The sequence below is a fragment of the Monodon monoceros genome, unplaced genomic scaffold (assembly GCF_005190385.1).
Source record: "Monodon monoceros isolate NGI ecotype Baffin Bay Population unplaced genomic scaffold, NGI_Narwhal_1 Super_Scaffold_13, whole genome shotgun sequence".
NCBI lineage: Eukaryota > Metazoa > Chordata > Mammalia > Artiodactyla > Monodontidae > Monodon > Monodon monoceros.
The window spans coordinates 32,193,197-32,337,375 of NW_021703769.1; the positions used below are offsets into that span (position 1 = coordinate 32,193,197).

The 144,179-nt window shown below is 40.4% G+C and overlaps 1 protein-coding gene and 1 pseudogene across 1 annotated transcript; both read right to left on the minus strand.

Moving 5' to 3' along the window:
- Positions 1 to 4,364: 4,364 nt before the first annotated feature.
- On the minus strand, positions 4,365 to 70,546 carry FERMT1 (fermitin family member 1). Its single transcript, XM_029221832.1, has 15 exons — positions 70,347 to 70,546; positions 65,288 to 65,456; positions 63,196 to 63,429; positions 52,686 to 52,832; positions 43,476 to 43,689; positions 41,350 to 41,452; positions 31,343 to 31,450; positions 30,796 to 30,927; positions 28,859 to 28,908; positions 14,879 to 15,003; positions 14,011 to 14,117; positions 12,332 to 12,553; positions 11,599 to 11,723; positions 10,394 to 10,535; positions 4,365 to 6,764 (listed from the first exon to the last, which is right to left on the minus strand). The coding sequence occupies exons 2-15, from the start codon at positions 65,436 to 65,438 to the stop codon at positions 6,591 to 6,593; spliced, it is 2,034 nt and encodes a 677-aa protein (XP_029077665.1). The 5' UTR covers positions 65,439 to 65,456; positions 70,347 to 70,546; the 3' UTR covers positions 4,365 to 6,590.
- Positions 70,547 to 93,764: 23,218 nt separating this feature from the next.
- On the minus strand, positions 93,765 to 119,186 carry LOC114894279 (annotated as a pseudogene).
- Positions 119,187 to 144,179: the final 24,993 nt, after the last annotated feature.

Here is a 144,179-nt window from a genome sequence, read left to right on the forward strand (position 1 = left end):
CCAACTTGTGGATTAGGTTCTGACCTGCTGCATGTGTCTCATTCTGTGGCCCAGGTGATTACCTAGGGAGCCTGTTCTCACAGCCGGTGACAGGAGTGCAAGAGGCCAGTCAGATTGTACAAGCACATGGAGGCCTCTACTCACATCAACCACTAACATCCCATTGGCCAAAGGAAGTGATATGGCCAAGCCCGTACAATGGGGCAGGAGGTATGCACTACCCACACTGGGAGGGGAGCAAGTATCCAAATTATCATGTGAACTTCTTTGAAAATAAGTACGTAAATACTTTTATAACTGAAAGTATGTCCTCATTAAAAATAACGATACTTTACCTTTGTATTGCATTTTATAGTTTTTAAAACATCTTTGCTGTCATTCCATCCTATATTCTTTCCAGTAGCCCAGTGATATGGTGGGGAAAGCAACAACCCCATTTTTAAAGATGTGAAAATTCTGGCTATGTTATTTTCCTTGAACTGCCATAAAAGATTATCATAGGCCTGGTGGCTTCAAACAGAAATTTGTTCTCTCACAGTTCTGGAATCTAAAAATCTAAAATTAAGATGTCAGCTGGACTGTGATCTCTCTGAAGGTTCTTGGGAAGAACACCTCCTTGCTCTGGTGGTTGCCAGCATTCCTTGGCTTGCAGCTACGCCACACTAATGTCTGTCTCTGTCATCACATGGCCTTCTTTCTCTTTGTCTCTGTGTGTCTCTTCTCTTATAAGGACACTGGATTTAGGGTCCACCTTAATTTAGTACACCTCATCCTAACTTGATTACATCTGCAAAGACTATTTCCAATTAAGGTCACATTCACTGGTTCTGGGTGAACATGAAGTTTTGGGGGACACTAGTCAACCCACACACTGGCATGCAGAGTTTATGGCATTTATGCTCATAATTCCTCCAGTGTTTGGTGTCCTCCCCACCAAATCCACGCCACGTGTCTTAGGCCAGAGCTTCTCAAACTTAATTGTGTACACATAGCACCTGAGAGTCTTGTTAAAATGCAGAGTCTGATTCAGAAGTTTGGGGTGGGCCTTGGAGCTGGGACCAGGGTGAGGTAAGGAGGCCCTGATGGTAGGATCTCCTTAAATGTTGTGCCCTGGGTAACTTGCTGGTCCCGGCCCTGTGAGATTCGGCATTTCTGACCAATGCTGTGGATTCAAGCAACACACTTTGAGTAGCAAGGTCTCAAGTTACAGTCTATGTGGGTTTAATGCTCGGTATCTGACCCTCAACAGTGAAGAGGATGCTTTCCATTTTGAAGCTGGGTGCGTGGGCTTTGTAAGTCGTAGAAAAGGACACTGGTTCTGCTATGTTTTTAATGCTGGGTCTTGTGGGCTGACCTGGCTGCCAATATTGGTGCTTTGGGAACATTGCAGGGAGTTAAGTGGTAGCATGGATATCTAGGGCCCCTTTGTAAGTCCCTCATCAGACCTCCATCCCAAAGCCTGACTGGTTCCTGGGATACCTGACTATTCCAGAGCTGGCTCCCCCACTTTCCATTGTGTTGCCTGCAAGAGCATCCTTGTTCTCTCCCAATAGCCACAGTGGGCACAAGTGGGGGCTTCCTTTACCAGCCAGGTGGTGGGCTCAAACCAGCCATCCCATCACCAACGCCTGTTGAGCCCGGGCCCCCCAGGCTCTGTTGTATTCCCCGCCCCCTCTTTTCTCAAGGAGATATATATACAAAAAATTTTTTCCCTTCTGGAACCTCATTTGCCTTCCCTGCTTCCCTGTCATGGGCCCTGCTTGGGGTCATCAAGGACCCTGATGACACATCCTTTGAGTCAGAGGACACAGGCTTGGGCTTTGGACCCTCCCCTCCCCTGAGGCCCTGGGTCACCTCACAAAGGGCTTCGCCTCTTCCCTGGGCAGTTCCCGCATCCCAGGGATCTCAGAGAGCAGCCAGGGGCCCTGCCTCCCAACTCACTGGCCCAAGAAGAGAAACAACATCCTGCTGGGTTCCCGGACAGGAAAGCACCATCAGTGGGGGTCCCCTGAGAAGGAGGGGCTGTGGGATTTTTCCTCTGTAACGACTGGAGAAACTGAGGCCTGCTGGGGAATTATGGGTCTTCAAGGTCACATGACAAGTCAGAAGGAAGTAAATTCATTTAGTTGAAAATCTCTTCAACAGTTGTTAGTGAGGAGCATTAGTGAGCCTGAAGAGAAGCCTCACATTCCCATTCTGCTTACGTGCGTTCATAGGGGCTCTTCTGAGGGAACTGGGTCTTCATGCAACACGGATGTTTGGGCAAATGTGGGTAGGCTCCCGGAGGCTGTTTCTAAATCGTCCGATCTGGTGTTATGTGAAGTGGCTCCCATGGAGCTCTGGGCTCAAGGGTGGCTTAATTCATTGGGATCCGACCTTTTACTCAGTAAAAGGGTTCAGCTCTGAAGAAGTCTGAGAACCCATCACCCCAAGGCCGGTGGGAGCTCCAGGGCAGCACAGGCATTTGTGAGGAGGGAGAATGTGCAGGCTGGTTTTGTTCCCTTTGATGGAGCTCAGTAACTCCACTCGGCTTCAGGAAGGTACCTACTGTTGAGAAAGGGGACAGGAAAACTTGAACACAAGGAAGGGCCACGTGCTGACCTTCAGATTTTCCAGGATTTCCAGGGTTCAATGGCTCTCGGATAGTGGGGCAGCGGGGAGAGGAGGAAGCAGGAAAACCACATGTTTGTGTGGGAAAATAATGAAAAAAATTCATATATATAGCATTATTTCACATGATCATATCTCCTGTGATTTCATAAAAATCATGTGTTTGTGTGGGAAAATAATGAAAGAATATAGCTCGTATGTATTTCATTATTTCACATGATTTTCCTGCCTTTTCCCCTTCCTCCTGTCACCGCAGAATCTCTCAGGGAGGTTGGAGGTGTGGAAGGGAGCCTCCCTTTCTATTTTACTCTTTACTGAATGTACTGAAGTGAAAAAGAAGTCTTTAATTACAAGTGAATTACATTTTTTCTTTTTAGCAATTTCAGAAAACAAATATTGCAGGATGTCTTGGCTTCAAGTGCCTACAACTCAAAGATGAGTTTTGAAATGAAAGACTCATTTGTTTATTTTTCTACCATGGGACTGAAAATGAAACTTGCCCAGAATCAAAATACTCAATTCTCTGGCTCCCAGACCTTTTTTTAAAAAAATTAATTAATTTATTTTTGGCTGCGTTGGGTCTTCATTGCTGCACATGGGCTTTCTCTAGTTGTGGCAAGTGGGCGCTACTCTTCGTTGCAGAGCACGGGCTCTAGGCACGCGGGCTTCAGTAGTTGTGGCACATGGGCTCAGTAGTTGTGGCTCATGGGCTCTCGAGCGCAGGCTCAGCAGTTGTGGTGCACGGGCTTTGTTGCTCCACGGCATGTAGGATCCTCCCAGACCAGGGCTTGGACCCATGTCGCCTGCACTGTCAGGCAGATTCTTAACCACTGTGCCACCAGGGAAGTCCCTTCCAGACCTTTTTGATCCACCTGTACCTCCCCAGCTCCTCTGGGGCAGCCAATCCTCTGACTTCCCTGGCCCTCCCCCACCGGTGTGTGACATGGGGACACTGAGCTCAGGAGAGGCCTGCCTTGGGGCTGGGAGTGGGGCAGGCAGTTCAAGGCTGAGCAGGGCTGGAAATGGAAGGGTGGGGTTTGCTGGGTTAAGCTCAGTAGGCTCCGGAGTTAAGACCTGGCTCTGAATCTTGGTTCCACTGCTTACTCTTGGTGTGACCTTGGGCACGTTACTTCACCTTTGGAGCCTGGTTTCTCCTTTGTGAAATGAGAAGGCAAGCCGTTTCTGCTCCCTGTGGGTTGATGTGAGAATTGCACAAAGGGTTATATAGCACATGGAACTATATTCAATGTCTTGTAGTAACCTATAATGGATAAGAATCTGTACACCTGAAGCTAATACAATATTGTAAATCAACTGTAGTTAAATTAAAAAAAAAGAATTGCATGAAGGGATATCTAAAAACTACACATTCCTAACCCTTATGGACCATCTATCACTAAATCAAAGATGTGCCCGTGACATTGGGTCATCAAATCAGAGGCCCTCTGATGTCCCTCTGCCTCTGGCTACTTTTTTGCTCTATAGTGCTTTTTCTAAAAGGTGGACCCGGATAAAAAGAGCTCACGATATGTCAGGAAATCTAGTGACAGTCAATGAGAAAAGAGTTGAAACCAATGGTTAAGTGAGGTTTCTAAGTCAATCTCACTGCAGAGAATAGCTCAGATATTGGAATTGTGAGGAAAAGCAAATGTTAAACCTGAAAGTTGCACTCCTTTTTCATAATGGAGAAAATATTCGCCTTTTTAGAGGCAACAGACTGGAGAGGACGCAACTAGACCATATTCAAATCCATATAAATCTTTTAATTTAAGAAGTCATATAAAATAACACACAAAAAAATGCAGACTTCCCCATGTACTGTAGATAAGAAATCAAACAGGGTTGAAAGGCACACATTAATTTCAAATTTCATCATAGGAAGTCAGGTGACCTTCGCACCCAATGTAAAAAAAAGTCCTTAAGTTGCTCTTTGGAATAGCAGTGTTTAAGGTTTTCCTGCCATGCTTGTTTATTCCTCTGGGATGTGGCTGTGGAGTTGTGGAAGAAATGCTCCCCTGAAAGTCTGGTTAAACTGGTCAGCTCTTCTGAGTGTTTTCATGGAAATGTCAGACAACCAGGAAAAGCTAAGGCAGAAGGTTGAACCAAAGGTTTAGCTTTGGTAAATTAGGCAGAGCTGCATTTGACAGCAGACAGGGAAACTGTGACATCAAGGAGCATTACTTTAATGTCGGGCCCAGCTAGGCTCTAAAATAATGGAGCCCAGGACTATGGAGAAATGACCACCAAGTTCAACGCAGTTCACTTGGCACTGGTTTCTGTACAAAACGTTTCAAACTCAGTTCTTTTTGACATGGACCAGATTTTCCAAGTGCCCAAGCCACATCCAGGCTTTAAGCTAGGCCTCAGAAGTTCAGTTGCCTGAAGATTCTTCAATAACATTCACCTCTAAGGAGAGGGTGAAAGAAGAATTTCCAGTGACAGCTTCTGGCTCAGGGCCCAAGGGTCCCCAGCCAAGGCTGTCTCGAGGTGGCCCCCAGAATTGCAGAGATCTCTCTTCTCAAACAGTTTTGTTAGAAAATAAAGCAACAGCCAATGTTTTTGGGCATCTGAAGTCCAGCCAGGCCCCCTGAGGTTTGCATCCTAAAAGAACTTCAAAATGGAAACAGAGTCTCAGCCTTACCCTTGCAACCCACATCCTTTGTGTGACAGGAGAATATTTATAAAAACATACTAAAATACATCTGATATTTCCCTCTAACCCCAGTACTGCCTTTTACCTTCTTAAAACTCAATCCTCCCAACACTGATGAACCAAAACAGAAAATGACAATTGAGGCAGCTGTTAACTGGCCCACATTCATGTCTCAAGGCAGAGACAACAGAGCAAAAAGTAGAGAAAAAAAAAAGTCCATTATCTGCTTTTGATTTACAAAGCCTTCAGGGGAAAGGCCGTGAGTCATATAAACAGACACAAATCCAGAACACTGGGTAGTGATAAGAGCAAGGCTTCCCTACCCCACAGACCAGCCAAAGGCCCTAAGTAGACAGAAGCCCCTGGGGAAGCTGAGAGCCCTTAAGTTGGTGGTCTTTGGGTACGGGGCTGCCCTGTGTCCTGTTCTTCTCTCCCTGACTGGTTGGGATGGAGACCTCACTGGAAACCTTGATGCTGGGAGGTGGTTTTTATGAAGAGAGAACTGAGCCCATCTTCCTGAGCCCCAACCCAGAGTAGAAGCTGTTGAGACATGGAGTGGGTTTGAGAAATGGGTTTCCCTGAACCCTTGTGTCACTGTGTCTTTAGAAGGACTTAAGGGATCCCCTTTAATTGTGGCTGAAGGCTCCCCAGGGATGGAATGGGACTTGCAGGTGGGGCAGTAACCCATGTCCAAGACCAGATGGGTCAGTGGTCACCTTGGCAGATGTCACTCGGGACTGATGACACTGAGGGCCACTACTCTGACCCCTTGTCACCAACTGGTACCAGGTAACTCCACCTTTCCCCAGACCTTCACCCCCAGACTTTGACCTACGGGACAAAAGTGTATGCGGGGGCTCCCTCTGCCATTTTCACAAGATGGTAGTTAAAGGCACTTCTGTTAAGGAAAGACATTTCTTTTCATACCTGAGTTTGGGGAATAAGATTTGTCCTTGCTACATGTGCTTTTAACCTGTCTTTCCTTTGACTTAGTAAAAAAGCAGATAAGCACACGGACAGCTTCTAGCCATGCACTTGCAGGTTCTGCAGGTCATAGCTACACGTGGAGCCTTGGAGTAATGCCGAGCAGTGTCCTCTCTCCCGCCCCGCATTACAGAAGAGGTTAACTGAGGCCCCGTCCACAGCGGGTAGCAGAGGGCAGAGTGAGGAGAGGGATGTGCTAGGCAGGGTGCTGGAAATGAGGCGAGGGTCTGGGTGTCCGGTGGTGAATATATGCTGTCAGCCTGGAATGTACACATGGTGCAGGCTGTTGACCCAACGTCCGGGTAGGCCTGCCCTCTGTGTAGGTCCAGCAGGCCTGCTTTGTTCACTCCTGGCCACCGGTCAACTTGTGGAACAGGTCCTCGTCGAGAGTTTCATTCTGGTCCTTGGAGCGGGTGGACAGGAAAATGTAGCCCCCGATGTACTCATGCACGACTTTGCAATCCGCGCTCAGGCAGGTGAATGCGATCGAGACGTTCTGGTCAAATTCGATCGCCACCTGGAAGAGGAAGGCACAGGTATACTTAAGCTCTGACAAAGACGAATGAGAAAGAAGCCGCTTGGCTGGAGATGGTCCCAGAGCTGAGGACTGCTGAGGTGCTGACAGATGGGTTTCCCCAAACCCTGCAAAACCCACTGCTTGCATCAAAGCGTACAGAAAACGTCTCTGCTCTCTGGGCGCCCTCTTGTGGTGTCAGCTTTGCTGCACACCTGGCAAAACATTCTAACGCTCAACACAAAAGATATTTCCTGTCTGGCTCTTGTTTAGATGAAAGAACTGTCTAAGCACTCCCTGTGTGGAGGGGAAGAGTGCTTTGCAGATTTTTTAGTGGAGAGAAAAAGGCCCACGTGAATTTTCCTACAGCCACGGCCCTCACTCCTTCCCAGCTGGAAGTCATAAACTCTAACACTGGAAGAAACTGAAGCTTCACTCGTTCTCCACCTTGGCTGCCCAGTGGAATCAGCTGGGGACCTTTAAGAATCACTGATCTACACAGAAACATTCTAGTCTAGAACCCTTCATTTCTCCCAATTACTTCTTTCCATCATCCAACAGTGGGTGAGTACAGGCACATGTGTCACTTAGATGTGATTTACAATTTCATTTCCAAAGGTCCTTTTCAAAAGATGGCCTTTCAATGAATTTTAACACAAAAGTGTAAAAAATGTGTTAGTTTACCAACTCTACTTTTGTCATACATTGGCAACCCCTTTAATATCTAGAGACTAGATATTATAAAATTAGGACCCATTTGTCCAGTATGTACATAATATATACAGTAAAGTTAAACCAAAGGCATGTAACATATAGAGCAATGGATAAGTTGAAATGTTCAATAGTACACACCAGCAAAAGTCTTTTGCAAGGCTCATTTTTTATTTTGCAACATCTAAGCTTTTAGATATCCTGAGGTGACAGTGTATGATAAAAAGTAGAGCTAGTGAATTAACCAATTGGTAAATATCTTTGCTACAACTGATAAAAAAAAGGAGCATCTTGGATATGGAATTGTTAAACCGTCTCTGAGAAATGTACGTCAGGACTAGCTCATTAGGTTAGCAGCAGAGGGGCAGAAGGAAGTATAAAGGGAGGCATGTATGTGGATGTGTTTATATTTATATTTTGCTTTCTGTCTCATTTTTAATGGAACATTAAGGAAATGTGGTATTTTAATCATAACTCTACCAATATCTTTATCTAGAGGCCTGTTGCCATTTTTGTCTTTTATGAAATTTTTGTTGCCAAGCAAGGCAGGATTACATTTTTTTCCTTGTAGATTGAGTTGGTGTAGTGTATTCTTGGTTATCAAAATACTCAAATAGCTTTGGGACGTTGAAGTGGTAAATATTCCTGATGTCTGAAAAAGCACAGTACATAACTGTATGATCTTACTTATATGAAAATGGATGCTCAGTTGTATAGATACACAAATGAGACCTAGAAGGACACATCAAACGGTAAACTGCTTATGATTATGGATGACTTTGCCTTTTGCTTCTTGTGTTTTTCGGTTTCCTATTACGCACATGTTAACTTTTAAAAAATAAATGTTATTTTAAAAACAAACAAACAAAAAAAGAATCACTGATCTCAGTAATTCCCAGAGTCAGATTTTTTTCCAAACTGTGTTATTGAGGTATAACCAATGTATAATAAACAGACCTATTTAAGGTGCACAGTTGGATCATTTTTTTTTAAATTGTAGTTGATTTACAATGTTGTGTTAACTTCTGCTGTACAGCAAAGTGATTCAGTTATACACATATACATTCTTTTTAAAATATTCTTTTCCATTATGGTTTACCATAAGATATTGAATATAGTTCTCTATATCCTATACAGTAGGACCTTGTTTATCCATTCTATATATAAAAGCTTACATCTGTAACCCCAACCTCCCACTCCATCCCTCCCCCAATCCTCTCCCCCTTGGCAACCACCAGTCTGTTCTCTATATTCGTGAGTCTGTTTCTGTTTTGTAGATAGGTTCATTTGTGTCATATTTTAGATTCCACATATAAGTGATATCATATGGTATTTGTTTTTCTCCTTTTTTTTTTTTTTTTTGCGGTACGCGGGCCTCTCACTGTTGTGGCCTCTCCCGTTGCGGAGCACAGGCTCCGGACGTGCAGGCTCAGCGGCCATGGCTCACGGGCCCAGCCACTCCGTGGCATGTGGGATCTTCCTGGACCGGGGCACAAACCCGTGTCCTGTGCATCGGCAGGCGGACTCTCAACCACTGCGCCACCAGGGAAGCCCTGTTTTTCTCTTTCTGACTTACTTCACTTAGTATGATAATCTCAGGCTGCATCCATGTTGCTGCAAAAGGCATTATTTTGTTCTTTTTTTATAGCTGAGTAGTATTCCTTTGTACCTATGTACCACATCTTCTTTGTCCATTCATCTGTTGATGGACATTTAGGTTGTTTCCATGTCTTGACTATTGTGAATAGTGCTGCTATGAACATAGGGGTGCATATATCTTTTTGAATTAAGAGTTTTGTCAGGATATATTCCCAGGAGTGGGATTGCTGGATCATATGGTAATTCTATTTTTAGTTTTCTGGGGAACCTCCATACTGTTTTCCATAGTGGCTGTACCAACTTACATTCCCACTAACAGTGTAGGAGGGTTCCCTTTTCTCCACATCCTCTCCTGCATTTGTTATTTATAGAGTTTTTAATGATGGCCATTCTGACTGGTGTGAGGCGGTGCCTCATTTTTTGTAGTTTTGATTTGCATTTCCCAGAGTCGGATTTACACGACCTTGAGGGTACAACAAGGTTTTCGAGTCACTGCCTTAGAGGCCATCTAATCTCAGAACATTGTTCTGCAAATGAGTCCAGATGGTCAACAGCCCTGCTGAGAGGAATCCATGGTTCTTAAAAAAAGAAAAATGTGAGTCACTTATCCTGGCTCTACATTGACAGCTTTATACTGGAAAAATGGGAATGCCAAAGGAATGCGATAAAGATCCTATATCAGCAACAGCAGAATGTTTTAAATCATCAGGACACTCAGGTGTGTCTGACTTGGTCTAGCACGTCCTGTGATGCAGGCATGGCCTGACCTGGTTCCTAGGGCGGGGACGATGGGGGCTGAGGGCTCCTGAACTCAGAGGCTAAGTTTCCTCCATGACCCCTGTGTACCTCGCTGGCTTCTCTGATACTTTTCCCCTTTGGGACTGGAATGCTCTCCAGGTGGGCAGTTGAGCCTCTGAGTTCTCAGCCAGTTACACCTCTTGGCAGCCAGTCAGATGACGCCTGTTTTGTATTTATTTTGTATGATATTTACATCTCAGGTAGTTTCAGCTAAGTAATTGTCAGCCTAAATCTTACATAATCATACACTGAGTTGAAAGAAATTAATCAAACTGCTCAGCAATTTTAGAGTCTGTCTGTATGGAGACTAAGCCAACTTGTGTTAATTCAAAAGCATTTGGTCTGTGCTTGCTAGGAAACGGCTCAGAACTGCATGTGATTATTTTAGCAGACAATTACCACATGCTTGTGGTTTCTGAGTTCTAAGTATAATAATACCTTCTTAAAATCAAAATAAGCTGCAGTTCTGAGGGAACACACATTTATAGGCTCAATGCTGAATGTACCAAAAACTTTCACTTTACCTGCCGGATTTCCCAGTTTACATTCCACTGTTTCATATTTGTAAATCTCCATGTTGTAATTGGAATCCCAGTGGCTGCATCGATTCTAATCAACCTATTATATGAAACTCCCAGAATGTCATCTTTCTTGCTTCCTTTAAATCTGAAAAAAAATAATTAAAATATGAAACTGCTTCCTGTAACATGATGTTCATTCACATACAACTTCTTAAAGAGAATACCAACATTTCAAATCATTTCTGAAGAACAGACAATGAGGGATTAACTTTCTATAGAAGGGCATTTTTATTAGGATAGAATATGAAGGCTGGAGAGTAGGCTGTCCTGCAGACATTATTTAAGTGAAACTGACATCAGAGGAAAGCAAAATAAGAGGCAGTCAAGTCAGTTAATTCAAATTAGCACCAACTGTGTATGCTAGGTACCCTTCTAGGCACTGGGAATATAGCAGTGACCTAAACAGACAGAAGATTCCTGACCTCATGCAGCTTGTGTTCTAGTTGGGGGAGAGGGTCATGAATAAGTGAAATATACATGCCAGATAAGGTCATAAAGGAGGATAAGGCACAGAAGTGGGACAGGGAATACTGGCAATGAGGTTGTTACAATTTTAAATCGAGAGGGAAGATCTCAGTGAGAAGGGAGATTTGATCAAAGAACTAATGTCTGTGAGGGAGTGAGCCGTGTGGATATCTGGGGAAAAAGTATCTTAGGCAGAGGGCACAGCCAGTGTGAAAGCCAGAGTCTTTTTTTTTCCTCAGGCTCAAGGCCCTGCTAGGAGGCCAGTGTGGCTGGGCACAGTGAAGGAGGGGAGAGGATGTGAAATTCAAGCACTAAGGTCTTGCAGGGCCACTGTAAGGATTTGGCTCTTACTCTGAGTGTGACACAATGCTTTCAGTGGTGGTGAGCAGAGACCTGACGTGGTTTGACTGAGATCTTAAAAGGATCACTCTTGCTGCTAAGTCGAAAACTTAGGGGACCAGGAGAAGCAGAGAGATCTGGTAGGTACTGTGAAGAGTTATGGAAGATTGTCACGAGCAGCCAAAAGTGTTTGGGCCATTTGTGAAAGGACAGTATTCTAAAATTAAAAAAAAAAAAAGAAAGAAAGAGTTCTACATTCTAGACCAAATGAGAATAAACTGGGCTCCATGAAACCACTTAAAATTGAACAGAAAGTGAGAGAGGCAAGTGAGCATTGTAATCACCTGACAAGGTAGTAGGTGAGGCCGAATTCAGGTAGAGACTGCCATGCCTGAATGAACTGCAGCTTGGCTTCGACCAGGGGCATCTGGGCCACGTTCTGATGGGCTTCCAGGATGCGGGCTGCCAGCTAAGCAGAAGTGGGAGATGTCAAATTCTCCTTAGCAGGCACTGACTCTCTACAGCAATCATCCCGTTGGCCCCGGGTCCCCAACGAGAAGAATGAATGCAAGGCCCAACTACAGCTCCACAAAGACAATTCCTCCCATTCAATCATTCACTCTCTCTCTCTCTTTCTATAATACATGCAAATCCCTGTGGAGAAACAGGAAGATGGACCAACACATAAATATCTAAGCTTTATGTAGATGAAGAGTCCTGAGTTCTTTCCGGGGTCTGTGGTCTCCATGGACAATGGTTCTACCTGAATCAGTTTATCTGTGTAACTTTCAACCCCACTCTTATGGAAGCATAACTTAAAATTTTAATTTGTGGGGACTAAATCATTATTTTTAAATTAGGTTTATTCTGAGAATATTGCCATGTTCAGTTAGCAGTATAGTCACTGCTAACAAAGTTCACAAAAATTTCTTAATATCATCTAATACCCAGTTCATAGTCAAATTTCCCTATCAGCTGATTTTTCATGATGATGATCTCAGTCATTTAAATTATTTATTTTATTTCAGAAAATACAGAATTTGCTGCAGACAATCACCCCAACCAGATTAGCAGTACCTGTTTAGACTTGTGCTTTTTTGCACACCTAGGTGACACAAAACATTCCGGGTTCATATCCATGTTTTCAAGACCGGAAGCCACCTGAGATGCTGAGTTCCGGTTTTTCATCCTCAGAAATGAAAGGATGTTAAGGACCTCTGGCTGGTAGGAGCTGTCCGCCATGGTTTTGCCCTTTGATGCCAAGATGCAGGCAGCCATCCACTGGGCATACTGACTCTCCTGCAGCAAACACCAGAGGGCTGAGAAGTAAGTTCAAATGCAAAGCAGCCATGCTGGGAACAGAGCAGGACCTGGGCTTTCATCAAAACCGTCACCTTCCCAGCAAGGAAAGATATGAAGTGGCACACATTCAGACTGACTGTTAACCACATAATTTAAAGTCCAATGAGAGCTTTTGAGTCCTGTGTTGAATTTCTAGATACCACGGGGCTAGAGAATACGAATGTCAACTTTAAGAAATTCCATGTGGAGAACTTTGCATTTAAAGACGAACCAAGGAGGGACTTCCCTGGTGGTGCAGTGGATAAAACTCCATGCTCCCAATGCAGGGTCCTGGGTTCGAACTCTGGTCAGGGAACTAGATCCCCCATGCATGCTGCAACTAAGAGTTTGCATGCCACAACTAAGGAGCCTGCGAGCCACAGGTAAGGAGACCGTGTGCTGTAACTAAGGAGCTGATGAGCTGCAACTAAGGAGCCCACCTGCCGCAACTAAGACCCGATGCAACCAAATAAATTAAAAAAAAAAAAAAGATGAACCAAGGACAAAAAGGAGCTCCATGGGGCACAGACAGGTGAAAACCCAAACTACCCGATAGCCTCCTTGACACATATTTCCATTTTCATATCACATCTTATCTCTATGACAGAAGAAAATGAGGAAAAATCATTAACTGACTTCTCATATTATTTCTCCCCTGGCCTATCCTTAGTAAAGACTCTAATCCCATAGCAGGAATCAGGTCCATTGGTGGTGCTGAACCAGTTAGTGGTGGCTTCTATTGTTCTTTAATGTCTGTGCTCATTTGTTACCTCAGGGAGCAAAGGGGAGTGGTCCCAGAAGCCGAGGGGATGCAGGTGAAGAATCGAATTAATTCTTCAGGGCAACAGTAGGTGTGGTTCACTGAATCACTGGCCTCAATCTTCACCCTCCTAGCATCCACACCTCTTGCCATGTAATTTTACAGTCCCTCCCACCAGAGCTAGAGTGTAATTTCCCATATCTTGACTTTGGGCCTGGCCATGGATGTGCTTTAGTCAACGGAGCATGGGTGGAAATGACAGTGTACCTACCGATTGACTGCAAGCTTAAGATTTAGGAGGTCTCACACGTTCCCAGTTCCCCTCTGGTACTTCTGCCATCACTATGAGAAGAGCCTCCTCCCCAGGCAGCCTGGGACCCAGAATAAATCCCATGAGCTCAGCCTGCGATAAGGAGCCAGCCGAGCCAGGTGGATGGCTTGAAGCAGATCTGCCCAGATGCCCTCAGCCTGGATCACTCAATCCCCAGCCCACCTGCAGAACGTTTATTCGTATGTGTCTGTGTGATTTTTGTGATTGTTTGTTACAAAGCAATAGCTGACTGATGAGTGCCCTCATTTGAGAAAACACCTGAGATGGTTTGTCCTGAGGCTTAATAAAGGTGAAGTGACTTACCATTTTTGTGGCTTTACTTACGTGGTCACATCTCAGATATACTTCATTCATACCATCAGCAACCGGGATTAGTAACTTGATTCCAAATTTTCTCCCTGCTACATTTACATCTGGCACAACTTCACAGCCTGAGTGATAAAAGGCAAGGACAGAACTGAGTTCTGAGAGATCTCTTAGACAAATATCAGATGTGCATCTAAAATAAAGACTTTGAACATAAGCTCCTCAGATTTGGTTCTCTTCTGAAAAACTGAGGAGCAGGCTGATAACATTAATTAAAGGATAACTAGATAAGTTATGAACATAACATGGATAAATAAAAATATTTCTTTTATGGATTTCTTAAATAATCATCAGTTGAATTCATTTTTCAGGTTGACTTGGCTATTCTAACTCATATAATCAGTTATTGAATATAAGCTTTGAAATGAATTAAAGCAGAGGGAATCCTCTGATTGTCACAATGATAAGGGAATTGAGTGCACTAGTTAATTAAATTTTTAGTTAATGGAGTTACCAGTACACTCACGGCCACTTTCAGAAATCAGGCACAAAAGTGATACTGAATTAGACATAATTGTTTTGGAATTCAGAGTGTTTTTCAGGATCCAACAATGTCTAATGTATTATATTTATGACACTAATTACCACCACTTCAGAGACTTGGACACACTGGGAAAGAAGGGACAGCATAACACAAATAACCATTCACTGGTTTGCATTTCAGGTCCATGTTTCACAGGGAGGAGGAGCTGCAGGCAGGCGGTCACTGACAACCCGTGACATAAGAGGTTCCTCTGGGAGTGAACCTGCTTCACTGGTGGGAGTCTTGGCTTTCATCCGCTTGCTGGGCCGTGACAAGCCATACCAAGATATTGGACCCTCTTACCTCTAAGATTTAGTTTTTCTACTGGTTCTCCTTGTTCAAGTTCCTTATTTTTAAAGTAGGCTATAGACGTGTCTTTAAAGACGAACCAATATTGTTTGAAAGCTTTTAATATTAGCTTCTTGGGCCTGCAAATTAAAGTACAGTAAGCATTTGAAAAAGCATCCAGAAATGTAGGACACATTGCAAATTCAAGTGGATCAAGATGCTCTAGGAACCCTTTGAAACAACATCCTCTGTATTTTTTAAAATAATTTTCAAATTGCTAACTCATTTCTAAAAACTGAAAATGGGGTTTTGATATGAGATGCAGAAGTTAACGCAAAATCTCAGGAGCTAGACCACCTGGGGCTACACTCTGGCTCTGCTACTGTATAAATGTGTGACCCTGGAAAAGACACTTCATCTTTCTGGGCCACATGTACTGCTTCTGTGTGATGGGAGAGTATCAGCCTCCAGTTCATAGGGCTTTTGTGAGGATGGAAAGAGGTAATCTCTATAAGGTACCTGGCAAACTGAAGTGCTCAACAAATTATTATTATTACTATGATGATGATGTGAGAAACATCCATGAATCTGGTGACATCTAAAATTTCAGTTTACTTCTTGAATCTGAAAAAGCCGTCTATACGGACAACACAATCTTCAGATTATCAGACATAAAAATCAGATATAAAGGTACTTTTCTGTACTTTCCTCTTGACCCTTAAGAGAAACCATGAGAAAATTCCTAGTGAGCCATGGAAATCACCAAAATCTACAGCTAATCTACATAGACTCACTCTTATTAAAAAATATTTTGGCACAACATTGTAAATCAACTATACTTCAATTTAAAAATATTTTGGGGGAAGACCTCCAACCATGATATCCATTGGGGCCAGAAAACTTTGTACTCTGGGCTAGACAAGGTTGGCAATGCCAATGGCAGGCCTCAGCTGGGTCATTCAAAATAGAAAACAAGAGATCGAGCTGGGGAGTAGGGAAGGGGATACAGATGGACAGAGAAAAGGTGATAGGAATTGTATGTGGTTCAATGGAACAATCCCAGCCTTGGGGGTGCATCAGGGTATCTCATGTCTGAGGGGTAGATTTCTGCATTCAAGAACAGAGGAAGAGAGGAAGCTTGGGCTTAACTGCACTCATATATAATTTGGGGTAAGTCTTTTAACATGTCAGTACTAGTCTTTCATTAGCTAAAAATGTGCTATCCTTAACACCAGGATAAGGGAGAATATGTTCATTAAAAAACCAATGTATTACAGGAGATTATTATATAACAATCATACAATAAAACTGAAAAACATTATACGGAGTTAATATTTCTAGGATTTAGAAAATCACTACCTTAAAATAGTATTTATCATGTTGAGAGTTGTAGGTAGTATAATTCTAATTACTTGTCTAAGAATCAGAGTCTCTAAAGTTAATATTTTCAAAATAAAATCTAAAGACACAGCCTACAACCAAAAGACAGTGAAGTCTCAGTTTAGTCCTAGGCATCTAAATATTTCTATTCAGAGTTAAGAATGAAACTCTGCTTCTCTATTTTAACTGGACTTTAAGAGTATCAAAAGATCTTAAATTCCCTCTACTATTTTCTTCCAGGTTGGTTCATCCTCCAGCTGCTTTTGCATATCCCCAAAACTAATGATGTTCCAGAGGCTGAGGCAGGGCAGGGAAGGAGGAGTGGAGAAGGTGGCTGGGTGGGGAATGGTGCACACAAGAATGAGACAGTTTTTTGTACACTGAAAACTAGATGACGCTGTTGAAAGAAATTGGAGAAGACACAAATAAATGGAAAGATATTCCATGCCCATGAATTGGAAGAATTAACATTGTTAAAATGTCCATTTTACTTAAAGAAATCTACAGATTATATGCAATCCCAAAGACATTTTTCACAGAAATAGAATAAATAATTCTAAAGTCTGTATGAAACCACAAAAGACTCTGAATAGCAAAAGCAATCCTAAGGGGGAAAACAAAACAAAACAAAATGAAATGAAACAAAACAAAAAACAAACAAACAAATGAAAAAACAAAGCTGGAGGTACCACCCACCCTGATTTTAAACTAAATCACAAAGCCAGAGTAATCAAAACAGCATGGTATTGGCAGAAAAACCCATGCGGTTATGGACAATTAATTTATGACAAAGGTGCAAAGTACATACAATGGAGAAAGAATAGTCTCTTCAATAAATGGTGTTGGAAAAACTGGACCGCTACAGGCAAAAAATGAAACGAGATCACCATCTCACACCATACACAAAAAACAACTCAAAATGGATTAAAGACTTGAATGTAAGTCTTAACCATACCTAAAACCATAAACTACTAGAAGAAAACATAGGCAGTATGCCTATGTTTGCTAACATTGCTAAGACATTGGTCTTAGCAATATCTTTCTAGATAAATCTCCTCAGACAAGGGAAAAAAAAGCAAACATTTAAAAATTGGATAACATAAAACTGAGAAGCTTCTGCACAGCAAAGGAAACCATCAACAAAATGAACAGACAACCTACTGAATGGGAGAAGATGTTTGCAAATGGTATATCCAATAAGGCATTAATATCCAAAATATATAAAGAGCTCATACAACTCAACAACAACAAAAAACAAACAACCCAATTAAAAACCGGGCAGAGGAGCTGAATAGACATTTTCCCAAAGACATACAGGTGGCCAACAGGTACATGAAAAGATGTTCAACATCACTAATTATTAGGGAAATGCAAATCAAAACTACAAGGTTAAAATCATCTCATGCCTGTTAGATTGGCTATTATAAAAAATACAAGAAATAACAAGTATTGGTGAGGTTGTGGAGAAAAGGGAACCCTCATACGCTGTTGGTAGGAATGCAAACCAGTGTAGCCACCATGGAAAAAAATATGGAGATTCCTCAAAAAATTAAGAATAGAACTACCATATAACCCAGCAATTTCATTTCTGGGTATTTATCCATAGAATACGAGAACACTAATTTGGAAAGATATATACACCTTTATGTTCACTGTGGCATTATTTATTGCCAAGATATGGAAACAACCAAAGCGTCCATCGATAAATGAACAGATAAAGAAGATGTGGTATGTATATGTATATGAATATATACATATATATTCACAATGGAATATTAGCCACAAAATAGAATGAAATCTTGCCATTTGTGGCCACATGGATGGACTTTGAGGGTATTATGTTAAGTGAAATAAGTCAGACAGAGAAAGACAAATACCATATGATTTCACTCATGTGTGGAATACAAAGAACTAATAAAAAAACAAAAGACAAAATAAATGAACAAACCAAACCAAACCAAAACAAACACCTAGATAACAGAGATCAGAGTAGTAGTTACTAGAGGGGTAGGGGTGGGGCAGGGGTGGCAAAATGGGTAAAGGGGATCAACTGTATGGTGATGGATAGAAACTAAATTTTTGGTGGTGAGCACACTGTAGGGTATACAGGAGTAGAAATATAATGTTGTACATATGAAACATATAATATAAATCAATGTTATCTCAATAAAAATAAATTTCAGAAAACCAAAAAACAAAACAAGCAATCAATAAATGTTATCTGAAGTATGACAAAAAAAAAAAAAGAAAAGAGACAGTGTCAAATACTCATGGAGCTTGTAATTAAAAGAGGGAAATGTATAAGTAAATAAATATAATAAAACGTGGTAAGTCATACCACAAGGACATAGGAGTGGTGAGTAACAGAGTACACAACATTTAAACATAGAATGAAGGATCAATAAGAATTTGATGGGAGGAACAGGGAAAAGAAATTTCAAAAAGAAAAGTTCAGGGACTTCCCTGGTGGTGCAGTGGTTAAGAATCCACCTGCCAATGCAGGGGACATGGGTTTGATCCCTGGTCTGGGAAGATCCCACATGTCATGGAGTAACTAAGCCCGTGTGCCACAACTACTGAGCCTGCGTGCTGCAACTACTGAAGCCCATGTGCCTAGAGCCCGTGTTCCGCAACAAGAGAAGCCACAGCAATGAGAAGCCTGCACACCGCAACGAAGCGTAGCCCCCACTCACCACAACTAGAGGAAGCTCACATGCAGCAACAAAAACCCAACACAGCCAAAAATAAATAAAATTAAAAAAAAAAAAAGAGTTCAGGCAACTGCATGTGCAAAATGCAGGGACGAGTCAGAGCCTGGCACCTTGCTGGTAGGAGTTGGGTCAACACTTCTTGGACATCTGCCTCATGCTGGGTGCCGGGCTGAGCCATGGAAATGGGCAAAGAGGCAGTTTCTGAGGTTACAGCATTTCCATGTGTGGGGCTGATGGGGACCAGAACAGCAAGCAGACGAGGGCCACGGTGGGACTCTGAATGTCCACCTAAGGAGCTGGGCTTTATTTTCTAGAAAAATGGTTCTCAAATTCTGGTGTTCATCAGAATTGGGAGGGAACTTGTTGAAGATATACAAGCCTGGGCCCAGTCCCAGAGAATCCTTCCTATTCAGCAGGTCCAGGTTAGGGCCCAGGCATCTTCATTTTAAGTAACCTTTCCAAACATGGTTCCCTCGTTTGAGAAACACAACTCCAGACCAGTGATCTCCAAACTAAAATGTGGCACACTCAATCCTTAAAATATTTTGAGTACCTACCCCCTAACATATTTACAATTATTTATTTGTAATATATTACAATATATACATTACAAAACTTATATAAACCTAAATTAAAAATAAATATATGTGAAAAGTTTGGTTTGTTTCAAGAAGGGAGGTCATTGCTCAGTTATACAAACCCCAGTGGAGGAAGCACACTGTTGGCCATGTTTACTAAATCACACTGTTCATATTTTAATGCCGTCTACCTGTTTGTGAAGGTTTTTGTTGAAACAAGGCTGCTAATTTCCATCTTCGCTGATGTCAATAATTCACATATGCAAATTGATCAGGATACGTTGCTCTTTAATATTTTTAATAAGTGGGTTTAAAATACACTATCACTCTTAATTTGGATGCTTTAACACAGAAAAATTCTGTTTCCAGGTTTTAAAGGTGAGCAGATAATATTGTTTTAATAGGCAGTATCATTATTGGCAACACTGTGGCAATGGAAACATTTCCAAATAATTGTTTCAAAATGTTCTCTTCATCAGTGTCTTATAATTTTCTGCATACAGGTCTTTTAGATAGGTTTATTCTGAGATATTTTATTCTTTCTGTTGCAATGGTAAATGGGAGTGTTTTCTTAATTTCACTTTCAGATTTTTCATCATTAGTGTATAGGAATGCCAGAGATTTCTGTGCATTAATTTTGTATCCTGCTACTTTACCAAATTCACTGATGAGCTTTCGTAGTTTTCTGGCAGCATCTTTAGGATTCTCTATGTAGAGTATCATGTCATCTGCAAACAGTGACAGCTTTACTTCTTCTTTTCTGATTTGGATTCCTTTTATTTCTTTTTCTTCTCTGATTGCTGTGGCTAAAACTTCCCAAACTATCTTGAATAAGAGTGCTGAGAGTGGGCAACCTTGTCTTTTTCCTGATCTTAGTGGAAATGGTTTCAGTTTTTCACCATTAAGGACAAAGTTGGCTGTGGGTTTGTCACATATGGCCTTTATTATGTTGAGGAAAGTTCCCTCTATGCCTACTTTCTGCAGGGTTTTTATCATAAATTGGTGTTGAATTTTGTCGAAAGCTTTTTCTGCATCTATTAAGATGATCATATAGTTTTTCTCCTACAATTTGTTAATATGGTGTATCACGTTGATTGATTAGCGCATATTGAAGAATCCTTGCATTCCTGGAATAAACCCCACTTGATCATGGTGTATGATCCTTTTAATGTGCTGTTGGATTCTGTTTGCTAGTATTTTGTTGAGGATTTTTGCATCTATGTTCATCAGTGATATTGGCCTGTAGTTTTCTTTCTTTGTGACATCTTTGTCTGGTTTTGGTATCAGGGTGATGGTGGCCTCGTAGAATGAGTTTGGGAGTGTTCCTCTGCTTTACTTTGGAAGAGTTTGAGAAGGATAGGCGTTAGCTCTTCTCTAAACGTTTGATAGAATTCGCCTGTGAAGCCACCTGGTCCTGGGCTTTTGTCTGTTGGAAGATATTTAATCACAGTTTCAATCTCAGTGCTTGTGACTGGTCTGTTCATATTTTCTATTTCTCCCTGGTTCAGTCTCAGCAGGTTGTGCATTTCAAAAAATTTGTCCATTTCTTGCAGGTGGTCCATTTTCATGGCATAGAGTTGCTTGTAGTAATCTCTCATGATCCTTTGTATTTCTGCAGTGCCAGTTGTTTCTTCTCCTTTTTCATTTCTAATTCTATTGATTTGAGTCTTCTCCCTTTTTATTCCTGATGAGTCTGGCTAGCGGTTTATCAATTTTGTTTATCTGCTCAAAGAACCAGCTTTTAGTTTTATTGATCTTTGCTATCATTTCCTTCATTTCTTTTTCATTTATTTCTGATCTGATCTTTATGATTTCTTTTCTTCTGCTAACTTTGGGGGCTTTTTGTTCTTCTTTCTCTAATTGCTTTAGGTGCAAGGTTAGGTTGTTTATTTGAGATGTTTCCTGTTTCTTAAGGTAGAACTGTATTGCTATAAACTTCCCTCTTAGAACTGCTGTTGCTGCATCCCATAGGTTTTGGGTCATTGTGTCTCCATTGTCATTTGTTTCTAGTTATTTTTTGATTTCCTCTTTGATTTCTTCAGTGATCACTTGATTATTAAGTAGTGTATTGTTTAGCCTCCATGTGTTTGTACTTTTTACAGATCTTTTCCTGTAATTGATATCTAGTCTCATAGCGTTGTGGTCGGAAAAGATACTTCATACAATTTCAATTTTCTCAAGTTTACCAAGGCTTGATTTGTGACCCAAGATATGATCTATTCTGGAGAATATTCCATGAGCACTTGAGAAAAATGTCTATTCTGTTGTTTTTGGAAGGAATGTCCTATAAATATCAATTCAGTCCATCTTGTTTAATGTTTCATTTAAAGCTGGTGTTTCCTTATTTATTTACATTTTGGATGATCTGTCCATTGGTGAAAGTGGGGTGTTAAAGTCCCCTACTATGATTGTGGTACTGTCGATTTCCCCTATTATGGCTGTTAGCATTTTCCTTATGTATTTAGGTGCTCCTATGTGGGTGCATAAATATTTACAATTGTTATATCTTCTTCTTGGATCGATCTCTTGATCATTATGTAGTGTCATTCTTTGTCTCTTGTAGTAGTCTTTATTTTAAAGTCTATTTTGTCTGATATGAGAATTGCTACTCTGGCTTTCTTTTGATTTCCATTTGCATAGAATATCTTTTTCCATCCCCTCACTTTCAGTCTGTATGTGTCCCTAGGTCTGAAGTGGGTCTCTTGTAGACAGCACCTGCCGAGACTGAACCAGGAAGAAATAGAAAATACGAACAGACCAATCACAAGCACTGAAATTGAAACTGTGATTAAAAATCTTCCAACAACAAAAGCCCAGGACCAGATGGCTTCACAGGCAAATTCTATCAAACATTTAGAAAAGAGCTAACACCTATCCTCAAACTCTTCCAAAATATGGCAGAGGGAGGAACACTCCCAAACTCATTCTACAAGGTCACCATCACCCTGATACCAAAACCAGACAAAGATGTCCCAAATAAAGAAAACTATAGGCCAATATCACTGATGAACATAGATGTAAAAATCTTCAACAAAATACAAGCAAACAGAATCCAACAGCACATTAATAGGATCATACACCATGATCAAGTGGGGTTTATTCCAGGAATGCAAGGATTCTTCAATATACACAAATCAATCAACGTGATACACCATATTAACAAATTGAAGGAGAAAAACCATATGATCATCTCAATAGATGCAGAGAAAGCTTTCGACAAAATTCAACACCCATTTATGATAAAAACCCTGCAGAAAGTAGGCCTAGAGTAAACTTTCCTCACCATAATAAAGGCCATATATAACAAACCCACAGCCAACATTGTCCTCAATGATGAAAAACTGAAACCATTTCCACTAAGATCAGGAACAAGGCAAGGTTGCCCACTCTCAGCACTCTTATTCAACATAGTTTTGGAGGTTTTAGCCACAGAAAACAGAGAAGAAAAGGAAATAAAAGGAATCCAAATTGGAAAAAAAAGAAGTAAAGCTGTCACTGTTTGCAGATGACATGATACTCTACATAGAGAATCCTAAAGATGCTGACAGGAAACTTCGAGAGCTAATCAATGAATTTGGTAAAGTAGCAGGATACAACATTAATGCACAGAAATCTCTGTCATTCCTAATGATGAAAAATCTGGAAGTGAAATTAAGAAAACACTGCCATTTCCCATTGCAACAAAAATAATAAAATATCTAGGAATAAACTAAGTAGACAAAAGACCTGTATGCGGAAAATTATAAGACACTGATGAAAGAAATTAAAGATGATACAAATAGATGGAGAGATATACCATGTTCTTGGATTGGAAGAATCAACATTGTGAAAATGACTATACTACCCAAAGTAATCTACAGATTCAATGCAATCCCTATCAAACTACCAATGGCATTTTTCACAAAACTAGAACAAAAAATTTCACAATTTGTATGGAAACACAAAAGACCCCAAATAGCCAAAGCAATCTTGAGAACGAAAAATGGAGCTGGAGGAATCAGGTTTCCTGACGTCAGACTATACTACAAAGCTACAGTAATCAAGACAGTATGGTACTGGCACAAAAACAGAAATATAGATCAATGGAACAGGATAGAAAGCCCAGAGACAAACCCACGCACATATGGTCACCTTATCTTTGATAAAGGAGGCAAGAATATACAGTGGAGAAAAGACAGCCTCTTCAATAAGTGGTGCTGGGAAAACTGGATAGGTACATGTAAAAGTATGAAATTAGAAATTTTCCTAACACCAGACACAAAAATAAACTCAAAATGGATTAAAGGCCTAAATGTAAGGCCAGACACTATCAAACTCTTATAGGAAAACATAGGCAGAACACTCTATGACAGAAATCACAGCAAGATCCTTTTTGATTCACCTCCTAGGAAGATGGAAATAAAAACAAACAAATGGGATCTAATGAAACTTCAAAGCTTTTGCATAGTAAAGGAAACCATAAACAAGACGAAAAGGTAACCCTCAGAATGGGAGAAAATATTTGCAAATGAAGCAACTGACAAAGGATTAATTTCCAAGATTTACAAGCAGCTCATGCAGCTCAATGACAAAAAAAAAACAACCTAATCCACAAACGGGCAGACGAGCTAAATAGACTTTTCCCCAAAGAAGATATACAGATTGCCAACAGACACATGAAAGAATTCTCAACATCACTAATCATTAGAGAAATGCATATCAAAACTACAATGAGGTATCACCTCACACCGGTCAGAATGGCCATCATCAGAAAATCTGCAAACAGTAAATGCTGGAGAGGGTGTGGAGAAAAGGGAACACTCTTGCACTGTTGGTGGGAATATAAATTGATACAGCCACTATGGAGAACAGTGTGGAGGTTCCTTAAAAAACTAAAATAGAACTACCATATGACCCAGCAATCCCACTACTGGGCATATACCCTGAGAAAACCATAATTCAAAAAGAGTCATGTTCCAAAATGTTCATTGCAGCTCTATTTACAATAGCCAGGACATGGAAGCAACCTAAGTGTCCATCAACAGATGAATGGATAAAGAAGATGTGGCACATATATACAATGGAATATTACATAGCCAGAAAAGAAACGAAATTGAGAGATTTGTAGTGAGGTGGATGGACCTAGAGTCTTTCATACAGAGTGAAGTAAGTCAGAAAGAGAAAAGCAAATGCTGTATGCTAACTCATATATATGGAATCTAAGAAAAAAAGAAAAGGTCATGAAGAACCTAGGGGTAAGACGGGAATAAAGACACAGACCTACTAGAGCCTGGACTTGAGGATATGGGGAGGGGGCAGGGTAAGCTTTGAGAAAGTGCATTGACATATATACACTACCAAACGTAAAACAGATAGCTAGTGGGAAGCAGCCGCATAGCACAGGGAGATCAGCTAGGTGGTTTGTGACCACCTAGAGGGGTGGGATAGGGAGTGTGGGAGGGAGGGAGATGCAAGAGGGAAGAGATATGGGAACATATGTATATGTATAACTGATTCACTTTGTTATAAAGCAGAAACTAACACACCATTGTAAAGCAATTTTACTCCAATAAAGATGTTAAAAAAAGCAAAAGCAAAAAATCCCCCCCCAAAACCCAAAATGTTCTCTTCACAGCATTAATATCTTTCAAAAACTGTTATTTTCTCACTCATTTTACAATCACCTTTTCCTAAATGACAGATTAAGTGCATTTATTATTTTGAAAGTATCTGGAGGCTCACTACTGATGGCCACTTATCATCACAGAGAGGTCATAGATTTGGAACTTTTTTTTTTTTTTTTTTTTTTTGGCTGCGTTGGGTCTTCGTTCCTGTGCGCAGGCTTTCTCTAGTTGCAGTGAGCAGGGGCTACTCTTCGTTGCGGTAGCAGGCTTCACATTGCAGTGACTTCTCATTGCAGAACACGGGTTCTAGGGGCATGGGCTTCAGTAGTTGCAGCACGTGGGCCCAGTAGTTGTGGCTCTTGGACTTAGTTGCTCCGTGGCATGTGGGATCTTCCCAGACCAGGGATCGAGCCTGTGTCCCCTGCAGTGGCAGGTGGGTTTTTAACCAGTGAGCCACCAGGCAAGTCCCTCTTTTTTTTTTTTTTTAAGTATAACTCTTACAGGTAATTTTGCATGTGATAACCAGTGAGCCTTAGAGTAGGACCAAAGATTTTCATAGTCACCCTCCATCTCTTTAAAAATACTGTAAAGATCCTACCAAATTTAAGAGTCTCTTATTTATGAACTAAATCACACTGACAGTCTTCTGTAGCACATTGGGTATGTCTGACTGGAACTTCTTTGCTACAGTAACTTGATTATGAATGACTCCATGAATGAGTTTTATTTGTAACCTCTCCCTATAACCCTGCTGTGGAGCCATTTATTCCAAGGTAGTCTCTCCAACAGTGGTTACACCTTACAGTTTGGGGATAAATCATTGTTTTTATTAAATATGTAATTGACTATTAGGATTGTATCTTGCCTGATTTATATTTAAGGGTTTGTAGCAAGTAAAATGTTGAGAGATTGGACATAAAGTTCTAGATTGATTGTTATCTTCTCTTAGCCCTTTCAAGATATCTTCCAGCCAACAAGAACAGTTTTTCCTTTATAGGAAATCTATCTCTTCTCTTTGACTTTAAAGACTTTCTCTTACCAATGGTTGGCCACACCAAGATGTACGTTTATACTGATTTATTTTGTTGGGATTTGTGATTCTTGAATTTAAGGAGTTTGTCTTCAACAATTATGGAAAATAAGCATTCTCTTTGGAATGTTTGCTTCTCCCCTTTTTTTCCTTCTGAAACTCCTAGTTGAACCTTCTCATTCTATCTATACCATATCTTCCAATTCTACCTTTCTAAGTCCTCTCTTTGTGTTTTGAACTTGATGTTTAATACATGTATTCAATTTTTAATTTCTATGACTATATTTTTCTTTTTTAGAGTTTCTAATACTGCCTTTCATTACAATTTTTACCTTTCAATGTACTTAATGATTCTAAACGTACTCATTTTATGGTTTCTTCAGGTTGTTCTATTACCTAAAATTATTAAAATGGCTAATCCTCTTATTTACTGGGCCTACTGACTTCTTTATGGTGGTTCATGAACTCACATGGTTAGTAATTTTTATTGGGAGGTTGTTTGTTTGTTTGTTTTGGGGGTGTTGCTGTTTTCTGTAGAAGGTCCACGCATGCTAGATTGTGAATATTTCCCTCCAAGTATTTTTGCAATTACATTTGCTAGGGTTTCATAGCTTTTGTGGTTCTGGACCAGTTTGTGTTTTATTTTTCAGAATTCTCTTATCATATAAGACATTTAAATTTAGATCTACATCTGTGTGTGGCACAGACCTTGGCTCTGACTTTTCAAGAGACATTTCATCTCCCCACACAGCACTCTATGCAAGGATGAACTTACTCTTCCTTTGACTGATGGGCAGTTTTTCTACTCCCTGTTAAGCAGAGAAGGCAGCTCTTGCAAGTTTCTGGCTTTAGGCAGCAGCTTCAGTCCTGGCTCATAACTTTACAGGAGGCAACCCCACCTTGAATCCTGTGTGGGGATTAAAATTCCAGCCCTGAGCCATGAGAATCAATGTTCATGGCCAAATCCCCCTGTGCAGCTGAAGCTTCATTTGTAGAACTAGTTCCCTCTTCGTTTCCTGCAAGCTGAGATTTCCCAGTCTCACTTCAAGATCAACTTTGTATTGACAATTCTTTTTATCTTACCCAACATTCAAATGAATTTATAGTGAGACTGAGATTTGCATCAGATCAGAGGCCATGTTGCTAGGAAGTGAAGTTCACTATTTATATAGTGGTTCAATAGATGTGTTTAGGGGGAAAAAAAGAGCTTCACTGTCAAAGAAAAAAAAAATTAAAAATCAAAGGATTAGTTCAATGCTCTTCTCCTGCTGAGGAAAGGAGGCCCAGAGAAATGAAGGGTCTATAAGGGTCACACACCCACTAGCAGCAGAGCTCCACTCTCCAACATCTTTCCTCCCTTCCCTTCTCCTTTTCTGTTTCATCCCCCCCCTTCCTCCTTTATTATTTTCTTCCAGAAACCATATTATATTATACATTCAATGCCTTGAAACCTTTGGTAGATAAAGTGGCCACTGGTGAAATATGAGGACAACTTTGTGAGTTTTAGCATAATAATCACCCTAAAGTGATACGGATTCAGGGCTTAGTTTCAGGATATCGCTTCCTTCATCAAAAACATCTATAGGAAGAATATTGTCATTATTTGGTTTGTGAAGAGCTCAATTTGCTCTATATAGAGAAAATGGCAACTGAATTTCTTTTAAGAACAATTATTAATAATTTATTAAGATATATTTGTGGATTCAAATCCTTATTTTTTTTCTGTAGCTCTGACTATAACAATATGCATGGTTGCAACTATTTATGCCACGGAAGTTAAATGAATGACCCTATTGTTTGGAACCATCTGCTAAAATCACACTAAAAAAAAAAACCTTGTAGAAACCCAGTGACAAATATTGTTACCTTCAGACGCTTGTTTCTCATTTATAGCTGATTCATTGTTCATTCTTTCCAAGTCTTTCTTTGCATCATATGTTAAAAAAAGCGACTTGTGTTTCTTTTCAAGCCAACTGACTCAGTGAAGTGTCAGCTTGTTAAGAAAAGTCAACAAACCATAAAGTAACTGATAGAACTTCAAAAGGACCCTACTCTTTTCATCCTAACCCACCTTGGCACCATCACAAATGTGGCAGCCCTTTCTTCCCATGAAGAAGGTAAAAAACTTCTCCGCCTTTTTAACAGTTTCAGATTGACCTGAGGTGACTGGGGAGTTTATCAGAAATACTTTAACAGGTGAAGGTAGATAAACTAAGGTGACTACTCTCTATAAGCCCAGGATCAAAGTTCTAGAGACAACTGATTTTTAAACCATGAAAGAGCTTTCAAATAGTGTGAGAGTCCTGAGCAGGTGGACCATAGAAAGAATTCCAGTCTGGCATATGTGTTCAGTATCACTGACACCAGCCGTGTTTACACCACCATTTAATGAGCCAGGCACCATGCTCAATGCTTCATATGCATCATCTAATTTAATTCTCCCAACAAGCCTAAGGGAAGGTATATCCCCACTTTATAGATCAGGAAACTGAGGCTCAGGGACATAAGGACAATACCTGAGGTCACCCAGCTGATGTGCATAGTGGAGCTAGGACTCCATCCATTGCCTGATGCCAAAGCTCATGCTCCTACCTTTGAACAATGAACCTGCCTAATGGATGTTCAATTTAAACTCCTAGACTCTTTACCTGCAAGATTTTGTGTAACTTCTTTCCTCTTCAAGGGTGACTTACCTAAATAATCTGAGATTATCTGCAAGTTTAGGGATATCAGTAATGTCCTCCTGAGGAAAAGCAGATAACATTTGACAGGCAGTAATTAGACAGGTGGTGCTGATACTCTGTACCTGCGCTGTCCCACACTGTAGCCACCCGCCATGTGTAGCTATTTACATTAGAATTAATTAAAATTAAATAAATTGAAAAACTCAGTTCCTCAGTCACACCAGCTACATTTCCAGTTGTTACCTTGGGGGTGAGGTGGGGGAGGGTTAGGACTAGGATCGGGCACATGTGGGACTTCTGGGGTGATTGGTAAAGTTCTAGTTCTTGATTTGGGTGGTAACTTGGGTGATAAATTAATACTAATTTGTTAAGCTGTACGTTTTTGTATTTTTTACTTTTCTGTGTCATATATTACACAAATGAAAAAAGATTTTAAAAACTACCACACACTATCACTCAAGTTAAAAATTTGAGTTAGAAACTACTAATTTGGGGCTTCCCTGGTTGTGCAGTGGTTAAGAATCCACCTGCCAATGCAGGGGACACGGGTTCGAGCTCTGGTCTGGGAAGATCCCGCATGCCGCAGAGCAACTAAGCCCGTGCACCACAACTACTGAGCCCACGTGCCACAACTACTGAAGCCCGCGTGCCTAGAGCCCATGCTACTCAACAAGAGAAGCCACCACGATGAGAATCCTGCATACCGCGATGTAGAGTAGCCCCTGATAGCTGCAACTAGAGAAAGCCCACGTGCAGCAACAAAGACCCAACGCAGCCAAAAAGAAATAAATAAAAGAAATAAATTTATAAAAAAACTACTACTTTTATGTATAAACAAAATATTTTACAATGTTTACATCAGAGTGGATAAGTCTTGCTATATCTAGTTCACTGATTAAACTCTCAGAAGGAATCTCGTTCAAAGTTCATTCTGCAGTGTAGGTTGGTGCCTTTTTTCAAACTGAAAAGACTATTGTTTGGCATCAAATAAAAATACTGAGGGAGGTGAGAAGGGAATTTTTTATTCATTCTAAGAAGGATGACTTTTCCATTGTAAGTATTTAGTGGAGGATGTAGACAAAAGAGAAGTCCAGTTTCATGGGGCCCATGTCTCTAATAAATGTGATTCAGGGCCTGAATCTCTACAGAACCTGGGAATTCAGTTTGTATGAAGTATTTGCTTTGGCATGATACCAATTTCCTATTTTAAGGAATTTAACCATAATAGAACACACATTAAATACAAAACTATATAATGACTCATTTTTATCTATTACTATTTATAGCCAATTACAATGACTCTACCTCTCTGATTCAATGTGATTAAACTAATGACTGAAGAAGTTATACAAAAGAGTGGCTCCCAAAGAATGAATCAAACAAGGAGGGGCATTGCAATTATAAAGCTGACATTCAGCCACATTTCTTGGATAAGGGGCAATAAAGATGATAAAACAGTGTTATTTCTTTATGCTTTACTGGAGAGTTTTTCTTTATTTACTAAAGTCAAAAGGTTCAGGAACTTTTTACAATGTCCAACCTTGCCCAGTTGAAATGTATGACTAAGTCAACAGATCATATGGTTTCTCTACTTTCACAGCTACCTCATTCTTCTAGACTTAAGTTAAAGGGCCAATTCATGTTCCACACTAGTGAAATGGAGCCCTCAGCAGTCTTTCCCTCATACAAGCTAGCTTATCTTTAAGAAGAAATACAATATGAAAGAATTGTCATTGAGAGTGATGAAAATACCTTACCGTCTCTTACAGAGCGACCTGAGAAAAGCTAGTCAGTTCTTGCTAGGTTTAAGTTTGTCAGATGAAGAGAGTATTTTCTATTTTTCAAAATCAGACAAAATATTCCCTTATTTATAATAATAAAAAAACTCATCTATGTTTGTCACTCAGAGCAAAGCCACAATTCCGAGTTATCAGAAAAATTCATACCAAAGTGTTGTCTGCTTTTCCACCTTCCAGGGTCACTTCCAAATTAGAAAGTGCTGCTTCTACTTCGTCGACCTCAGACTCATTTGTAAAATCCTGTATTTCAGTAGACAACGACAGTTTGCTAATGTGATACTACAACAAAAACAGAGGTTTTAGGAATGTTATAAACACAAGGGAATCCATCGGCCATTTCTTCTTTGAAGACAATTCCCCTGTAATACTGAACATCTCCTGGAAGGAGATCCCCCAGCTATGTAGGGAAAATGAAATATAATTTAAATTATTTTGAGATTTATGGTTAGTCATGTTCCAACTCAGTTCTTTCCCATCACTGGTTGACCTTGTAGTGCAGAAGAGATGAGGACGGCAAGACTGATGCCTCATAAGATGTGCATGTGGATGGGTTATGAGGAATATTTTAAATAATTTACTACCCTCATTTTCAGCTCTTTTTCAAAGAAAAACAATCAGTATGAAGAAAATGAAACTTTAAGGAGAACAAATTTGCTTTGTCTCCTTTCAGAGAAAGGTACCGAGGTTCCCATACCTGTAGTGCTGCAAAGATCAACATTTCTTCCTCCGTGCAGTCAATTTCTTCTAAGAGAATGGCCCACCTGGCTTGTTCATAAAGTTGGTTTATTCGGACAGCATCGTACTAGAGAAAGAAAGAGATATATGTGTGTGTATGTATGAGGGGGCATATTTACATTCCACAGTACAAAAGATCTAGAATAACTGAGGCCAATCCTTGTTAATCAGATGCAATAAACTTTAGTTCAGGTAATGGAAAGAAACCCCTCTATCTTTCCACTGCCCCAGCTCATTTTACTTCTGAATTAAGAACTTTCTTTCTCAAAATATTTTCCAGAGCTTCTTGAAGGGGCCAAACTGACCCATCTTAGATTCCAGTATTTTCCCTTTCTTATCACACTTCTATTGTTGGGAAACACAGGTAGTGAAATGGTTTATGTGATAAGTAGTATAAGGAGAAGGGGTCCCCAGGCTGATCTATAGACTCTGTAAATCTAATCAGAATCTGACAGGGGTTTTTAGTGGAACTTCATGCAAGCTGATCAAGTTGGGCTGGAAGAGACAATGTTCAAATATCTCCAAGAACATTTTGAAAAAGAACAATGCTGGGGAGACACTTGTCCTCCCAGATATTAAAATATATAATAAAGTGGCAGCAACTAAAATAGTGTGGTATTGGTATAGCAATTCACAAAATGTCAGTAAATCAATATCCAGCAACAGACCTATGTATGTATATAATTTAATATAAAAGAAAATGGCATTTTATCAGCAGGGGAAGAAAGAATTCAGCACTATAACAGTGTAAAAATGCCAAGCAATTTGGAGAACAAAAATCGAAAATCACAAAACAATCTTACACATCCAAAATACATAAATTACAGATAGATTAAAGAATCTAAACATGCAAAACCACAATGAGATACCACTTCACATCCACTAGGATAAATCTAATCTAAAGGACAGATAATAACAAATATTGGTGAGAATGTGGACAAACTGGAACCCCTGTGCATTGCTGGTGGGAATGTAAAATGGTGTAGCCTCCATGGGAAACAGTTTGGCAGTTCCTGAAAAAGTTGAACATAGAATATGATCCAGCAATTCCACTCATAAGTATATACTGAAAAAAAATTGAAAACCGGGACTCAAACAAATACTATTACACCAATGTTCATAGTACCATTATTCACAATTGCCAAAAGCTAGAAACAACCAAAATATCTATCAATAGATGATTGAATAAACAAAATGTAATGTATATCCAATACATACAATGGAATACAATGGAGTATTATTCAGCCTTGAAAAGGAAAGGAATTCTGATACATGCTACAACATAAATGAACCTTGAAGACATTACGCTCAGTGAAATCAGACAGACACAAAAGGACAATTATTGTATGGTTCCACTTACATGAAGTACCTAGACTAGGCAAATTCATACAGATGGGAAGTAGGATAGAGGTTACTAGGGGCTGGAGGAAGGGGAGAATGGGGAGCTTTGTTTAATGGGTACAGCGTTTCTGTACAGGATGATGAAATAGTTCTGAAAATAGTGGTGATAGTTGCACAACACTGTGAATGTACTTAATGCCACTGAATTGTAGACCTAAAAATGGTTAAAATGGCAAATGTTATGTTTTGTATATTTTACATTAATTTTAAAAAGTCAAAAAAACAAAACAAAACCCAGACTTGTACATGAATGTTCACAGCAGTATTTTTCATAATAGCCAAAAAGTAGAAACAATCCAGATGTCCGTCAGCTGACAAATGCATAAATACATATATATATAATGGAATATTATTTGGCAATGAAAAGAAATGAAATACTGATACATGCTACAATATGAATAGACCTTGAAAATACTACGCTAAGTGAAAGAAACTGTCACAAAGTACCACATAGTTTGTATATTGTATAACTCCATTTACATGAAATGTCCAGAATAAGCAAATCCATAGAGACAGAAAGTAGACTGATGGTTGCTTAGGATTAGGAGGGTTGGAGGGAAATGGGAAGAGACTCCAAATGGGTGATGGACTTCTTGGTGGGATGATGAAAATGCTCTGAAATTAGATAGTGGTGTTGGTTGCACAACTCTGTGAATATACTAAAAACCATCGATTTGTACATATTAAATGGGTGAAATGTTGGTATGTGAAATGCATGGTATTATGTGAATTATATATCTAAAAGCAGTTGTAAAAAAATCTAAAGATAACAATCAAAACTATTAGAAGGAAACATGAGAGAAAACTTTTTGTAATTTTTCAGCAAGGAAGCCCTTTCTAAGCAAGACAGGAAAACTTTAGGTTATGCTGTATAAGGCTGACTTGACAATCAATAACTAAACTTTTTTTTTTTTTTTTGCGGTACGCGGGCCTCTCACTGTTGTGCCCTCTCCCATTGCGGAGCACAGGCTCCGGACGCGCAGGCTCAGCGGCCATGGCTCACGGGACCAGCCTCTCCGCGGCATGTGGGATCTTCCCAGACCGGGGCACGAACCCGTGTCCCCTGAATCGGCAGGTGGACTCTCAACCACTGCGCCACCAGGGAAGCCCAATAACTAAACATTTTTAAGTGAAAAATCCCCTGAATAAGATTATATGTTTATAAGGTATAGATTGAAAGGAAATATCTGCAATAAAAAAAGGTAATATCCATTACACACAAAGTGCTCCTATAAATAAATACGAAAAATATAAAGAGTTCAATAGAAGATGGGGCAAATATATATATCAACAGGCAATTCACAGAAGAAACCAAAATGGCCACATAAACATTAGAAAAGATTCTCAACCTCACTAGTAATCAGAGAATTCAAATTAAAACAAGAAGACATAGGGCTTCCCTGGTGGCATAGTGGTTAAGAATCCACCTGCCAATGCAGGGGACACAGGTTCGAGCCCTGGTCCGGGAAGATCCCACATGCCGTGGAGCAACTAAGCCTGTGCGCCACAACTGCTGAGCCTACGTGCTGCAGCTACTGAAGCCCGTGCGCCTAGAGTCCATGCTCCACAACAAGAGAAGCCGCTGCAATGGGAAGCCCGCACACCACAACGAAGAGTAGCCCCCACTCACCGCAACTAGAGAAAGCCTGCACACAGCAACGAAGACCCAACACAACCAAAAATAAATAAATAAATTTATTAGAAAAAACCCCAAAAAACAAGATGACATAATTTCTATTTTCTTATGAGATTTACCCAGGCTGTAAGTGCTGGTAATGGCTGGTATTGGTGAGGATGTGGTGCAAACGGGCACTTACACATATGAGATCAGTAGGAAGAACTTTGGTGGGATATTTAAATGTTTTTTTTGCCCTTTCATGAGCATGTTCACAGTTACTATTCTAAAGAAATGCAAAGCACTCATCAAAGACACTTGTACAAGAATGTTCACAGTTTTTGAAACAGGAAAAATTTCAAGCAACCCACATGTCCTGATAAACTATAGCCTTTCCTCTGATTATTTTGTACTGGTTAAAAAAAGTGAGTCAGACACATATGCTGACATGAAAAGATGGCTGTGATATATTATGAAGTAAAAAGAAGCGAGCTACACAGCAAATACATGATCCTATTTATGTAGGAAGAAAAGATCCTGAAAATCTGTTCAAAAATACGTTTATAAATGTATGTGAAAAAATCTGCATGAATGATTAATCATTAAGCTGTTAACTGTGGCTAGTTCTCAGGAGAAAGGTCATGGTAAAGGACTATTTTCCAGTTTTACTCTAAATAATTCCTTTTTAGTATTAGCCATTTTTAAGTGTATGGTTCAGTGGCATTAAGTACACTTGCGTTGCTGTGCAACCATTACCACCATCTGTCTCCAGAACTCATTTCATCTTACAAAACTGGAATTCTGTACCAATTAAACAATAACTCTCCTATGTTTGATTTTCTTTTCTTTTTTTTTTCATATTGAGGCTATACTTTACTGTACCCTTTAAAAAAGATATAATGTTAAAGATAACATGGGGGAGAAATAGAAAGATAGAGTACCTAAACAGGTTTATCACGGGTTGGTTGGCATGAGTTTGTTTTTCGTTTTGCATTAACTTTATGCACACTAGGGAAAAAGGAACAGGGAAGGTCAAAATCCGCAGTGAGCCCGAGCCTGGCAAGCGGTGCTGCTCTTAGGCCAGTGGGACCGTGACCTGTCCACAGGCTCCCTCCTTCTCAGCATTTCTAAAGCTGCTTGGAAAGGAGGGCAAATGCAGATCCAGGGGTGTGGTTTTCAGGAGGCTGGAATAATAAGAATCTTAAGAAAGTCTGTCCTTGTTTTGTGAACTTCGACAGGTGTCATAGAAACCCTCAGGAGTTTGCCCCAGAATCCTCCAAAAACAAACTAAAATATGACACGCATAAAAACATTCATGGTAGCATCATTCATAACAGCTCCAAACCAGAAACAACCCAATGTCCCTCAACTGGAAAATGGATAAACAAGTGTATCCAAATGTGTCCATACACACGATAGGACACCACTCCGGCAGAAACACAGATAACCTTCAAAGTCATCATGCCGAGAGTCCAGATACAAGATTACACACTGTATGATTCCATATGTGAAATTTCTAGAAAGGGCAAAACTCAAGACAGAAAGCAGACCAGGTGCGGGCTGGGGCTGGGGGCAGGGACTGACCAAAAATGGGTATGAGGAAACGTTTTTGGGTGACACAAGTGTTTTAAAACTAGATTGTGGTGATGGTTACACAACTATATAAATTCACTGAAAATCACATTGTATACTTACAATGGGTAAATTTTATGGCATGTCAATTATACTGTAATCCAAAGACATGACAACTAAACAAACCACACACACAGTGCACACAAAACCAGGCAAGCAACCCCCAACCCACTCCCCCAGAGGCCCCTGACTTTAATTCACAGCTGAAACACAAAATCTAAATAGTATGTATGGTTACCGAAAACTGAATTGGACTAACAAACTGTCATATTTGTCTATCTATCTATCTATCAGTCAATCATCTATTTCTCCCTCTCTGTCTGCTGTAGGGGTTTTAGTGAGAGTAAGTTAAATTACCCTGTAAGGCTTCTCCCTCAAATGCAGTCAGTAAAGATTTTAAAAATTTAATAAGAGCTTTCTCACCTAAAAATACTTAACTCCCCTCCACCCCAAGCCAGATTAAAAAAAAACCTCTTTGGCAGAATATTGGTTAAACAAGAGTTGCCTGCATTTACCGACTAACATCAAGAGAAGAGGCCGGGCCAGCCTGGCTCCTGCTGAGGAACCTGGATTCCTCTGCGGCATCCACAGAGCTCTGGATTTTCCTCTTTGGAGGCTTGTTCACATTCCCACTGAGGCTCTGGGACAGCACAAGGTCCTGGGTCTTCACAGGTTCATTCATTAACAGGTGTCCCAAAAGCTTTTTTCCTGAGAACTCTTTCAGTGGTTTCAGCTACTCAGAAACAAATTTTTCCCTGGTGGGAACTGGCTACTGCTGCCCTCTCCTTGGCCCTCAATTTCCTTTGTCTCCTGGTTAATTGAAAATAGAAACCACCAAAGCACGTGGTTTCTGCCAACTCCACTGCTTGAATCCCTGTTTCTCCCTATCTAGTCAATTCAGTAAACCCTTCCCTCCTTCCACCAACCAACAATATAAAAAATAACAAAACCTACCTCCCATAGTTTTCATGCTCTCAGGAAAGGATTACTATTTGGATCTAATCACTCTTAAGTGATTCCCTAAAAACTTGGGTAGCAAGTTTTTTAAATTAATTAATTATTTTGGCTGTGCTGGATCTTCATTTCTGCGCACAGGTTTTCTCTAGCTGCTGCAAGCGTGGGCTACTCTTCGTTTAGGTGTGCGGGCTTCTCATCGCGGTGGCTTCTCTTGTTGCAGAGCATGGGCTCTAGGTGTGTGGGCGTCAGTAGTTGTGACATGTGGGCTCAGTAGTTGCGGCACGCAGGCTCAGTAGTTGTGGTGCACAGGCTTAGTTGTTCTGCAGCATGTGGGATCTTCCCGGACCAGGGCTCAAACCTGTGTCCCCTGCATTGGAAGGTGGATTCTTAATCACTGGACCACCAGGGAAGTCCCCAGTTGGATAGCAAGTTTTAGTATCTTCTAGGCCTCTTATTAAAACTGATGTACCTTTTCTCTAGTGAACATTTAAAAAAATACTATAAACTACTGGAGTCACAAAAGTTTTTTTGTTTTTTTTAAATGCACACATTTTAAAATGCACTTAAATGGGGCAAAAGAGTATATAATGATGGAATTCATTTTGAATGAATTCAAAAGGGACAAGGGGTGTACAATAAAAAGTCAGTCTCTTTCCCTTCCTTGTTCCCCACAAAGTGTAGTTTCTCTACCGATTGTTTTGTACCTTGTTCTTTTTCATTCAGTAATATTCCCTGAATATGCTCCCCATCAAAAGAAAGCTGATTCATTCCTCCTAATCAAAACACTATATGAATGGACCATAACGTATTTAACCAGTTCCCTATTGATGGATGTTTAGGTGTTTCCAGTTTTTCCCTAAAACAAATAATGTAATAACTGTTCTTGTGTACAGACATATCAACTCACATATTTGAGTATAACTGTGGTATAAATATCAAGGGGTGGATTTTCTGGGTCAAAGCCATGCAGAATGGTAATTCTGATAGATATTGCCAAATTGCCTTCCATAGAGGCTAGATTAATTCATAATTTGACCTACAAGCAGTGTATGTATGAGAGAGCCTATTTCCCCATACTCTTGCTAACTAAGATAGTGCATGAAACTTTTTGATCTTTGCCAGTATAAGACCTTATAAGAGCCATTGTAGTTCCTTTTCTATGAACTATGTGTTCACATCCTTTGCTCATTAGTCTACTGGGTTGTTGGTATTTTATTATTGATTTGGAAGAGCTCTTGATATATTAGAGACTGGCCTTTTGTTTGTAGTATGTGTTGCAATGACTTTTTTTAACTTCATTTATAGTTTTTTTGTCATGCATAAAATTTTCATTTTTTAATTAAAATGTACCAATCTTTTCTTTATGGATTCTGGATTTTGCATTTTTAAAGTATATCATATTTGAAATGTATTCTAGTACTTTCATACATCTGAGATTTTAATCAGTGCCTGTTGCCTCAGCTCTACAGCTTGCTTGGATCTTTCCTCTGAAAGCCAGAGAAGAGAAGCTCCCTGGTCCTATTATATGATTTAACTCCTAAATGTAGGATACCTTGTATGTTTGCAGTGGTTTCATGGGTGTTATCTTTGCTCTTCTTGATTTGATTGTAGATTCTTTGAAAGCACAAACTCTATCTTAAGTTTCTATATCCTCTACCCAGGAGCCTTAAACTTGGTTTCATTTATAGCACTCTGTACTTTAGGAGGGCAGAGAAGGGAGGGCTGCCACAACTCTAGAGTGGTTGGGGAATCATCCTGCACCCCAAAGTCCTATCCCACCAGCTTGAGTTTTCCTGTCACCTTTGGGTTGACAGCTGCTATTTGGCTGTTAGATTCAGATACATTTTGTTCATAGGCTATGGACACAGAACTCCTTACCAATTAAGCAAGCAGGGGCTGGAGGCAAAGAGCCTAGGACAACAGCCCTAGTAACATTTGCCTTCCGGGTTCTTGTCTCCTTCTGGAAGAATGATTCCTTTTAATCTTCCACTTTTTAGACAACACATTTTTAACACTGCCCCTCCATGTTTGATATTTATGCTGATGATCTGCCATGTCTGAATTCCTTGACTGTGATGTCACTTACATGTTCCTGACTATTATTTTAAGCAGTAGATGACTGAGTTTACTTTTAACATTGAGCTCAATTGCCAAAGCAAGGGTTTTAATGGGGAATCTCTTGGCAAGGAAATTGATAGGAGGGTCTCCAAGGACCAGCTGATCCCATCCTGGAGGAGGCGACTAGGAAAGTCTGACTCTCCCAGCATCCTTGCAGCACGTAGGGGTTGAGGGTAAAGGAAATATCAGAAGTGCTCCATAACTCCAAGGAGTTTGAAGCTTATTTGTAGAGAAAATCCATGAATGTGGTACAATTAGAGGTGTGAGTCCTGAAATTACACTCAGTTGTGGCTCAGAGAAGAGATGGGCCAGTGTGACCAAGAGTAGAGAAAAGCTCCTTTCTGGAAGGAATAAGACCGGAATGCGATCTTAGGGCAGGGTTTCTGAATCTGCGATTCTTGGATTTGGGAGTCTAAATCAGGTGGTCCATAAGCCTGGATTAGAAAAAACTACACCTCCATTTGCACTGGCTTTTAATGGAAATTTAGCATTTCCTTCCATGGTGAATGTAGGCCACAAACCACAGTACTACAGAGCACTTGTGACTTCATGACTACCAGAATCACAGATTTTTCATATTGCATCACAGTTGCTATTTTCAAACAATGCTCACATTCATCATCACTTTGATATCAACTAATTAAACAGATATGTTACTTATACCCATTTTGAAAAATATTTTGGTTACTATAGTTCAATATAGTTCCATTTTGTAATCCTATGTATTTTATTTCATAAATTTGAAAACGTTATTCTAACGTCCAGCTGTTTTGGGCCCTCAACTTCTATTTTAGTTCTTGGCACACAGTAGTTGTTTGATAAATAATTGAATAAATAAAACAACAGGGGCACAAGTCTGAAGAGATAAGTTGGGGCCACATTCCTGACTTAGCAATTAGAAAATGCATAAGTATGTTTTATTTATGTGTTATCTAGTTTCAGAAAAAAATTTAAGGCAGTTTATTAGAATAGATAGCATACAACAAGGTAGATTAAGTTACCTAGGAACTAGGCAAGGAAAGAGTAAAGCTGAGTCAGGAATGAGGCTAAAAAATGAGGTTACAGAAAGTGTAAAGATTTGGTTCTAGCAGGCAACACAAAAAGGAAAACCTGAATAATTGTATAATTCACATTGCCCTTAAGAAAATCAAAACAATTGGTTAAGAGAAGCCGTAACAGTAATTTCTCCTGAAGATTTTATCAAAGAAGAGCCAAAGTTTGCTTTCTTACCATGATTCACTGGAAGTGATGTACTCCAGATGCAAGCTAGGCCCATGGGCAGTAAGTTGGATCTCAATCAAAGACTGAGCAAGAGCTCCACAGAAACAAGGAAGAGGGCTTATTTTGAAGCAGATGCCAGTTAGGTAAGCAGTGGGAGTCCAGATGGGCCTCTGGAGACCAGATAAAATGAGGACCAAGCAGAACACAGTGACACAAGAAGCGGAAACACTGCCGTGGATGAGGAAGGAACGGGTGCAGAAAAGGTGACCCGAGGCAGGCCCCTTGAACAAGTGCCCGGTGATAATTGAAGAATAGCAGTCAGCTCGGAACTGGGATGGGAAGGATACCATCATGCTGTGCACTCAGAGGACTGGTGACCCAGTGTGTGTTTTCTACTTTGGGTCACTTTAAGTGCCGATTCACAACTCTACAAAAGGGAGAATTGGGACAAGGAAGGGGCAGATGTTCAGAGGACTTATTTCACCATTCAGCTGTCCTAGGAAACTTCAGGTGGGAGATGTGCACTTAAAATGAGAGTTGGAAACCAGCTGGGGGTCTTTATTTATCCAGATAATCCCTCTGTCTCATCACCCAAGACTCATTCAGCACCGCAGTGGGGAGCCAGGTGTGTGCTATCATGAGGTCCTGGCTTCTTTGCCAAAACCCCTTCCCTTTTAACCTGGGCCTTGACAACTCCCTCCTTCCTAAGCATGAAGGGCTCCAACTCTGTGAATCACTCTCCTTTTGTTCCTGCTTCACCGTGAATGGAGAGGGACAGCACATGCCATGAGTGAAGACCCTTAGCGACTCCCCTAACTCAGGGGTAGCCTACCATGCTCGCTAGAGACAAACAGATGAAAATCCAGAGACCAGTATACATTTATTGGTCTAACCCTACAGAGCTAAACAGAAGGTTACATAAATTAATCCTAATTTTGAAAACTAAATAACTCAATTTTACACTTTCATGCATTCACATTAAAAAAAAAAGGGAGAGACAGAATACAGAAAAAGTATCTTACTTTGGGATTCAAGTCAAAGAAAGTGTAGTATTTAAATCGTAACAGCAGCTGCTCATCCTCCTGGATGCCTTGCTCCATAAGGGAACGTGAGGAGTCTAGCCAACTGGAAAACAACAGGATGAGTTTTAAAAGTCAATCAATTTTACATACATAATTATAGTATTATACAATGTGTTTTTATATACATATACATGTATATCTAAATGTATATGTGTGTATATATACACCCTTGAACAAAGTCCAGGTTAGTAATATAACCAAAACTCAGTAAGGGAGATGACTTGATAATAGCTTATATCTCCATTTTATCATACAGCTTTCCAAGTGCTTTTTTGTTTGTATATATTTTCTCACTGACACTTTAAAGTAACCAACTGAAGGAGCCAGGGCAGTTCTTATTTTTATTTTTTTTTTGAGTTAATTTTTTTACAATTTAGTTTTATTTATTTTGGCTGCACCAGGTCTTAGTTGCGGCATGTGGGATCTTTAGTGGTGGCATGTGGACTCAGTTGCAGCATGTGGGATCTTTAGTTGTGGCATGCGGGCTCTTAGTTGCAGCATGCGGGATCTAGTTCCCTGACCAGGGATTGAACCAGGGCCCCCTGCATTGGGAGCACAGAGTCTCACCCACTGGACCACCAGGGAAGTCCCCCAGGGCAGTTCTTATTTTCTCAGTTTTACGGATGAGGAAAATGAGCCTCAGCAACATTAAGTGATATGTTCAAGGTCACATGCCTCGTGGTGGAGCCAGAATTAGAATCTGCGCTTGGTGACTATTGCATGTACTTGTTCTGCATGTATTTGCTGACTGCTGACCACTTCTACACTAGGTGGTCCAACCCAGAGCTGGCTCTATCTTACAGAAAGTTCTATGTAGAACTTTCTGTAACGATGGAAATATTCTATATTGCCCTGCCCAACTGAGTAGTCACTAGCCACATGTGGTTACTGAAGGTTTAAATGTGGCTAGTGCCACATTTTAATTTTAATTATATTCAAACATAAATGTAAATGTCCATATGCGGCTAGTGACTCCTGTACTGGGTAGCACAATTCTATGTTTGAAAGATAAATACTGGCAATGGTGAGGTGTGATGAAAAGTTAACAACAAAACAAGGTGGGAATGAAGGGCATCCAATACCACTGAAGGAAAATGGTTTGAACTTCTATCAAGTATTTTATATATGTTTATATATATTGATTATATATACTTATATATGTAATATTCTATTACATATTATATATTCCCTTTTGGGAGAATAAGAATAACCAAGATGCAGTCTCCAACCTAAAGGAATTGACAGTCCTGTGGGGCAACCAAGCCTTATACTAAAGGAACAAGGTAACACTGGAGCCAAAGAACAGAACTCAAGGGAAGTGACTGATCTTGAATGGTGACATCTCAGAAGGAGACTGTATGTGGCTGGGCTTTAAAGGACAAACAGGGACGGGCTGGTAGAGAAGGAGGGAAGGAGAGGGTTCTGGAGCAGGGGAAAAGCTGGAGGTGAGGCGGTGACACAAGAGTGAGCATGCACGTGGGGGGATGGGGTGCATGACAGCACAGCAGGACGGACAGATGGACATCTTCGGGGCCAGATGTCACAGGGAGTGGAATGCTGTTAACAAACTTGACTTGACTTGGTTGACAACAGGGAGTGAAATAGATGGTGGTTTGAGAAATAAATTGTGTTTTCTGAGACCACTTCATACAAAAGCTGAAGGACTCACTTGTTGGATCACAGAATGGAGGAGTGCTCTCCGAAAGACAGTGAGGTCACCTTGGGTCTCCCCTGCTGCTCCATGGGGACCAACCCACTTATAAGCTGTTCTACATTCCATAAAATACACTTTGCACACGTGTATGGTCAAAGAATTAGTATTCACATACGGTAAACCGTTGAATTAACCCAGTGAGTAAATGTTGTTACACTTCAAATGTATTGAAATGATGAAAGGCTGCATTTTTCCCTTTTGTTGCTAAAATCAGCACTGACTTTTGTGAATAGTATACAACCCCTAGGCATGCTAACTTAAAAATGAAACACCCCTTCCCCCATCCCTGCAGCATCTCTCTTACTATATCAACATCAGTTCACAGAGACGCAAAACGAAGTCATGTCCTTACCCTGCGTTAAGCTTGGCTTTGTCAACCAGAGACCGAGGCTGGTACATGTCAGCAAGAGCTTCTGGTGACTGAGGGGGCTGGCTGAATGCGAGGATACTGCAGTTTTGTTCAGTCAAAGGGCTGTCACTGAACCAAGTCATTGTGGATGACGCTGGCGTTCCGTTGATGGGGTCATATGTGGGGGTCATGGTTCTACTGTATAAGCCAGGACTTACTGCAAAGCAAAGGAGAGAATGAACTAGGATATGAGATTTGGGGTAGGAATCTTTAGAAAAATAATTACCAATATTGCTTGTACTAAAATGGATTTTGAAGTTAAATGTTTGTTAACATTGAAAATAATCAGATAAGTCATGAGTGATGGGGAGAGAAGTTAAACACAGGTAAAACTCCTGTCTGAATATTTAGCTCCTGGGAAGCTTGGGAACTCATAGGCTGTAAAAACTTCCAAAATCAACCCAGACAGATGTGGGACTATCTCCTCAATAATTCAAAATTCTCCTATTTCAGTAGTGAGTTCTGGCACTATTAGAAAACTGGAGCTCTCGCAGAATGCATGAATACACTATATTTTTTTGGCAAATCCCCTAAACAAATCACAGTATTGAAAATTTTAAGAAACCAGCTAGTTGACGGTTTATAAATCATCTGACTCTAATTTGCATAAGGAAAGCATAAATAATCCTTTTCATTCTTTGCATTGGAATATACTATGCAAGAAGCCCTCAGAGTTGCAAGCAAGCTAGAGATTAATTATTTTTTCGTTTTTTTACATCTTTATTGGAGTATAATTGCTTTACAATGGTGTTAGTTTCTGCTTTATAACAAAGTGAATCAGTTATACATATATATATGTTCCCATATCTCCTCCCTCTTGCGTCACCCACCCTCCCACCCTCCTTATCCCACCCATCCAGGTGGTCACAAAGCACCGAGCTGATCTCCATGTGCTATGCGGCTGCTTCCCAGTAGCTATCTATTTTACGTTTGGTAGTGTATATATGTCCATGCCCCTCTCTCACTTTGTCACAGCTTACCCTTCCCCTCCGCATATCCTCAAGTCCATTCTCTAGTAGGTCTGTGTTTTTATTCCCGTCTTACCCCTAGGTTCTTCATGACATTTTTTTTTCTTAGATTCCATATATATGTGTTAGCATATGGTATTTGTCTTTCTCTTTCTGACTTACTTCACTCTGTATGACAGACTCTAGGTCCATCCACCTCACTACAAATAACTCAATTTCGTTTCTTTTTATGGCTGAGTAATATTCCATTGTATATATGTGCCACATCTTCTTTATCCATTCATCCGATGATGGACACTTAGGTTGTTTCCATCTCCTGGCTATTGTAAATAGAGCTGCAATGAACATTTTGGAACATGACTCTTTTTGAATTATGGTTTTCTCAGGGTGTATGCCCAGTAGTGGGATTGCTGGGTCATATGGAAGTTCTATTTGTAGTTTTTTAAGGAACCTCCATACTGTGCTTCATAGTGGCTGTACCAATTCACATTCCCACCAGCAGTGCAAGAGTGTTCCCTTTTCTCCACACCCTCTCCAGCATTTATTATTTCTAGATTTTTTGATGATGGCCATTCTGACCGGTGTGAGATGATATCTCATTGTAGTTTTGATTTGCATTTCTCTAATGATTAATGATGTTGAGCATTCATTCATGTGTTTGTTGGCCATCTGTGTGTCTTCTTTGGAGAAATGTCTATTTAGGTCTTCTGCCCATTTTTGGATTGGGTTGTTTGTTTTTTTGTTATTGATCTGCATGAGCTGCTTGTAAATTTTGGAGATTAATCCTTTGTCAGTTGCTTCATTTGCAAATATTTTCTCCCATTCTGAGGGTTGTCTTTTGGTCTTGTTTATGGTTTCCTTTGCTGTGCAAAAGCTTTGAAGTTTCATTAGGTCCCATTTGTTTATCTTTGTTTTTATTTCCATTTCTCTAGGAGGTGGGTCAAAAAGGATCTTGCTGTGATTTATGTCATAGAGTGTTCTGCCGATGTTTTCCACTAAGAGTTTGATAGTTTCTGGCCTTACATTTAGGTCTTTAATCCATTTTAAACTTATTTTTGTGTATGGTGTTAGGGGTTGTTCTAATCTCATACTTTTACATGTACCTGACCAGTTTCCCTATCACCACTTACTGAAGAGGCTGTCCTTTCTCCACTGTACATTCCTGCCTCCTTTATCAAAGATAAGGTGACAATATGTGCGTGGGTTTATCTCTGGGCATTCTATCCTGTTCCATTGATTCTATGTTTCTGTTTTTGTGCCAACACCATACTGTCTTGATTATGGTAGCTTTGTAGTATAGCCTGACGTCAGGGAGCCTGCTTCCTCCAGCTCCGTTTTTCGTTCTCAAGATTGCTTTGGCTATTCAGGGTCTTTTCTGTTTCCACACAAATTGTGAATTTTTTTGCTCTAGTTCTGTGAAAAATGCCAGTTGTAGTTTGATAGGGATTTCATTGAATCTGTAGATTACTTTGGGTAGTAGAGTCATTTTCACAATGTTGATTCTTCCCATCCAAGAACATGGTATATCTCTCCATCTATTTGTATCACCTTTAATTTATTTCATCAGTGTCTTATAATTTTCTGCATACAGATCAGTTGTCTTCATAGGTAGGTTTATTCCTAGATATTTTATTCTTTTTGTTGCAATGGTAAATGGGAGTGTTTTTTTAATTTCACCTTCAGATTTTTCATCATTAGTGTATAGGAATGCCAGAGATTTCTGTGCATTAATTTTGTATCCTGCTACTTTACCAAATGCATTGATGAGCTCTAGTAGTTTTCTGGTAGCATCTTTAGTATTCTCTATGTATAGTATCATGTCATTTGCAAACAGTGACAGCTTTACTTCTTCATTTCCATTTTGGATTCCTTTTATTTCCTTTTCTTCTCTGTGCTATGGGTAAAACTTCCAAACCTATGTTGAATAAGACTGGTGAGAGTGAGCTACCTTGTCTTGTTCCTGATCTTAGCGGAAATGCTTTCAGTTTTTCACCATTGAGGACAATGTTGGCTGTGGGTTTGTCATATATGGCCTTTATTATGTTGAGAAAAGTTCCCTCTAAGCCTACATTCTACAGGGTTTTTATCATAAATGGGTGATGAATTTTGCCAAAAGCTTTCTCTGCGTCTATTGAGATGATCATATGGTTTTCTCCTTCAATTTGTTAATATGGTGTATCACGTTGTTTGATTTGCGTATATTGAAGAATCCTTGCATTCCTGGAATTAACCCCACTTGATCATGGTGTATGATCCTTTTAATGTGCTGTTGGATTCTGTTTGCTAGTATTTTGTTGAGGATTTTTGCATCTATGTTCATCAGTGATATTGGCCTGTAGTTTTCTTTCTTTGTGACATCCTTGTCTGGTTTTGGTATCAAGGTGATGGTGGCCTCATAGAATGAGTTTGGGGGTGTTCCTCCCTCTGCTGTATTTTGGAAGAGTTTGAGAAGGATAGGTGTTAGATCTTCTCTAAATGTTTGATAGAATTTGCCTGTGAAGCCATCTGGTCCTGGGCTTTTGTTTGTTGGAAGATTTTTAATCACAGTTTCAATTTCAGTGCTTGTGATTGGTCTGTTCATATTTTCTATTTCTTCCTGATTCAGTCTTGGCAGGTTGTGCATTTCTAAGAATTTGTCCATTTCTTCCAGGTTGTACATTTTATTGGCATAGAGTTGCTTGTAGTAATCTCTCATGATCTTTTGTATTTCTGCAGTGTCAGTTGTTACTTCTCCTTTCTCATTTCTAATTCTATTGATTTGAGTCTTCTCCATTTTTTTCTTGATGAGTGTGGCTAATAGTTTATCAATTTTGTTTATCTTCTCAAAGAACCAGGTTTTAGTTTTATTGAGCTTTGCTATCATTTCCTTCATTTCTTTCTCATTTATTTCTGATCTGATTTTTATGATTTCTTTCCTTCTGCTAACTGTGGGGTTTTTTTGTTCTTATTTCTCTAATTGCTTTAGGTGCAAGGTTAGGTTGTTTATTCGAGATATTTTCTGTTTCTTAAGGTAGGATTGTATTGCTATAAGCTTCCATCTTAGAACTGATTTTGCTGCATCCCATAGGTTTTGGGTCGTCGTGTCTCCATCGTCATTTGTTTCTAGGTATTATTTTATTTCCTCTTTGATTTCTTCAGTGATCACTTCATTATTCAGTAGTGTATTGTTTAGCTTCCATATGTTTGTATTTTTTACAGATCTTTTCCTGTAATTGATATCTAGTCTCATAGCATTGTGGTCAGAAAACATACCAGATACGATTTCAATTTTCTTAAATTTACCAAGGCTTGATTTGTGACCCAAGATATGATGTATTCAGTAGAATGATCCATGAGCACTTGAGAAAAATATGTATTCTGTTGTTTTTGGATGGAATGTCCTATAGATATCAATTAAGTCCATCTTGTTTAATGTATCATTTAAAGCTTGTGTTTCCCTATTTATTTTCACTTTGGATGATCTGTCCATTGGTGAAAGTGGGGTGTTAAAGTCCCCTACTATGAATGTGTTACTGTCGATTTCCCCCTTTATGGCTGTTAGTATTTGCCTTATGTATTGAGATGCTCCTATGTTGGGTGCATAAATATTTACAATTGTTATATCTTCTTCGTGGATCGATCCCTTGATCATTATGTAGTGTCCTTCTTTGTCTCTTCTAATAGTCTTTACTTTAAAGTCTATTTTGTCTGGTATGAGAATTGCTACTCCAGCTTTCTTTTGCTTTCCATTTGCATGGAATATCTTTTTCCATCCCCTCACTTTCAGTCTGTATGTGTCCCTAGGTCTGAAGTGGGTCTCTTGTAGACAGCATATATATGGTTCTTGTTCTTGTATCCATTCAGCCAGTCTGTGTCTTTTGGTGGGAGCATTTAATCCATTTACATTTAAGGTAATTATCGATATGTATGTTCGTATTCTCATTTTCTTAATTGTTTTGGGTTCGTTATTGTAGGTCTTTTCCTTCTCTTGTGTTTCTTACCTTGAGAAGTTCCTTTAGCATTTGTTGTAAAGCTGGTTTGGTGGTGCTGAACTCTCTTAGCTTTTGCTTGTCTGTAATGGTTTTAATTTCTCCATCAAATCTGAATGAGATCCTTGCTGGGTAGAGTAATCTTGGTTGTAGGTTTTTCTCCTACATCACTTTAAATATGTCTTACCAGTCCCTTCTGGCTTGCAGAGTTTCTGCTGAAAGATCAGCTGTTAACCTTAAGGGGATTCCTCTGTGTGTCATTTGTTGTTTTTCCCTTGCTGCTTTTAATATGTCTTCTTTGTATTTAATTTTTGACAGTTGGATTAATATGTGTCTTGGTGTGTTTCTCCTTGGATTTATCCTGTATGGGACTCTCTGTGCTTCCTGGACTTGATTAACTATTTCCTTTCCCATATTAGGGAAGTTTTCAACTATAATCTCTTCAAATATTTTCTCAGTCCTTTCTTTTTCTCCTCTTCTTCTGGAACCCCTATAATTCGAATGTTGGTGCATTTAATGTTGTCCCAGAGGTCTCTGAGACTGTTCTCTGTTCTTTTTATTCTATTTGCTTTATTCAGCTCTGCAGTAGTTATTTCCACTATTTTATCTTCCAGGTCACTTATCCGTTCTTCTGCCTCAGTCATTCTGCTATTGATCCCATCTAGAGTATTTTTCATTTCATTTATTGTGTTGTTCATCATTGCTTATTTCCTCTTTAGTTCTTCTAAGTCCTTGTTAAATGTTTCTTGCATTTTCTCTATTCTATTTCCAAGATTTTGGATCATATTTACTATCATTATTCTGAATTCTTTTTCAGGTAGACTGCCTATTTCCTCTTCATTTGTTCTGTCTGGTGGGTTTTATCTTGCTCCTTCATCTGCTGTGTGATTTTCTGTCTTCTCATTTTGCTTATCTTACTGTGTTTGGGGTCTCCTTTTTGCAGGCTGCAGGTTCATAGTTCCCGTTGTTTTTGGTGTTTGTCCCCAGTGGCTAAAGTGGGTTCAGTGTGTTGTGCAGGCTTCCTGGTGGAGGGGACTAGTGCCTGTGTTCTGGTGGATGAGCCTTGATCTTGTCTTTCTGGTGGGCAGGTCCACGTCTGGGGGTGTGTTTTGGGGTGTCTGTGGACTTATTATGATTTTATGCAGCCTCTCTGCTAATGGGTGGGGTTGTGGTCCTGTCTCGCTAGTTGTTTGGCGTAGGGTGTATAGCACTGTAGCTTGCTGGTTGTTGAATGAAGCTGGGTGCTGGTGTTGAGATGGAGATCTCGGGGAGATTTTTGCCATTTGATATTATGTGGAGCTGGGAGGTCTCATGTGGACTAGTGTCCTGAAGTTGGCTCTCCCACCTCAGAGGCACAGCACTGACTCCTGGCTGCAGCGTCAAGAGCCTTTCATCTACATGGCTCAGAATAAAAGGGAGAAAAATTAGAAAGAAAGAAAGAAAGAATGTAAAATAAAATAAAGTAAGATAAAATAAAATAAGGGCTTCCTTGGTGGTGCAGTGGTTGAGAGTCCGCCTGCCGATGCAGGGGACATGGGTTCATGCCCCGGCCTGGGAAGATCCCACATGCCGCGGAGCGGCTGGGCCCCTGAGCCATGGCCGCTGAGCCTGCACATCCTGAACCTGTGCTCCGCAACGGGAGAGGCCACAACAGTGAGAGGTGGGCATACCGCAAAAAAAAAAAAAAAAAAGTTATTAAAATAAAAAATAATTATTAAGAAAAAAATTTTTTTAAAAAGTACCAAAACAACAACAACAGAACTATGGAACTATAGAACCCTAGGAGAAATGGTGAAAGCAAAGCTATAGAGACAAAATCTTACACAGAAGAATACACATACACACTCGCAAAAAGAGGAAAAGGGGAAAAAGTAATAAATCTGGCTCTCAAAGTCCACCTCCTCAATTTGGGATGATTCGTTGCCTATTCTTGTATTCCACAGATGCAGGGTACATCAAGTTGATTGTGGAGTTTTAGTACGCTACTCCTGAGGCTGCTGGGGGAGAAATTTCCCTTTCTCTTCTTTGTTCGCACAGCTCCCGGGGCTCAGCTTTGGATTTGGCACTGCCTCTGCGTGTAGGTCACCGGAGGGTGTCTGTTCTTCACTCAGACAAGACGGGATTAAAGGAGCAGCTGACTCGGGACCTCTTGACTCACTCAGGCCAGGAGGAGGGAGGGGTACGATGCGGGGTGAGCCTGCAGCGGCAGAGGAGGGTGGGACGTTGCACCAGCCTGAGGCGTGCCGTGCGTTCTCCCAGGGAAGTTGTCCCTGGATCCTGGGACCCTGGCAGTGGCGGGCTGCACAGGCTCTCCGGAAGGGAGGTGTGGATAGTGATCTGTGCTCGCACAGAGGCTTCTTGGTGGTGGCAGCAGCAGCCTTAGCATCTCATGCCTGTCTCTGGGGTCCGCGCTGTTAGACGCGGCTCCCACCCGTCTCTGGAGCTCCTTTAAGCAGTGCTCTTAATCCCCTCTCCTCGCGCACCAGGAAACAAAGAGGGAAGAAAAAGTCACTTGACTCTTTGGCAGGTCCAGACTTTTCCCGGACTCCCTCCCGGCTAGCCGTAGTGCACTACTAACCCCCTGCAGGCTGTGTTCATGCTGCAAACCCCAGTCCTCTCCCTGCGCTCCAACCGAAGCCTGAGCCTCAGCTCCCAGCCTTGCCCGCCCCGGCAGGTGAGCAGACAAACCTCTCCGGCTGGTGAGTGCCGGTCGGCACCGATCCTCTGTGTGGGAATCTCTCTGCTTTGCCCTCCACCCCCCTGTTGCTCTGCTCTCCTCCGTGGCTCCGAAGCTTCCCCCCTCCGCCACCTGCAGTCTCTGCCCGCGAAGGGGCTTCCTCATGTGTGGAAACCTTTCTTCCTTCACAGCTCCCTCCCACTGGTGCAGGTCCCGTCCCAATTCTTTTCTCTCTGTTTTTTCTTTTTTCTTTTGCTCTACCCAGGTACGTGGGGAGTTTCTTGCCTTTTGGGAGGTGAGGTCTTCTGCCAGTGTTCAGTAGGTGTTCTGTAAGAGTTGTTCCACGTGTAGATGTATTTCTGGTGTATCTGTGGGGAGGAAGGTGATCTCTGCGTCTTACTTTTCCGCCATCTTCCTCCGACCGAGATTAATTCTTATATATAGGCATATCTTATTTTATTGTGCTTCGCAGATACTGGTTTTTTGTTTTTTTAGAAATTAAAGGTTTGTGGCAACTGTGTGTTGAGCAAGTCTATTGGCACCATTTTTCCAATGGCATTTGCTCACTTCGTGTCTCTGTGTCACATTTTGGTAATTCTCCTAATATTTTAAGCTTTTCCATTATTATTATGTTTGTCATGGGGGTCAGTGATCTTTGATGTTACTGCTATGACTTGCTGAAGGCTCAGATTATGTTAGCATTTTTATAAATAAAGTATTTTTTAATTAAGGTATGTACATGTTTTTAAAGACATAATGCTATTGCACACTTAATAGTAACGTGTAAACTTTTAGCTTTTTTTTTTTTTTTTTTTTTTTGCGTACGTGGGCCTCTCACTGTTGTGGCCTCTCCCGTTGCGGAGCACAGGCTCCAGACGCGCAGGCTCAGCGGCCATGGCTCACGGGCCCAGCTGCTCCGCAGCATGTGGGATCTTCCTGGACCGGGGCACGAACCTATGTCCCCTGCATCAGCAGGCAGACAACCACTGCGTCACCAGGGAAGCCCTAGAGTGTAAAATTTTATATGAGCTGGGAAACAGAAAAAATTCGTTTGACTTTCTTTATTGCTGTGGTCTGCAACAGCTCTGATGTACGACTGTAAAAATAAAAGGATGATGCCTTTACAGAATTTTTACTGCCCCTCCTGTTACACGCCCAACTCAAAATTTAAATTGAGTTCAGGAAAGAGTCATATGAAGGTAGAATCAGGAAGAGAAGTATATCCGAGTGATCTAACAAATTTCCTTTATCCCACAAATTCATGCCCAATTCTACTAAAGTTTTACATTCATCCGTGACCTAATACATACAATTAAAATAATGAGCCATACAACATACCTTGTCAAAAAATTTCTGTTAGTTCTAAAATTAGTTGGATATTCTATCCTCATCACTGGAATCTTCAATTTTAGTCCTTCTTTGTTTGGGGGAGAGAAGAAAGGTGACCGGAGGGGAGGAGAGTTCTTGGGACTTAAGAATTTAAGAAATGCTTGGATTTAATAATGAATTAAAACAACAAAACACCTATCATAAATCTTACCTGGCGGACCTGAATTTGTTGGAGAACACTCCAGGCTTAAAATATCTTCAATTATGGGCTCCTTATTATTTTTTTCTTTTCTTTTCTTCTTTTTAAAATATTCACCAGAAGGCTTTAACAAGGAAACTTCTTCTGCTCTTCTAATATCTAAAAAATAAAAAATATATAAAAAAGAAAGAAGACATTCAAAAAGTAAAAAGAAAATTCCTTCTAAGACTCAAGAGTCATGTTGGGCATCTGAAACCATTTCTCAGGAAATTCCTGAGAGATAAATGGAACTAAATCGCATTCCTTTTGAAGAAATTGAAGGGGATAAGTGACTCCCAAAATGGGTGTGTGTGTGGGTCAGATAGTGGAGGGAGATTCAGTCTAGGAAAATTTCTAGTTTGTTTTTTAATCTACTGTGAAAATATTTCAAACATATCCAATGTGAAGGGGATAGTATAGTGGCTCCTTCCTGTGATCGTCACTCAGCTTAAACTGCTCTCAGCATTTCGCTATGCTTGTGTCATCTATTGACTACGTTTTCCCCTCTCTCCTTGCTTCTTTCCTTCCACCCTCCCTTCCTTCCTTTTCTGTTTTTAGGTTTTTAAGCAACAACAAAAGACCCCATCTTTTTTCTTTATGGACCAGCGGTCTTCAGAGCCTTTCTCTGCCCAACAGCTACTTTCATCCCCGAGGCAGACATGGTAGGTGCCCCACCCACCCCTTGGCCATCACCATTTCAGTGAGCTCTGACCCCCTTCCAATGGCAGCTAGGATGTGTCTCTCTACCCAAGGGCTTGCTCTGGATGCCAGAGTCCACACTGCTCAGATACAGATGCAACAGGCCACATAAGTTCAGTGAATTAACGGTCCCCAAGAACAGCCCTTGATGACTCAATGACTGATGAGAATGGTGTATTAACACCCCAGCTCCCTTGCGCCTTGGGTGGCACAGCTCCAAGACATGTCCACACTGCCTCCCAGAGGTCCCCAGTTGCCCAAAGTGTGACTTGATCAGTGATACTTGCTCATTAGTGGCCTTCTTTTCCCAGTCTCAGTTTCCCACTCCCAGCCAGTGTTTCCTGGCATCACCTTCCAAATAAATAATATTTGTACTTGAATTCTTATCTCAGGTCTGCTTCTGGAGTACTCAAACTAAGAAGATAGTCCCCATTTTCCTCCATTAATCAAATATACTTATAACTGCCATTTCCAATCAGAACTGATAACTTTATAAACACTGCGCTGCTAGGATCCTAGGTAAAAGCCAAGGAATGTGGATATTAGAGTTTCTGGGCAGCTTTCCTGGAGGTAAGTGCACTGATTCCATAGGTCCTCCTACCTCTTAATTCAAACACTGCTTGGTGCTGAGGCTGAGGCTGGCAACTGGGCTCGATTCCCTCCCTTTAACCAAGCCTGACTATCAGGTTACAACACACACCTGTGACCATTCCAAATGCATAATTTATACACAAAACCTGGAAATGAATCAAAATTTCGAAGCTCTACAAACAAACAAAACAAAACAAAACACCGATATCTCCAAGCCCAAGATTTGTGTCTTGTCTTTTCTTCGAGGGAAAAAAATCATCCTATTGCTAAATTTGATTTAGTTTCAATTGGTCACATATAAAAAGTGATTATTAGGGAATCCCCTGGTGGTCCAGTGGTTAGGACTCGGCCCTTTCACTGCTGTGGACTGCGTTCAATCTCTGGTTGGGGAACTGAGATCCCGCAAGCCATGTGGCATGGTCAAAAAGAAAAAAAAAAAAGGGTTTATTAGAAATGCCAAGTTGAGTCCTTTAGAACTACCATGAAGGTGTAATCTGGAAAAGAAAAGAATGTATGAATGTTTCTGTTTATTTCAAAACTTCCAAGTTTTCGGCCCCAGCTACAATGTGTGCTTCCAGTCCACTGTGGTATGTGAAATGTAGAATTTTATTTACTCATTTACTCTGTTTTCAAATTTTCTATAGAATATTACTGAAAGCAAGGTGCCCTGTGCTTGTCATTTGCTCACCATGCATCAGGGACAATTCTGAAAGTTATGTTTTGTAATGGAAGCTTCCATTCATTTGCTCAGTCAACAACCAGTTACTGGAGTTGAGGAAGATGGCGGAAGAATAAGACGCAGAGATCACCTTCCTCCCCACAGATACACCAGAAATACATCTACACGTGGAACTGCTACTATAGAACACCCACTGAACACTGGCAGAAGACCTCAGACCTCCCAAAAGGCAAGAAACTCCCCACTTACCTGGGTAGGGCAAAAAAAAAAGAAAAAACAGAGACAAAAGAATAGGGACGGGACCTGCACCAGTAGGAGGGAGCTGTGAAGAAGGAAAGGTTTCCACAAACTTGGAAGCCCCTTCGCGGGCGGAGACTGCATGTGGCATAGGGGGGAAGCTTTGGGGCTGCGGAGGAGAACGGAGCAATAGGGGTGCGGAGGACAAAACGGAGAGATTCCCGCATAAAGGGCCGGTGCCTACCAGCACTCACCAGCCTGAGAGGATTGTCTGCTCACCCACCGGGACAGGCGGGGGCTGGGAGCTGAGTCTTGGGCTTCGGTCGGATCCCAGGGAGAGGACTGGGGTTGGCAGCGTGAACACAGCCTGAAGGGGATAGTGCACCACTGCTAGCAGGGAGGGAGTCTGGGAAAAAGTCTGGACCTGCCAAAGAGGCAAGAGACTTTTTCTTGCCTCTTTGTTTCCTGGTGCACGAAGAGAGGGGATTAACAGCGCCGCTTAAAGGAGCTCCAGAAACGGGCGTAAACCGCGGCTAAGAGCGTGGACCCCAGAGACAGGCATGGGAAGATAAGGCTCCTGCTGCTGCCACCAAGAAGCCTTGTGAGCAAGCACAGGTCACTATCCACACCTCCCCTCCCAGGAGCCTGTGCAGCCTGCCACTGCCAGGGTCCCGTGATCCAGGGACAAATTCCCCGGGAGAATGCACAGCGCGCCTCAGGCTCGTGCAACATCATGCTGGCCTCTGCCACCGCAGGCTCAACCCGCCTCCGTACCCCTCCTTACTCCCGGCCTGAGTGAGCCAGAGCCCCCGAATCAGCTGCTCCTTTACCCTGTCCTCTCTGAGCAAAGAACAGACGCCCTCAGGTGACCTACACGCAGAGGCGGGGCCAAATCCAAAGCTGAACCCCGGAAGCTGTGTGAACAAAGAAGAGAAAGGGAAATCTCTCCCAGCAGCCTCAGGAGCAGCGGATTAAATCTCCAAAATCAACTTGATGTACCCTGCATCTGTGGAATACCTGAATAGAAAATGAATCATCCCAATTGAGGTGGACTTTGGGAGCAAGATATATTATTTTTTCCCCTTTTCCTCTTTTTGTGAGTGTGTATTTGTATGCTTCTGTGTGAGATTTTGTCTGTAAAAGTTTACTTTCACCATTTGTCCTAGGGTTATGTCCGTCCGTTTTTTTTCACTTAAAATTTTTTTTTCTTAATAATTATTTTTATTTTAATAACTTTATTTTATTTATCTTACTTTTATTTTATCCTCGTTCTTTCTTTCTTCTTTTTCTCCTTTCTTTTATTTTTTATTTTTTTTTGCAGAACAAGGGCCTCTCACTGTTGTGGCCTCTCCCGTTGTGGAGCACAGGCCCCAGATGTGCAGGCTCAGTGGCCATGGCTCACGAACCCAGCTGCTCTGTGGCATGTGGGATCTTCCCGGACTGGGGCATGAACCTGTGTCCCCTGCATTGGCAGGTGGACTCTCAACCACTGTGCCACCAGGGAAGTACAGTTTTTCTCCCTTTTATTCTGAGCCGTGTGGATGAAAGGCTCTTGGTGTCCCAGCCAGGCATCAGCGCTGTGCCTCTGAGGTGGGAGAGCCAACTTCAGGACACTGGTCCACAAGAGACCTCCCAGCTCCACAAAATATCAAACAGTGAAAATCTCCCAAATATCTCCATCTCAACAACAAGACCCAGCTTCACTCAATGACCAGCAAGCAACAGTGTTGGACACCCTATGCCAAACAACTAGCAAGACAGGAACACAACTGCATGCATTAGCAGAGAGGCTGCCTAAAATCATAATAAGGCCACAGACACCCCAAAACACACCCCCAGACGTGGACCTGCCCACCAGAAAGACAAGATCCAGCCTCATCCACCAGAACACAGGCACTAGTCCCCTCCACCAGGAAGCCAACACAACACACTGAACCAACCTTAGCCACTGGGGACAGACACCAAAAACAACGGGAACTACAATCTTGCAGCCTGCAAAAAGGAGACCCCAAGCACAGTAAGATAAGCAAAATGAGAAGACACAAAATCACACAGCAGATGAAGGAACAAGGTAAAAACCCATCAGACCGAAAAAATGAAGAGGAAATAGGCAGTCTACCTGAAAAAGAATTCAGAAAAATCATAGTAAAGATGATCCAAAATCTTGGAAATAGAATAGAGAAAATGCAAGAAACATTTAACAAGGATCTAGAAGAACTAAAGAGGAAACAAGCAACGATGAACAACACAATAAATGAAATGAAAAATACTCTAGAAGGGATCCATGGCAGAATAACTGAGGCAGAAGAACAGATAAGTGACCTGGAAGATAAAATAGTGGAAATAACTACTGCAGAGCAGAATAAAGAAAAAAGAATGAAAGAACTGAGGACAGTCTCAGAGACCTCTGAGACAACATTAAACGCACCAACATTCGAATTATAGGGTTCCCGGAAGAAGAAGAGAAAAAGAAAGGGACTGAGAAAATATTTGAAGAGATTATAGTTGAAAACTTCCCTAATATGGGAAAGGAAATAGTTAATCAAGTCCAGGAAGCACAGAGAGTCCCATACAGGATAAATCCAAGGAGAAACACACCAAGACACATATTAATCAAACTATCAAAAATTAACTGCAAAGAAAATATATTAAAAGCAGCCAGGGAATAACAACAAATAACACACAAGGGAATCCCCATAAGGTTGACAGCTGATCTTTTGCAGAAACTCTGCAAGCCAGGAGGGAGTGACAGGGCATATTTAAAGTGTTGAAGGAGAAAAAACTACAATCAAGATTACTCTATCCAGCAAGGATCTCATTCAGATTTGATGGAGCAATTAAAATTTTTACAGACAAGCAAAAGCTGAGAGAGTTCAGCACCACCAAGCCAGCTTTACAACAAATGCTAAAGGAACTTCTGTAGGCAAGAAACACAAGAGAAGGAAAAGACCTACAATAACAAACCCAAAACAATTAAGAAAATGGGAACAGGAACCAACATATCGATAATTACCTTAAATGTAAATGGATTAAATGTTCCCACCAAAAGACACAGACTGGCTGAATGGATACAAGAACAAGACCCATATATATGCTGTCTACAAGAGACCCACTTCAGACCTAGGGACACATACAGACTGAAAGTGAGGGGATGGAAAAAGATATTCCATGCAAATGGAAAGCAAAAGAAAGCTGGAGTAGCAATTCTCATATCAGACAAAATAGACTTTAAAATAAAGACTGTTACAAGAGACAAAGAACGGCAGTACATAATGATCAAGGGATTGATCGAAGAAGAAGATATAACAATTGTAAATATTTATGCACCCACATAGGAGCACCTAAATACATAAGGAAAATGCTAACAGCCATAAAGGGGGAAATCGACAGTAACATGATCATAGTAGGGGACTTTAACACCCCAATTTCACCAATGGACAGATCATCCAAAATGAAAATAAATAAGGAAACACAAGCTTTAAATGATACATTAAACAAGATGGACTTCATTGATATCTATAGGACATTCCATCCCAAAACAACAGAATAGACATTTTTCTCAAGTGCTCATGGAATATTCTCCAGGATAGATCATATCTTGGGTCACAAATCAAGCCTTGGTAAACTTGAGAAAATTGAAATTGTATGAAGTATCTTTTCCGACCACAATGCTATGAAGCTAGATATCAATTACAGGAAAAGATCTGTAAAAAATACAAACACATGGAGGCTAAACAATACACTACTTAATAACCAAGTGATCACAGAAGAAATCCAAGAGGAAATCAAAAAATACCTAGAAACAAATGACAATGGAGACACGATGACCCAAAACCTATGGATGCAGCAAAAGCAGTTCTAAGAGGGAAGTTTTTAGCAATACAATCCTACCTTAAGAAACAGGAAACATCTCAAATAAACAACCCAACCTTGCACCTAAAGAAATTAGAGAAAGAAGAACAAACAAAACCCCAAATTTAGCAGAAGGAAGGAAATCATAAAGATCAGATCAGAAATAAATGAAAAAGAAATGAAGGAAATGATAGCAAAGATCAATAAAACTAAAAGCTGGTTCTTTGAGAAGATAACGAAAATTGATAAACCATTAGCCAGACTCATCAAGAGAAAAAGGGAGAAGACTCAAATCAATAGAATTAGAAATGAAAAAGAAGAAGTAACAACTGTCACTGCAGAAATACAAAAGATCATGAAACATTACTACAATCAAATATATGCCAATAAAATGGACAACCTGGAAGAAGTGGACAAATCCTTAGAAAAGCACAACCTTCCAAGACTGAATCAGGAAGAAATAGAAAATATAAACAGACCAATCACAAGCACTGAAATTGAAACTGTGTTTAAAAATCTTCCAACAAACAAAAGCCCAGGACAAGATGGCTTCACAGGCAAATTCTATCAAACATTTAGAGGAGAGCTAACACCTATCCTTCTCAAACTCTTCCAAAATATAGCAGAGGGAGGAACACTGCCAAAGTCATTCTACGAGGCCACCATCACCTTGATACCGAAACCAGACAAAGATGTCACAAAGAAAGAAAACTACAGGCCAATATCACTGATGAACATAGATGCAAAAATCCTCAACAAAATACTAGTAAACAGAATCCAACAGCACATTAAAAGCATCATACACCATGATCAAGTGGGGTTTATTCCAAGAATGCAAGGATTCTTCAATATACACAAATCAATCAACGTGATACACCATATTAACAAATTGAAAGAGAAAAACCATATGATCATCTCAAAAGACACAGAGAAAGCTTTCAACAAAATTCAACACCCATTTATGATAAAAACCCTGTAGAAAGTAGGCTCAGTGGGAACTTTCCTCAACATAATAAAGGCCATATATAACAAACCCACAGCCAGCATCATCCTCAATGGTGAAAAACTGAAAGCGTTTCCACTAAGATCAGGAACAAGACAAAGTTGCCCACTCTCACCACTCTTATTCAATATAGTTTGGGAAGTTTTAGCCACAGCAATCAGAGAAGAAAAAGAAATAAAAGGAATTCAAATCGGAAAAGAAGAAGTAAAGCTGTCACTGTTTGCACATGACATGATACTCTACTTAGAGAATCCTAAAGATTCTACCAGAAAACTACTAGAGCTAATCAATGAATTGGTAAAGTAGCAGGATACAAAATTAATGCACAGAAATCTCTGGCATTCTTATACACTAATGATGAAAAATCTGAAAGTGAAATCAAGAAAACACTCCCATTTACCATTGCAACAAAAAGAATAAAATATCTAGGAATAAGCCTACCTAAGGAGACAAGAGACCTGTATGCAGAAAATTGTAAGACACTGATGAAAGAAATTAAAGATGATACAAATAGATGGAGAGATATACCATGTTCTTGGATGGGAAGAATCAACATTGTGAAAATGACTCTACTACCCAAAGCAATCTACAGATTCAATGCAATCCCTATCAAACTACCACTGACATTTTTCACAGAACTAGAACAAAAAATTTCACAATTTGTATGGAAACACAAAAGACCCCAAATAGCCAAAGCAATCTTGAGAACGAAAAATGGAGCTGGAGGAATCAGGTTTCCTGACTTCAGACTATACTACAAAGCTACAGTAATGAAGACAGTATGGTACTGGCACAAAAACAGAAATATAGATCAATGGAACAGGATAGAAAGCCCAGAGTAAACCCATGCACATATGGTCACCTTATCTTTGATAAAGGAGGCAAGAATATACAGTGGAGAAAAGACAGCCTCTTCAATAAGTGGTGCTGGGAAAACTGGACAGATACATGTAAAAGTATGAAATTAGAAGACTCCCTAACACCATACACAAAAATAAGCTCAAAATGGATTAAAGACCTAAATGTAAGGCCAGACACTATGAAACTCTTAGAGGAAAACATGGGCAGAATGCTCTATGACATAAGTCACAGCAAGATCCTTTCTGACCCACCTCCTAGAGTAATGGAAATAAAAACAAAAATAAACAAATGGGACCTAATGAAACTTCAAAGCTTTGGCACAGTAAAGGAAACCATAAAGAAGACCAAAAGACAACCCTCAGAATGGGAGAAAATATTTGCAAACGAAGCAACTGACAAAGGATTAATCTCCAAAATTTACAAGCAGCTCATGCAGCTCAATAACAAAAATACAAACAACCCAATCCAAAAATGGGCAGAAGACCTAAATAGACATTTCTCCAAAGAAGATATACAGACTGCCAACAAACACATGAAAGAATGGTCAACATCATTAATCATTAGAGAAATGCAAATCAAAACTACAATGAGATATCATCTCACACTGGTTAGAATGGCCATCATCAAAAGATCTAGAAACAATCAATGTTGGAGAGGGTGTGGAGAAAAGGGAACACTCTTGCACTGTTGGTGGTAATATAAACTGGTACAGCCACTATGGAGAACAGTATGGAGGTTCCTTAAAAAACTACAAATAGAACTTCCATATGACCCAGCAATCCCACTACTGGGCATACACCCTGAGAAAGCCATAATTCAAAAAGAGTCATGTTCCAAAATGTTCATTGCAGCTCTATTTACCATAGCCAGGATATGGAAGCAACCTAAGTGTCCATCAACAGATGAATGGATAAAGCAGATGTGGCACATATATACAATGGAATATTACTCAGCCATGAAGAGAAACGAAATTGAGTTGTTTGTAGTGAGGTGGATGGAGCTAGAGTGTCATACAGCATGAAATAAGTCAGAAAGAGAAAAACAAATACCGTATGCTAACACATTTACATGGAATATAAGGAAAAAAAAAAGAAAAAGGAAAGGTCATGAAGTACCTAGTGGTAAGACGGGAATAAAGACACAGACCTACTAGAGCATGGACTTGAGGATATGGTGAGGGGGAAGGGTAAGCTGTGACAAAGTAAGAAAGTGGCATGGACATATATACACTACCAAACGTAAAATAGATAGCTAGTGGGAAGCAGCCACATAGCACGGGGAGATCAGCTAGGTGGTTTGTGACCACCTAGAGGGGTGGGATAGGGAGGGTGGGAGGGAGGGAGACGCAAGAGGGAAGAGATATGGGAACATATGTATATGTATAACTGATTCCCTTTGTTATAAAGCAGAAACTAACACACCATTTTAAAGCAATTTTACTCCAATGAAGGTGTTAAAAAACAAACAAGCAAAAAAACAAACAAACAAGCAGTTACTAAGCAGTTGATGTGTGCCAGGCATTCTCCTAGGTGTTAGGAACACAGACATGTTCAAGAAATGGTTCTGTCTTCACCTTATTTAATACTATACCAACCTGCCCTACCCAACACTGGCACTCTCAATCCTGTGTACACTATATACTTTTTCCTTTTTTTCTCCACTACCTATCTCCTTTTAACATCTTATTTTTTTACATGATTTATTTTCTGTCTCTGTATGCTACACCGTAAGCTCAAGGAGGGCAGAGATTTTGGTCTGTTTTTTTGCTTAACCCATCCCTAGCACTCATCCTAGTGCCTGCCAAAGCAATACGTATATATTTGTTGAAGGAATGAATGAGCAGTTTACAGTTTAATGGGGAGATAGATCACTCACTCACATACTGTATATACTGTGTTCAAATACTAAATCTTTGCCTTGGAACTCAAGAATATGCCTACACACTTTCAAAAAATATAAAATAAGAACACCTTCCTGACCCAGGGTTTGCTCCTATTATGGAAGTCCCAGGAAGAAGAAATAGTTTGGACAGTGTTGTCTCTAATGGCTGTTAAAGTTTCTGATCCATAATTAAGTGTACTTTCCTGCTTAAAATAAACTCCACAAATGATGTTTGTGGACAGAGTTATTTACTGGAGCCAAATGTTAGGGAAGCAATTAAGACATTGCATCACCATTATCTCAAAAACAATAAAGACACATTGGCTCTATGGTGATAATAATTTAATGGAACTTTTTTTTGTCTTAAATATAATGATGATTTCAGTATGGCTTAGAGAAATGAGTTTTGGGGGGAAATCTTAATGGGGTTGTCTCTTCTGTTTACAAATCTCTTTGAAATAGTTTTAAGCTTTGTGGAAGTGAATCTGATTTATTCCAATAATTTTCCGTTTGTTTTAACTTCACTTAAATGGCTAAAGTCTCCAGAACTGCGCTCGAAAAGTATGCTCCTAATAAGGCACATGTTCTGTAAAGCCAACTGCTTGTGGACAGAAGTGCACGTATTTTCCTGTTCTCCTCTGCTGAAAGTCCAGAGGGCGCAGGCGCCTGCGGAAACTCACTCAGGGCTCTGCAGATGTCGCTGACCGCTCTGAAGACCACGGCCGAGAAGCTGACTCGCAGTCGCACTGTCTTCACGTTGGGCAGGCGGAGGCGAAGCATTTTATGCTGAGGGGTGAAGAGAAGCTTTGCATCTGCCTGGACTCCACATTTGTCCAGGGTCCAGTGCGTTTTCAGAAGCCAGCAGTGCTTCTGTTCCCACCAAAGGGCAAAGTCTGACCAGTCCTGGGCTATGTCTGCAAGAACGGAGAACACAGTGCAGTAAAGTGAGAGTGAGCACTCGCACCCCAGAGTCAAGTTCCTTGTGTGCAAAACTGAAGCCAACGCTGGTCTTCAGCTCCCACCTCCTCTTACAATCCAAGGTTTCATCATTCTTGGCTTCTTGTCAAAGTCCCTAAGGCGGGGCAGGTAGAAGACAGACTGAACCTTACCTTCTTTATATTTAAATACTATGGAAGGAAGAGAGACATACAATTTTTGTTCCTGATGAAATACTAAAGTTATCTTCTCCCAAGTCCCTTGGTGCCATGGTCCTTTCTGGGAAGGCCAGGAGCATCACCTCTGTTTAATCAAGATTATTTCTCTAATAGAAATGAATCTTTCCACAAGCGAATATCAACAGCTCCCAATCAAATTCCACGCAGAAGTACTGGGAAGCTGACATTTCACTCTTCTCAGGAATGTCCATCTCTTATTAGCTCCACCATATTCCCAATTTCCAAAGTGTTTACACTGAAATCAGAGCTGAATATTTTCTCTCTTAATGGTAGCATCAACATTGAATTCTTCCCCTTCTTCAATGCCCCTTGGTATCTAGGTTGAATCTTTCCCCTTTGCCAATGTTAGAGTCAATATTCAATCTTTTATTTTGCTAAATTAAGAGCCACCGGTATTTTTATTTACTTAAAAAATAGTTTCTCCCTCTTTCTTTCTCTCTATTTAAATTAGAAAATGTTTCTCTCAGTGCTATTAGAAGTATAAATGCTATAACTATTTTGGAAAGTCCTATTCAGTAATTTTTCTCTGAGCTATATACCCATTAGAAATGCGTGTACTATATAGACCAAAAGACAGGTACTATCTGTAAAACCCCCAAATGGAAACAATCTAAATATCTATCAACAGGTAAATGGATAAATTGTGGCATAGTCATACAATGGAATATTATACTGCAATGAGAATCAATGAACCCAAACTATATGCAATAGCATGGTTAAATCTCACAGACATAATGTGGCAGGAAAGAAAGCAGATGCCTAAGAGTATATTATCCTGTATAATTCCACTTATATACAGTTTACTGTACAGTTTACTCCCATGGAGTAAGAATTCAGGATAGTGGTTGCCCTTGGTGGGGCAGTGGCTGGGAGGGGTTAGGTGCGGGACTTGGGTGGGGGAACAGGTAATGTTCTCTTTCTTGATCTGGGTGGTGGTTATATGACTTTGTGAAAATTCACTGAACTGTACACTTATAATAAGTGCACTTTTCTGTACGTATATGATACTCCAATGAAAGCTTACTTAAAAATACTTTATATCACTAGTGTAAATGATAAGCTAACATCTGTGGTCTTAAGTAGAAGACAAAAAATAAATACAAAGAAAATAGAACATTATTAAATTCTAGGTACCTCATGTTGACTCGTGATGTGAAGACTCTGACCCTGAAGACTTCTTTCCTTGTTTTAAACAGGGTGAGTAGCAAATGGTGGACAATGTTAAAAGACATATTGGCACCAGGCCGCCTGCATCTCGGAGCAATCAAGCATTAACAGAGAATCACACAATAATCTAAGGCCCCAGGTGTGGTCTAAAGTCACCATGGAAGGGGTCCTGTTCTTGTGCAAATAGGTTTTTACACCTACTGGGGAGCTTTCGTTTGCCACCAAAGACTCAAATTTTCACATTGGGGGTGAGGGGGTGGTTTGGGCTCCTTCAGGGCTTCCCATTTCTCTTCCTCTTGCAGGCAGGGACCATTACAAGATGGATGATCAAAAAAATTTAGATGGTCAGACAATCCAGTTCAGCCATTTAGTGGTGATGCAACAGAGAGGGTTTCAAATGTAGAGAAACCATAAAGAAGCAGCAACTTACTGATCTGTTCCACTAACTTGAGCATCACTCCCCCAATGTGCAGGTCTCCAGACACTCTCAGTGTGACATCCTTCTGCTCCTCTTCATTTGGATGGTCAACTTGGATCACGAGCTCCCAAGAAGCAGACGCAAAGTCACTGGATGAGAGCATTGTGGCAAATGCAGGTGTCTTTGCGTAAAAAGGCAGATAGATCAGAAGGAGGCTGGGACTCGCCAAGCAGACCTTGCAGAGCAAAACTTTTTTTCCCCCATTTTAGCCCCCTCTTCAAAAATGCCACAGGGCTCCTGATATTAAATTCAGCATCTTAACTTTAAAGACAAAAAGTCTTATAAAAATCATCTCAGGCCTTCTAAATTTATGTACTTCACTTTTCCACCCTCCCAGGTCCACCTGGCTATTTTCTGTGCCTGCCCAGTGCATCCATCCCTCTCTACTGACTCTTCTTGACCTTCTCTGAACTATTTTAGCAATAGGTAACAAATCATGGCAATCCTTGACACTTAAAAAAAGTCAACTTTATTGAAGTATAATTTGTATACAATAAAATGCATTGAATTTAAATGTACACTTTAATGTATTTTGCTGTATGCAAATTATACCTCAGTAGAACTGATTTAAAGGAAATTAAAATCTTTATCTTGGTACTTCCCTGGTGGTGCAGTGGTTAAGACTCAGTGCTCCCAATGCAGGGGGCCAGGGTTCGATCCCTGGTCAGGGAGCTAGATCTCACATGCAAGCCACAATGAGTTTGTATGCTACAACTAAGGAGCCAGCAAGCTGTAACTAAGGAGCCCTTGAGCCACAACTAAGGAGCCTGCCTGCTACAACTAAGACCCAGCACAACCAAATAAATAAACATTAAAAAAATTTATCTCTAATGTATACACATATGTATTATTACATTCCTCCCATAAATACTGATGACATCTTCTGGTATGAAAATTCAAAAAATAAAAATAGAGCAAAACCGTTTCTTTTTTAGTCATATAGCGTAGTTTTATCTTAAGCACCTAGAGATGCAGGTCATTAGTTATTGCCACATATTTGATTTACTTGAATAACTGTTTTATATCATATAGAGGTTGATAAACAAGTGCATCAATTAAGTTTTTGGACACACCTTTAGCAACAGATTTAAAACAGGAGTGACAGACATACAAACCCACTCTTCAAAGTACAGTTAGGGGTGAGAACTTCAAACCCATAGTGTTCTCCTCGTTGGAGGAACTATGATGAAAGAAGCTAAGCAGTATCAGAACTGAGTGTTGTGGGGGTAATAGGAACACTGGGATTCCAAATTGGCAGAACTTAAAAATGTCAGCTCTCTCTTAAATAGAAAGCAAATGATACTACCTCTCTTGGCTATCTTAAGATTTAAAATAAAAATCAGTCATTTAAGTGATAACAAGTATTTTTCATTTTTCCAGGTAAAGACAGCTTATGAGAAATCTATGTTTTCATAAGGCCTGTTTTTGAGAAACATCTGTGCATGCAAACGGCCCAGGAAAGGGCTTCTCTAATGGAAAGTGCACATGAACCCTGAGAACCTTATTAATATGCAGATCCTATTCAGCAGGATCTTATTAACATGCAGGTTCTAGTCAGCAGGTCTGGGGTGGATGTGGAAACCCTGCATTCATAACAAGCTCCAGCTAATGCTGGTCTTCCTCTCACACCCTCAAATTGCAATAGCTACTTGAAAAATTAGCTCCAGGACTCATTTCCTCCCTTCAAATTAACTAGATCACTTATTAATCCAGGACTATGGTGACCTCTGAGAAGGTCTGCAGAAAGTGGGCATAGAGGGAACGTACTTTAACATAATAAAGGCCATATATGATGAACCCACAGCTAAAATCATACCCAATGGTGAAAAGCTGAAAGTATTTCCCTCTAAGATCGGGAACAAGACAAGGATGCCCACTCTAGCCACTTTTATACAACATAGTATTGGAAGACCTAGCCACAGCAATCAGACAAGATAAAGAAATAAAAGGAAGCTAAATTGGAAAGGAAGCAATAAAACTGTCACTGTTTGCAGATGACATGATACTATACATAAAAAATCCTAAAGATGCCACCAGAAAACTACTAGAGCTCATCAATGAATTCAGTAATGTTGCAGACCACAAAATATATATAGAGTAATCTGCTGCACTTCTATACACGAACAATGAATTATCAGAGAAATTAAGGAAACAATCATATTTACCACTACATCAAAAAGAATAAAATACCTAGTAATAAACCAACCTAAGGAGGTAAAAGATCTATACTTGGAAAACTATAAGACACTGAAGAAAGAAATTGAAGACAACATAAACAGATGGAAAGATATACCATATTCATGGATTAGAAGAATTAATATTGTTAAAATGACCATACTACCCAAGGCAATCTAGGGAGTCAATGCAATCTCTGTCAAAATAGCAACAGCATTTTTCACAGAACTAGAACAAATAATTTTAAAATTTGTATGGAAACATGAAAGACCCCGAATAGCCAAAATGATCTTGAAAAAGAAGAGAGCTGGAGGAATCATGCTCTTTGACTTCAGACTATACTACAAAGTTATAGTAATTGAAACAGTATGGGACTGGCACAGAAACAGACACATAGATCAATGGAATAGAACAGAGAGCCCAAAAATAAACCCACACACTTGTCAATTAATCCACAACAAGGGAGACAAGAGTATACAATGGAGAAAAAACAGTCTCTTCAATAAGTGGTGCTGGGAAAACTGGACAGCTACATGTAAAAGAATGAAATTAGAACACTCTCTAACAACATATACAAAAATAAACTCAAAATGGATTAAAGACCTAAATATAATCAGAAACCATAAAACTCCTAGAAGAAACCATAGGCAGAACACTCCTTGACTTGAATTGTAGCAATATTTTTTTTGATCTGTCTCCTAAAGCAAATGAAATAAAAGCAAAAATAAACAAATGGGACCTAATTAGACTTAAAAGCTTTTGTATGGCAAAGGAAACCATAAACAAAATGAAAAGACAACCTATGGAATGGGAGAAAATATTTGTAAAAGATGCGAAAGACAAGGGGTTAATTTCCAAAATATACAAACAGCTTATACAGCTCAAGTAAAAAACAAAAACAAAAGCAAAAACAACTCAGCCCATTAAAAAAATGGGCAGAAGACCTAAATAGACATTTCTCCGAAGTAGACATATAGATGGCCAACAGGCACAGGAAAAGATGCTCCACATGTTAATCATCAGGAAAATGCAAATTAAAGTGAGATATTGCCTCATACCTGTCAGAATGGCTATTATCAAAAAGACTACATATAACAAATGTTGGCAAGGATGTGGAGAAAAGGGAACCCTCCTACACAGTTGGTGGGAATGTAAATTGGTGTAGCCACTGTGGAAAACAGTATGGCGGTTTCTCGAAAAACTAAAAATAGAACTACCACATGACCCAGCAATAACACTCCTGTGTATATATCAGAAACAAAACAAAACAAAACAAAACAAAACAACTGAAAACACCAATTAGAAAAGATACATGCACTCCAATGTTCGCAGCAGCATTATTTACAATAGATGTGGAAGCAACTTAAGTGTCCATCAACAGATGAGTGGACAAAGAAGATGTGGAATGGAATATTAGCCATAAAAAAATAATGAAATTTTGCCGTTTGCAACAGCATGGATGGACTTGGAGGGTATTATGCTGAGTGAAATAAGTCAGACAGAGAAATACAAATATTGTACAATATCACTTATATGTGGAACCTAAAAAAATAAAACAAACTAGTGAATATAACAAAAAGGAAACAGACTCACAGATATAGAGAACAAACTAGTGGTTACCAGTGGGGAGAGGAAAGGGGGGAGGGGCAAGATAGGGGTAGGAAACTGAGGTACAAACTATTATGTATAAAATAAATAAGCAGCCAAAACTAACACAACATTGTAAAGAAATTTTACTCCAATAAAAAAAATTTAAAAAAAATAAAATAAGCTACAAGGATATATTGTACAACTCTTAAAACTCTGAGCTAAACTCTCAGTACCTTCACTAAGCATTCCTACTAACATAAATCTTTCCCAGTGAGGACACAATAAAGATAACTCTTTCATAGACAAACTCATAACACGCCATTGAAGTATTTGACTTTAACATCCTTACAATTTCTAAAATGCTATGATTTGAGGTTTTGTTATTTAAAATGTTTTGTACATAAAGAAAATAACCTTACTTTTAAGGTGACTCCTTACTGCTTGCTTCGTGAGCAATCAGACAGAGGGTTTTTTCTTTTCCTAACCTGGGCAATCAAAACACTTCTCATTTAGGCAATAAATGGTGATTCCCTTACAACGAAATTCTGGCTAAAATTAGGCAATCTGGTTTCCCCACATTCCTCTCCTATCTTTTCTGCGCCTTTTTGAGCGAACTTCTCACGTTCAGCAAGCTGTTACTTGTTGAGGAAAGCACATCTAAGTTAAAGACCAGAACAAGAAGCAAAGCGCACCACCAGACCTGCCTTCCTCTGGGGAAGCCCAGTTGCCCACTTCCTCGGGTCCTTTATAGAAAACTCAAGAAAGACAGACAGACGCAGGCAGGCAGACAGAGAGAAAGATGCGGGGAAATAGACCCAACGCTTCCCCTGGAAGATCAGAGAGTGAGTGGGTCCGAAGGCCTCTGGCCTGTCTTTTGTCAGCTCTGCAGGGTCCTGGGGCCGAGGGGAGTGTGGTGGGTGGGTAAAAACCTGCCCCCTACCCCCATAAAGGCCTCTGGCCTGTCTTTTGCCAGCTCTGGAGGGTCCTGGGGCCCAGGGGAGTGTGGTGGGTGGGCATAAACCTGCCCCCTCCCCCCTCTCCCCCCCCGCGGCTGGACGGACAGTTTACTTTGCGCAGCCAGATACGCAAGGACGGAGAAGGTGGTCACAAGCCGAGGACGCGGTTTTTAATCCACCAGCCATTTAAGTGCAAGGGGCTGTAGAAAGGCAGGGGCGGGGGTCTCGGGAACCAGCGGTGCCCATCGCAGCCTCCCCTCCCAGCCTGGTCCCGGCCCCTCGCCACCCACCTCCTTTCCGGAGCCTGCGGCGTGCGGAGTCGCTGCCCCCTGGAGACCCGGCCAGAGGCCACTGCGGCCGAGCCAGGGGCGCGCGGTGGCGGCAGCTGCTCCGCGAGGTTCGGCTGGCGAGGGCTGCGCGCGGACCTGCCACCTAGACAGGCACCCGCCCCCGCCGCCCAGTCTCCGCCCCGCGCGGCCCCCGGGGCAAGGCCGGCCAGCACAGCGGGCAGGCGGCTGCACGCCCAGCCCCCGCCTGCCAGGTCCCGCTGCCCGAGGAGGAGGCGCTCCGCAGACTTTACGGGCAAAGGGTGGTCGCCCGGCTACCGCGCGGCGAGAGGGCAGGGAGAACCTGGCGGAGGCTCAGCCCCGTGCCCCTCTTGCGACCTCTCATCCTGCCCACCCTCCCTTAGACCGCCTCCAGTTTCCCGGTTCCTCGAGGCCCGCCCAGTACTAGCCCGGTGATTAAGGTCCTGCTACTTCCCCGCCCTCAGGGTGTACCAGTCACTCACACCCCGGGGTGCGTCCACGCGCCAGGAGCCCCGGCTTCAGGCGGGAATAACCGCCTCCCCTCTAGAGAGCCTGGAGGACCTGTGGTCGCCAGGTGGAAGAAACAAAAGCGGTTCATCTCTGAGTAAGAGGGTGGTGTAAACCCCTGAGAAGGGTGAGGCACCCCAAACATGCACGATGGAAGACCCTGGGGAAACCCAAGGCCCCGCCCCTCGCGGAAGTCTGGGTGGCTCACCTCACATTCACCACCCAGCGCTCCGCTCACCCTCCTGTGGGATTCATCCGAAGAGAGCAGGAAGGGTGGGTGACCTTGGGGAAGTTACACAACCTCTCCAAGCCTCCTTAGCCCAAATTACACACTTTTGTTGAGTGTTTACTATGCACCAGGCCTGGGGTTGAGCTTTGAGGATACAGTGGTTATAAAATAGACAGGAAATTATAGTTTTCTCATCTGTAAAATGGGTAAAGGGATGGAATTCCCACCACCAGAACTGCATTCAGTCCATGGAGGAGTTTTATGCAGTATAATAGTCTTTAGCGATTTTTGTCAAGTACATAAAGCTTTTGATAACTAAAGTATTAATTTAAGATGTTGTAAAATTTAGAAATGGAATCTTTGTTTTGCTTGGACATTACCATATTCAGCCATTATTATGGTTTTGAAAGTACTTTACATTTAATTTTAAAAGGTCAGTTGAACAACCGTCAGCAAATATGGGATTTTATAATTAAAATGATTAAAAAATTTGAAACTGAATTTCCTAATTTGGTAGAGTTTGTCAGCTATAGGAAAGTGGTCAGCTGTCTTCTGATCTGACTTCCCCACATGCCTAATACTGACTGAGCAAATACGCACTTATATGGGGCAGAAAGTGTCTAAGAATTGCTTTCTGGAGACTGTGCATGGTTGACTAGACCATAGACTGTCTTCAGGATCTTGGATATGATCAGGAAGCAGTAACGGCTTTCTTGACGCCAAATTGGTTTTCCATTTTAGTTGAAAATATCTGGATTGCGCTAAAGAATTTAACTGGTTTTAAGCTTTCTGCTTGGCCTAAATTCTTTTTTAAGCTTTTTAATGGAAATATTATATATTTATACGCAAGAACACAAATCGTAAATATACAGCTGATGAATTGTCACGTACTGAACACACCTGTGTTGTAATGAAATTCCGATCAAGAAACAGGACATTGCCAGTCCCCAGAAGTCCCCTAATCCCACCTTTTAGTTACTACCACCCCTCACCAAGAGTAACCATTATCCTGACTTCTAATCCTCAGATGGGTTTTGCTGATGTTTGTACCATACATAAATGGAGTTGGATGATGTATGCTATTTTGTGTCTGGTTTCTTTTGTTCAGCATTATATTTTTTAGTTTCATCCATATTGAATGTCCTAGGCTTTTTTTTTTTTTTTACTACCTAGTTATTATTGTGATGCAGGTCCAACTCATCCCCTAAGGTTCTAGTTCAGAAGTGTATTAAAAAGTATATTCTGGACTTCAAAATTTCATACATATATAAACAAGCAATAGTCACCTTAATCCCTCTTAAAAAACAAGCAGAATCAACATTTTGAGTCTGTTATTTAATCCATACATACTCATCAAGCAATGAATAAGCTTATTTATTCATTCAGCCACTGTATAACTGTGAGCTAGACACCAAAACAAGTGCTGAGAATGCTCAGATTAGGCACAGACTTTATCTTCATATCATAATATGATACGAAGGAATACAGAGGAGGGATGTGTACCTCTCCCAGGTGTGTACCTCTCCCAGTTGTGTGGTGTGGTGGGGAGTATGAGAAAAGGCTTCAGAGAGGAGATGTGTTTTGAGATGGAATTGGAAGATTTAGTTGCCTACAATAACCTGTAGTCTCTAGAAAAATGTTTTAAGGTATTTTTTAGTTAGCAGACGGTTATTGTACTTCAAGAGATGTATTTCCTGATCTTAAAAATTTCCATGTTCATGGTGCAAATATTGAAACAATAACTATTATCAGATACTTATATATGGCAAAGCTGGCCTGAGAATCATTACCCTCAATAGGTAAGTTAGTCATGTTTGCATTATCATGTGGGATATGAGTGTGTAACAGAAAAGAACAAACCTGAAATGTACATGATAGCCCATTCTCAAGGCTCTGCCTCCCTTTAAAGATATAACACTTCTCATTCATGTAGAGATAAAATGTTCTGGAACAGAGGTTTACAGGAACCTTGTTGGAGGTTTACAGGAACATGGTGACCTGACCTACATGGATAGCTGCAAGCACAAAGGATTCCAGCACCAAGAAGTTTGAAACAACCAGCCACACTGCTCCTCTTTTACTGTAAAAGAAGCCTGAATTCTAACTCCAGGAAGATGGTTCTTTGGGACACCAGTATACCATCTTCTTAGTCTGCTGGATTTCTAAGTAAATTCGCTATTCCTTGCACCAATAGCTTGTTTCTCGATTTATTGGCCTGTCATGTGGCGAGCAGTATGAGCTTGGTAATAAATACATTGGAGTGGATGAGAGATGTGTCCATGTTCTTAATCGCTGAACAGAAAAGGGAAATACAGCAGTAGAGGGCTTTTGACCATCCTGGCTACTTCAACCTGTGAAGCACAAGTGACTTTCTTCCTCTAACACCTTTCTACTTCCACCACATGAGCCCTCAAAGTTTAAAAAATTCTTTATAATTAACTTAGAGAGAATGAGAAAGCTGCTAGAAGGAGAAAAGAGGTGTTTTTTCTGGACTGATGCTTTTATTTGACAAAACAAATAGGCCATTACCCAATGTAAACTTCTGTGTTGTGCATTCAGCTTATAAACATTCTGCAAGTCTGGCAACTAAGAAATGACAAGAGTCACCGAAAATGTATTTTTGTTTGCACTGAGTCCTTGGGACTCAGCAGTTGTGTTCACGTTTGTGGACAATGTGTTCTATTGAGTGCAAAGAAGCAGAATGTGCCTATTATAGCTACACTCTCCTTTCCAGCTGTACAAATAATGAGCACTTTCTATGCCCAGGCAAGTTCTAAAATGTTCTCCCTGACAGGGTAAAGAGGTGTGTCTTGATGTATCGACAGGCACCGGATGAAGAAGTGTGAGGAAGAGCAAAGGAGGCCTTGCTCCTTGCTGTTGAGAGTGAGAGGAGCAAGAAAGATGGTGCCTCCCTCCCTCCCTTCCCCTCCTTCTTTCTTTCTTCTTCCTTCCTTAGCATCCATCTCAATCAAAGGGTACAAAAGAATACACACTGATAATTAAGTCTTCGTCCTCTTCTGATAATGAAGTTCCCTTCCCCGGAGAAAACTGTTACTATTTCCTCTTGAACCTTCCAGAGATAGTCTTTGTGCATAGACTATTTAATTTTATATGGTAGTATTCTATACATATATTTTTCTGTGTTTTGTTTTCTCACTTTAAAATATCTTAGTTACCGTAGTGGACATCATTCATATTCATGGCTGCCTACCACCCTTGGAAAGTCATCTTTACATATTTGTAGAAATTCTTATGTTATTATTTCAGTCTAGAAATCAGAGCTCAAATTCTCAACCTCCCTTGCGGCTAGGGCACAGGCCTATGACCTAGACCCTTTCACTCGGGCACACATAGACACTTTAATTTGGAAGTGAGTGAGATGCAAAGACAAGATGTACCTGAGGTTTCCATCTGATAATCATAGGCAAGAATCATTGATGGATTATAAAATAAGTGAGTAAAATTATGTTGAGAAACAGGATATTTGTAGTCTCAGAATATCTCCCTACAAAGTATTTGTCAATTACATAGGGAAAGATACATAGTAACTTCAGAGTGGAGAAAACTGGCAGTTATCACCTTAATCAAGTGATCAAAATGAACATCATCTGTAATAATGCATATTGACCTCACACACCTGAGAAGACACAGCATCACTTCTGTAGTGTTCTTGCCCAAAATATACAACCTCAATTTAATCATGAGAAAATGTCAAACCCAAATTGGAAGATAGTTTATGAAATAAGTAGTGAATATTCTTCAGAATTGAGAATGAGAGACAGAAAAACTGAGAGACTGTGTCAGATCAGAGGAGACTCAAGTGACAACTAAATGCCATGTGCGATCCTGGATTTAGTCCTGGAATGGAGAGCGGACATCGGTGGGGAAGGCCTGTGAAATGTGAACAGGGCAGTAGGTTAGTTAATAGTATTATTTCAATACTAATTTCCTGGTTTCCATAAGTGTATTGTGGTTATGTACAAGGGTAGACAAGTTCTCTGTGTACTATTTTTGCAACTTTACTATAAGTCTAAAATTATTCAAAGTGAGGAAGAGGAGGAAGGCGGTGGCAGGAGCATGCTCTGACCCTGAAACAACTCACTAAGAGGATAAGGAGGGTTCAGGGTTCTGGATTCAGCTATGACCTCCAGTGAGCAGGGGGAGAAAAGTCCATGTACAGATGGCTGTTTGTTGTAACCCAGAGTTTTCAAACTGGCTTGGGGTTTGGAGCCCATGTCTGGTATTTTTACCCCGGCAGTGAATTTATAGCATGATGGTTCAGGACTTAAAAACTGACAAATTTGGGTTCACCTGTTGGTACTGCTGACACAACAGATCAGAGGGCTTGGGCATGTTTTAATCTGGATCTCTGACGAAACAGAGATCTGTCTGATCTCAGTTTCTGGTTCTGTAAAATGGGAGTAATAATACCCATCTTGTAAGGTGCTGTGAAATGAGAGAATGTTCCTGAAGCACAGAGCACAGTACCTGAAACATGGAAAATGTTCAACAATTTTATTTATTACTAGAGTAATAAGTAAATAAGAAAGAGTGGGGGTGTCCTCTGGGAAAGAGGAGGAATTGGAGACTCTGAGGCTGTTGCATCTTATCCCAGTGAGATAAGACTGTGCTCACCTCTCCTCCTTTCTTGCTCAGCGGTAAGGGACCAAAGAAGGGGAGGAATTGTCACTTAGGTGAACCCGTAGGAATTTATTAACTTTTTCAGACTGCACCACAGGGAAAATGTGACAGTTTACACCCAGGTTAGGAAAAGGTTCACAGTGAGCTCTTTCCAAATCCCAATGCAGGTGTAAGGTGGTCTAGAAATATTGGAATGATTTCTGTCCTGCTTTCTTGTAATATATGTTCAATAAACACTAGCTATTATTATAGTAGCAGGTATGATTTTGAAAAATCCAGAATGCTGAGTGTGAGAATGGTCTTGGTCCTTTATTTTTCTAAATATAACTTCATATTTTGATTTTTGGTTAAAGGTAGTTGATTGAAAACTCATACTTATCTTTCCTTCCTATTGACTCCCTGCTAAAATTATAGTATAGGAATAAAAAGGTATAAACCTACAATGACAAAGGTTAACAGGAGAAAGGCCATCAGCCAATAAGAGATTTCAAGATTTCCTAGAAGATAGAAAATTGAAGAAGAAATGGTTAGTAATGAAGCAGAGTAGTGAAATCCATAGTCTAGGAGTGAAAATGGGAATGTAACTGAGGCTTTCCAGAATATTCTCAGAGAAACTCAAGTCCTGGAAATATCAGGTGTGACAGACAGTGGATATGAAATGTGTTGTCAAAAACAAGGGAATGAATAGAAAGTCTCTATAAAGAATAGTCAGTCCCCTCACTGTCCCATTCAGGGTGAATATATGGCTGCCAGATCTCCACCCTGTGGGCCCAAATCCAGAGGGCTCTGGTCCTTAGAAGTTAAATGTTTCTGGGATTCCCTGGTGGTGCAATGATTAAGAATCCGCCTGCCAATGCAGGGGACATAGGTTCGAGCCCTGCTCCAGGAAGATCTCACATGAAGTGGAGCAACTAAGCCCATGCGCCACAACTACTGAGCTTGTGTTCTAGAGCCCGCGAGACACAACTACTGAGCCCGAGTGCCACAACTACTGAAGCCCGCGCGCCTAGAGCCTGTGCTCTGCAACAAGAGAAGCCAGCCAATGAGAAGCCCGCGCACCACAGCGAAGAGGAGCCCCCGCTCGCCGCAACTAGAGAAAGGCCCACGTGCAGCAACAAAGACCCAAGGCAGCCAAAAATAAAATAAATAAATTTATTAAAAAAAAAAGTTAAATGTTTCCTTTGAAAACGTTACTTGGTATTAAGGCCAACTCCCCACTCAATTACCCTAAAGCAAAGCGTATCAGTCAAACCTCCCAAATAGATCAAAAAAACTATATCCTCATTCTCAAATGCTATCAAACATTTCAGGAAATCCTCCAATATAAGAGAGAAACAAACTTTAAAAAATCCTTATTTTATTTTATTTATTTTTTCCAGTTTTATTGAAATAATTGACATAAGAAAATTTAACACAAAAAATGAGTAAAAGGATAAGAAACCTAGAGGGTCAATACAAGAGAAGAGCAAAAATACAGTGGGGTAAATTCTCACAGAAATAATGTGAGAAACTGCCCAGAAATGTGGAACATGAACCTCCAGTTTAAAGAGTTTACTGGATACCCATCAAATAAATAAGAGATAGCTACACCAAAGTACAGCATTGTGAAATGAAGATCACTGTGGAAATATAAAAAACCTAAAAGCTTTTAGGAAGAAAAAACAGCTTATCTACAAAAGAACCCAAATGAACACTCTATACCCAGTCAGGCCATCAATCAAATATGTTTCAGACATGCTGGGACGAAGAAAATTTAATTCTCACAAAACCTGTCTTAGAAACATTCTCAAAATGAGCTCTAGAAAACAAGGAAGTGAATCAAGAGAGAGGAAGTCCTAGGATGCAGGAAACAGTAGATCCAATCCAGAAAAGCAAAGGAGAATTGACTGCCCTGGGAGGAGTTCTCTGGGGCAAAAGAAGACATCGTAGAATATCTGATGTTATGAGAAATTCGGAAAAAGATTTGGGATATGGTAAAGAAAAGTAGGGCAAAAAAAAAATAAACTCATTTAGAAAATTTAGGAAAGCAAATGGACGTGAAAAAGGAAATATAACTTCTGCAATTAAAAAAATTAATCTATGAACAAAGCAAATAAGACTTAATTATAGTTATGAAACAGAATGTAAACATTGTCAGTGTGATATAATAAGAAAGATATTTGGTCTTTATCCGGTTCCTGACACACAGTTATTAAAACCCTTGGAATTTCCTGAGTGATAAGGGTGACAGGAGTGTCTTTCATTGTAACTGGTGGCTCTTGGCAGGGCCCTGGATAGCCGCAGGCTGGGGGCTGCTTGCCAGAAAGACCAGGCCTTGATTAAAATCTTGGAACTTTCAGTACTACCCTCTAATCATTAGGAGCCGGAGTTTGAGTTAATCACTAACTGCCACAATCATGCCTATGTACTGAAACCTCCATAAAAACCCTTCAGTGATGGGTTTTGGAGAACTTCTGAATTGGTGAACACATCCACATGCTAGGAGGGTGGTGCACCCCAACTCCACAGGGACAGAGGCCCCTGCACTTGCCATCCTTCTGGACCTCATGCTCCGTACTTCTTCATCTGCCTGTTCATTTGTATGCTTCCTTATTAACTGGAGTAGTAAGTACAGCGTTTTTTCTGAGTTCTGTGAGTCTTTCTAGCAAATTATTGGGCACTGAGGGAGGGGGATTGTGGGAACCCATGACTTTGTAACCAAGTCACAGAGTACAGGTAACTTGGGGGTGCAATTCTTGGAACTGCCATCTGAAGTGAGGGCAGTCTTGTGGGATTGAGTTCTTAAACCTGTGGGGTCTGCTGCTACTCCAGGTGGCCAGTGTCAGAATTGTACTGACTTGAAGAACACCCAATTTATGTCAGAGAATTTAGAGAATTAGTTGGGGTAAAAGCCCTCCAGTCAACATCAACAATGCAAAAATAAAGGCACAGGTGACAGAATTTGAGGGTGGAAGAAAGAAAGAATAGATGAAGGCAAATGTTAGAGGTGCCAAAAGGCTCATGTTACATTGTGAGATGCCAAAGATATGGTTGATAAGCAAGTAATCAAGGTTTTAGTATATTACTTGAAGTAACAAAAGTAACCAAGAGAAGAACTAAAATAAAAATAAGTCTAAATATACCTGTATTGGGAGGTGGGAGTTTTATAAGAGAACTTAATACTCATCTATTACACGTGGAAGTCCACAGATGATGTCTAAAATTGGTAAATTGAGAATTAGTAGTAGAAACATATTATATGCAGTAGATTCTTATTATTCATGGGAATTATGTTCTATAAAGTTGCCATGAACACTGAATTAGCCAATAACGAACCATTGCTCCTAGGGAAAATATGTGCAGACACACACACACACACACACACACACACACACACATATCTCACATAGATCATAATCTTAAATTTAAAAACAACTCATCCTTGTAGATCCTATTTTTAAAAATTTTCTGAAGTTCAGAAGTGTTAAGTGACTAACCCTAGGCTGCTCCACTAATAGATGCCAGAGTTGGGATTCATACTGCATCCAAGTGACCCCAGAGCTGGAGCTCTTTGCAGGACACTGCACTGCCCACTGATCTCCATCCTCTTGTCATCTCTGGAATGGAAGAAATTTTCACATATTGAAGTACGGGGAAATCATTCTGGCTTATAAATGATTTAGCTTAAACTTTATGCTAAACTATCGATAAAACAGCCTGTTTGTGGTCTATCAAACATCTGCTTTAATCATTAAAGGGTGCATTGATTAGAAGAATGTCCATATTAAAAATAAAGATTAAATGCCTCCTTTCCTGGGATGGCAGTGCTGGTATTCCTTCGATTATAAGACGCCCTTCCCAGGTGCCAAGGACTTATTGACTCGCTGTGTATGTGCTGTGCCGATCTGTTTAGTTTTGAAACCTTGAAAGAATGTATGCCTGACTTGTTTGATGTTCTTTGTTCTGACAAGATGTAAAAGTGCTGAAAACCATGCTTCTCCAGAGTGGTTTCTCAGAGTTATTGGAGAGGTTATCTCCCCAACTATAGTCCTCAATTTGGGCCAAATAAAACACTTTTCTATTCCTATTATAGATTGTTTATTGATTATTTCCAATGACATTGCTTGGCATAGCCCGTAGCATGTCAGAGAAACCCACCTGAAATTGCCTGGAGTCTACTTTGGACCAGCGCTTGGTACAAAGAACGGGCCCCGTGAGCCCCTCCAGCTTCATAGCACCTTTCAGGTGCTTCAGTGAGTTTTTCCTGATATCTGGGTCTCCTTGCATTAAGTGACAGTCCATGAATTTTATTTGAGCTGTTTGTTATCTTAAGACTTGGAGTCTTAAGATAACAAACCAGTACATTTCCTAGTGGAAGGAACCTAGGGGAAGGTTACTAGGCAGAGAACCTAGAGGGAATTTCTAGGCAGGAAAAGCCTAGAAGGAACTTTGGAGTGAACTGAGTTGGCTGACCTCTTTTTAAAAAGTGGCATATTGGAAATATTTGTCCTTTATAGTAAAATGAAACTAAAAAAAACAAAACTAAGGGCGGGAACTTGTGCTTTTAATGCCTACCAGCTCCTGGACAGGAAGCCACCCACTGGAACTCCAGTTAGGTTCATGTACAATTGGTACAGAGCTAATACTTGCAAGTACTTACTAGCCCTACAATGGCCAGGATGGGACACTTTTGAAATTCCAAAACTGTTTTTTTGTGTGCACAGTTAGAATAAGCTGCCTTGATAAAACATCTTTTTAAAATTCTGACCCTGAGAGAACAAAAGCACTCCTAGGAGAATATTGGAAATTATAACTCGTATCATGTCCTTGAAATGTAAACATAGCCCACATTGCCTGAGACTACGTAGCCCTGGCTCATTTAGTAGAACCTAAAACTTAAAAAAAAAAAAAAAAAAAAAAAAAAAGGGAAAAGAGGCCTTTTAAAACTCAAGCAGGAAAACTATGAGATCTCTGTGTCTAGCTGGATGTATGTATGTCTGTGTGCACATTATAAATATGATGTTTCTACCTCCAGATGATATAAAAATTAATTTTTAAAAGAGCTCTACTAGTTGACTTAAATATTAACACTTACAGATCAATATTTCTTTTTTTTTTGGCCGCTCTGCACAGCATGTGGGATCTTATTTCCCCAGCCAGGGATCAAACCCATGCTCCCTGCAGTGGAGCATGGTGTCCTAACCACTGCACTGTCAGGGAATTCCTAAATCAAATATTTCTTTTTACTTTTTATTTTTAAAACTTTTTATTAGGGTATAGTTGCTTTACAATGTTGTGTTAATTTCTGCTGTACAGCGAAATGAATCAGCTATATGTATACATATAACCCCTCTTTTTTGGATTTCCTTCCCATTTAGGTCACCAGAGAGCACTGAGTAGAGTTCCCTGTGCTATACAGTAGGTTCTCATTAATTATGTATTTTATACTTAGTATCAATAGTGGATATATGTCAATCCCAATCTCCCAATTCATCCCACCCCCTTTTCCCCCTTGGTGTCCATACATTTATTTCATACATGTGTCTCTATTTCTGCTTTGCAAATAGGTTCATATGTACCATTTTTCTAGATTCCACATATATGCATTAATATAGGATATTTGATTTTCTCTTTCTGACTTACTTCACTCTGTATGACAGTCTCTAGGTCCATCCATGTCTCTGCAAATGGCACAATTTCTTTCATTTTTATGGCTGAGTAACATTCCATTGTATATGTACCATACCTTCTTTAGCCATTCCTCTGCTGATGGATATTTAGGTGGCTTTCATGTCCTGGCTATTGTAAATAGAGCTGCAATGAACATTGGGGTGTGTGTATCTTCTGGAATTATGATTTTCTCTGGGTATATGCCCAGGAGTGGGATTGCTGGCTCCTACGGTAGTTCTAGTTTTAGTTTTTTAAGGAACATCCATACTGTTCTACATAGTGGCTGTATCAATTTACATTCCCACCAACAGTCCGGGAGGGTTCCCTTTTCTCCACACCATCTCCAGCACTTACTGTTTGTAGTTTTTTTTTTTTTAACATCTTTATTGGAGTATAATTGCTTTACAATGGTGTGTTTGTTTCTGCTTTATTTTTTTTCTTATTTTTTATTTTTTTAAGACAAATATGATTGAAGCACTTTCCATCTAGTATTTTTTATTTTAACATCTTTATTGGGGTATAATTACTTTACAATCGTGTGTTAGTTTCTGCTTTATAACAAAGGGAATCAGTTATACATATACATATGTTCCCATATCTCTTCCCTCTTGCATCTCCCTCCTTCCCACCCTCCCTATCCCACCACTCTAGGTGGTCACAGAGAACTGAGCTGATCTACCTGTGCTTTGCAGCTGCTTCCCACTAGCTATCTATTTTACGTTTGGTAGTGTATATATGTCCATGCCACTGTCTCACTTTCTCACAGCTTAACCTTCTCCCTTCCCATATCCTCAAGTCCATTCTCTAGTAGGTCTGTGTCTTTATTCCTGTCTTACCCCTAGGTTCTTCATGACATTTTTTTTTCTTAGATTCCATATATATGTGTTAGCATATGGTATTTGTCTTTCTCTTTCTGACTTACTTCACTCTGTATGACAGACTCTAGGTCCATCCACCTCACTATAAATAACTCAATTTTGTTTCTTTTTATGGCTGAGTAATATTCCATTGTATATATGTGCCACATCTTCTTTATCCATTCATCCGATGATGGACACTTAGGTTGTTTCCATCTCCGGGCTATTGTAAATAGAGCTGCAACGAACATTTTGGTACATGACTCTTTTCGAATTATGGTTTTCTCAGGGTATATGCCCAGTAGTGGGATTGCTGGGTCATATGGTAGTTCTATTTGTAGTTTTTTGAGGAACCTCCACACTGTTCTCCATAGTGGCTGTATCAATTTACATAACCACCAACAGTCCAGGAGGGTTCCCTTTTCTCCACACTATCTCCAGCACTTACTGTTTGTAGTTTCTTTTGATTATGTTCGTGCTGACTGGTGTGAGGTGATACCTCATTGTAGTTTTGATTTTCATTTCTCTAATAATTAATGATGTTGAGCATCTTTTCACATGTTTGTTGGCCATCTGTATGTCTTCTTTGGAGAAATGTCTGTTTAGGTCTTCAGCCCATTTTTGGATTGGGTTGTTTGTTTTTTTGATATTGAGCTGCATGAGCTGTTTGTATATTTTGTATATTAATCCCTTGTCAGTTGCTTTGTTTGCAAATATTTTCTCCCATTCCAGGGTTGTCTTTTTGTCCTGTTTGTGGTTTCCTTTGCTGTGCAAAAGCTTTTAAGTTTCATTAGGTCCCGTTTGTTTATTTTTGTTTTAATTTTCATTACTTTAGGAGGTAGGCCAAAAAAGATCTTGCTGTGATTTATGTCATAGAGTGTTCTGCCTATATTTTCCTCTAAGAGTTTTATAGTGTCCAGTCATATTTAGGTCTTTAATCCATTTTGAGTTTACTTTTGTGTATGGTGTTAGGGAGTGTTCTAATTCTATTCTTTTACATGTATCTGTCCAGTTTTCCCAGCATCACTTATTGAAGAGACTGTCTTTACTCCATTGTCTATTCTTGCCTCCTTTGTCATAGATTAGGTGACCATAGGTGAGTGGATTTATCTCTTGGCTTTCTAACCTGTTCCATTAATCTGTTTTTCTGTTTTTGTGCCAGTACCATATTGTCTTGATTACTGTGGCTTTGTAATATAGTCTGAAGTCAGGGAGCCTGATTCCTGCAGCTGTTTTTCTTTCTCAAGATTGCCTTGGCTATTCGAGGTCTTTTGTGTTTCCATACAAATTAAAAAAAATTTTTTTCTAATTCTGAGAAAGATGCTATTGGTAATTTGATAGGGATTGCATTGAATCTGTAGATTGCTTTGGGTAGTATAGTCATTTTGACAATATTGATTCTTCTAATCCAAGAACATGGTATATTTCTCCATCTGTTTGTGTTGTCTTTGATTTCTTTCAACAGTATCTTATAGTTTTCTGAGTACAGGTCTTTTCCTTCCTTTGGTAGGTTTATTCCTAGGTATTTTATTTTTTTTTGTCACAATGGTAAATCGGAGTGTTTCCTTAATTTCTCTTTCTGATCTTTCATCGTTAGTGTATATGAATGGAAGAGATTTCTGTGCATTAATTTGGTTTCCTGCAACCTTACCAAATTCACTGATTAGTTCTAATAGTTTTCTGGAGGCATCTTTAGGATTTTCTGTGTATAGTATCATGTTATCTGCAAACAGTGACAGTTTTACTTCTTCTTTTCCAATTTGTTTTCCTTTTATTTCTTTTTCTTCTCTGATTGCCTTGGCGAGGACTACCAAAACTATGTTGAATAACAGTAGTGAACGTGGACATCCTTGTCTTGTTCCTGATCTTAGAGGGTATGGTTTCAGTTTTTCACCATTCAGAATGATGTTTGCTGTGGGTGTGTCGTATATGACCTTTATTATTTTGAGGTAGGTTCCCTGTGTGCCCACTTTCTGGAGAGTTGTTTTTATTTTTTATCATAAATGGGTGTTGAATTTTGTCGATAGCTTTTCTGCATCGATTGAGATGATCATATGGGTTTTATTATTTAATTTGTTAATATGGTGTGTCACATTGATTGATTTGTGCATTTTCAAGAATCCTTGCATCCCTTGGATTAGTCTCATTTAATTATGGTGTATGATTCTTTTAATGTGTTGTTGGATTCTGTTTCCTAGTATTCTGTTGAGGATTTTTGTGTCTAAGTTCATCAGTGATATTTGTCTATAATGTTCTATTTTTGTAGTATCGTTATCTGGTTTTGGTGTCACGGTGATGGTGGCCTTGTAGAATGAGCTTGGGAGCGTTCCTTCCTCTGCAATGTTTTGGAAGAGTTTGAGAAGTATCAGTGTTAGCTCTTCTTTAAAAGTTTGATAGATTTCACCTGTGAAGCCACCTGGTCCTGGACTTTTGTTTGTTGGAAGATTTTTAATCACAGTTTCAATTTCATTACTTACGATTGATCTGTTTATATTTTCTATTTCTTCCTGGTTCAGTCTTAGAAGGTGGTACTTTTCTAAGAAATTGTCCATTTCTTTCATGTTTTCCATTTTATTGGTGTATAGTTTCTTATAATAGTCTCTTATGATCCTTTATATTTCTGTGGTGTCAATTGTAATTTCTCCTTTTTCATTTCTAACTTGATTGATTTGAGTCCTCACCCCTTTTTTTCTTGATGAGTCTGGATACAGGTTTTTCAGTTTTGTTTATCTTCTCAAAGAACAAGCTTTTAGTTTCATTGATCTTTGCTATTGTTTTCTTCATTTTTGTTTCACTTATTTCTGCTCTGATTTTTATGATTTCTTTCCTTCTACTAACTTTGGGTTTTCTTTGTTCTTCTTTTTCTAGTTGCTTTAGGTGTAAGGTTAGGTTGTTTATATGAGATTTTTTCTTGTTTTTTGAGATAGAATTGTATGGCTATAAACTTCCCTCTTAGAACTGCTTTTGCTACATCCCATAGGTTTTGGGTCATTGTGTACTCATTGTCATTTTTTTCTAGGCATTTTTAAAATTTCCTTTTTGATTTCTTCAGCGATCTTGGTTATTTAGTAGCATATTGTTTAGCCTCCATGTGTTTGTGATTTTTACAGTTTTTTTTTCCTGTAATTGATTTCTAATCTCATAACGTCGTGGTCAGTAAAGATGCTTGATACAATTTCAATTTTCTTAAATTTACCGAGGCTTGATTTGTGACCCAAGATGTGATCTATCCTGGAGAATGTTTCACGTGCACTTGAGAAGAAAGTGTATTCTGCCACTTTTGGGTGGAATGTTCTATAAATATCAATTAAACCTATCTGGTATATTATGCCACTTAAAGCTTGTGTTTCCTTATTAATTTTCTGTCTGGATAATCTATCCATTGGTGTAAGTGTGCTGTTAAAGTTCCCCACTATTATTGTGTTACTCTTGATTTCACCTTTTATGGCTGTTAACATTTGTCTTATGTATTGTGGTGCTCCTATGTTAGGTGTATAAATATTTATAGTTGTTATCTCCTCTTCTTGGATTGATCCCTTGATCATTATGTAGTGTCCTTCCTTGTCTCTTGTAACAGACTTTATTTTAAAGTCTATTTTGTCTGATATGAGTATTGCTACTGCAGCTTTCTTTTGCTTTCCATTTGCATGGAATATCTTTTCCCATCCCCTCACTTTCAGTCTGCATGTGTCCCTAGGTCTGAAGTGGGTCTCTTGTAGACAGCATATTTATGGGTCTTGTTTTTGTATCCATTCAGCCAGTCTGTATCTTTGGGTTGAAGCATTTAGTCCATTTACATTTAAGGTAATTATCAATATGTATGTTCCTATTACCATTTTCTTAATTGCTTTGGGTTTGTTTTTGAAGGTCTTTTTCTTCTCTTGTGTTTCTCACCTAGAGAATTTCCTTTAGCATTTGTTGTAAAGCTGGTCTGGTGGTGCTGAATTCTCTTAGCTTTTGCTTGTCTGAAAAGCTTTTGATTTCTCTCTTGAATCTGAGTGATATCCTTGCTGGGTAGATTAATGTTGCTTGTAGTTTTTCCCTTTCATCACTTTAAATATAACCTGCGACTCCCTTCTGGTCTGTGGAGTTTCTGCTGAAAAATCAGCTGATAACCTTATGGGAATTCCTTTGTATGTTAATTTTTGTTTTCCCTTGTTGCTTTTAATATTTTTCCCTTGTATTTAATTTTTGATAATTTGATTAATATATGTCTTGGTGTGTTTCTCCTTGGGTTTATCTTGTATGAGACTCTCTGCGTTTCTTGGACTTGATTGACTATTTCCTTTCCCCTCTTAGGGAAGTTTTTGACTATAATCTCTTCAAATATTTTCTCAGACCATTTTTCTTTCTCTTCCTCTTCTGGGACCCCTATAATTTGAATGTTGGTGAGCTTAATGTTGTCCCAGAGGTCTCTGAAACTCTCCTCATTTCTTTTTATTCCTTTTTCTTTATTCTGCTCTGTGGCAGTTATTTCCACAATTCTATCTTCCAGCTCACTTATTTGTTCTTCTGCCTCAGTTATTCTGCTATTGATTCCTTCTAGTGTATTTTTCATTTCACTTATAGTGTTGTTCATCACTGTTTGTTCTTTAGTTCTTCTGGGTCCTTGTTAAACATTTCTTGTATTTTCTTGATCTGTGCCTCCATTCTATTTCTGAGATTTTGGATCATCTTTACTATCATTACTCTGAATTCTTTTTTAGGTAGATTACCTATTTCTTCTTCATTTATTTGGTCTTGTGGATTTTTACCTTGTTCCTTCGTCTGTGACATATTTTTCTATTGTCTCATTTTTGTTGATGGGTGGAGCTGTGTTCCTGTTTTGCTGGTAGTTCGGCCTGAGGCTTCCTGCACTGGAGCTTGTAGGCTGTTGGGTGGAGTCAGGTCTTGGTGCTGAGATGAGGACCTCTGGGAGAGCTCACACCGATTTGTATTCCCAGGTGCCTGAAGTTCTCTGTTAGTCTAGTGTCTTGGACTTGGCGCTCCCACCACAGGGGCTCAGACCTGACCCTTGGCCTGGGAACCAAGACCCCGCAGGTTGCATGGCATGGCAAGTAAAAAACAAACAGAAAACAGACAAAGACCAATGCAAATAATAAAAACAAAACTGAACAAACACACAAACAAAAAAAGAAAAGAAAACAAACAGAAAAATAAAACCCAAAACAAATTAGAAAAACAAATCCAAGCAAACAAAAAGCAAAGCAACAAGCAAACAACAACAACAAGAAAAATAAATCACAAGGAAAGCATAAAACCAGAAGACACCCAAACAAACAAGAGAGTTCAAAACCAAAACCAATAATAAAAACAAAACTAACATAAACAGAATACAAAAAATAAAAGAAAATAAAAAAGAAAATAAAAGAAAAGCTAAGAGAACAAAAGACAAACACACAAAAATGACAAAAACAAAAATAAAAAAAGAAATAATAAAAGAACATAAAAACAAAAGAAAATAAAAAACACAATGAAAGAAAACAACACACAAATATCCAAAGAACAAACCAACAGAAAACAAAAACCAAAACAACAACAAAAAACAGACAACAAAAAAGAACAGAACAATAACAAAGAATAAAATATAAAATAAAATTAGAAAAGTTAAAAATATATTAGAAAAAATAAAAATGAAAATGAAACAACAAAACAAAACACAACAACAGCAAAAAAAATTAATTAATTAATTTTAAACAATTCCCTGGTACCTCCACTATGAGTGTCCTTGTTCCCACGGTGAAGTGCATGCAACCCTGCCTCCCCAGCTGGCCCTCCAAGACTTCTAGGTAGGTCTCTGGACCTGCTGTGTCAGCCTCACCTCTGCGTGTATTCCTTTCAACCAGCATCTGCTCCTGAAGCTGGCCCAGAGCACACGTGCCTGTGTAAACCAGCTGGGGTGCAGGCTTCCATGTGTGTGCCTGCAGGGGCTTGCGAAGCCAGAGGAGGCCTTGAAGGTGGGCAGTTCTCAGTCCGCCTGGACCCATAAGGCCAGAGGAGGCCCCATCAGGGGACACACATGGGCCGCCAGGACCCATGCAGCCTGTGGAGGCTTTGTGGGGTGTGCGGTGCTTGGGTCCACTGGGACCCACATGGCCAGAGGAGACCTTGGTGGTGGCAGGGCTCAGCTCCAGTACCCATGTGGCCTGAAGAGGCTTTGGCTGGTGTGGGGCTCAGGCCCAGGACCCTAGCAGGCTCACCAGGGCCTGAACAGGCAGGGGAGAACCTGGCTTGAGGGGAGGATGAGCCAGATCAGGTGTGCACCTGTGCCACTGCCCAAGGAGGTTGGGTCAGCAGGTGGGGAAGGGTGCCACAATGGAGGCCCTGCCAATTGTGCTCCACTCATCAATGGTGCCTCACTTCCTGCTGCCCCATGCTGCCTCCCCACCACCAACAGCCATCCCCTGCCTGGGTCCACCCTCCAAATTCCACTCTCTGGCACCCAGCCTTCCTCCCTACCAGGGAACACAGCTCAGGCTGGGGTGTGCAGGGCTGTGGCATGGACCATGTACATAGGTCCCACTCTGTCCTACCCTCCACTGACTGACTGCTGCATTCCCCTCCAAACCCCCTATCCCCTGAAGGTCCCTTTCTGTCCCTGGTGATCCCCTCTCTTCTCTCCCAGCCCCACCTCAGGGGTGCTGGTCCCATCCCGCCTCCACTTTTCTTTACCCCTTCCTTCTCTCTCACATCCTACCCAGTTGTGCGGGGATTCCTCCCGTCCCCTTAGGTGTCTGAGGTCCCTCATTGGTGCTCAGTAGGTGCTCTGGGAGAATTGCTCTGATGCATTCTTGTACTTGTGAGGAGACACAAACTCCACATCCTCCTACTCCACCATCTTAACTCTACCCCCAAATCAAATATTTCCAAATATAACAAAAAACTATCCCCAAATCTTTAAAAGATCATGTGATCTAGGATTACTCTTTAATGAATGAAAACAAGTATAAGTTTTTGGTTTGATTAATACAGACATGTCTTTAGAGTCATAAACATTAAGTATAATACTTTTACCTAGGTTTACTAAAAGTCAATAAGCTCATATTATCTCTGTTACAAAATTTGTCAACAAGAAAATTAACTTGGTAAGATGATATTTTTGTAAGTAATAAATAGAGGATAAATGGGATAAAAGTTTTTAAGTGAACTCTTTAAGAATGATTGTTTTGTGATATGTCTACCTAAAAATAGTTTCTCCAGATTTGAAACTTTAGAATTTTCCTAGATTAAGTTAAATGATAAGAGTTCATTGAATATACAGATCACTTCCAATTAAGGTGAAATACTAAAACATTAATTGCTAAGAAAGTCTAAATTTACCTACTTTTGTCTCCTTATTAGAGAAAAACTAAAGATGCTTGAGTTTGTTGGAAAGACGTCTTGTACCCCATTGAGGGAAGAAATTGGGTTATGAGAAAATGTATGTTTTTAGAGATTATGGAATATGTTCACAAGTTTGCCAATCAGGAAATGCTGTTCACAATTGCTTGCATCTTGGTTTTTGCCAGAGATTAAGGTTTTTTTAAAGGTTTTTTTTAGGTTAAAAAAAACCTTTTAAAAGGTTTTTTTTAAAGGTTAAAATTGATAATATATAGGTAATTAAAGATATTATAAATAATAAGAAATATTTCAGTATACAATGAAAACAAGATGTGTGTTTTCAGTAAAAGAAATTATGAAGAATGAAAATGCATTTTGTTAAGGGAAAAGAAAGTGATTTTTGTCCTGAAGCATCTCAAAGAGAGATATTAAACTAATTAGGTTTATTCAGTATGTTAAATTATGTGGGAAGCATTGTCAAATAAAAGGTAATGTTAAGTCTTCTTCATGTTATATCTACATAAGTGTATATTATGAGTTCCAGAAATTATATGAAATTCCTGGAAGTCTTATATGTCCTGACATAAAATGTTATGTTGTCATCAAAACTGAGGCTTATGCTAAAGGGACTGAACCCAAGTATCAGGAGAATGCCCTAGATGACTTTCATGCAAAGGCAACAACAACAGAATCTGTGTAGATAAAATCCATTCCAATTCTGCAAGAAAATTGACCCCTTATTGTCGGGATTTTGCCACCCTGATGTCCTTGTAACAAGGCAACAGTCTGTTCCTAAATGAGAGATATTAAGGTGGGTAAGCAATACCTGTGAATTAAACAGTCAGGGTTATGGGAAACCCAAGATGGCTACTGGATTCTTCCCAGTTCTCTGATGAACCCCATTTTTCATGTGATGGGTTAAAGCATTCTCTTTCTGCAAGGCTGATGATGTCACAATGGTAAAGAAACTGTTAGAAAATGTATTTTCCACTTGGAGAATATTTTCCACAATCCCCAGTGATCAAGACACTCACTTCATTGGGCAAATCATATGAGTCTTAAAAAAAAACTTGAAAATTTCTTGAAATTATCACTGTCACTGTCACCTTCAATCTTCAGGCAAGGTAAATAAAACTAATGGAAAAACTGGACTTGAGCAGAACGAAAATTAATTACATGGGATTGAATGAACTGGTAAATACAATTTTTATGACTTTTTGTCTGAAATATTACTGGCTTTTAATTTTTGTCTTCCAGACATAAGGGAACCTTTCCTCTTAAGCTAATTATAACTTACAGCAATTATGTAAATTATATCTTTATAAGCAGATTGAAGCATTTATCTTTCCTCTCTACTTGATCCCTCCAGAGATTAGAAATCCTTAGGTTCCCAGCAGCATTTCCAGGTGAATAAGTAAGACCACTTCCTGGCAGGTGCAGGAACCTCAAGATATTTTAGACTTCAAGAAGAGAGGTATACACCTAAACCTGTAGGTATTGCAGGCAGAATCTGATGGCAAGTTCTTGGCATGGCTTTCCTCATCTTGAGAGGACTTTTAAAAGTTCAATTTGAGATTCCTCTTGAAAAGTTCCAGCAAAGCCAAATTTAAAAGAACCTATACGATCAATTCCACTTATGTAAATAATCAGGCCAAGTTTATTGAAATCAGACTTATTTTTGAAAATAAATCAGTCTTAATTTGACTATATTTGGTGAAAAATAAAGATAATTTAGAGAGAAAAATCATTTTTCCGTAATATATCTTTGTGGATATTGAAGTTTTGTATATACCGAGGTTTTCTATTTACTACCTACATCCAAGATGCCTCTTTGTTGCTATGTTACATTATTGTAAAGTTTATTGAATTATTGAAAGGATATTCTAAGCTTGCTTCTGAAGCTGATCACAGTAATCTATCTTTGGATGAAGATCAGATGCCACATGACCTGCATCCAGGAGATCATGCTTACTGGAAAAGACATCATATAAAGGACTCTCCAACCTAGATGAAAGGATCCTTATCAGGTATTCTTAAGTAGCTCATGTACAGTGAAACTTATGGGAATTGACTCTTGAATTAATATTTCTGACTTAAGAAAGCCTCTGCACCTGACTGTTCTATAGAAAGGACTTCTGACCTCAGATGACATCCACACCAGACAAAAAGATGACAACAATGGTAGACAGCTGACCCAAGAATCTGGACTGGGCCTGTAAGACTCATCCTATTAATTCAATTGTACTGTTTACCAAATACTCATCTCCCTATCAAAATTGAAAGTTATTGTTTTACTTCTAGCTATACTTTTGATGCAATGTTCAAAATGGAAAGAAAATTCTTTAGTAAAGTTGTCACAGAGTATAGCTCCTGGAGGCAATCTAACTGTTGGATTTGTCATCAAATTCCTCCATCAGTACAAGACCAATTTGGCCCCTCCTAACACCTATATCATGACTTTTCAGATGTTTCTAACATTACCACCCACCTTGACTGACCTCCCTCTGGCCTAACATTTCAGGTTCAAATTCTTTAACATATTAATTTGTCTATCCTTTGTTTGATACTATCCATGATCCTTAGAGACCTGACACAACTTACCCTAGGACACCTCACTCTGTTCCTTACTTAATTAACAAATGTCTTAAAGAGAAAAACACAAGAAAATTATGCCAGCAACCCCCTTACATCAAATACCATACAGATAGATTTTGGAAAGCCTACAAGAGAAATGACCCATGGTTTAATACCGCATTAACAAAACTTCCAACTGATGAAGCTATCAATGAGAGCACTCTAGGAGGGATCACTTGTGCTCCCCCATGTTTTGTCTTCATGTGGTATTGGAATTGATCCACTTTCCTAAAGATGGGCACATAGTCTTACTAGCTGGCAAATAGAAGGTTTATTTTTACTAGGATAATATGTTACTCCATTGTCTATACATAAGTAAGTAGATGAACCTCCTTTCTCTCTTCATTACAGAGTCAAGAGATCCATGTTAGCAAGATACCAAGATATCTCATGACAAAATCTTTTGGCAATCTTGGTTCCTAATGCAGGAGTATGTGTAAACAGAGATATGATTAGAAATCTATCACCCACCATTGGTCAAATAGTTGAGGAAACTGAAAAAAAGCATTGCAGCATAACAGACATCCCTAAATTCCTTAGCCCATATAATATTAGATAACAGAATTGCCTCATATTTTTGTTGGTTAAACAAGGAAGCATTTATGTTATTGCTCGCACTACTTGCTGCACTTATATCAACAGCTCTGGAGAAGTAGAGGCACACACACACACAATTTCCCAAAAGGGTGAAATGGCTACAAGATCAGACATTTTTTTCCCGTTTTGCTTACAAATGATTATGATTGTCATAGTATGTATTATTATTCTTTTCCTGGCTATGAAGCTACTCAGAACATGTATCACTACTTGCTTTAAGCCTACTGTTTACAGCAGGTGTAACATAGCCAGGTCATGGAAGCAACCTAAATGCCCATTGACAGACAAATGGATAAAGAAGATGTGGTACATATATACAATGGAATATTACTCAGCCATAAAAAGGAATGAAATTGGGTCATTTTTTGAGACGTGGATGGATCTAGAGACTGTCATACAGAGTGAAGTAAGTCAGAAAGAGAAAAACAAATATCGTATATTAACACATATATGTGGAACTTAGAAAAATGGTACAGATGAACCGGTTTGCAGGGCAGAAATTGAGACACAGACGTAGAGAACAAACGTATGGACACAAGGGGGGAAAGCGGCAGGGGTGGGGGTGTGATGAATTGGGTGATTGGGATTGACATGTATACACTGATGTGTATAAAACTGATGACTAATAAGAACCTGCTGTATAAAAATATAAACAAAATAAAAATTAAAAAAAAACAGGTGTAACAATGTTTATGTGACAATTCAACATAATTGATAAAATGTATAGTCTATAAAATGTTTCCCCATTAGCATACGTCTGTGCTTGTTCACTATGTCTGATTAGACACCCCCTCCCTCCCACCCCCCAAGTGGATAACTAGGCAAATCTCTTCTTTTTTTTTTTTCCTCATGAATGAAAAAATGTCAAATTTTGGTCACAGCTCTAAGGCAGACGTTACATTTTTCACAAGGATGGAAATGGAGACACCTAACGCTGGGTGTTAAGGAGGTAGGTTCACACGGCTCTCACAGCACTATGGTCTGGATGATGATCTCTGGGTTCTTGATGTCCTTCTTGCTCTGGACAGTCCTCAGCTACAGCTGGGCTGGGCTGGGCTTCAGTCCTTCCACAGCCTTGGCTTTTGCACACTTGATGGTCTGCTGCAGAACATGGTGCATGGCCGACACAGTATTTTCACAGGCCACCTTGAGACTGTTGAGTTGCTTGTGCATCCATGCCAAGAGCACGGCAGTGAAGAGGTCCCCGGTGCCTATGGAGACTGTGTCCACCTTGCACATCTCCATGAGGATGCTCTGCATCATCACGGTGCCGTCAGGGGTCTGGGTCATCTGGCTCCCTGGCATGATCAGGTAGTTAATGCCCCTTGGGGATAGCAGGTCTAAGCTGGTGATGACCACTGTGTCAAGGCCCATTAAATGCAGCATGTCCATCACTCACTGCTAAGTCTTCTTCTTGGCTGTGGATCTTTCTGCCGCTCAGCAACTCAGCCTCAAATTGGTTGGGGGTTATGATGTCTGCAACTGGCATGACCTTCTCTCTGTAAACGAGAAGAAGGTCCTCAGGGAGGTAGATGGAAACTTCTCTGTTCCACTTGTCTCCCATCACGGGGATGCACATGACCAAGAGCCTGGAGTTCTGCTGCTTCAGCTCCTTCCTGGGGTCCACCACCATGGCCAGGAAGAACTTGTCTTTCATGTAACCTGTGAGCACATAGTTATATTTGTTCATGTTGTTCAGCTCCAGCCCGTCATACAGCTCGTGGAGCTCATCTGAGTTCAGCACTTGGCCATTCCAGTGTGAGTAGCCTGTGTGGTTTAAAAACTGGACAGAGTTCACTACATCAATCTTGAACCCCAAAATGTGTAGTGGGAGTGTGACCACCTGATTGCCCATGTAGCCACAGATGACGTGGCTCTGAATGGAGAGCACCTGACAATCTTCCCCCTTGCCAGCTCTGCCTCAGGGGCAGGGCCGGGCAGGGTCAGTATCTCCGCCGCATGCTGGGGCTGTGCTCCACTTGGTTCCAGCTGCACTCAGTCTCTGCTCCACTGCAGCCCTGCTCAGTGAAGGCACTCTGCTTGAACGATGGGCCACCTCCCTCTTAGGCAAATCTCTTTACATGTATAAACAACAAAAACGGAAGCCTAACACTGAGGGACATGATGAACCCAGGGCAGGCAGCAACTACCCTGGCATTGAGGGACAAATATTTTGATCATCAGTGCTTTCTATTGAAAGATTTGCAATCAGAAGGGAGAAATAATGGAAGGAAATTTTCACATATTGAGGTATGGGAACGTCTGGTTTCTGGATTGTACATGATTTGACTTAAATTTTATGTTAACCTAAACAGCCTGTTTGTGGTCTATCAAACATACATTGTACATCTGCTTTAATCATTAAAGAAAAGAGTACATTGACTAGAAGTAAAGAATGTCCACATTAACAATAAAGATTAAATGCCTCTCTTCCTGTGATGCCAATGCTGGTATTCCTTCAGTGATAAGACTGCCTTCCTAGGTGTCAAAGACATACTGACTTGCTGTGTATGTGCTGATCTGTTTATTTTTGAAACCTTGAAAGGATGGTGTCCCCGACTTGTTTGATGTTCTTTGTTCTGACAAGATGTACAACTGTGCTGAAAACCATGCTTCTCCAGAGCAGTTCCTCAGATTAATCTGAGAGGCTGTCTCCCTGACCATAGTCCTTAATTTGGGTCAAATAAAACTCTTTTATTTTCCTATTATAGATTTTTTATTGATTATTTTTGAAGACATCTGTGTGAGAGCTGAAACAAGAAGGCAGACTACTGCCTTGCTCTACCTCACCTGGGCACAAGCATGTTAGAGATGACTCAAATTTTTTGTTGTCTACCACAAAAGCACCTTGAGTATTAATTTTGGAGTTACAAATAAATTTTAGCTAGTAGACAAATTCACAAATATGGAACCATCGAGTAGTGAGGCTCCACTGTATAGAGATATGGACTTGACACCCAGGAGAAAGAGCTAAAAGAATTAGAAATAGTTGCCTCTGGGCACAGGACACTGGATGGCAAGGAGTGAGTTATGGAACGTTGCTTTTAATCAAGTATAAATTTTAATTTGTTAACAAATTTAAAATGAATAATTTTTCAAAAATATTTTAAACCACTCCTTCTTCCATGACTTCTTCTCCCCTTCATCCAGGCTGGTGGAAAATGTAATCCATCATTATTGGGTTTCACTTCCCTGACCTCCAGCATCTCAAGAATATCCTGAGATTATTTTAGAAAAGGCAGCGCTTTCTGGAAGGGCTCTCTGGACTCCAGTCTCCCTGGTCTCTAAAAATTTGTCTTCTCTAAGTACTTACTTGAAAGAAATGTCTCTCTTTTTCTGATCCCAGTTTGAGACTGGGTCTTGCCCTGTGGCTTCCAGGGCCACAATGAATACCTCTCTTGCATTTTTCTGGGAAGAGGCTGGTTCTTGGGAACGGGGCAGGGGCAGATGGAAACCTCAGCTTCTCAGTAGGAATTGCAAATGACAGATGTTTCCAATCCTTGACCACTGGGAAGGGTAAGTTCAAGCTTGCAGTTTCCTGAGTCATGAAGGCAACATTTAGCCTTTTCTTGAGCACTATCTGTGTCCCAGACACAGTGTCTAGTTCTTTGTATGCATTACGTTACTTAATCCTCACAACCTAAGGGGACATTTTACAGATGAGGAAACTGAAGCTTAGGGAGCTTAAGCAATTTGCTCAAGGTCATCCAGCTACTAAGTGGCAAGCTTGGGATTTGAACTTACACCTGGTTAACTCTCACACCAATGCTCTCAACAGCTCACAATACTATTGGCACACACATGCAGTATTCCTTTTGCAAATTTCAAATTCTACTTAGTTTTGATAGGTTGAATTTCTGGCAGCTTCTGAGAGCTTATTGCCATTTATGAGGACTTTATCTTGGCAGGATGGTTTCCTTAGAGTCCACCAAGGAAGGTGTGCTTTTTGTTGCTTCTTACTTTGTTTAGACTGTTCCTTCCATCTGTACTGCCTTCCCTGACCCTTTCTTTGTGTATAATTCCTAGCCATCCTTTAAGAACTAGCACTGTAGGTGGTGAAGCTGTGGGAAGCACAGGTGGAGGAAGGAGAAATTTTAACCTTGAATGAAGATTGACATTTAAATTTTTACATGGAACTGGACTATCTCTTACCAAAGTGAGATTTTTTTTTTTAAAAGGACCACTGATGTTGGGAGCACTTTTCATGATCTAAGAGTGTCCAAGTGTTTTATAAAACTTGCCCTGATTTTCATCCAAGGAGCGAAATATAAATACCCTTTCTCACATCAACAGGTAGAATTGGAAACAAATAAAATAGTTTTAAAAAATTATGCTGCATGAGTCTTGCTTAGTTATTGTATTAATAATACATATATTTATACAATACTTAACATGATTGCAAGCTTTCTACTGTTTGGATAAACATAATTTATTTTAAACCATTAAATCTACTGTTTCAAATTGTCTCCATTTTCCCCCAATTTAAGACTATGCTGGACATCTTGTTAAATTTTTGTTCATGTATGTAAAAATTTAAAGGGTTTTGGTATGATTGCAAATATTTTTTGCCAGAATATTCTCTCCAGAAATATATCAGAGCTCCTCTAAGATTATTATGCATTGTTACTATCACTGTCCTGTATGAAATATTGTGCTCTACTAGGCCCTTGGGATACCTGCCTTTGACACTCAACTGAAAGAGCAAGGGACATGTGGCAACAATATAATAATGATAATGTATGTGTTTATTATTTTACAGTTTCATTTACCTTAATAAATGAACAGTTTCACGTACCTTTCATATTCAAGGCTTCTCAAACTATACTGTGCAGATAAATCATTTGGGTATCTTTTTTTTTTAACATATTCATTGGGGTATAATTGCTTTACAATGGTGTGTTAGTTTCTGCTTTATAACAAAGTGGATCAGTTATACATATACATATGTTCCCATATCACTTCCCTCTTGCATCTTCCTCCCTCCTACCCTCCCTATCCCACCCCTCAAGGCGGTCACAAAACACTGAGCTGATATCCCTGTGCTATGCGGCTGTTTCCCACTAGCTATCTACCTTACGTTTTGTAGTGTATATATGTTCATGCCTCTCTCTCGCTTTGTCACAGCTCACCCTTCCCCCTCCCCATATCCTCAAGTCCGTTCTTCAGTAGGTCTGTGTCTTAATTCCTGTCTTACCCGTAGGTTCTTCATGACATTTTTTTTTCTTAAATTTCATATATATGTGTAAGCATACGGTATTTGTCTTTCTCTTTCTGACTTACTTCACTCTGTATGACAGACTCTAGGTCTATCCACCTCATTAAAAATAGCTCAATTTCGTTTCTTTTTATGGCTGAGAAATATTCCATTGTATATATGTGCCACATCTTCTTTATCCATTCATCCATTGATGGGCACTTAGGTTGTTTCCATCTCCGGGCTATCGTAAACAGAGCTGCAATGAACATTTTGGTACATGACTCTTTTTGAATTATGGTTTACTCAGGGTATATGCCCAGTAGTGGGATTGCTGGGTCATATGGGAGTTCTATTTGTAGTTTTTTAAGGAACCTCCATACTGTTCTCCATAGTGGCTGTACCAATTCACATTCCCACCAGCAGTGCAGGAGTGTTCCCTTTTCTCCACACCCTCTCCAGCATTTACTCTTTCTAGATTTTTTGGTGATGGCCATTCTGACTGGTGTGAGATGATATCTCATTGTAGTTTTGATTTGCATTTCTCTAATGATTAATGATGTTGAGCATTCTTTCATGTGTTTGTTGGCATTCTGTATATCTTCTTTGGAGAAATGTCTGTTTAGGTCTTCTGCCCATTTTTGGATTGGGTTGTTTGTTTTTTTGTTATTGAGCTGCATGAGCTGCTTGTAAATTTTGGAGATTAATCCTTTGTCAGTTGCTTCATTTGCAAATATTTTCTCCCATTCTGAGGGTTGTCTTTTGGTCTTGTTTATGGTTTCCTTTGCTGTGCAAAAGCTTTTAAGTTTCATTAGGTCCCATTTGTTTATTTTTGTTTTTATTTCCATTACTCTAGGAGGTGGGTCAGAAAGGATCTTGCTGTGATTTATGTCATAGAGTGTTCTGCCTATGTTTTCCTCTAAGAGTTTGATAGTTTCTGGCCTTACATTTAGGTCTTTAATCCATTTCAAGCTTATTTTTGTGTATGGTGTTAGGGAGTGATCTAATCTTATACTTTTACATGTACGTGCCCAGTTTTCCCAGCACCACTTATTAAAGAGGCTGTCCTTTCTCTACTGTACATTCCTGTGTCCTTTATCAAACATAAGGTGACCATATGTGCGTGGGTTTATCTCTGGGCTTTCTATCCTGTTCCATTTATCTATCTTTCTGTTTTTGTGCCAGTACCATACTGTCTTCATTACTGTAGCTTTGTAGTATAGTCTGAAGTCAGGGAGCCTGATTCCTCCAGCTCCGTTTTTCGTTCTCAAGATTAATTTGGCTATTCGGGGTCTTTTGTGTTTCCATACAAATTGTGAAAATTTTTGTTCTAGTTCTGTGAAAAATGCCAGTGGTAGTTTGATAGGGATTGCATTGAATTTGTAGATTGCTTTGCGTAGTAGAGTCATTTTCACAATGTTGATTCTTCCCATCCAAGAACATGGTATATCTCTCTATCTATTTGTATCATCTTTAATTTCTTTCAACAGTGTCTTATAATTTTCTGCATACATGTCTTTTGTCTCCTTAGGTAGGTTTATTCCTAGATATTTTATTCTTTTTGTTGCAGTGGTAAATGGGAGTGTTTTTTTGATTTCACTTTCAGATTTTTCATCATTAGTGTATAGGAATGCCAGAGTTTTCTGTGCATTAATTTTGTGTCCTGCAACTTTACCAAATTCATTGATTAGCTCTAGTAGTTTTCTGGTAGCATCTTTAGTATTCTCTATGTATAGTATCATGTCATCTGCAAACAGTGACAGCTTTACTTCTTCTTATCCGATTTGGATTCCTTTTATTTCATTTTCTTCTCTGATTGCTGTGGCTAATACTTATAAAACTGTATTGAATAAGACTGGTGAGAGTGGGCAACCTTGTCTTGTTCCTGATCTTAGTGGAAATGCTTTCAGTTTTTCACCATTGAGGATGATGTTGGCTGTGGGTTTGTCATATATGGCCTTTATTATGTTGAGGAAAGTTCCCTCTATGCCTACTTTCTGCAGGGTTTTTATCATAAATGGGTGTTGAATTTTGTCGAAAGCTTTTTCTGCATCTATTGAGATGATCATATGGTTTTTCTCTTTCAATTTGTTAATATGGTTTATCACATTGATTGATTTGCGTATATTGAAGAATCCTTGCATTCCTGGAATAAACCCCACTTGATCATGGTGTATGATCCTTTTAATGTGCTGTTGGATTCTGTTTGCTAGTATTTTGTTGAGGATTTTTGCATCTATGTTCATCAGTGATATTGGCCTGTAGTTTTCTTTCTTTGTGACATCCTTGTCTAATTTTGGTATCAAGGTGATGGTGGCCTCGTAGAATGAATTTGGGAGTGTTCCTCCCTCTGCTATATTTTGGAAGAGTTTGAGAAGGATAGGTGTTAACTCTTCTCTAAATGTTTGATAGAATTCGCCTGTGAAGCCATCTGGTCTGGGCTTTTGTTTGTTGGAAGATTTTTAAACACAGTTTCAATTTCAGTGCTTGTGATTGGTCTGTTCATATTTTCTATTTCTTCCTGATTCAGTCTTGGCAGGTTGTGCATATCTAAGAATTTGTCCATTTCTTCCAGGTTGTCCATTTTATTGGCATAGAGTTGCTTGTAATAATCTCTCATGATCTTTTGTATTTTTGCAGTGTCTCTTGTTACTTCTCCTTTTTCATTTCTAATTCTATTGATTTGAGTGTTCTCCCTTCTTTTCTTGATGAGTCTGGCTAATGGTTTGTCTATTTTGTTTATCTTCTCAAAGAACCAGCTTTTAGTTTTATTGATCTTTGCTATCGTTTCCTTCATTTCTTTTTCATTTATTTCTGATCTGATTTTTACGATTTCTTTCCTTTTGCTAACTTTGGGTTTTTTTTGTTCTTCTTTCTTTAATTGCTTTAGGTGCAAGGTGAGGTTGTTTATTTGAGATGTTTCCTGTTTCTTAAGGTGGGCTTGTATTGCTATAAACTTCCCTCTTAGAACTGTTTTTGCTGCATCCATAGGTTATGGGTCATCGTGTCTCCATTGTTATTTGTTTCTAGGTATTTTTTAATTTCCTCTTTGATTTCTTCTGTGATCACTTCGTTATTAAGTAGTGTATTGTTTAGCCTCCATGTGTTTGTATTTTTTACAGTTATTTTCCTGTAATTGATATCTAGTCTTATGGCATTGTTGTCAGAAAAGATACTTGATACAATTTCAATTTTCTTAAATTTTCCAAGGCTTGATTTGTGACCCAAGATATGTTCTATCCTGGAGGATGTTCCATGAGCACTTGAGAAAAATATGTATTCTGTTGTTTTAGGATAGAATGTCCTATAGATATCAATTAAGTCCATCTTGTTTAATGTATCATTTAAAGCTGGTGTTTCCCTATTTATTTTCATTTTGGATCATCTGCCCATTGGTGAAAGTGGGGTGTTAAAGTCCCCTACTATGAATGTGTTACTGCCGATTTCCCCTTTTATGGCTGTTAGTATTTGCCTTATGTATTGAGGTGCTCCTATTTTGGGTGCATAAATATTTACAATTGTTATATCTTCTTCGTGGATCGATCCCTTGATCATTATGTACTGTCATTCTTTGTCTCTTGTAATAGGCTTTATTTTAAAGTCTATTTTGTCTGATATGAGAATTGCTACTCCAGCTTTCTTTTGGTTTCCATTTGCATGGAATATCTTTTTCCATCCCCTTACTTTCAGTCTGTATGTGTCTCTAGGTCTGAAGTGGGTCTCTTGTAGACAGCATATATATGGGTCTTGTTTTTGTATCCATTCAGCCAATCTGGGTCTTTTGGTGGGAACATTTAGTCTATTTACATTTAAGGTAATTATCAATATGTATGTTTTTATTCCCATTTTCTACATTGTTTTGAGTTCGTTATTGTAGGTCTTTTCCTTCTCTTGTGTTTCTTGCCTCGAGAAGTTCCTTTAGCATTTGTTGTAAAGCTGGTTTGGTGGTGCTGAACTCTCTTAGCTTTTGCTTGTCTGTAAAGGTTTTAATTTCTCCATCAAATCTGAATGAGATCCTTGCTGGGTAGAGTAATCTTGGTTGCAGGTTTTTCTCCTTCATCACTTTCTGTATGTCCTGCCACTCCCTTCTGGCTTGCAGAGTTTCTGCTGAGACATCAGCTGTTAACCTTATGGGGATTCCCTTGTGTGTTATTTGTTGTTTTTCCCTTGCTGCTTTTAATATGCTTTCTTTGTATTTAATTTTTGGCAGTTTGATTACTATGTGTCTTGGCATATTTCTCCTTGGATTTATCCTGTATCCTGTATGGGACTCTCTGTGCTTCCTGAACTTGATTAACTATTTCTTTTCCCATATTAGGGATGTTTTCAACTATAATCTCTTCAAATATTTTCTCAGTCCCTTTCTTTTTCTCTTCTTCTTCTGGAACCCTTATAATTCAAATGCTGGTGTGTTTAATGTTGTCCCAGAGGTCTCTGAGAGTGTCCTCTGTTCTTTTCATTCTTTTTTCTTTATTCTGCTCTGCAGTAGTTATCTCCACTATTTTATCTTCCAGGTCACTTATCTGTTCTTCTGCCTCAGTTATTCTGCTATTGATCCCATCTAGAGTATTTTTCATTTCATTTATTGTGTTGTTCATCATTGTTTGTTTCATCTTTATTTCTTTTAGGTCCTTGTTAAATGTTTCTTTCAATTTGTCCATTCTATTTCCAAGATTTCGGATCATCCTTACTATCATTATTCTGAATTCTTTTTCAGGTAGACTGCCTATTTCCTCTTCATTTGTTAGGTCTGGTGCGTTTTTGTCTTGCTCCTTCATCTGCTGTGTGTTTTTCTGTCTTCTCATTTTGCTTATCTTACTGTGTTTGGGGTTTCATTTTTGCAGGCTGCACGTTCGTAGTTTCCGTTGTTCTTGATATCTGTCCCCAGTGGCTAAGTTTGGTTCAGTGGGTTGTGTAGGCTTCCTGGTGGAGGGGACTAGTGTCTGTGTCCTGGTGGATGAGGCTGGATCTTGTCTCTCTGGTGGGCAGGTCCATGTCTTGGGGTGTGTTTTGGGGTGTCTGTGGACTTATTATGATTTTATGCAGCCTCTCTGCTAATGGGTGGGGTTGTGTTCCTGTTTTGCTAGTTGTTTGGCATAGGGTGTTCAGCACTGTAGCTTGCTGGTCGTTGAGTGAAGCTGGGTGCTGGTGTTGAGTTGGAGATCTCTGGGAGGTTTTCACCTTTTGATATTATGTGGAGCTGGGAGGTCTCTTGTTGACCAGTGTCCTGAAGTTGACTCTCCCATCTCAGTGGCACAGCACTGACTCCTGGTTGCAGCACCAACAGCCTTTCATCCACACGGCTCAGAATAAAAGGGAGAAAAAGTAGAGAGAAAGAATTAGTAGAAGTAGGAAGAAAGAACGACAGAAAGAAAGAAAGGAGGGAAGGAAGGAAGGAAGGAAGAAACAAAGAAGAAAAGAAGGAAAGAAGGAAAGAAAGAAAGAAAGGAGGGAGGGAGGGAGGGTTGGTGGGAGGAAGGAAGGAAGGAAGGAAGAAGGTAAGGAAGGAAAAAATATAAAGTAAAATAAAATAAATTAAAATATAATAAAGTTATTAAATTAAAAAATAATTATTAAGAAAAAAAATTAAAAAAAAACTGGACAGATAGAACCTTAGGACAAATGGTGGAAGCAAAACTATACAGACAAAATCTCACACAGAAGCATACACATACACACTGAGAAAAAGAGGAAAAAGGGAAAATAATCATAAATCTTGCTCTCAAAGTCCATCTCCTCAATTTGGGATGATTCGTTGTCTAAAGGAGGGAAGGAAGGAAAGAAAGAAAGAAGATAAAGTAAAATAAAATAAAGTTATTAAAACTATTAAGAAAAAAAATTAAAAAAAAAAACGGACAGATAGAACCCTAGGACAAATGGTGGAAGCAAAGCTATACAGACAAATTCTCACACAGAAGCATACACATACACACTCACAAAAAGAGGAAAAGGGGAAAAAATCATAAATCTTGCTTTCAAAGTCCACCTCCTCAATTTGGGATGATTCATTGTCTATTCATGTCTATTCATGTATCCACAGATGCAGGGTACATCAAGTTGATTGTGGAGATTTAATCCGCTGCTTCTGAGGCTGCTGGGAGAGATTTCCCTTTCTCTTCTTTGTTCTCACAGCTCCCAGGGGCTCAGCTTTGAATTTGGCCCCGCCTCTGCGTGTAGGTCGCTGGAGGGCGTCTGTGTTTTGCTCAGACATGAAGGGGTTATAGGAGCCGCTGATTCGGGGGCTCTGGCTCACTCAGGCCGGGGGGAGGGAGGGGCTTGGATTGCGGGTCGAGCCTGCGGCGGCAGAGGCCGGCATGACATTGCACCAGCCCGAGGCCCGCCGTGTGTTCTCCCGGGTAAGTTGTCCCTGGATCCCGGGAACCTGGCAGGGGCGGGCTGCACAGGCTCCCCGGAAGAGGGGTGTTGATAGTGACCTGTGCTCGCACACAGGCCCCTTGGTGGCGGCAGCAGCAGCCTTGGCGTCTCCCACCCATCTCTGAGGTCCGCGCTTTTTGCCGCGGCTCACGCCCATCTCTGGGGTTCGTGCTTTTAGCCATGGGTTGTGCCCGTTTCTGGCGTTCCTTTAAGCAGCGCTCTTAATCCCCTCTCCTCGTGCACCAGGAAACAAAGAGGGAAGAAAAAGTCTCTTGCCTCTTCGGCAGCTCCAGACCTTTCCCCGGACTCCCTCCCAGCTAGCCGTGGTGCACTAACCCTTTCAGGCTGTGTTCACGCTGCCAACCCCAGTCCTCTCCCTGCGCCCCGACCAAAGCCCGAGCCTCAGCTCGCAGTCCCGCCTGCCCTGGCGGGCGAGCAGACAAGCCTCTCTGGCTGGTGAGTGACGGTCGGCACCAATCCTCTGTGAGGGAATCTCCCCGCTTTGCCCTCCGCACCCCTGTTGCTGTGCTCTCCTCCGCGGCTCCAAAGTTCCCCCTCCGCCACCCGCAGTCTCTGCCTGCAAAGGGGCTTCCTAGTGTGTGGAAACCTTTCCTCCTTCACAGCTCCCTCCCACTGGTGCAGGTCCCATCCCTATTCTTTTGTGTCTGTTTTTTCTTTTGCCCTACCCAGGTACGTGGGGAGTTTCTTGCCTTTTGGGAGGTCTGAGGTCTTCTGCCAGCATTCAGTAGGTGTTCTGTAGGAGTTGTTCCACGTGTAGATGTATTTCTGGTGTATCTGTGGGGAGGAAGGTGATCTCCGCGTCTTACTCTTCCGCCATCTTCAGAACACCCCCCCCCATTTGGGTATCTTGTTAAGATGCAAATTCTGACTCAGTGGGTCTGAGTTGGGGCCTGAGAACCTGCATTCCAGCAAACTCCCAGATGTTGCTGATGCCACTGGTCTCAAAACTACATTGTGAATAACTAGTCTTTGTTTATCTTAATTCCTGTGATAATCTAACAAATAACAAAAACCTCAAGTTAAGTAATTTGTCTTCAGTCCTGACAATGCAGCTTCTTTCAGTCATTCATTTGTTCACTCACTCACTCCTTCAGGCACTGTGGAGACTGAAGCCAGTGAAACCAAGCCCCACCTTTGTGGGACTTGTCTTCTAGTGGAGAAGACCGACTATAGGTGAGTAAATAAATAAATACAAATAAAACAATTTCAGGTAATAAAAGTGTTTACAAAGGAAAATAAAGCAGGGCAAGAGATTAACTATTAACAGGGGTCTTCTGGATCTACAGTTTACCCTCTATACCCGTCGATTAAAGATATGGCCTTCACTATTGCATAACACTTCGTAGGTCATGTTTTGCTATCAAATCTCTTCCCCCTACTTAGTTTTCACGATATCCCTGTGATAAGTTTAGGCAAGGATTCCACATAATCCAGCTGGTGAACCATTCAAACTTCTTGCACTAAAATACAGAGGGAGAGAGGCACCCTCCTTAAATAAAAGGTCTTTTGTTTTCATTTGAGTTGACAAAGGAACCTTTGGCCTCTTCTTGCCAATCTCACTCATCGAGGTCGAAGGGGAAGAGAGATGGGAGAGATGACTGATTGTGTGTGTGTGTGTAGGTGTGTGTGTGTGTGTGTGCACCACACTCAATCCATTTGTCTTGGAAGACTACATCTAGCTGTTAGGATATTTTGGTTGTAGGCAACATAAACCAATTCTGTCTTAAAAGGGTAAACAAATAAAATTGAAAGATATGATTAGGTAGGTATAGTTCACAGAATCAGGGAAAAGCTCCCCATTAGACTTTGGAAAGCACAGAAACCATGGCAGATCATGGATCTAGGGAGTCCCTTTAGGCTTCTCTCTTCAGATGAATGGGCTCCGTATGGTTTCAGGCTTTGTGTCTGTTAGGGGTTGAATTGTATCCTGCCAAAATATATGTTGAAGTCCTAGCACCCAATACCTGCAAATGTGATCTTATTGGGAAGTAGGGTCTTTGCAGATGTACTCAAGTTAAGACGAGGTCATACTGGAGTAGTGTGGCCAATCCAATATGCCTGGTCCCCTTATTAGAGAAGTGACAGAGACATGTGGGGAGAAGATGGCCATTGACAATGGAGACAGAGATTGGAGTGACACATCTAAAACCCAAGGAATGCCAAGGATTGCCAGCAAACACCAGAAGATAGAAGAGGCAAGGATGGATTCTCCCCTACAGATTTCAGAGAAAGCATGGCCCTGTCAACAACCTGATTTCAAAATTCTACCCTCCAGAATTGTGAGACAAAAAATTTCTGTTGTTTTAAGCCATTCAGTTTGTGGTACTTTGTTATGGCAGCCCTAGGAAACAAATACAATGTTTTTCTGCTCCAGGTTCAAACTCCAAGGAGCAAACATCTGAGTAGCCCAGCTTATGTAATGTGCACATTCATGAGATCATATTTGGAGGGGTGGGCAGTTCTTCAATGAGTAAATAGATGCTGTTGCCAGCAGTAGGGAGAATGGGTGAGGGCAGCAAAATAAGGATATGTACCTGGTATGAACCCGTGAGTGCTGCTGGAGCCCCATGACCTGGGGTGGGGGTGGAGGAGTGATTTAGGAATGCTCAGGCCACTTCCTTGGGTTGCTCCAAACCCTGGTGGTGTTTCTGTGAGTTCTTCCTGACTGGAGCAAATTCAAACCTCTTTACAAATTGAACATTATCACAAGGATCTTGATAACTATACTGAAATTTTCCATTTTTAAAATCACCCACCCACATATGCACCAAACAATAAACAATTTATCTGTTTACCCACCCATCCATCCACTCCTTGACCTATGCACCCTTCTCATCACTGTTAACTGATCTATATGTTTATCCACTCATCTACTCTACCACCTGTTCATCTAACTATCCATAAATGAGCACCTACGTTTGTCAGGCAATATTCTTTTTTTTTCATCTTTTGGTCACACTGCACACCTTGTGGGAGCTTAGTTCCCTGGCCAGGGAGTGAACCCAGGCCCATGGCAGTGAAGGCACCGAGTCTTAACCACTGGACTGCCAGGGAATTCCCCGTTAGGCAATGTTCTTCAGTTTGTTCATTTATTCAGTCATTCATTCAATAAATCAATCAGTATTTGTTGAGTGCCTCCTCCATTTCAGACAATGTTCTAGGTGGTGGAGATAAAGCAATGAATAAGAAGATATGGTCTCTGCCCTCATGGAGTTTGCAATATTGTTGTAAAGGTAGATGTTAAACCAATAACTAGGAAGACAATATGTGAGGCAACTTCTCCTTTTGTTGTAATTCCTTTTCCTCTTGTACCTATCTCTGTTTAGTGTGTATGGAAAACTTTGATTTTGGAAAATTTACAGAGCATATAGCGTAGGCAGATGACTGGATTGGAGAAAAGGAACATCACTTCCTGAGGTGAGTGAGATTGAAGTCCACTAGAGTCTAAGCTCCTGGAGGGCAAGAAGAGTGTATATTTTAATTCATCACTTTTTCCCAGGACTTGTCACAGAGAAGGCACCAAACAAATATGTGCTAAATGATAAAAAGGGCAAATATTTACTCTGTAATTTCCTGAGTTTTGACCCTTTGAAATATTTTTTTTTTCTGATTCCGGCACTTTCAAGATCATAGTTTATTTATTACTTCAGATAAAAAGATAGTATACATATTAGGGAATCCCTTAAAATTCAACTCTAGCATTATACAACATCTATAACTTTTGCACTGAATGTTAACCAAAAAAAGCTCTAAACACCTGAAAGCCCCACTAGTAACATGAACTATGGTAATAAAAAATTTAATTTGCTCAATATATAGTATTTACATTATGAAACCAATGGTGATACGATAAACAGTGATAAAGAAATAGTAAAAATAAACTTTACAAAGCAAAGTTTTATATTCTTACAATATGCTAATTATCATAATTGCATATAAAAATTAAAACATAGCAGAGCTTTCTGTTACAGAATTCTTAATTATCTGAGTTGTAGTCATTACTTGCTAACGATTTACATGCAACATTTGCTAGTACTGACATTTGATTTTTTTCCCCCAAGAACGTGTAAGTAGATATTTATTTAAGAGCAGACATTAATTTACTTGTGGACAGGAAAAGATAAAACTGTACTCAAGATTCGTACTGGTCACAAGCCTCTTCTCTATAGAAATGATAAAAATAGTAAGACCGAAAAAAATTCCTGAAAGGAGATGCATAGGAAAAGAGTACCATGAATGGCACAGCTCAAAAAATCTTGGGACCAATTAGACGCACATCTTTTCTCTCTCCTTCAATGATGAGAGGTCTATTTTGCCATCAAATTATAATAACTGTAGCAAGTAAAGGGTACCATCAAATTATAATAACTGTAGCAAGTAAAGGGTACCAGGTATACAACTAATTAAACCTTGCAAAATACTAAGATGGGCAGGGGTGGCCAGAAGAAGGAACAATTTCCATATAATTCAAACTATATACAGCATAACTAGAATGGGAGCTCATCCCAAACTGGCTATATGAAACAATTGGACTTTTATGATTTAATAGTTAAAATGATAACAAGTGTAATAATACAATAGAGTTACATGGGAAGCAAGAGCCAAGGGGCACTTTATATTATTTACTGTGTATTTCAGTTTAAAAATAATTTTGCTAAGTATACATCTCAACTGAGGTCTATGTATAAAATGTACTAACAGATACAGATATTTACCTTTGGTGACTTAAAGGCCTTTTTGTGACTTCTGTCTGAATTGCAGGCAGAATGCTAGATGTACGTGCACATGTGGAAAAACTCAACCTGAGGTAATCCAAAAGATGTGCATGTGAGGAGCCTGGAGGTACTCTGACAGTCAAAGCACACCAGAACCCAAACAGGCAACAGTGAGGGTGGCTACAAGGAATGGAATGCCAGTATGGCAGAAAGAGGAAGGCCAGCAGAATCCTGCATACATACACAAAAGAAAAAGCCACCCACCATTTCATAAAACAAAAGCCAATTATAGTGTGGGAAGTGCAAACTGCAGAAAATCAGAAGTCCACAGAAGAAAAATGACTGGCTCCTGTGAGAGAAAGGAGGACGCTTCGTTCTGAGCAGGGTCACTTGGTGAAGGCTGTCATGGTCACCCAGAGCACCTTGTTGGTGCTGGCCTTCAGACACTCCACCTCAGAGACCCTTTGAAATATTTAAGGACAATACTTAAAAAAAAATAAAGACAATACTTAAACAAAAAGAAATTAGGGACGACCTTAAGTAATATTTTTACAGATTTCTGTAGCTGTTCTATCTCCATTGTAGAGATAAAAAAACCATCCCAGGAAACTGAGAGGAAATATAGACAAAAGAATTCAGAATAGACAATTCAAAGATGATTGCACTTTAAGGACTCCCAAAGAGCAAAAATAAATGCTAGGAAAATCTTTCTCAGCATTGTGAAGCTTGGCAGGACTCAGACAAAAAACTTATTTCAGTATATTTTCAACATACGTTATAATGCTTTTTAAAATGTATTTTTCTCGATTCTAAGATGCACATCAGTGGTAGAAGATGTAGAATGGAGAGCCCCACGGGGAACCTCACTCTCTCTTCCTCAAAGGATCACCTGAGTTCTTCCACACTCTTTTTGGGAGAGTTCCTGAATGAAAGCCAAGCTGTTCCTATGTTCCTCTGACAGTCCTTTACTGAGGAGACACCAAAGGGCAATAAGAGGGAATTTTATGGCATCGCTGGTAAGTGGTGCCTTCAGTCCAGCTGCTTGGGACCCAGCTGGGAGAACTTGAGACAGATGGCCACACCAGGGACATTAACAAGTGGAGATTCTAGGTTTGAGAAGGTTCCCTCCATCTATTTCCAATTGAGGTGATCAGGTAGCAGTGGGGAGGATGGAAGTGAGAGAACATAGCACATCACACCTACCAGCTGCTGAGTCTTTGGAAGTCTCTTTATAATTTCATTTATTTATTTTTACTAAAGTATAGTTGATTTACAATATTATGTTAGTTTCAGGTGTACAGCACAGTGATTCAGTTTTTAGAGGTTACACTCCATTTATAGTTATTATAAAATAATGGCTATATTCTTTGTGATGTATAATACATCCTGGTAGCTTATTTATTTTATACATAGTAGTTTGTACTTAATCCCCTACTCCAATCTTGCCCCTCTCCCCACTGGTAAACACTAGTTTGTTCTCTATATCTGTCAGTCTGTTATATTCATCCATTAAAATTTTTTTAGATTCCACATATTAGTGAAAACATACAGTATATTTGTCTTTCTCTGTCTGACATATTTCACTTAGCATAATACTGTCCAGGTCCACCCATGTTGCTGCAAATGAATTTTTTTATGGTTGAGTAGTATTCCACTGTGTATATATACCACATCTTCTTTATGCATCATCTGTTGATGGGCACTTAGGTTACTTCCATACATTGGTTATTATAAATAATGCTGCTATGAACATTGGGGTGCATATAACTCTGGAAGTCTATTAGTTAAAATCCCAGAAACACACAAATGTTATCCATAAGCCACTATCCAGAAATGATAAACTTGTTAATATTTGGATGTAAGTTTCTTTAGTCATTTTTTTCTGTCTCTATATAGAAAAATATACAGAAAAATATTTTTGACAATAATAAGGTTCATATATATAGTTTTATAAACTGCCTCTACCATCTAAAGGATTAATGTATAATACATTACATATTAATGTATTTTTTTTCCCATTAAATATTATTAGTCAATGGATATTTGTTTACTACCTGGCCCTACTATGCTACTTGCCGAGGGACTTTTTAAAAACATAAATTTATTTATTTATTTTTGGCTGCATTGTGTCTTTGTTGCTGTTCATGGGCTTTCTCTAGTTGCGGTGAGTGGGGGCTTCTCTTCAGTGCGGTCCACAGGCTTCTCATGGCGGTGGCTTCTCTTGTTGCGGAGCAGAGGCTCTAGGCGCATGGGCTTCAGTAGATCAGGCATGGAGGCTCAGTAGTTGTGGAGCAGGGGCTGAGTTGCTCCACGGCATGTGGGATCTTCTGGGACCAGGGCTCGAACCCATGTCCCCTGCTTTGGCAGTAGGATTCTTTTACACACACACACACACACACACACACACACACACTATATATATTTAGGTCCATATTTTTTTAATTTATTTTTTTATACAGCAGGTTCTTATTAGTCATCAGTTTTATACACATCAGTGTAAACATGTCAACCTCAATGTCCCAATTCATCACACCCCCTCCCCCTCCCCCATGCCGCTTCCCCCTCTTGGTGTCCATATGTTTGTTCTCTACATCTGTGTCTCCATTTCTGCCCTGAAAACAGGTTCATCTGTACCATTTTTCTAGGTTCCACATATATGCGTTAATATACGATATTTGTTTTTCTCTTTCTGACTTACTTCATTCTGTATGACAGCCTCTAGATCCATCCACTTTTCTACAAATGACCCAATTTCATCCCTTTTTTATGGCTGAGTAATACTCCATTGTATATATGTACCACATCTTCTTTAACCATTTGTCTGTCGATGGGCATTTAGGTTGCTTCCATGACCTGGCTGTTATAAATAGTGCTGCAATGAACATTGGGGTGCATGTGTCTTTTTGAATTATGGTTTTCTCTGGGTATATGCCCAGTAGTGGGATTGCTGGGTCATATGGTAATTCTATTTTTAGTTTTTTAAGGAACCTTCATACTGTTCTCCAGAGTGGCTGTATCAATTTACATTCCCACCAACAGTGCAAGAGGCTTCCCTTTGCTCCACACCCTCTCCAGCATTTGTTGTTTGTAGATTTTCTGATGATGACCATTCTAACTGGTGTGAGGTGATACCTCAATTGTAGTTTTGATTTGCATTTCTCTAATAATTAGTGATGTTGATCAGCTTTTCATGTGCCTCTTGGCCATCTGTATGTCTTCCTTGGTGAAATGTCTATTTAGGTCTTCAGCCCATTTTTGGATTGGGTTGTTTGTTTGTTTAATATTGAGCTACATGAACTGTTTATATATTTTGGAGATTAATCCTTTGTCCATTGATTCATTTGCAAATATTTTCTCCCATTCTGAGGGTTGCCTTTTCGTCTTTTTTATGGTTTCCTTTGTTGTGTAAAAGCTTTTAAATTTCATTAGGTGCCATTTGTTTAATTTTTTGTTTTTATTTCCATTACTCTAGCAGGTGGATCAAAAAAGGTCTTGCTGTGATTTCTGTCATAGAGTGTTCTTCCTATGTTTTCCTCTAAGAGTTTTGCAGTGTCTGGTTTTACATTTAGGTCTCTAATCCATTTTGAGTTTATTTTTGTGTATGATGTTAGGGAGTGTTCTAATTTTATCCTTTTACATGTAGCTGTCCAGTTTTCCCAGCACCACTTATTGGAGAGATTGTCTTTTCTCCATTGTATATCCTTGCCTCCTTTGTCATAGATTAGTTGACCATAGGTGTGTGGGTTTATCTCTGGGCTTTCTATATGTTCCATCTATCTATGTTTCTGTTTTTGTGCCAGTACCATATTATCTTGGTTACTGTAGCTCTGTAGTATAGTCTGAAGTCAGGGAGTCTAATTCCTCCAGCTCCGTTTTTTTCCCCTCAAGACTGCTTTGGCTATTCAGGGTCTTTTGTGTCTCCATACAAGTTTTAAGATTTTTTGTTCTAGTTCTGTAAAAAATGCCATTGGTAATTTGATAGGGATTGCATTGAATCTGTAGATTGCTTTGGGTAGTATAGTCATTTTCACAATATTGATTCTTCCAATCCAAGAACATAGTATATCTCTCCATCTGTTGGTATAATTTTTAATTTCTTTCATCAGTGTCTTATAGTTTTCTGCATACAGTTGTTTTGTCTCCCTAGGTAGGTTTATTCCTAGGTATTTTATTCTTTTTGTTGCAGTGTAAATGGGAGTGTGTCCTTAATTTCTCTTTCTGATTTTTCATCATTAGTGTATAGGAATGCAAGAGATTTCTGTGCATTAATTTTGTATCCTGCTACTTTATCAAATTCATTGATTAGCTCTAGTAGTTTTCTGGTGGCATCTTTAGGATTCTCAATGTATGGTATCATGTCATCTGCAAACAGTGACAGTTTTACTTCTTCTTTTCCAATTTGTATTCCTTTTATTTCTTTTTCTTCTCTGATTTCCATGGCTAGGACTTCCAAAATTATGTTGAATAATAGTGGTGAGAGTGGACATCCTTGTCTTGTTCCTGATCTTGGAGGAAATGGCTTCAGTTTTTCACTATTGAGAATGATGTTTGCTCTGGGTTTGTAATATATGGCCTTTATTATGTTGAGGTAGGTTCCCTCTATGCCCACTTTCTGGAGAGTTTAGGTAGGTTCCCTCTATGACCACTTGCTGGAGAGTCTTTATCATAAATGGGTGTTGAATTTTGTCAAAAGCTTTTTCTGCTTCTATTGAGATGATCATATGGTTTTTCTTCTTCAATATGTTAATATGGTGTGTCACATTGATTGATTTGAATATATTGAAGAATCCTTGCATCCCTGGGATAAATTCCACTTGATCATGGTGTACGATCCTTTTAATGTGTTGGATTCTGTTTGCAAGTATTTTGTTGAGGATTTTTGCATCTATATTCATCAGTGATATTGGTCTGTAATTTTCTTTTTTTGTAGTATCTTTGTCTGGTTTTGGTATCAGGGTGATTGTGGCCTCATTGAATGAGTTTGGGAGTGTTCCATCCTCTGCAATTTTTTGGAAGAGTTTGAGATGGATGGGTGTTAGCTCTTCTCTAAATGTTTGATAGAATTCACCTGTGCATCCATCTGGTCCTGGACTTTTGTTTGTTGGAAGACTTTTAATCACAGTTTCAATTTCGGGGCTTGTGATTGGTCTGTTCATATTTTCTATTTCTTCCTTGTTCAGTCTTTGAAGGTTATACCTTTCTAAGAATTTGTCCATTTCTTCCAGGTTGTCCAATTTATTGGCATAGTGTTGCTTGTAGTAGTCTCTTTTGATGCTTTGTATTTCTGCTGTGTCTGTTGTAACCTCTCCTTTTTCATTTCTAATTTTATTGATTTGAGTCCTTTCTCTCTTTTTCTTGATGAGTCTGGCTAATGGTTTATCAATTTTGTTTATCTTCTCAAAGAACCAGCTTTTACTTTTATTGATGTTTGCTATTGTTTTCTTTGTTTCTATTTAATTTATTTCTGCTCTGATATTTATGATTTCTTTCCTTCTGGTAACTTTGGGTTTTGTTTGTTCTTCTTTCTCTAGTTGTTTTAGGTGTAAGGTTAGATTGTTTATTTGAGGTTTTTCTTGTTTCTTGGTAGAGGTAGGCTTGTATAGCTATAAACTTCCCTCTTAGAACTGCTTTTGCTGCATCGCATATGTTTTGGATTGTCATGTTTTCATTGTCATTTGTTTCTAGGTATTTTCTGATTTCCTCTTTGATTTCTTCAATGATCTCTTGGTTATTTAGTAATGTATTGTTTAGCCTCCATGTGTTTGTGTTTTTTACAACTTATCCCCTGTAATTGATTTCTAATATCATAGCCTTGTGGTCAGAAGAGATGCTTGATATGATTTCAATTTTCTTAAACTTACTGAGGCTTGAGTTTTGACCCAAGATGTGATATAGCCTGGAGAATGTTCCATGCGCACTTGAAAAGAAGATGCAATCTGCTGTTTTCAGATGGAATGTTCTATATATATATGAATTAAATATCTCTGGTCTATTGTGTTTAAAGCTTGTGTTTCCTTATTAATTTTCTGTTTGGATCATCTGTCCATTGGTATAAGTCAGGTGTTAAAGTCCCCCAGTATTATTGTGTTACTGTCAATCTCCTCTTTTATAGCTGTTAGCAGTTGCCTTATGTATTGAGGTGCTCCTATGTTGGGTGCTTATATATTTATAATTGTTATATCTTCTTCTTGGATTGATCTCTTCATCATTATGTAGTGTTCTTCCTTGTCTCTTGTAACATTCTTTATTTTAAAGTCTATTTTATCTGATATGAGTATTGCTACTGCAGCTTTCTTTTGATTTCCATTTGCATGGCATATCTTTTTCCATTCCCTCACTTTCAGTCTGTATGTGTCCCTAGATCTGAAGTGGGTCTCTTGTAGACAGCATATATATGGGTCTTGTTTTTGTATCCATTCAGCAAGTCTGCGTCTTTTGGTGGGAGCATTTAATCCATTTAAGTTTAAGGTAATTATCAATATGTATGTTCCTATGACCATTTTCTTAATTGTTATGGTTTTTTTTTTTTTTTCCCAGTACACGGGCCTCGCACTGTTGTGGCCTCTCCCATTGTAGAGCACAGGCTCCAGACGCGCAGGCTCAGCGACCATGGCTCACAGGCCTAGCTGCTCTGCGGCATGTGGGGTCTTCCCGGACTGGGGCACGAACCCGTGTCCCCTGCATTGGCAGGCAGACTCTCAACCACTGTGCCACCAGGGAAGCCCTATGGGTTTGTTTATGTAGGTCCTTTTTTTCTCTTGTTTTTCCCACTTAGAGAAGTTCCTTTAGCATTTGTTGTAGAGCTGGTTTTGTGGTGCTGAATTCTCTTAGCTTTTGCTTGTCTGTAAAGCTTTTGATTTCCCCATAGAATCTGAATGAGATCCTTGCTGGGTAGAGTGATCTTGGTTGTAGGTTCTTCCCTTTCATCACTTTAAGTATATCATGCCACACCCTTCTGGCTTGTAGAGTTTCTGCTGAGAAATCAGCTGTTAACCTTATGGGAGTTCCCTTGTGTGTTATTTGTCGTTTTTCCCTTGCTGCTTTCAATAATTTTTCTTTGTCTTTAATTTTTGCCAATTTGATTACTATGTGTCTTGGCATGTTTCTCCTTGGGTTTATCCTGTATGGGACTCGCTGTGCTTCCTGGACTTGGGTGGCTATTTCCTTTCCCATGTTAGGGAAGTTTTCAAGTATACTCTGTTCAAATATTTTCTCTGGTCCTTTCTCTCTCTCTTCTCCTCCTGGGACCCCTATATTGTGAACGTTGTTGCATTTAATGTTGCCCCAGAGGTCTCTTAGGCTGTCTTCATTTCTTTTCATTCTTTTTTCTTTAGTCTGTTCCACAGTAGTAAATTCCACCATTCTGTCTTCCAGGTCACTTATCCGTCCTTCTGTCTCAGTTATTCTGCTATTGATTCCTTCTAGTGTAGTTTTCATTTCAGTTATTGTATTGTTCATCTCTGTTTGTTTGTTCTTTAATTCTTCTAGGTCTTTGTTAAACATTTCTTGCATCTTCTCGATCTTTGCCTCCATTCTTTTTCTAAGGCCCTGGATCATCTTCACTATCATTATTCTGAATTCTTTTTTGGAAGGTTGCCTATCTCCACTTCATTTAGTTGTTTTTCTGGGGTTTTATCTTGTTCCTTCATCCAGTATATAGCCCTCTGCCTTTTCATCTTGTCTGTCTTTCTGTGAATGTGGTTTGTGTTCCACAGGTTGCAGGATTGTAGTTCTTCTTGCTTCTGCTGTCTGTCCTCTGGTGGATGAGGTTATCTAAGAGGCTTGATGGGAGGGACTGGTGGTGGGTAGAGCTGACTGTTACTCTGGTGGGCAGAGCTCAGTAAAACTTTAATCCACTTGACTGTTGATGGGTGGGACTGGGTTCCTGCCCTGTTGGTTGTTTGGCCTGAGGCAACCCAACACTGGAGCCTATCTGGGCTCTTTGGTGGGGCTAATGACAGACTCTGGGAGGGCTCACGCCAAGGAGTACTTCCCAGAACTTCTGCTTCCAGTGTCCTTGTCCCCACGGTGAACACCTCTGCAGGAGAACCTCCAACACTAGCAGGTAGGTCTGTTTCAGTCTCCCCCGGGGTTACTGCTCCTTCCCCTGGGTCCTGATACACACACTACTTTGTGTGTGCCCTCCAAGAGTGGAGTCTCTGTTTCCCCTAGTCTTGTCAAAGTCCTTCAATCAAATCCTGCTAGGCTTCAAAGTCTGATTCTCTAGGAATTCCTCCTCCCGTTGCCAGACGCCCAGGTTGGGAAGCCTGACGTGGGGCTCAGAACCTTCACTCCAGTAGGTGGACTTCTGTGGTATAAGTGTTCGCCAGTCTGTGAGTCACCCACCTACCAGTTATGGGAGTTGATTTTACTGTGATTGCGCCCCTCCTACCATCTCATTGTGGCTTCTCCTTTGTCTTTGGATGTGGGGTATCTTTTCTGGTGAGTTCCAGTGTCTTCCTGTCGATCCTGTCGATCATTGTTCAGAAGTTAGTGTGAGGGAGTGAGAGCACGTCCTTCTACTCTGCCATCTTGAACCAATCAGCAGGAGTATTCTTAACCACTGCACCACCAGGGACATCCCTTGCTGAGGGATTTTAAAGATGTATTAATTAGAGTTTCTAGCACCAAGGAGATTACAATTTAGCTAATAAGAAGACATAAAATACGTATAGTAATAAAATAGCTAAATAATATGACAGCATTAGAAGAGTCCACACATTACAGTTTGGGGAAGATTGTTTGTTGATGGGGATATAGAATCAGAAGATTTGAAATTATCTCAACAATATTGTTCACTAAATGAATTTGCCACACAATCATTTTCAGTCTCCTCATCTATAAAATGGGAATAAGGATAAAAACAGTACTAACTACTCTGAGAGGCTGTTTTGGGATAAAATAACAACAATAACTTTAGTAATAGTAATAGAAGGCACTTATACAGATATTACCATGTGCTGAGTACTGTTCTAAGAACTTAACATACATTAGCCAACCAAACATCATGGCAGCCTTAAGTAAAGAACTGTAATTATCCCCATTTTATAGATGAGGAAATGGAAGCACAAAGAAGCTGAATAACTGGCCCAACATCATACAGTTTAGAAGGGGCAAAGTGGGCTTTGAACCCAGGCAGTTTAGCTTTGTGTTGACTATGTATCTGAAAGAGGCTTTGCAACTGGAAAATGCTTTATAAATGGGATTATAAATTTTACTGTAAGTAAAAAGTTCTAAATGAGAGGCCCTTGGCTGTTAGAACTGTGGGTTTCTTTTTATTTTTTGACCACACTGCATGGCTTGTGGGATCTCAGTTTCCCGAACTCAGGCTGTGGCAGCGAAAGCCTGGAATCCTAATGACTAGGCTACCATGGAACTCTCAGAACTGTGGGTTTCAATGCAGGAGGTTCCCCTGGTGGCACAGTGGTTAAGGATCTGCCTGTCAATGCAGGGGACATGGGTTTGAGCCCTGGTCCGGGAAGATCCCACATGCCACAGAGCAACGAATCCCATGCACCACAATTACTGAGCCTGCGCTCTAGAGTCCGTGAGCCACAACTACTGAAGCCCGTGTGCCACAACTACTGAAACCCATGCACCTAGAGCCTGTGCTCCGCAACAAGAGAAGCCACTGCAATGAGAAGCCCGCGCACTGCAACAAAGTAGCCCCTGCTCTCAACAACTAGAGAAAACCCGCATGCAGCAATAAAGACCAACACAGCCAAAAATTTAAAAAATGAATAAATAACTAAATGTTTTTAAAAAAGGAGGGGTTGGGGAAGGCTTCTGGAAGGCATGGCCCTTTGAAATGGGAGCAATGTCTCTGTTTTGAAATCAGCTGCTGTCTGTATCTTTCACTAGTCTCAAGAGTGAAATCAGGAAGTGAAGAGACCATCTGAAACTAGCTCAAGGATAAAAGGAGTATGTTGGTCATAACTGAGATGTCGAGAGGCATGGCTGGACCTGGGATTTCATCAGAGCCCTGTCTCTTTCTCACCTTGTCTTGGCTCTGTTTTCTTCTGCAATGGTGTTATTCTCAGGCTGACTCAACTTGGTGAAAAGGATGACCTTCACTATGCCCATTATGACTGCACAGTTGGAAATGCTGAAAAGTTCTGACAATGTCCTGGGAAGGCTTCCCATCAGTCTGGTGGGAGCAGGTGCCCACTCTTGGGAGGGTGGAAACAGCCTCAAGTGAATCACATGGACTGAGGAGGATTCTTATGGAATGGGAGTGGGATGGGTTCTCCAAAATAATGAGATGCTGGGCAGAAAAAAATTATGTCTGCTCTCGACTTGCTACTCTGTGTGGTCCACAGATAAGCAGCATCAGCATCACCTGGGAGTTGCTAGAAATGCCGTTTCTTGCTTCCCACCACAGAGCCATGGAATCAGAATCTGCATTCTAACAAGATCCCAGGTGATTCCTGTGTCCAGTGAAGTATAAGTGCTGTACCATAGAGTGCTGTTAGAGAGATGTGGTTGATCTCTCTCACTTCTCTTCCATGTGGACTCTGTGAATGTCTAGAGTTGCTACAGTCATGAAAACATCACAATCAGAAAATGCAGGAGAAGGGAGGACAGGTAAGGGCAGTGATACCCTTAACTCTTGGCAAGAACCCTCTCCTGCCCCTCAGCTCTCCTCTGGCCCTGTCCATCCCACTGGCTGAGAAGTCCATGGGGCTTAGAGGAGTGCCCCCTGCAGACCACTTCTAGACCCTTTTAGGGCTTCCACTGGGTACCTGAGACTCAGGAATTCTGTGCACAACTGGTCCCAAGCATGTTTTTGCCTGGGCTTATTCTCAGCCATTGCACTCTGATCACCCAGGTCCCAGTGCCTCTCCAACCTGCCCTGAGCAGTGCCTCGGGCTGCCCTTCTTTGCAGGGTGGATTCACAAGTGCGTGCTCCTCTAGGTCTGAGCAGTGGTCCCGGGACCTCACTTTCTTTCAAATTCTGTCCATCTTACTTCTTCTTCTTCCCTTCTTCTCCTACCTCTGAGGCACTTTGGGTTTGTTGGAGGAAGGCAACAGGAATGATCCAAGGGGGAGAGAACATGGAAGTAGTTTGTGGGGAATTGAATGACTCCACCCCAGGTCTCCAATATTATAACCTACTTCAGTGCACACGTTTTTCTTTGTTTTCATGGACAAATATCCCTTGCCTGGGTTTGGTCATCTCATATCTGCCTGACTTTTTACTTTGGCACTAAATCTTCAATCAGCCAGTCTGTGAAAGGGAAGAGTAGTTCCTGTATCTGGGACTTGGCTTAAGTGTGTACCCATGAGGCCATTATTGTGTGGGACGGAGCCAGGGGAGGGAAAAGTGCATGAGTGGGCTGTTGGCCTGGGCCTAAGGAGATATTAGTCTATAATAGGTGCTCAATAAATGTTTAATGATTGTGTCTTTCTGTGCTTGTTTCTATCTGCAGTGTTTCTTGGTAGGTAGTCGAAGTGCTTTACCACATAGCTCCCACTAGATGTCACTGTTGTCCTGTTTGCAAATCATATCTACTTTTCCTCCCGCTCCGCCCCCATCTTGGTTTGATTTCATTAGATCTAGAGCACAAATATGTCCAGTTTTAAGTTAGAGGGCAGATTTTCCTTTAACAATTATCAGAATCCTTGCTTTACTTACATGTTGTCACTGACTTCCTATTACTTTTGTTGTTTTACTTGCTCACACTGGGCATTTGAAGGTCTCTGTAGGTACTTAAAATTTGAATTGAATTGAAAAGAGGGAGTTTCTAGGGATTTGAGGAGGATAGTGTCCTCCTACTTTAACTTACTACAGTACTATTTGTTTCTAAAAATTAAGTAAATGCCTTGATTCTGGTTTTTTTTAATATTTATTTATTTATTTATTTTGGCTGCACCGGCTCGTAGTTGCAACACGCAGGATCTTCATTGCAGTATGTGGAATCTTTAGTTGTGGCATGTGGGATCTTTTAGTTGCGGCATATGGGCTTCTTAGTTGCGGCACGCATGTGGGATCTAGTTCCCCGACCAGAGATCAAACGTGGGCCTGCTGCATTGGGAACGCGGAGCCTTACCCACTGGACCACCAAGGAAGTCCTCCTATCAGGGTTTTAAACCAGATCTTAAGCCAAATTCAGTGTGAATTTGAAAAGGAAGAAAAAAAATCACTAACCTCTAACACAAAAGTAGCATTTCCTTTGATTATAAATATAGACAACAAACCACAGTAGTAGTTCCTGGAACTATGCCACCAGTAAAGTCGCAATTTTTTATATCATACTTGTTGCCTCAGGGCCTTTGCATTTGCTGTTCCTCCTGCCTGGAATGCTTTTACCCCAGATATGTAGGTCTAAAATGTCAATCTGTCAGAATGGCATTCTCCAAACATCTTGTATAATGTCATCCCTCCTTCTCATCATTACTTTGATTTATTTTAGCTATAGGACTTACCTGACATATTATGTCATCTGATACATTAGGCATTCACTTGTTTATTGTCTGCATCCACTAGAATGTGAGCTCCCAGGGGCCATGGACTTTGTGTCTTTTTTTTTAAAGTCTCTAGAGCCAAGAACAGTGTCCAGCACAGAGAAGCTCTCAATAAATATTTATTGCATTAATAAATGAGATAATGAGAACCAGCTTTGCATTCATATCTGTACTAGTTTCTTATTGCTGCTGTAACAAATTACTGACAAAAATTTATTATCTGAAAGTTATGGAAGTTAGAAGTCTGAAGTGGGTCTCATGGGACTTAAATCAAGGTGTTGGCAGGACTGTGTTCCTACTGGAGGCTCTAAGGGAGAATCCACTTCCTCTTTTTTTCCACTTTGTAGGGGTTGCCCACATTCCTTGTCTTGTGACCCCTTATTATTTCCATCATTATGTCTCCTTCTGTGACTTGAACCCACTAGCCTCCCTTCCATTCGGACCCTTGTAATTACATTAAGCCCACCCAGATAATCCAGGATAATCTCTCCATTTCAAGGTCCTTAACTAATCACATTTGCAAAGTCCCTTTTGCAGTTTAAGATAAAGTATTCACAGGTCTTGGGGACTAGGATGTGGACATCTTTGGGGGCCATTATTCTGCCTACCACATTATCTGTGTTATTTAAAAAATGAACTGGTTTGGATGATTTTTTCTTTAGAAGGTCTACGTGGTGGTATAATGATGGGAGGCATGGGGCTAGATTATGAAGCAAACCCTATGTGTGTTGATTCTTTTTTGTGTGTGTGAGGCATGACAGTATTCATTGCCTTGTCCCCTTCTCCACTCCTTCCCCACCCACTCTGTTAAGGATCTACCTAAGCCCAGTCCCAGTACCACCTTTGGCCACCTGTGATAATTTCTCCTCTTCTCCTAAATTGACCTGAGGAAAGTCAACAGAGAAAGTGGATTTGATGAGGGACGGAACAGTAGGAAGGATCCAGTAAAAACTGGAACTGTGCCACTGTAGAAAAGAAGAAAGACTCTGTCTTCATTTCTCCTCCCTTGAGTTGAGATCCCATCCACAGTAGACTTACATACTCACAACTTTACCCACCACCTACACTGTCCTCACCTCTCCAGCCTTCACTGGCTGCTAAGAAGCCAAATACCCTGATCACCTACCGGAGCTTATCTCCTGCTACCCTCCCACAAGTTTGCTCTGATCCAGCCAACCTGGCGTCCTTGCTTTTCCTTGAGCACACCAACTTTGCCCTTGATTGTGGGTCTTGCCTTGGCTGTTCCCTCCGCCTGGAATGCTCTTCCCTAGTCTCAGTCTGACTGCCCCTATGGATGTTTTTTATCTTCATCTGTAAAAGACCTGCCAGATCTCAAAAGGCTTTTCCAGTTCCTAGGATTTTGGACATCTAGCTGGTCATGGAACTTCTAGGGCACAAATGATAAAAGAGGGGTCTTATCTTATTGTTGTGATTGTATTTCACAAATTTAATTATTAAGAAATACATTGGTAAGTAGCTTTTTATATACGTTTTCAGCTCTTGAGTATTATAGTCAGGGTTTCTTAGCTAAATGGTTTCCTTTACCATTTGGTTGGGAAATGTGAGTGCTGATTTAATCACTTGGAGTTTTATTGAACATACTTATCTCAGCTCCACCAACTACATACTGTGTGGCCTTGGAAAATTAATTTAACCTCAATTCTGAAAAAATTAAGAGGTTATTTAGAGTTTTTCTTATTTTTTAACCTGGACCATAATGGAGCATTAGGTGGGAATATCATAATAGCTAAAATTGTAAATCGTAGCTAAAATATTGTACATTTTATATACATCTGTTTTTTCTGGGAGAATATCTGTAGCTTTCATTGATTTCTCTAAGCAATCCATGACTCCCCAAAAGCTAAGAGTCACTAGGTTAGATGATTTCCAAGGACATTTCTCATTTTAGATGAGTGTTTATTGCCTTTTACCTGCTAGGCACTGTAGAATGGTGATTGAAGAAAAAACGCAAAGTTCTGGTCCTTATGGAGGTCCATGTCTGGAAGGGGAAGCATATATAAACAGAGCAACAAATAACTATGGAATAACATGCTGAAGAAGGTGCTCTGAATATATCCCTCTGAAGATATTTGATAGGATAATGGGAATATCACTTAGGAGACCATCGTAGGCATTCAAACAAGTGATGGTGGAGGCCTAGACCACCGGGATGGCAGTGGAGTTAAGGATGGAGATGAAGTGAATGAATGCAAGGTGTCTTTTGGAGATAGCCTTGGCCAGACTCCATTATGGAATGGATGTTAGTAAGAGAAAGAGACAGAAAGAATCGGTTAAAAGGAATCTTCAGCTTTCTAGCTTGAAGAACAAGTGGTGCCATTTCCTGAGATGGGGAAGTGCTGATGGCAATTTCAGAGAGGCAGTCACAGTTCACATTTGGACACATCATATGGGAAGATTCTAATTCGTAGAAAAAAATTCTTAAAGAACTAGTAAAGTCTATAGTGGCTTCTCTGATGTGTTATCGCTGGAAATCTCCATTAACTGGCATGATTTTAGATGTTCCTTTCAGTGACCTTCATTCAACAGTCAATGTTCGGCCAGCCTCTGTTTCATGCCTCCCATGTACTAGGTGTTGGAGGAGGTCATGGAGAGGACGTGACCGCTGGTTGACCTGTGAGCTGGACCCAGGCAATTGGAGGCTCGTCACCCCTCCCCTGTCCTAGGAATGTACATTCTGCCCACTGTTCCCACACTGGGAGCTGGTTTCAAGGACATGGCCTTGAGAGATCATGTGTTGTTGGGATCAACTGAAACAAATTAAGGCCTCTGTATAAACTTTAAGATTCTTACAGTGGGTGTGGAGATCTACTCCTCTTGAGGCTGCCCAAGACAAGCCTTGCATGTAAGTACCCTTGCTTTTTAAACCTGGCATATACTCTGGCTCTCTCTTTGGTCTCTCCTCGCCCTTCAAGTACAGGGATCAGTTTCAGATTTCACCCAGTTTCAAATTTCACCCAAGGAACTCCCAAGGTTGTGAACTAACAATTAATGAGCCAGGCAGGAAACCCAAGAAATGGGCCTTGGGAAAGAGGCATCTGGGGGAAATCATGACCTCTATGTGTGGAGGGATGGCTCATATATTAGATGCTTGTGGACTATGTGAGTACAGGGATGCCCCTAAAACACTGGCTGGTCTGATGCATTTGTTTGAGGAACCATGCTGAATGCACTGCAGTGAAGAAAAGAGATGAATGTCTGTCTCTGCTGTGGGTAGGTTGGTGGTCTCCAATGTCCATCAAGAGGCTAAGGCTTAATTAGAAAGTTGGAAGAAGAGCTGAGGTTAGAGAAGGATGTGCCATATCCACTGCTCTGCTAGCTTCAGGGCTGGCAGACCAGGTGGGAGAGCAGGGTGAGAAATTGAAGAACTTGGCATGTCATTTTGCAAAGCTAGTGGGACAGGGAGGGGGCAGGGCACAACCTTTAAAAGAATGGCATCGCTGTTGAGGAAACGACCTAAACTGGTTAGATCCAACTAGGCCCAAGTTGGTAGAAAGTTCGATTTCCAGTGGAACTTGAGCCTCATTATATGCTCATTGTAATACATTAACATCTAAGTGACACACCCACAAGCACGATGACAGTTCAGAGGCCAGCCATAAAAGGCCAAAAAGTGGGTGGTGACCCAGTTCCTGGAAATCCCTGCCCCTTCCTCGAAATAGTTGGAATAATCCTCCCACTCGTTAGCCTATGAAATTGCCCTGCCCATAAAAACTAATCACCCATATTTCAGGGCCTTTTGTCTTCTGAGATGGCCCACACTGTGTCTATGGAGTGTGTATCTCTCTCAGTAAACCTGCTTTCACTTTCCTACAGCTTGCTCTTGAATTCTTTCCTGTGCTAAGCCAAGGACCGGCATTTGGCAGCCCATCCCAGGGACTCACTCAAGTCCTGGGATGTGACCCTCCTCTTGCACCCACTTTTTCCTGCAACATTAGGAGGGTGCAAGCTGCCACAGATTAAGGTCCAAACGCTTTGGCAAAGCCTGATTGGGACTCTAAGAGGCGGAATCCGTGGGAAAGTGAGGAAGCGAAGAGGAGGACATTGTAGTGATTGACAGTGAAATCACCCCATGGTGTTGACCCCCAATACAAAGGAAGACAAAAGCACAGCAACAAAAACCCCAGCCAGCAGGGCAGCCCCCAGTTCATGATGAGACAATATACTCCTTTTGAGCTTATTGTTATAGCTGCCATGTTTCAGCAAAAGGCCAGGTAAAGTATCCAGGCATGGTTAGTGCAGCTATGGGATACAGGAGGCGATGACATTTATCTGAGCAGCAGAAGGCAGAGGAAATGAGCAACATCACCACACACCCTGCCCTCCAGCAGCTCCTGCATTGTGCTTGGAACGTTCAAAGTACTCACTGGCTTGTTGATTAGATTATTCTAGCCTGCAGGGAGGATTGGCCCAATGAAGCACATGGAATCCTGGAAATAGAGGAGGTAATGACAAATTCTTAGGGAGTTGGGAATGAGATGAGTCACCTATGCCCCTGTCTTTGAAGACCTTGATCAGGCCACATTCGCTACAGGGATGAGGGCCAAGATAGTCCAGCCTGCTCCCAGCACCTGGTATAGGACACTCATACCCATGTTGAGCCCAGTAGTGGGACAAGACATTTATGACTTTGGGCAATGCATTGCTGATATGGGGGAAACTGACAAATCCTGGGGACGGGTATGGGCTGTGGGAAAGACCCAAGACAGAGAGGGAGCTCTAAAAGCCAAAAGGCTATCCCAACTGGCTCTAAAGTGTTCCGTAAAATTAACTTGGAGGCAAATGTGGTTTGATCTCCTTGCTGTGAGGACCCCACCTGAGAAGATAGACCGCCAACCCAACTCTGGGTTGGTAGGCCTGTGCAAAGCCTTAAAACCTGAAGGACAGCTCAGACCTGTCCCACCTGCCCTTTTCTTCCCTGATGCCCTGCCTGTTCCCGCAGAGGCTTCAGGGACACAGTCCTGTCTGGAGTGGGTGTCTCCAATGTCCCAGGTATAGGATGCAGGCCAAGATCGCCTCCAGGTGAGAGCAGTTGGAGACAATCAGAGGTCTCATGTGGTGTTCACTATGCACTGGTCCCCTAGAAATAAACAAAAGGTGATGGCCCTAGTTGATAGTGGAGCCTAATGTGCTCTAATACATGTTCAACTGCAGAGGTTTCCTCATCCCCTCGGCACCGTCAACCCAGTGGGTATTGTATGCCCTGCCCACGACACTTTCAACAGCTGGTATGGTCAGTAAAAATGTCAGATGGCTCATGGTGACTGGTCATGGGCCACCGAGAATTGAACAAGGTGGGGCCCCATCTGTGCAGCTGTGCCCAACTGACCTCATCTTAGAAACCTTGGCATGGCCCAAGAAGGTACCATGCTGTGTTGCCTTTTTTAGTTCACCTTGGGCCACTAAGTCACAAGATCATTTTGCCTTCACATGGGAGGGACAAAAATGCACCTTTCAAGTGCTTCCCCAAGGCTGCTGCATGTCATGGGATGGGAACACTAGACCTGTCCCTGTTCTCCTTCTCCACATCAGGAAAATGGGTCCACTGCATCAATGATACTATGTTAACCTGTGAAGACTTGCCTCTGCTGCAGGACACTCTGCAGGCTTTACTGGAACAGCTGTGAGGGAAAGGATGGGCGATGAACCCACAGAAAATTCAAGGCCCAGGCACTGCCATAAAGTTTTTGGGAGTCATGTGGTTGGGTAAGCTTCACATTGTCCCAGAAGCTGTGATTGATAAAGTACAAGCCTGTCCACCCCCTAAGAACACAAAAGAGGTGCAAGCCTCTGTAGGGATTTGGGGTTTGGAGGATGTTTATTCCCCACCAGGCACAGTGCTCCATCCCTTATGCCACTTGGTAAAGAAAGGGCATGTGTGGGACTGGGGATCAGAGCAGCAAGCCGCCTTTGAGAAGGAAGAATACTAGCGAAGCAGATGAAAGCTCTGGGCATCTCCCAAGTAGGGCTGCCCTTTGAGTTTGTGTTTATGTGGCTCTGCAAGGTATGGGCTGGGCACTGTGGCAACAGGAGAGAGTCCTCCTAGGATTTTGGTCTCAGCTCTGGAAGGGGGCAGAAACCCCATGTACCCAATAGAGTAACAGCTCCTGGCAGTGTACACAGCACTCCTCCAGGCAGAGCCTCTCATGAAGGCGAGAACATCCCTTCCTATCAAGGGATAGGTTGAGAACATTTTCCATCGACCCACCTCTGCCATGACTCAACCTCCCACTCTAAGTGGCAGCCTTTTTACATCAGAGGAGCACCCTTCTGCCAGCCCACTGTCTCTAGATATGTGGGTGCTACTAGGCCTTGTAGGGTATGTGGATCCTCCAGATGCCCTCTCCCCTATTTCTGTGGCAGCCCCTGCAGCCTGTAGAAAGGGAATGGGGGAAATTTCCTCGCATGCCTTGTATACAGATGAAACTAGTCAGGACAATCAGCCCATGTGGACTGCAGTCACTGTTCAGCCCAACACTGACGCCATCTGGATGGAAAGAGGAATGAACCACAGCAGCCAGTGGGCTGAACTCAGAGCACTTTGGCTGGTGATCACTCATGAGCCTCGGCTGTTAACTCTTTACATTGACAGTTGGAATGTTCTAAAGGGATTAATCCTATAGCTTGAACAAGAGGAAGCTGAGGGGTGAACGACCATGAATAAGCCATGTGGAGTCAGGATATATGGAAGGACATCTGGGTTCATCTGCAAGAGCCTGAGGCAGCCCTGTCTTCCAAAGTCCCACCTCGTAAAGCACTGACATTCCCTGGCAGTTAGGAAGCTTGGGTACAAGCTCTAGCAACTGACCCTTAGTAGATACAGCAGACTGGGTGCATAGAAAGAGCAGTCACTGCAGTGCCTGGGTGGCATATTGCCAAGTGTGCTGGATTACCCTCAAAATATAATGACTTGTTTAATTCAGTAACAGCATGTCCTGTGTGTTCTAAACAACTCCCAAGACAACAAACTGCAAAAGGAGTCTGTGGCCATTCACCAGAGTTCCCAACCAGTAAGGGATTACAAATTGATTATATTGGCCACTCCTTCCAAGTGAGGGTTTTAAACATGCCTTGGTTTGTGTGGTCACTGCATCTGGCCTTTCCTCTGTTGCCACTCAAACCAGGCTGCCACCATTAGGGGATTAGAGAAGCTGAGTACCATGGACAGATACCCTCATTGACTAGACAGTGAGTGGACATCACATTTCAAAGGTCATGATGTACAAGAATGGGCAAAAGAGCATGAAATTGAGTGGAAGGTCCATCTCCCCTAGATCCCACAGGCAGCAGCATTGGTAAAAAGGAAGAATGAAATATTAAAGCAACAGATTAAATTCCTAACAAGTAAAGCACCTTTGCTGGGTAGACTAAATTACTGTCCTAGGCTTTAATACATTTGAAGGATCAGCCAGTAGGGCCTGTTGCCCCATGTGTCAGACTGGGGAGCCCTGCTGCGATAGCCAATGCCGTAAAGGTATGGAAGCCTCGGGAGATGGCCATTGTCCTGACCCTTACTGTGGGTCAACGTGCTGCTGAGAACACCAAGCCCGTCACAGCTCGGAAAGGCGTATCTACTGGAATTTGCAATGGGGCGTACCCACGGGGATGGGAGAGTCACTTCACACTTCCGGGTGAAGGGGAACTAGTCAGCCTCCACTGGGATCCTGTCGTCCTGCTGTAAGCTGGACCTTTAGAAACACACTATACCTGGAATGGAACACACACCATTGAAAGAGAGGAGAGGACAGGGGTCCTCTTCTGCCTTATCCTGCCCCCCGGTCCACCTCCTCACATCTGACAGCACTGATTCCTCCAGTCAACATGTATGGTTTGCACAACCATGTCAAATTCCTAAAGCTGCAGCTACATTAACATCCAAGGGTCAGGCCACAAGTGTAGTTCTTATAGAAAGGGAAGACATTCCCATACAGGTTTCTACTAAATGTCTGTCTTTTTGACTTTAGACTTCTTATGTTCCTGTCGTGTCTGGATAGGCACCTGATGGAAATGCCTTTCTATGGTGGGCTCACTTGTATGCCCGGCAAAGGAATCAATCCAGCTGTTAGGTATGTAGGCAGCTGCCCCTCTCTAGCTCTTCAGGATTGCCATGGAGGGTGTCATCACCCTAGGGAGGGGACTGGAAGGCCCTAACACAGTACATTAAGGATGAACAAGCTAGGACTAGTACTTTTAATTCATCTGTTATCAGCCATACTGATCCAGAACCCTGGCCTGTGGCACACATGATCAATAACTCTGGGCATGTGTACTCTTTTTCTGTCAATCAAACTATACAGACAGTCCACCAAACTGCTGATTGGAAGGGTCCTAAAAATACCACCATCAAAGCCAGGGTTGCTACACTCAGATTTGGGATGGGTTCATGTAGTTCACCACAGGTTATGGACACTTGAGCACCCAGGCACCCCTAAGTTGGGAACAGAAAAAATTACTCCAAACAGAACCAACCCAATTGTACAAGGAATATGGGATGAATATCACTGGAACTGTGCAGTCATTCTGTCATGACTGGTTTGTCACTGACTGATCATGCTGTCCAAGTCTAAAATAATAATTTATTACTAGGCCTGAATGGGACTGAATGGTTGTATGACACAAATATTTGGCTGCGACTTTAACTTGGGTGGTTGGGTTACTTAACTCTGGGTTTTCCCTGGGTGCAGGGGAGAACGTGCCCCACAGTACCAAACTTGCAAACTTCCCTCTCCCTAAGGCCAGATGGGCACATTCTATTTTCCACTGGCACGATCATTTGGCCACTGCCTTTGCCCCTTCTGTTGGCTTGGAGAACATTATAGCACACATAGAAGCCTTTACTAAATTCACCCAACAAGCCTTAAATGATAGCTGGCAAAGCTTGTCTTTACTGAACACTAAACTGTCTCTAATGAGAAAAGCTGTCCTCCAAAATAGAATATACTTGGACATTTTTATTGCCTCGCAAGGAGGCACCTTGCCATTATCCAGAAAGAATGTTATGAGTCTGCTAATGTATCATCTTTACTAAATCACACGAGGACACAAGTGAATGACCTGAGTGATCTGACCCTTGGCCTAAGGGACTTACAAATCAGTGATTTGGATCATGGGGCTTTATGTGGGAAAACTGTTACTTATTTTGGGATTCATCTTAATCTATGTTTTCTCTTGCATGTGCTTATATTGTTGCTGTGGTACCCACCTCCAGTGCAGCCAGATAGCTGCCAAACAAGCCACCTCCATGCTATTGAAACACCTTGCTATGCTCTCAGGGCACATTGTGGAAGAGGCGGGGGCATGTAAGATGGTTAGGGCTAGTCATGAGGGTTGGAGTGTTGGAGGAGGTAACCAAGAGGATGTGACCACTGAACTGGACCCAGGCAACTGGAAACTCCTCACCCTCTCCCTGTCCCTGGAATGTACATTCTGCCCACTGTTCCCACAGTGGGAGGTGTTTCAAGGTCACAGTCTTGAGAAAGCATGTGTTGTTGGGACCATCTGGACAGGATACGTGACTGAACCCCATTAAGGGGTTTGTTTTCTTCAATATTGCATTTCTTTTCCTTAAAAGGTAATAACCTGTTTATTATATAGTAGAACTAAGCTTAACCCAGATAATTTAAACATAGCCATGGCATTATAATTTTATTTTGGTCACTGAGGTTGGGGAAAAAAACAATCTAAAGACTGAAGTAGTCTCTGAAGGCCTATAAATTTTTCAACCTTTCCTTTCTCCCAATTTTGAAGGACTGTATGACTTTGATGAAAAGTAAGACTGCCTTCAGTCTTCTATGTCTGTCAGGGATTATTGTTGGTGAGGTTCTAAAAACCCAGAAAGAAAGCCAACAAAAACAAAGGAAAAAACCTTGAAAGACCTGACCATGAATCAATTAAATTATCAATTTAAAAATCAATTAAAGGCAATCAATTAAAAAATCTCCAGAACACCTGGAATTTGGCAGTATTCACATCACTTTTGGGCATTGTGAAATCAAGCAAAACATTCTATTTGGTCTTCTAAATCATTGCTATTCAAAGGGTGATTCCTGGACCAGCAGCATCCGCATCACTTGGAAATGCCTTAGAGATGCAGAATCTGAGGCCTCATACTAGATCTCCTGAATCATCATCTGTATGTAAACAAGATGCTTAGAAGATTCATGGGCATGTTACGTTTTCAAGGAATTGGTCCATTTAATCTAAGTTATCAAATTTGTGAGCATAGAGTTCTTTGTAGTATTCCTTATTAGCTTTTTAAGGACTGTGGGGTCTATAGAGATGCCCCTTCTTTCATTTCTGATACTGGTAACTAGCTTTTAATTTTGTTGTTTTTCTGTTTTAATTTTGTTGATTTTTGCTCTAATTTTAAAATTATTTCTTTGCTTTTGCTTGCTTTGGTTTTAATTTACTCTTCTTTCTCTAGTTCGCTAAGGTGAAAGCTGAGGTTATTGGTATTAGAACTTTTGACTTTTCCAAAATATATATTTAATGTTACAAAACTCCTAAGTTTTGCTTTAGCTGCATCCTACAAATTTTGACAAGTAGGTTAATTTTCATTTAGTTAATAATATTTTAAAATTTTCTCTTGAGATGACTTTTTTGACTCATGATTTACTTAGAAGTATGTCGTTTAATTTCTGGCTATCTTTCTGTGTTAATTTCTAGTTTAATTCCATTGTGGTATGAGGACATATTTTGTATGACTTCTGTTATTTTGAATTTGTTAATTGCCCAGAATGTTCCATGTGAGCTTGAAAAGGATGTGTATTTTGCTGTTGTTTCATGGAATATTCTATAAATGTCAATCAGTTCAAGTTGATTGATAGTGCTATTCAGGTCATCTGTAGTCTTACTGATTTTCAGCCTGCTTGAAATATCAATTATTAACAAAAATGTGTTGAAGTGTCCAACTGTATTATTGGATTTGTCTATTTCTCCTTGCAGTATCAGTTTTTGTCTCATATATTTTAATGCTCTACTGTTAGGTGCATACACATTTAGGATTGTTATATCTTCTGGAGAATTGATCTCTTTTACTTTAATTAATTTTTTTATTGGATTATAGTTGATTTTATTGGAGTATAGTTGATTTTATTGGAGTATAGTTGATTTATAGTTTCTGATGTACAGCAAAGTGATTCAGTTATATATACACATATATCCACTCTTTTTTAGATTCTATTCCTATATAGGTCATTACAGAGTATTGAATAGGGTCCCCAGTAGGTTCTTTTTTTTTTTTTTTAACATCTTTATTGGGGTATAATTGCTTTACAATGGTGTGTTAGTTTCTGCTTTATAACAAAGTGAATCAGTTATACATATACATATGTTCCCATATGTCTTCCCTCTTGCGTTTCCCTCCCTCCCACTCTCCCTATCCTACCCCTCCAGGCTGTCACAAAGCACCGAGCTAATATCCCTGTGCCATGCGGCTGCTTCCTACTAGCTATCTACCTTACTACGTTTGTTAGTGTGTATATGTCCATGACTCTCTCTCGCCCTGTCAAAGCTCACCCTTCCCCCTCCCCATATCCTCAAGTCCGTTCTCCAGTAGGTCTGCGTCTTTATTCCTGTCTTATCCCTAGGTTCTTCATGACATTTTTTTTTCTTAAATTCCATATATATGTGTTAGCATACGGTATTTGTCTTTTTCTTTCTGACTTACTTCACTCTGTATGACAGACTCTAGATCTATCCATCTCATTACAAATAGCTCAATTTCGTTTCTTTTTAAGGCTGAGTAATATTCCATTGTATATATGTGCCACATCTTCTTTATCCATTCATCCGATGATGGACACTCAGGTTGTTTCCATCTCTGGGCTATTGTAAATAGAGCTGCAATGAACATTTTGGTACATGACTCTTTTTGAATTTTGGTTTTCTCAGGGTATATGCCCAGCAGTGGGATTGCTGGGTCATAGGGTACTTCTATTTGTAGTTTTTTAAGGAACCTCCATACTGTTCTCCATAGTGGTTGAACCAATTCACATTCCCACCAGCAGTGCAAGAGTGTTCCCTTTTCTCCACACCCTCTCCAGCATTTATTGTTTCTAGATTTTTTGATGATGGCCATTCTGACTGGTGTGAGATGATATCTCATTGTAGTTTTGATTTGCATTTCTCTAATGATTAATGATGTTGAGCATTCTTTCATGTGTTTGTTGGCATTCTGTATATCTTCTTTGGAGAAATGTCTGTTTAGGTCTTCTGCCCATTTTTGGATTGGGTTGTTTGTTTTTTTGGTATTGAGCTGCATGAGCTGCTTGTAAATTTTGGAGATTAATCCTTTGTCAGTTGCTTCATTTGCAAATATTTTCTCCCATTCTGAGGGTTGTCTTTTGGTCTTGTTTATGGTTTCCTTTGCTGTGCAAAAGCTTTTAAGTTTCATTAGGTCCCATTTGTTTATTTTTGTTTTTATTTCCATTACTCTAGGAGGTGGGTCAGAAAGGATCTTGCTGTGATTTATGTCATAGAGTGTTCTGCCTATGTTTTCCTCTAAGAGTTTGATAGTTTCTGGCCTTACATTTAGGTCTTTAATCCATTTCAAGCTTATTTTTGTGTATGGTGTTAGGGAGTGATCTAATCTCATACTTTTACATGTACCTGTCCAGTTTTCCCAGCACCATTTATTGAAGAGGCTGTCCTTTCTCCACTGTACATTCCTGCCACCTTTATCAAAGATAAGGTGTCCATATGTGCGTGGGTTTATCTCTGGGCTTTCTATCCTGTTCCATTGATCTATATTTCTGTTTTTGTGCCAGTACCATACTGTCTTGATTACTGTAGCTTTGTAGTATAGTCTGAAGTCAAGGAGCCTGATTCCTCCAGCTCCTTTTTTCGTTCTCAAGATTGCTTTGGCTATTCGGAGTCTTTTGTGTTTCCATACAAATTGCAAAATTTTTTGTTCTAGTTCTTTGAAAAATGCCAGTGGTAGTTTGATAGGGATTGCATTGAATCTGTAGATTGCTTTGGGTAGTAGAGTCATTTTCACAATGTTGATTCTTCCCATCCAAGAACATGGTATATCTCTCCATCTATTTGTATCATCTTTAATTTCTTTCATCAGTGTCTTATAATTTTCTGCATACAGGTCTTTTGTCTCCTTAGGTAGGTTTATTCCTAGATATTTTATTCTTTTTGTTGCAATGGTAAATGGGAGTGTTTTCTTGATTTCACTTTCAGATTTTTCATCATTAGTATATAGGAATGCCAGAGATTTCTGTGCATTAATTTTGTATCCTGCTACTTTACCAAATTCATTGATTAGCTCTAGTAGTTTTCTGGTAGCATCTTTAGGATTCTCTATGTATAGTATCATGTCATCTGCAAACAGTGACAGCTTTACTTCTTCTTTTCAGATTTGAATTCCTTTTATTTCCTTTTCTTCTCTGATTGCTGTGGCTAAAACTTCCAAAACTATGTTGAATAAGAGTGGCGAGAGTGGGCAACCTTGTCTTGTTCCTGATCTTAGTGGAAATGCTCTCAGTTTTTCACCATTGAGGATGATGTTTGCTGTGGGCTTCTCATATATGGCCTTTATTATGTTGAGGAAAGTTCCCTCTATGCCTACTTTCTGCAGGGTTTTTATCATAAATCGGTGTTGAATTTTGTCGAAAGCTTTCTCTGCATCTATTGAGATAATCATATGGTTTTTATCCTTCAATTTGTTAATATGGTGTATCATGTTGATTGATTTGCGTATATTGAAGAATCCTTGCATTCCTGGAATAAACCCCACTTGATCATGGTGTATGATCCTTTTAATGTGCTGTTGGATTCTGTTTGCTAGTATTTTGTTGAGGATTTTTGCATCTATGTTCATCAGTGATATTGGTCTGTAGTTTTCTTTCTTTGTGACATCCTTGTCTGGTTTTGGTATCAAGGTGATGGTGGCCTCGTAGAAGGAATTTGGGAGTGTTCCTCCCTCTGCTATATTTTGGAAGAGTTTGAGAAGGACAGGTGTTAACTCTTCTCTAAACGTTTGATAGAATTCACCTGTGAAGCCATCTGGTCCTGGGCTTTTGTTTGTTGGAAGATTTTTAATCACAGTTTCAATTTCAGTGCTTGTGATTGGTCTGTTCATATTTTCTATTTCTTCCTGATTCAGTCTTGGCAGGTTGTGCATTTCTAAGAATTTGTCCATTTCTTCCAGATAGTCCATTTTATTGGCATAGAGTTGCTTGTAATAATCTCTCATGATCTTTTGTATTTTTGCAGTGTCTCTTGTTACTTCTCCTTTTTCATTTCTAATTCTATTGATTTGAGTGTTCTCCCTTCTTTTCTTGATGAGTCTGGCTAGTGGTTTATCTATTTTGTTTATCTTCTCAAAGAACCAGCTTTTAGTTTTATTGATCTTTGCTATCGTTTCCTTCATTTCTTTTTCATTTATTTCTGATCTGATTTTTATGATTTCTTTCCTTCTGCTAGCTTTGGGGTTTTTTTGTTCTTCTTTCTCTAATTGCTTGAGGTGCAAGGTTACGTTGTTTATTCGAGATGTTTCCTGCTTCTTAAGGTGGGCTTGTATTGCTATAAACTTCCCCCTTAGAACTGCTTTTGCTGCATCCCATAGGTTTTGGGTCGTTGTGTCTCCACTGTCATTTGTTTCTAGGTATTTTTTTATTTCCTGTTTGATTTCTTCAGTGATCACTTCATTATTAAGCAGTGTATTGTTTAGCCTCCATGTGTTTGTATTTTTTACAGATCTTTTCCTGTAATTGATATCTAGTCTCATGGCATTGTGGTCAGAAAAGATACTTGATACAATTTCAATTTTCTTAAATTTACCAAGGCTTGATTTGTGACCCAAGATATGATCTATCCTGGAGAATATTCCATGAGCACTTGAGAAAAATGTGTATTCTCTTGTTTTTGGATGGAGTGTCCTTTAGATATCAATTAAGTCCATCTTGTTTAATGTATCATTTAAAGCTTGTGTTTCCTTATTTATTTTCATTTTGGATGATCTGTCCATGCGTGAAAGTGGGGTGTTAAAGTCCCCTACTATGAATGTGTTACTGTCGATCTCCCCTTTTATGGCTGTTAGTATTTGCCTTATGTATTGAGGTGCTCCTATGTTGGGTGCATAAATATTTACAATTGTTATATCTTCTTCTTGGATCGATCCCTTGATCATTATGTAGTGTCCTTCTTTGTCTCTTTTAATAGTCCTTATTTTAAAGTCTATTTTGTCTGGTATGAGAATTGCTACTCCAGCTTTCTTTTGGTTTCCATTTGCATGGAATATCTTTTTCCATCCCCTTACTTTCAATCTATATGTGTCTCTAGGTCTGAAGTGGGTTTCTTGTAGACAGCATATATAAGGGTCTTGTTTTTGTATCCATTCAGCCAATCTGTGTCTTTTGGTGGGAGCATTTAGTCCATTTACATTTAAGGTAATTATCGATATGTATGTTCCTATTCCCATTTTCTAAATTGTTTTGGGTTCGTTATTATAGGTCTTTTCCTTCTCTTGTGCTTCTTGTCTAGAGAAGTTCCTTTAGCATTTGTTGTAAAGCTGGTTTGGTGGTGCTGAACTCTCTCAGCTTTTGCTTGTCTGTAAAGGTTTTAATTTCTCCATCAAATCTGAATGAGACCCTTGCTGGGTAGAGTAGTCTTGGTTGCAGGTTTTTCTCCTTCATCACTTTCAGTATGTCCTGCCACTCCCTTGTGGCTTGTAGGGTTTCTCCTGAGAGATCAGCTGTTAACCTTATGGGGATTCCCTTGTGTGTTATTTGTTGTTTTTCCCTTGCTGCTTTTAATATGCTTTCTTTGTATTTAATTTTTGACAGTTTGATTAATATGTGTCTTGGCGTATTTCTCCTTGTATTTATCCTGTATGGGACTCTTTGTGCTTCCTGGACTTGATTAACTATTTCCTTTCCCATATTAGGGAAGTTTTCAACTATAATCTCTTCAAATATTTTCTCAGTCTCTTTCTTTTTCTCTTCTTCTTCTGGAACCCCTATAATTCGAATGTTGGTGCATTTAATGTTGTCCCAGAGGTCTCTGAGACTGTCCTCAGTTCTTTTCATTCTTTTTTCTTTATTCTGCTCTGCAGTAGTTATTTCCACTACTTTATCTTCCAGGTCACTTTTCCGTTCTTCTGCCTCAGTTATTCTGCTATTGATCCCTTCTAGAGTATTTTTAATTTCATTTATTGCGTTGTTCATCGTTGCTTGTTTCATCTTTATTTCTTCTAGGTCCTTGTTAACTGATTCTTGCATTTTGTCCATTCTATTTCCAAGATTTCGTATCATCCTTACTATCATTATTCTGAATTCTTTTTCAGGTAGACTGCCTATTTCCTCTTCATTTGTTAGGTCTGGTGCATTTTTACCTTGTTCCTTCATCTGCTGTGTGTTTTTCTGTCTTCTCATTTTGCTTATCTTACTGTGTTTGGGGTCTCCTTTTTGCAGGCTGCAGGTTCGTAGTTCCCGTTGTTTTTGATGTCTGTCTCCAGTGGCTAAGGTTGTTTCAGTGGGTTGTGTAGGCTTCCTGGTGGAGGGGACTAGTGCCTGTGTTGTGGTGGATGAGGCTGGATCTTGTCTCTCTAGTGGGCAGGTTCACGTCTGGTGGTGTGTTTTGGGGTGTCTGTGGCCTTATTATGATTTTAGGCCGCCTCTCTGCTAATGGGTGGGGTTGTGTTCCTGTTTTGCTAGTTGTTTGGCATAGGTTGTCCAGCACTGTGGCTTGCTGGTCGTTGAGTGAAGCTGGTTTCTGGTGTTAAGATGGAGGTCTCTGGGAGATTTCCGCCGTTTAATATTATGTGGAGCTGGGAGGTCTCTTGTTGACCAGTGTCCTGAAGTTGGCTCTCCTACCTCAGAGGCAGAGCCCTGACTCCTGGCTGGAGCACCAAGAGCCTTTCATCCACACGGCTCAGAATAAAAGGGAGAAAAAGTAGAGAGAATTAGTAGAAGTATGAGGAAAGAAAGAAGGAAAGGAGGAAAGAAAAGAGGGAGGGAGGGAGGGAGGAAGGAAGGAGGGAAAGAAGGAAAAAAGACAGAAAGAAGATACAGTAAAAATAGAATAAAGTATAATATAGTTATTGAATTAAAAAATATTTAGAAAAAAAAAAGGGACAGATAGAACCTTAGGACAAATGTTGGAAGCAAAGCTATACAGAGAAAATCTTACACAGAAGCATACACATACACCCTCACAAAAAGTGGTAAAGGCGGAAAAATCATAAATCTTGCTCTCAGAGACCACCTCCTCAATTTGGGGTGATCCACTGTCTAAAGGAGGGAAGGAAGGAAGGAAAGAAAGAAAGAAAGAACGAAGGTAAAGTATAATAAAGTTATTACAATTAAAATTAATTATTAAGAAAAAAAGTTTTTAAAAAAAAACATGGACGGATAGAGCCCTAGGACAAATGGTGGAAGCAAGATTATACAGACAAGATCTCACAAAGAAGCATACACGTACACATTCACAAAAAGAGGAAAAGGGAAAAAAATCATAGATCTCGCTCCTAAAGTCCACCTCTTCAATTTGGGATCATTCCTTGTCTATTCAGGTATTCCACAGATGCAGGGTATATCAAGTTGATTGTGGAGCTTTAATCCGCTGCTCCTGAGGCTGCTGGGAGAGATTTCCCTTTCTCTTCTTTGTTCTCACAGCTCACAGGAGCTCAGATTTGGATTTGGTCCTTCCTCTGCGTGTAGGTCGCTGGAGGGCGTCTGTTTTTTGCTCAGACAGGACGGGGTTAAAGGAGCCGCTGATTCGGGGGCTCCGGCTCACTCAGGCCGGGGTTGGAGGGGGGGAGGGAGAGGCACTGCGTGCGGGGCGGGCCTGCGGCGGCAGAGGCCAGCGTGAGGTTGCTCCAGCCCGAGGCCCGCCGTGCGTTCTCCTGGGGAAGTTGTCCCTGGATCCCGGGAACCTGGAAGTGGCGGGCTGCACAGGCTCCGCGGAAGAGGGGTGTGGAGAGTGACCTGTGCTCGCACACAGGCCCCTTGGTGGCGGCAGCAGCAGCCTTAGCGTCTCCCGCCCGTCTCTGGGGTTCGCGCTTTTAGCCGCGGCTCGCGCCCGTCTCTGGAGTTCCTTTAAGCAGCGCTCTTAAACCCCTCTCCTCGCGCACCAGGAAACAAAGAGGGAAGAAAAAGTCTCTTCGGCAGGTGCAGACTTTTCCCGGACTCCCTCCCGGCTAGCCGTGGTGCACTAACCCCTTCAGGCTATGTTCAAGCCGCCAACCCCAATCCTCTCCCTGCGCTCCGTCCGAAACCGAAACCCGAGCCTTAGCTCGCAGTCCCGCCCGCCCCGGCGGGTGAGCAGACAAGCCTCTCGGGCTGGTGAGTGCCGGTCGGCACTGATCCTTTGTGCGGGAATCTTCCCGCTTTGCCCTCCACACCGGTCGCTGTGCACTCCTCCGCGGTACCGAAGCTCCCCCCTCCGCCTCCCGCAGTCTCCGCCCGCGAAGGGGCTTCCTAGTGTGTGGAAACTTTTCCTCCTTCACAGCTCCCTCCCACTGGTGCAGGTGCCGTCCTTATTCTTTTGTCTCTGTTTTTTCTTTTTTTCTTTTGCCCTACCCAGGTACGTGGGGAGTTTCTTGCCTTTTGGGAGGTCTGAGGTCTTCTGCCAGCCTTCAGTAGGTGTTCTGTAGGAGTTGTTCCACGTGTAGATGTATTTCTGGTGTATCCGTGGGGAGGAAGGCGATCTCCGCGTCTTACTCTTCCGCCATCTTCAAGCCGTCCCCCCAGTAGGTTCTTATTAGTCATCTAATATGGTAACTGTTATCATATTAGTTATCTAATATGATAGCCATCTGTATGTCGGAGAAATCTCTATTTAGATCTTCAATTGGGTTGTTTGTTTTTTTGATATTGAGCTGCATGAGCTGTTTGTATGTTTTGGAGATTAATCTCTTGTCGGTCGCTTAGCTTGCAAATATTTTCTCCCATTCTGTGGGTTTTCTTTTCATCTTGTTCATGGTTTCCTTTGCTGTACAAAAGCTTTCAAGTTTAATTAGGTCCCATTTGTTTATTTTTGTTTTTACTTTCATTACTCTCGGAGGTGGATCAGAAAAGATCTTGCTGCGATTTACGTCGGAGAATGTTCTGCCTATGTTTTCCTCTAAGAGTTTTATAGTATCCAGTCTTACATTAGGTCTTTAATCCATTTTGACTTTATTTTTGTGTATAGTGTTAGAGAATGTTCTAATTTAATTCTTCTACATATAGCTGTTCAGTTTCCCAGCACCACTTATTGAAGATGGTCTTTTCTCCAGTGTATTTTCTTGCCTCCTTTGTCATAGAATAGGTGACCACATGTGCGTGGGTTTATCTCTGGATTTTCTATCCTGTTCCATTTATCTATATTTCTGTTTTTGTGCCAGTACCATACTTTTTTGATTAATGTAGCCCTGTAGTATAGTCTGAAGTCAGAGAGGCTGATTCCTCCAGCTGTGTTTCTTTCTCAAGATTGCCTTGGCTATTCAGAGTCTTCTATGTTTCCATACAAATCATAAAAAGTTTTGTTCTGATTCTGTGAAAAATGCTATTGGTAATTTGATAGGGATTGCATTGAATCTGCAGATTACTTTGGGTAGTATTGTCATTTTGACAATATTGATTCTTCCAATCCAAGAACATGGTATATCTCTCCATCTGCTTGTGTCGTCTTTGATTTCTTTCATCAGTATCTTATAGTTTTCTGAGTACAGGTCTTTTGCCTCCTCAGGTCGGTTTATTCCTAGGTATTTTATCTTTTTGGTGTGATGGTAAATGGAATTGTTTCCTTAATTTCACTTTCTGACCTTTCATGTTTAGTGCATAGGAATGCAAGAGATTTCTGTGCATTAATTTTGTATCCTGCAAATTTACCAAATTCATTGATGCGCTTCAGTAGTTTTCTAGTAGCATCTTTAGAATTCCCTGTGTGCAGTAAGTCCCCTACATACGAATGAGTTCTGTTCCAAGAGTGCATTCATAAGTCCAATTTGTTCATAAGTCCAATAAAGTTAGCCTAGGTACCGAACTAACACAATCGGCTATATAGTACTGTACTGTAGTAAGTTTATAATACTTTTTCACACAAATAATACATAAAAACAAACACAAAAAATAAAGAAAAAAATTTTAATCTTACATGACAGTACCTTGAAAAGTACAGTAGTACAGTGCAACAGCTGGCATATGGAGCCGGCATCAAGTGAACAGGAAAGAAGGGTTACTACCTGGAGGAAGGAGAGGAGGTGGGAGATGGTAGAGCTGAAGGATTGTCAGCAATAGGAGATGGAGGGCAAGCTGCAATTTCACCTATGCCTGACGTTGATGGCACAGGTTCTGGTTCCTTGCTGGATTCAATTCTATCTACCCTCTGAAAAAACAATCCAGTGGTGTCTGGGTAGTAGCTCTTTTTATCTCACCATAGATGGTGCCAGACACGTGCACTAATTTATGTGATTGGACATGCAAACGCACATTTACATCTTTGAAAGTTCACAACTTGAAGGTTCCTATGTAGGGGACTTACTGTATAGTATCATGTCATCTGCAAACAGTGACAGTTTTACTTCTTTTCCAATTTGGATTCCTTTTATTTATTTTTCTTCTCTGATTGCCACGGCTATGACTTCCAAAATTATGTTGAATAAAAGTAGAAAGAGTGGACATCCTTGTCTTGTTCCCAATCTCAGGGGAAATCCTTTCAGTTTTTCACCATTGAGAATGATGTTTTCTGTGGGTTTGTCATATATGGCCTTTATTGTGTTGAAGTATGTTCCCTCTATGCTCACTTTTGGAGAGTTTTTATAGTAAACCCTAAATGTGTGTTGAATTTTGTCAAAAGCTTTTTCTGCATCTATTGAGATGATCATATAGTTTTTATTGTTTAATTTGTTAATGTGGTGTATCACATTTATTGATTTGTGTATATTCAAGAATCCTTGCATCCCTGGGATAAGTCCCACTTCATCATGGTTTATGATCTTTTCAATGTGTTGTTGGATTCTATTTGCTAGTATTTTGTTGAGGATGTTTGCATCTATGTTCAACAGTGATATTGGTCTATAATTTTCTTTTTTTGTGATATCTTTGTCTGGTTTTGGTATCAGGGTGATGGTGGTCTCATAGAATGATCTTGAGAGTGTTCCTTCCTCTGCAATTTTTTGGAAGAGTTTGAGAAGGATGGGTGTTAACTCTTCTCTAAATATTTGAGAGAATTCACCTGTGAAGTCATCTGGTCCTGGACTTTTGTTTGTTGGAAGTTTTAAGATCACAGTTTCAATTTCATTACCTGTGATTGGTCTGTTCATGTCTTCTATTTATTCCTGTTTCAGTCCTGGAAGTTTGTACCTTTCTAAGAATTTGTCCATTTCTTTGAGGTTGTCCATTTTACCAGCATATAGTTGGCTGCAGTAGTCTCTTATGATCCTTCATATTTCTGTGGTGTCAGATGTAACTTCTTTTTCATTTCTAATTTTATTGATTTGAATTCTCTCCTTTTTTTTCTTAATGAGTCTGGCTAAAGTTTTATCAATTTTGTTAATCTCCTCAAAGAACCAGCTTGTAGTTTCATTGATCTTTGCTATTGTTTCCTTCATCTCTATTTCATTTATTTCTGCTCTGATCTTTATGATACCTTTCTTTCTACTAATTTTAGGTTTTGATTGTTCTTCTTTCTCCAGTTGCTTTAGGTGTAAGGTTAGGTTGTTTACTTGAGATTTTTCTTGTTTCCTGAGTTCCCTCTTAGAACTGCTTTTGCTGCATCTCATAAGTTTTGGATTGTCGTGTTTTTGTTGTCATTTGTTTCTAGGTATTTTTTTGATTTCTTCAGTGATCCATTGGTTGTTTAGTAACATATTATTTAATCTCCATGTGTTTGTGATTTTTTTCCTGTAATTGATTTCTAATCTCATAGCGTTGTGGTCAGAAAAGATGCTTGATATGATTCCAATTCTCTTAAATTTACCAAGACATGATTTGTGGCCCAAGATGTGATCTATCCTGGGGAATGTTCCAGGTGCACTTGAGAAGAAAGTATTCCACTGCTTTTAGATATCAGTTAAGTCTATCTGGTCTCATGTGCCATTTGAGGCTTGTGTTTCCTTATTAATTTTCTATCTGGATGTTCTGTACATTGGTGTAAGTGGGCTGTTAAAGTCCCCCACTCTTATTGTGTTACTGTGGATTTCCCCTTTTATGGCTGTTAGCATTTACCTTATATACTCAGGTGCTCCTATGTTGGGGGCATATATATATATATATATATATATTTAATTTTTAAAATAGATCTTTACTGGAGTATAATTGCTTCACAATGCTGTATTAGTTTCTGTTGTACACAATGTGAATCAGCCATATGCATACATATGTCCCCATAACCCCTCCTTCTTGAGCCTCCCTCCCATCCTCCCTATTCCACCCATCTAGGTCATCGCAAATCACTGAGCTGATCACCCTGTACTATGCTCCTGCTTCCAACTAGCTAACTATTTTACATTTGGTAGTGTATATATGTCGATGTTACTCTCACTTCATCCCAGCTTCCCCCTCCCACCCCATGTCCTCAAGTCCATTCTCTAGGTCTACGTCTTTATTTCTGCCCTGCAACTAGGTTCATCAGTACCATTTTTTTTTTTTTAGATTCCAT

Excerpts from the sequence above, each read along its gene's own strand:
- FERMT1 (XM_029221832.1), bottom strand. The coding sequence starts at position 65,438 with ATGCTCTCATCCAGTGACTTTGCGTCTGCTTCTTGGGAGCTCGTGATC. Across the intron at positions 31,451-41,349 it reads TCTTTGACTTGAATCCCAAA|TACGATGCTGTCCGAATAAA; the intron begins GTAAGATACTTT and ends TTCTTTCTCTAG. Across the intron at positions 12,554-14,010 it reads TATATCTGAGATGTGACCAC|GAGAGTCAGTATGCCCAGTG; the intron begins GTAAGTAAAGCC and ends TGTTTGCTGCAG.